Source organism: Squalius cephalus (assembly GCF_949319135.1).
Source record: "Squalius cephalus genome assembly, chromosome: 2".
In the NCBI taxonomy this organism is placed as follows: Eukaryota; Metazoa; Chordata; class Actinopteri; order Cypriniformes; family Leuciscidae; genus Squalius; species Squalius cephalus.
Window position 1 is genome coordinate 56,882,385 of NC_137123.1, and position 102,303 is coordinate 56,984,687.

A 102,303-nucleotide genomic window follows, 5' to 3' on the forward strand; every position below is an offset into this window, starting at 1 on the left:
GACGGCTCATGCTACCGCTAACCCGGACATCGAGGTCACTTCCGTGATTTGGGAAAAGCCCGTAAAAGTCCTGGCAGAAAGCGATGCATAAGGATGTAGTGTAACGACGCCCAGTTCCAGGAATGCACTAATATTTTGTTGGTAGTACCAGTTTGCAACAATTATTAGTTAACACTAAGTTGTCAACACTTCGGAAATTCGTCGTTACACTACATCCTTATGCATCGCTTTCTGCCAGGACTTTTACGTGCTTTTCCCAAATCACGGAAGTGACCTCGACGTCCGGGTTAGCGGTAGCATGAGCCATCAGGCAAGTGTTATTTAAATAAACTCCTGATGTACTTACAAACTTTCCAATGCCTCGTTTTATGAGTACAGAACCTATTTGTACTACTGTATAAGTTTGGTACCATTCTGGGCATTATTAGTGGGGTAATTTACAAGATACATCCTTGGATCCATTAGCGCCTGCACTTAGCCATCCGGCTGATTTCTCTAAATAAGCTCTAACTTTAATAATGTTCGACCAAGGGAAAAAAGGCTTCTGGGGGGGTGTTTGGCTCGGGGTCATGGTGCAAAGGACCCTAGGTTGATTTTACTCCGAACCATCCCTTTAAAACAGACTTGATAGCCAAATGAGTGCAACATATTATTTGGTCTTATTATTCGTATTGTTTTGACATGCATTCATTTCACTGGATGAGAAAGTTTTATTTATTTTTCTATTTATTTTTTTCCAGCAGGTTGTTTACAGCAAGTCATTTATGTACTGAAGAAGAAAATGTTCAAGTCAAATGGTAATGGTGAGATGTAACCGCTTCCATTTTTCAAAGTTTCCCTTTAAATATATTTTTACTGTCACTTGAGACTATTTAGGCTATTTTAAAATGACCAGTAAGATGTTTCATTCTTTCAGGTGAAATTTAACTATGCAAGTAAATCAAAAGATCAAACTGACATGTTGCCAGACCAGTAGTCCCCTGCTAGTGAAGCTAAAAGGTAGTTTTTCACATATTTTGGTCAAAAGAGCATAACAATGGATTTTTGCTTTATAAAATGAAGCTTGATATGAAATGTAGTGCATATTTTCTTTGAACTCAGTTGCAGAAAACCACTGTTTTTTTTGCCAAGTTAATCAGCTTACTTATAATCACTGGAAAATTGCTAATTACATTAGCACTTGTCAAATAGCAAACAGGAAATATTGTGTGCTTCTTATCCATGCAGAAAGCAGTGCCATAATGTCAGGCTATTGTGAGTGGTTTCTGAATGGCATCCTGACCCAAGTCTCTGTGATCGAGTCCTGTCTGTAGACTGGCTCGGGTCCCTCCTTCAATGTCAAAGGGAAATTTCCGCCAAATTTATCGTCCATCTGATGAAAATTGTAAGCATGACCGGTTCCAAAAAATTATTTTCAGCTCTGCTTAATAATTCATATGATTTGTGGTTTATCATTTGTGCCCATAGCACGAATGAAAGAGACCTCTGTGTGGACCACAGTGATTCTGTATGCAACAAAGGCGAACATATTGGTAGTATCAGTAACTAATATTTAATGCTGACGATCTGCAGCAAAATAAATATAAATATTTCCAATACTGTACATATTTTGCATCTGCTATAAGCCTGGTCATGTTGTTACAGAGAAATATAGCCCATTCCATTTAAACGAAACAAAATGATGTTGATACATGATGGGCTTTTGGCAGATCTTTCAAAACAACTTTGCATTGGATTTTATTATTTTTTTCTGTAATATGTAGTTGCCAAAAGACCCTGACAAATCTGGCATCTCATAGGCACAACAATTGGCTCAGAGAAGTAAGAAATGCTCTGAATCCAGCACTAGTATTGCTAATAGTATTACTATTACTAGTATTCATAAATTCATATATATAAACAAGTCAGAATATTTGTGCAAGGTAAACTATATAGTTAGTTAGGCTGATGCACTGTAGTGTGTGTGTGTGTGTGTGTGTGTGTGTGTGTGTGTGTGTGTGTGTGTGTGTGTGTGTGTGTGTGTGTGTGTGTGTGTGTGTGTGTGTCAGTTGACAAATCCATGTCCAAGACTAGTATATGTGAAGACTGTATGTGACTTTTTGGGTAGATAAGAAAGTGTGTCTAAGTAAGACAATGTCTCTGATTTATCGTTCAGATTATTATAATTAAACATCCCAACTGTCCTGGTTTAAGTTGAAGTGTGTAAAATCAGCTTTAAATCAATCTATCTATCTATCTATCTATCTATCTATCTATCTATCTATCTATCTATCTATCTATCTATCTATCTATCTATCTATCTATCTATCTATCTATCTATCTATCTATCTATCTATCTATCTATCTATCTATCTATCTATCTATCTATCTATCTATCTATCTATCTATCTATTTATTTATTAGCATTTTAATATGCAGCCAAGGTGAGTTCTACAATATCATAGAGCTGAATTGATTTAAAAAATTATTTGAAATCAATATTTATATTCAAAATGTTACTTAAAATCCAATTTGATTTTTTTTTTTTCTCTAATCAAATATGTATACAATTCAGAAAAAGGCAATTAGACATGTTTAACAATTTTAGAATGTTTTAACAAGCATTCACTTGCCTTTGGCTGAATTGTACCATATAATAATACATAATCATATAATTGTACCATACATGTTCAGACATATTTCTTAACATTTTTCTCCATAATGGTTATTTATAATATGTTTATGTATGTTTTATGATGTTTTATGTATTCATTAAGACCCTTTGGTATGAAATAAAGGACTGTGGTAATTTCTAGTTTTATTTCTCTATCACTGTTTTTCATGGATGCTTAAAGACCACTTTGCATGCTTTACAGATTTCAACCAGTTGTGGCCTACTATTTCTTGAGAGCACTTTAATGGCAGGGAATGCACTTCATGCGAGAAACTCAATTGGAGGATGTAAGTGCACTACAGAACTGTTTGATTCTCAATGCTATAATTTACAATGACTTGGGTTGTCATTTGACTCACTGTACTGTAGAATTATATGATTTCAGCCCATATAACTGATACAAAGCTTACCTACTGTGTTAATGAAGTGGACAAAAAGTATCTATCAACATACCTCAGCTTGAAGTTAGATACTTTCATTTCAACAGTTTATTTTATTTTATTTGATCTCTCTTTTTTGTTTTATTTATTTTACATTTGACAGTTGTATTTATAGGCCTATTATTTGTTTTGAGGATGTGATTGTTGACAGTTGGAGTCTTCGTTTTTTCATTGCAATCCAGTGTTGTTAGTATTATTTATATACTAGTATTTATTACTATTTTGAATAAGCCTTTATTTATTTTTTTCAGTTTTTTTTTTTTTTTTTTTTTTTTTTTTTCAGTTTTCATTTAAATTTACATGCTTTTTTTATTAGTTTTTTTTTTTCAGGTTTTTGTTTTAGTAATTTTAGTACTTCAACTTATTTATTTCAAGAGCTGCAAAGGCAATATTTATCATTTTCGTTTTGGTTGAGTTTTTTAATCTAATGTAATTTCCGCTTAATTTCAATTACTAAAAATAATCATTTAAATGAATGATAACACTGTAGTGTACTATTTTTATTTATTATTTTCCTGGGTGGGTACTTGAAACCCTTTTCTGATTTTATTTATTATATTAAATAAACCTATTTTATTTTACTTTTATTTATTAACAACTTACTTTATTATTTATTTTACTTTTATTCATTGTATTGTATCTGTCTTCTCCTCTCTCCCTTCTTATGTTTGAGCTGTTGTTTTTATATACATTTTTTTTTTTTTTTTTTTTTTTTTTTTGCATTTGACAGTTATATTTATAATATCTGTTATGTTTTAATGTACATCAAGGACCAAACGCCTCCATACATTCCCTCTCCGGAAATCTGGAGTCTGTCTCTCTCGCAGTGTATGCATGTGTCATAGTGTGTTTAGTGATGCACACGGGTGAAAGCATTACTTTTACTCATCACTGGGCTAAAAGGTCCAGATGTATTGTGGTGAGCCTGAGAGGAGTCAGTGCGAAGAGCAGAAGAGAGTCTATCAAAGAAGTTTTCATCATTTATACTGCTTTAAACAAACACCCTCAAATACACGGACGTAAATCTGCAGTCAGTTTATCCTAATCTAATTAATCGGGACGTTATCCATATGCACAACATTATAGCCTACAGTAAGACTGCACACACATCCCCACACATGTTTACATTGATGCATATCAGAGAGAGAGAATCTGGAGATACTAATTACTCACACACATTCAAGCACATTTAAAAAAAAATGTAATAATGCCATTAAATGAATCAAATTTGAAGCATTATCATAATTAAGCCCCTAATGTGGACGTTTGTGATATCCCCTTGAGCAAAAGAACGGCTATAATATGCTCACAGATTAGCATGTAGACTCACAAATGACTTTCATACGCTGGATTGCTGTCAGTAAGTACTGCGGAAGTTCAGGATGCGTGTAATCGTGCGTGTGCGCTTTGCCGCACGACTGCGAGCGTGTGAGCGCACATACGTGTGAGCTTACACTGAGAGGTCAATGACTCCGAATAAATCTCTGAAGTGCGACTGCCACCAAACCCGATTAACATTGTATTATCATGTCACTAACATGGAGCTTGTAAAGAGTCAAGGGATTTTTTTTCCCTCTGAAGGTCTGTGTGGGGGATTGCGAGGAAACCGAGAGACCCAGATCTATCCATTTTTAGATAGTCATTTCTTATTGGCTTAATCTACTGTGAGACATTGAATGTTCATGTAGTGTTAGGTGTGTACTGTATCTCGCTCTTGTGGTGGTGGGTGTATACGTGTGCGTGTTTGTGCCAAACAGGAGAGGATGATGAGTTTCTTCTGGGTTGCAGTTTCGAAAGAATGAGTGTATGTTTGTGTGCATGCATTTGTGAGTGAGTATTTCTGAGCTTTTGCCAGAAGAGCGCGCTCTGCCTACACATAGAAGAACCCATGAAAATTCATAAGGGCGCGACGCCTACTCTTCAATACTAAAAATACAGAGGAAGATAGTTTGAGGCAAGAGAGGGAGGGAGGAAGAGAGAAGGAGAGAAGGAGGTAGAGGATGACGTTCGGCGAGCAGGGGAGCGTTGCACACGTGGCACACCATGCAAGGGTTTCTCTTTTCAAATTCCACTCTCAGAGTCGCCACCTTTTATGATCGTGTGTGTGTGTGTGCGTGTGTTTCAGATAGATGTGTGAGACTTTCCTTCCAGGCCTCCATATGCGGTGTGACCAAATTTCCACATGTCACATTATGTGGCGAATCAAAGTACAGGATATTGGAGTCAGTGCACGTTTGAAATCAAAATTGACCCTAGTTAAGTTCTGGGTCTTACTGTGAACGGTTTGTCGGTGCACATTATTCCAAAAGGTTATTTTGCCTTTCGTGATCTGTAATCAAATTTCCAGTCAAATTTCGTAATGTTAAATTTCAGTCACTGTTTTAGCAAAACATTTGTTTATGTAACTCCAACTTTTACGATCCAGTCAATTATTAATACAATTAAGTCCTGATCTGCATTTTACACAAAATGATTTTATGTAGTGATAATATTTTTTTGGCTGAGTTATTGGCTGATATTAGAGATTTCATTGTGCATTTACACTTATAGTTAGATTTTGATTACCTTTCATCATACTCTTAACTATTTATTTAATAAAATGTATGTCGTTTTTTTGAAAATCTTATAACAAGTAAACAATATTTTTAACATTCTATACTATTTTGTCTTAACAAATAAATATGTAACACTGAAAACAGCTGGTATATTTAGTTTAGTTTATTTATTTACAGGTGCAATGCACATTAATAAACATAAATGTAAACGTGCCAGAATTAGCCCAAAAGGCTATTTTTCATCTGTAGACCCTTGACAGAATGTTAAAAGGTCACCCTAAAAACAGAGACAGAGCATCACACATATACAGTACACATTATATGGAAAAAAAATAAAAAATAAAAAAAAAATTAATAATAATAATAATAATTAAAAAATTAACATGAGAGAAAATATATATGCTACAAATGCATTTAGGAATCATAACATGTTTATATAGCACTTTCAGTACTGCTGTACACCCAAAGCGTTGCTGGAGAGGAGAGCGAGTGAAAGAGAGAATTCAAAGCGTGGGGATTATTAGCTATGATTGATAAAAGCCAATGGAGGGAATTTAGCCAGGACACTGCTGGGTATACACTCCTACACTTTTTTAAGAGAAATGCCATTGGATCAGGTCAGGACCCACACGGGAACCGTCTGCTGGCCTCACTAACACCTCTTCCAGCAGCAATAGTTTTCCCAGGAGGTCTCCCATCCAGGTACCAACCAGGCTCAACCCTGCTTAGCTTCAGTGGGCAACCAGTCTTGGGCTACAGGGAGGAATGGCTGCGGCCATTGGGCATAACATGAGAATTACTGTCAGCTTTTCTGTACCAGACAGAATTCTAAATATCGGTGCATTCCTAAAATTAACAAAGTATTTTTAAAACAGATATCCTGGATGCTGATTGGCATACAGTATTTCAGTTGTGAATAATACAAAAAATAATAACGGATGAAAAATATCTGTTCACTTAACTGTGCCTATATCATTGCCTTTCAGTGATGATTAATAAAAGCATGTTAATTATATAGGCTTATTGAACCATTTTTAACGATTTTCATAATGCCATATAATATAGCTTATAATGATAAATGTGTTGGTTGAACGTGAATCATATGCATTTTTATGTATATGATTGTGGTCACAACTATTCAAAAGATGATTACGATTTATATAACATATGATTATAAGGTGTATTATAATGCACAATGAGTACATTATAGTGCATTAAGAATCCCATCATAATGCATTATACATACAGGCTTCATGTGCAGTGCAAGTTATTTCACATTTCATTTGGAAGCCTTTTAAAATGAATCAAGTAAACTATATTAAATCTGATATATTGCATGTGAACCCAATTATGTGTTTGAGTGCGAATACACTTATGCGCCCAGAGAGTGTCAGTCTATCAGAATATGTTCATTCATAAAGTCACTCGGGAGAGAGACCACACAAATAAAGCCAAGTTATGACTAATTTTGCGTTCAAAAACACGCCAAATGGGAACAGTTTATGCAAATGCATGCAAATTAGTGTTATTTTAGGTGAGTTCCCGAGTGGAGGCAGAAGTCAAAATGTTTGGATTAAATATATCGCCATTAGACATACCATCAAGCAGAACGTGATGAAATTCAATTTCAGTACAATAAAAGAGTAATACTCTGTGTAATGGAATTGACTTAAATTGATGCATTTTCAAACGGTAAGCCTGAAGGGTGTCTAATAAACACATGGCCAAAAGTATGTGAACACCCACTTTTACACTACTAAATATTCCACGGTCAACTGTTATTGGTAACAAAGTGGAAGCAATTGGGAACAACAGCAACTCAGCCACGAAGTGGTAGGCCAACTTTCTGCAGAGTCAATAGCTACAGACTTCCAAACTTCGTGTGGCCTTCAGATTAGCTCAAGAACAGTGCGTAGAGAGCTTCATGGAATAGATTTCCATGGCCGAGCAGCAGCATCCAAGCCTTTCATCACCAAGTGGATGCAGTGGTGTAAAGCATGCCGAAACTGGACTCTAGAGCAGTGGAGACGTGTTCCGAGTGACAAATCTTTTCTGTCTGGCAATCAGATGGAGGAGTCTGGGTTTGGCGGTGCCTGACTGCATTGTTCCAAGTGTAAAGTTTGGTGGAGGGGGGATTATGGTGTGGGGTTGTTTTTTCAGGGGTTCGGCTTGGCCCCTTAAGCCGCTTTCCGACCAAGTAGTTACAGGAACTTAGTTCTAGGAACTGTCCACTTCTAAACAGTTCTATGAATTACTCTCCCCCAAACTCAGTTTTGCTGTTTGCGTTCGCACTAGCCAAGTGGCCATAGGAACTGGTAGGAGGGGTAAGGGAGTGACGGAAGCACGGTGACTTTTATTTTGACGGCGCGACGGACCTTTATTTTGGCGGCGCTGAGAACGCCAGAGCAAACAATGCTCGCATTCTCTGTGTTTATTAGTTAGCAATCTGTCTAGTACTGTTTAATATCTTATTAGAACTGTTATAGAAAGTAGACGGTATATGAAAAAAGGTTATTAGCCTATGCCGTGTGGTTGATGTCCAGTGTTGCTAGCTGGGCAGATAAACATAATCATGTTTGGCTTGGTCCCCTCAAAGTTGCGTTGGATTTTCTCTTCAGCATAAAGGTTTAGAGACCCATCTATCACTGTTTTCCATGTTTGTATAGTTAGTTTATGGAGTAAATATATAGGCTATAATCTGTGTGTTTACATTCTAGCTGTTTTAAAAATGGCGGGTGCTGGTGTTCCGCGTGCGTTCGGTCAATCAGCGTACACTAACGTCACGGATAGTTCCTATAGTGCTGGTTTAGACCCTACTCTGAAGTAGGACCTAAATTAGTTCCTCCAAATGGAGTTCCTAGAACTAAAATCGTTCCTAGTTCCTGCGGTGCGAACACGCCGACATCCGGGTACTTTAGCCAATAGTTCTAGGAACTGTGAAAAGGTTCCTCCGGTCGGAAAGCGGCTTTAGTTCCAGTGAAAGGAACTCTTAATGCTTCAGCATACCAAGACATTTTGGACAATTCCATGCTCCCAACTTTGTGGGAACAGTTTGGGGAAGGTCCCTTCCTGTTCCACATGACTGCGCACCAGTGCACAAAGCAAGGTCCATAAAGACATGGATGAGCGAGTTTGGTGGGGAGGAACTTGACTGGCCTGCACAGTCCTGACCTCAACCCGATTGAACACCTTTTAGGATGAAATAGAGCGGAGAGCCAGGCCTTCTCGTCCAACATCAGTGCCTGATCTCACAAATGCGCATGCTAGAAGAATGGTCAAAAATTCCCTTAAACACACTCCTAAACCTGTGGAAAGCCTTCCCAGAAGTGCTGAAGCTGTTATAGCTGCAAAGGATGGGCCAACTCCATGTTAAACCCTACGGATCAGGAATGCATATAAAGGCAGATGTCCCAAAACTTTTGGCAATATAGTGTATGTGTGTGCAGCCATGCAGTCTTATTTTAAGCCGAATAAAGCATGTTCTGATCCAGCATGACAATGCACAACGGATTTTGCTGAGTCTGGTGTGGAAGAACTCGCACAAAGCCCAGACCTGAATCCTACTGAACACTTTTGGGATGAATTCGGCTGTGTGCCAGACCCCATCACCCAACATCAGTATCTGACCTCACTGATGCTCAATTCTGAATGGGAGCAAATCCCTGCAGCCATGTTCCAACATCTTGTAGAAAGTCTTCCCAGAAGAATAGCATGCTGTTAAATGTTCAGCAAGCACATTTTGATAAACTGTTCGGCTATTTTTTAATACATTAATTCTTTAATACAGTTAAGCATTACCGTAATAAAATCTCTGAATATCATTTAAGTGATTGTTTGTGTTGAACATGTATAAATGTCTAAAAATCCAATAGTTAATCTTTGTCTAAGATTTATATTTATAAGATTTTTATTACGTTAATTCCACAAAAAGAAATGAGCATATGAATAACAAATTATATTTTTAATTATACTTGTAGTAAAGGTATGTTGTTATGGGAAGAAGGGAAGGGAACCGTCGAACATTTAACACACTTTAATAATCATAACATAAACGAATACAAAACGAAAGTAAAGCAGATATAAACAAAACATAAATGTCTCCTCCTTTTATGCTTCCTCTCCTCCGCGAGAGATACGAGACCGGTGCGTCGCACAGGTGTAACATATTAACATATTTGTTCAATTTCTAACTAAAGATTTGAGAATGGAGAAATTATACTGATTAGTTACAAGAACTATTACTCATTCCTTATCAATATTCATCATTTTTAACATCAACTTAAGAGACGGAGTAAGCTGGACACAATTAACAATCGTGTGCAAAAAGAGGGAAATCGGATTATTCTCAGACTGTAATGTTGTTTTGTGGATTTTACAGCTTTAAAATGTACTCGATATGTTTAGGTGTCACCATTAAACTGCGTACATCATAGAGTGTATTGGATAATGGAAAAAAGCCTGAGCTATTATTTGTAGAGCTGTTATTATTAAAATGGAAAGAATTTATACACTTCATTACTCTTGCTTGTTCTAGCTTCTCTCTTGTGCATTTTGGGGATAAATAAGGAACATTTCCTGTTTTGCTGGGCATTTCATGTAGCTGTCAGTAGATGCAAAGACCTAGTTTCTCTCGTGTGTGTGTGTGTGTGTGTGTGTGTGTGTGAGAGGGAGAGGGAGAGGGAGAGGGGGAGAGAGAGAGAGAGAGAGAGAGAGAGAGAGAGAGAGAGAGAGAGAGAGAGAGAGAGAGAGAGAGAGAGAGAGAGAGAGAGAGAGAGAGAGAGAGAGAGAGAGAGAGAGAGAGAGAGAGAGAGAGAGAGAGAGAGAGAGAGAGAGAGAGATGGGGATGACAAGACAGTTGAAAGTCTGGAACATTACACAGGTGGCCCCCTACATGTTTAATTCATGGCGAGTGTTATATATTTATTTTTAATGTGATATCTCAACATTTAATATGCATCTCCTGAGTGTTGACTTGTCAGAGTGTGGGCTGCAGCGATGATGTCATCTTGACATACTGACTACCCGTGGACCAAACTTCAGAAACAACACACAAAGAGCATCTCAATTAAAAAAAGATTGGGTCATTGGGACAAAAGCTGCTGTTAGATGGGCTGACAACTTTTGTTTGGTTGTTTCCAGCCCTTCAGGTTCAAGATCGTGCCTAACAATACATGACGTCCTGACAACTTCACACACAGTACCTATTAGTCACAAATGGGTGACTGCAAATGTGTTGTTCTAAGAAAACTGTGCCATTTGTGCCTGAAGTTTCATTTGATAAGGTTACTGCTGTGCTGAGCTTGCAAAAATCATATTTCAAGCCTGAAGTACCGAGGCCAAAACTGATATATAGACATTGGGGATCACCATAGACCACTGGATATTTAGATATGGGGGTTTCAATGGTCAATTCTATTAAAGGGCCACTTCACCCAAAAATCTGAATTCTGTCATAATTTACTGACCTTCATGTCGGTGCAAACTTCTATGGCTTTCTTCAGTGGAACACAAAAATATAAAACTATAACTATAACTTTTTAAAAACTATAAAAGTTATTGGGGTCATTATTTCAGCCCTGTCACATTTTGTCACAAATTTGGAAATCATATCCTCGTAAGTCAGAAAGATTAATCTGAATGTATTTGAGTCTCTTATGTTTACCCAGGCTGCATTTATTCAAATTACAGTAAACATTATTGTGAAATATTACAATAACTGTTTTCTATTTTAATATATTCTATTAAAAGAAAGGGGCCCTCCTTCCAAAAGCGCAATGTGCTCTGATTGGTCGGCTGAACCAGTGTGTTGTGATTGGTCAACTGCTTTTTTGTGTGTTTTTTGCATATGCCATGGACGGGAATTATTAAAAATATATAAATAAATCAAGACTACAATTGAGGAATTTCAGGGAGTTCAGAAATAGTGTGCACTAATATAGAGAACAACTCCCTTTAATCTGGACTTTAAGTGGAGTGAAAACAGCAACATTAAACACTAAAGAAAGTTGAAAATGTAAAAAAAAAAGCATAATAGGTCCTCTTTAAATATTGTAACCTATACAGGCCAAAGTTGAACATGTATCCCAGCTAAAGCACTGTGGCTTGTGTGTGTGTGTGTGTGTGTGTGTGTGTGTGTGTGTGTGTGTGTGTGTGGGAAGCAGAAAAGTGACTTTCTAACTTCCTCAAATGTCACTGTAAATTGGAAATATCCAGTCAAGTAATTCACTTTTGATCCAGATTATATCTTTCTCAAATACTCGCCCTGTGATTTCTTCTTAAAATACCCTATAAGTCTCACTAATTGCTCTCCAGGGGGGCGGATGTCTAACCCTTGAATAATTTTTACTTTTAGTTCACTTAGTAGACTTACCTACTCCGAGTGGATCCGTTCCTCGGGCACAGCACGGAATAAAGGTCTACCATTAATTTGAAGAGTGTGAAGCACTGGTCACAGTTAATTACCTTTGTTGGTGTGTGTGTGTGTGTGTGTGTGTGTGTTTTAGCAGGTTTTAATAGGCTTGGGACGAGGTCGGCACTTAGAACTTCTCTACCAGGGAATCTCCATTAGACCTAATTGTGGAGAGAACACATTTTAGTAACAGATGGACCAAAGTTTCCAGTTGGTCTGTAACAGTAGCCCATAAACACACACGCACAGACACACACTTAAGTAGGGCAACCTGACGATAGACCCAAAATGAGAACACACACTTGCAACTCAAGCTGTCAACCTCCGGTAGTTTTTGCAGCACATTTTTGCAAGTTTGGCAGGTGTTGACCTTAATGTGAGTGTGTGTGTTTATGTGTATTTGAACAGGCACAGGTCTGTAACTTCAAGAATTTGCTTTTTTATACAGGCTTTGTCTTCTAAGAACAACATTTGCTACTCCAGTGCAGTAATGAACGTATTTAATGTGCCGTCTTTGATAGCAAAGCTAGTTTGAATGTAGCTTTGTACACTCTTAAAGTAATAAAGACAAGCTATAGCTATATGTATATATCAATGCTTAAAAAAGGGCCACTTGACCCATAAATCAACTTCTGTCATTTGCAGCTTTCTGTCTTCTGTGGAACACAAAAAAAGGTGTTAAAAAAAAAAAAAAAGTTTTATTTATTTATTTATTTATATATGTTTATTTATTTATTTATTCATTTATTTATTTTTTGTTAGTACAATAAAAGTCATTGGGGTCTAATGTTGATTTTTATGTTCCACAGAAGAAAGAAAGTGATACAACTTTGGACCAACATGAGGGTGAGTAATTGATACCATTTTCAAAGAAAAGAGAACCCATAGTTATTTATTTGTTACTATATTTCAAACCTGTCCCATTTTGAGCATTGGCATCACAGGAATAAATGACATTTTAAAATATATTCAAATAGTAAACTGTTATTTTAAATTGTAATCATATTTCACAATATTGCTGGTTTTTACTGTATTTTTAATCAAATAAATGCAGACTTGGTGAGCATTAAAGACTTCTTTCAAAAACATTAAAAAAAACCCTTCAAACTTTTGAAAAGAAGGGTCTTTTTGGGTGCAGTCAGATTACTATTCATTTGGCACAAAAACAGTATGGATCTCATTTAATTTCACCAAAAGTAACTGCGAAATCCTGAACACTCATTGGTCAGAAAACAGATGGTCCCGCCCCAAATTCATGTCATTGGTTGAGCCACTGTTTCTGTGTAGCCACCTTTTCCTCAAACACCATTTTGTGATTTATGCTTTTCTGGGATTTTCCCATATTTTAAATGACTATTAAAATAAGAAAGTGGAGACAGAACAGTCTGTTTATCGAATGTAAATCATCTTCTCACTGAAGCTGCGCGTGAACATTTAACAGCCCCGAAGGGACAAATACATAATCACACACGTTCACGGTGTAAAGTTACTCCATGAATTACAGTTGTTTATGTTGACGTCCTGCTCCCGTTCGCATTTCAGCAAGCTTTGTGCGACAGGGAAATGAACAGAAAGGCAGTCGTTTTGTCACTTCGACAGAACAAGGCAGAAGGTTTCAGCAAAAACATTTAGGATTTCTGACATCCCCTAGCATAAATCAAGTTGTTTCCAGTCAGCCAGTTGATGCCGCCTTTAGTTAGTTACTCCTGTTATGCTAGATGAGCAGCTTTCCATCTCCATCATAGATCTTTCACCTTCTCAGCCGGATGTCTAGTTCTATACAACAGCTTACACTGATGGTTTCCAACAAATCAACTGCATGCATTATTAAATTTCTTCCTACTGCAATGCATCTTCAAATGGATCTTGTCAGAGAAAACTTCACAGAATACTGGGTCTGAACCCCTCAGAGAATGCCATAGGGTACCTTTAAGCGACCTGTGGGAGGATTGATTCCCATAGAGAAGAGCAATGAGCAGAAACCTAGTGTGGAATCAGACCCGAGGGGAGCCTGTCCTCCTTTAATTGGCAGTGGGCAATTACTGTACTATAGTTAGAGGTTGTTCAGTCTTGCTAACTCATTAAACATATATTAAGGGGTTTGGGATTACTTTGGGGTTTTGGAGACATTCAGATGAAAAAAAACAAAGAGGCTGAGAGTGCGTGGGAGTAATTTGCAACTTGACGGCAGTTGGAAGAGGGTGTAGAGACCAGCAGGCTTCTTCTGTCGCTAACCAAGAGAATGAACGCTGCCAATCCAACACAACGCACCATTGTAGAGGTTCACTTTCGTTCATTGATTCGTTTATTGAACTGATCTATGATAGGCAGAAGTGTCATTTCCATTCAGACTGAGGTACATGAATGTAACGATTATCGTGTTCGACTAAAAATTCTGTAGCAGAATGCATGCATTTGTCTACATTTAGTCTGTCCAGTAAAGTAAAGTAACCAAAACTATTACAATTATTTTTTGTAATTTAAATAAAGCTAATATGTGTATATATATAGTAGTTGTCAAGGCAACTTTCTAATAACAAGTAATAAAACTAAAACTAATTTAAAAAAGACAAGTTTATTAAAAATTATTAAAATTTAAACTAAAATTAAAATGAAAACTAAAAAATTTGAATACTATATTAGTGTCTAAATAACACTAGTCACATAATTTGCTATAAACTGAATGGTTTATTAAAATAATTATTATAATAATCATTTAAAAACACTATTCTATTGGGGTTTTAGCTCTATATGCTCTGTATGTCGGCATTTGTCTCCAATATGTATATTTTTACTTCTCTGCATGAATTTCTTAGTTAATATACTTAATTGTTTTTGATTAAATGCTTAATTGCTTAACATAAAATGTCACCATAATGGTTCCCATAATGAATGCACATTATGGAGAGGAAAGCACTTGCAGTTTTAAATTATTGACAATGTCACATGAGCATTCATTACACAAAACAGCACTCATGAAATGCCAAAAAATGCCACTCACAGACTTATAGATATAGAAACACGGAAAGGAAAACACTCTGCTGATGGAACAAACTCATCCTGACATCACAAGAGAACAAGTTACTGAACACAACTATACAAATAAAACTGGAAAACGGTCAAACAATGCAACTGTATTATTTATTCATGCCTCAGTGCATGCTGGGATCCCTAGCACTCAGAGAAAGCAGCGTCTGTGCCGCTATAGTATATAGAAATAAAATGTGCATTTGCTGTAGTTGTGACAGCTAAAGACTCCAAGCTATGCCATTACGATTCAAGCCAGAACAATTCCAAAATTCACGTGACCCAAGTTAGATTCAACGTCAGATCACCCACATTAGAGGGCATTTGCTACCCGCCGGGCCACATCTCCAACAAGCTAGCAAAATTTAATGGGAATAATGGCTGATTTAATTTGATCAATACTTTTTTGTGTGTCTGTTCTCTCTCTTTCTCTGTAATGAGGTCATGTCATTTTTGGTGTCACACTATCTGCCAAATGTTCACACACAGTTACTTAGCGGACTACAATAAAACATGTTGTGAGATTCTCTTTTGACTTCTAGAAGATCGACCATTTCATTAACACACACACACACACACACACGCTTATAGACACACAGAGAGCATGACCTGTTAACAGAGTGATATTTATTCAGTTGGACACCCACTAAGTACATAATTTATCATGCCATGCACACTCATTTTATTCACATATTTATGATGAACTCTCTGCTCCCCATACACATACATGAACACACACACTTTGACACGTAATTATATATTTATGATACACACACACACACACACAAATTCCCACACCTACATGTTTTTTTATCTAGGCTTCATGAATGCATTTATGAAAGGTACACACACAAGTTCTCATACACTGATTTCAGACGCAAATGCAGCATCATGAACATACATTTGTTCTGACTGTCCATTAGCCTACATACTAACTCTGGTCCATGCACATTAGTTATAGGATATTTAGTACAACTTTACAGTATGTTTACACTGTAAAAAGATCAGTTAGTCATGGCAACTTGTGTTTTTACATTAACTCAACTAAATAATTAAAGCAATTTAAGTAATTTAATTTAAGTTGAAATGACTTGGACAACCAGGTTGGTTATACTTTAAGGCTGCTCCTGAACTTAAGTTTTTAAGTTGAAATAAGTGGATTTTTTTTACAGTGTAGGAAAGTACTTTCTGTCCATTTATTCATGCATCTACCATTTACCAATATATTGTTTCATTGAACCCTGATGAATATATTCTCAGTTTGCTTTAGACGACGTGGTTTCGATGGTTTTAAAGGAAATAGCATTTCAGAAACTTTATTTATGAAGTACGGAATAAACAATAACAAATAGATTTAATAAAGTTAGTATTTTAAATGAAAAAATTAAGAATGAATAAAAAGTACTTTACAGTTTTTCTGAATTGCTAAAGCACTAAACCCCATTCTCTGAACCAAATTCTCAATAGCCTAAACCAATTTCTACAAAACCTTAGACACTAGGTGCGTTTCCATTACACATTTGCGCAAAACACTTGCGATTTTTTCTAAATGTTGACAAAAAACTATTGCAAAATGACGGCGTTTCCATTAACCGATGTTATGCGACTAAAACTTAATTTTTGCGAAATATTTCTTTTTCGAATTGCCTGAAAAACCACCTCATGCAATCAATTCAATTTGCGCAATTTGAAGGGTAATGCAAACGCGCCCACTGTTTGCAAATCTCGTGCACTCTTTTTGCATAACTCTAAACACATTCTCACTCACTAAAACATATTTTGCACTGTGATGCATTATGTTTCAATACACTAAACACAAGAGGCAAAAGTTAAACACAACTATAACACAGTTGTCAACGTTTACACACAATGATTCAAATTTGATCAAACCAACTGTATGAAATATGAGCCAGTTCAGAGTGCACAGGTGACACTGAATGATGATATGAACAATAGATGGAAACAAACTGAGAGGGAGAGGAAGAGTATGTGAAAGATGAGGATGAGAAAGAGGCTTGATGTGTGGGACTAGAGGGATTTTCCCTTCGTCTGGCGAGAGACAACATTGCCTGTGATGTGGACAAAGTCCTCAGGCTAGAGCCAGCAGGAAGACATGATGCTGAAGCAGAATCAATCTCTCATTGACCTTGATTTAGCAGTTGCACAACTTACAGTATTTGAGTGTAATGTAACTTGCTTTTCATTTAGAGTTTTATTTGACCTTTTTGTCTTTTGCAGTTGGACTGCAGTATTTTTACAGAATGCAAGTGCTGAATATACAGACATTCAGTTCAATATTCAGTAGCACAATACTATAATTGTAGTACACATATACAATATACAGTTTTTCTCGATCGCTAACACACTATGGGGCCCTATCTTGCACCCAGCGCAATTGACTTTGTACACAGACGCATGTATCATTTCTATTTTGCACCCGCGCACCGCGGACTTTCCCCCCCACAGACGCATGTCGGTAAATTAGGGAATGAACTTGTGCTCCCAGGGGCGGTTCAGCGAAAAGAGGAGGTGTGTTTCAGCGCAAACGTTCCCTGGTGCTATTTTGCAGGTTTAGAAAACAATTCCGCCACTGACCAGGAAAAACCTAGTCTAAAGTCAGTGGCGTGTTGCGCATGTTATTCATATGCTATTTTAAGGGCGCATGCTTGGCAATAATCAATGTAGCGTGTGCACAACGCGCATACACTTTGCTTCTCTCATCTACACACAGACGCAGCAGTTTTCAATTTTAGAAAACCATACATTATTACAAGGAAAAATATTAACACACGAGGGAAATCATTGTTGTGTCCATGAAGATACACATTTACCCAAATTTTTATACGCCTGTTTAACCGAAGCTAATTTGGGTGGGTTTCTCCCATCCCCATACAGTGTCACTTCTCTGTGTTTTACGGCCCTGGCGAGAACGTCGGTCTCCTCGGCTCTGAACCGCTCCTGGCGTGCGCCTGGCAAATCCGCCGTTATAATAGCAATCCGCCATGGAACAAGCGCGCCTGCTCTTAAAGGGGACATATCATGCTAAATGCACTTTTTTAGCCCTTAAATGCATTTTGTTGTATATTTGGAGTGTTTAGAAGTACAGAAAAGATTAAATTATTCTCTTCAGGTGCTTCGTTGATATCTTTATATTCTGTTTTGGTCATATTTTTCAACCTGTTCAGATTTTTCTGTTTTCTATGACGTTTTTTGAACTATCACGTCACAGTATTTGCAGCGGAACTGCCAAATAAGGACATTGACTTCCGGCCCAACACTTCGAGCGATCCGCCATTATTATTTCTCGCTGCAATTTTGTAGTCCAAGCTAAAGGATGCAGAAGTTACGAGACTCGGAGAGGGTAAGTTAAAATGATCGGTTGTTGGATGTAGTAACCCACACGCTTCATTACACCGTCTAATGTAGATGAACTGCCGTGCTTGTGGCGCATGTTTAACTGAAAGAACGAGCAGAGAGAGAGAGAGACCCGGTCTCGCGCGCGCTCGCACTCTCTCTCAGAGCCCGGCGAAAGTGTAAACAAAACATCACCGTCTCCAAACTAGACGCTGTCTTGCTCTCTCTCCCTCGCACATATTAATCAAAATAAATCGACACGGTGGTAAAAGGTCGGAAGACCAAAGTTTCATGTATAAATACAGTAACACACCATTGCGATACATCCATATGAAAACGTTGTTCTGCAGGTTCGTCGTCTTCATTTTCATTTCGCTCCGGCTCCAACTCTGGCTCGAACATCTAAGGCTGGCTGGACAAGTCTTCCGTTGTTGATATTTTGTTAATAACGTGTGAATAAAAAGTTTCTGTGCCGCTAGATAATCCTATCTCTGCTATCAGACTACAAAAATGGCCGAACGGGGTGGAGTTGAACCTCTGCAACCTAGAGAGGGGGCGGGTTATGAAGTGTCTCAATTGCATTTAAAGAGACCGCACCAAAACGAGTTGCTTTCAGAAGCACCTAAGAAAAGGGGTAAAAAAGGGGCCCGTGGAGCTATAATAATGAGGAATTCAGACCCAAGCATTGCAGTTCCGCTTTATATAGACTACAAATGTATGATTTATATGTAAAAAGGAACAATTTAAAAGCATGATATGTCTCCTTTAAAGGGAATGCGAGATGTCGCTCTGATTGGTTTATTTCACGTTATGCCCAAACCATACCTATGAATAATGAAGCTACTTCAGACCAACCCATTTTAGATTTGCGTCGGGTGCAAGAGTAATTTATCCTGCCGGTATAATAGCAACAGCGCCCAAGACCCGCCCACAAAGTTACTTGCGTTTCACGCTTGATACTTGCATTTCAGATCGTTAAAATAGGGCCCTATAACTGTTCAGTTGACCCAATTTCCCAAACCATTCATTCAGTTCTAGAAACAAAGACACGTTTCTCAAAACGATTAACACATTTCACCTGTTTTCACACACATACCAACTTTCTCTCTGTTTTCTGCAAAACTCTACACAAAAATGCCCTCAGATCATACACACAGCAAGTCAATATTATAAACACTACAGATCATTCGTTAGACACTACATCAAAAAATGGAGAACACAGAATCCAGCATGAAGTTACAGGAAAAAAAGTATATTGTAACAAAGTAAAAATTGTATACTGTATCCACTGCAAGTAATAGTATTGTACTGAATATTGAATAGTAGGCCTATCGAATGTCTGTATATTCAGCACTTGCATACTGTGAAAATACAGTAACCCAACTGCAAAAGACAAAAAGGTTACAGTAAAAAACTCTAAATGAAAAGCATGTTGCAGTAAAGTACACTCAGAAGAGTTGTGCAACTGCAAAATCAAGGTCAGTGAGAGAGATTTTATTCAGCTTCATGTCTTCATGTTGGGTCTGGCCGGAGGAGTTTCTCCACATCTCAGACAATGTCATCTCTGCAGGCAAAGGAAAAACCCTAAAGCAGATCCAGCCTTGACAACATTCTCCAACTTGCTCTTCCTCGTCCTCATCCTCTTCCTGCTTTTTCACCTCCTCTTACTCATCCTCTTCCTTCTCTCCCTCTTATATTGTTTCCATCCATTGTTAGTATCAACATTCAGTGCAACATTTTGAGTACATTCTGGGACTCTGAACTGACTTGTATTATGTACAGTTGGTTTGGTCACATCATTAGAAATAAGTGTGAACAATTTTGAGTCGTTGTGTGTAAACGATGACAACTGTGTTGTAGTTGTGTTTAACCTTTGCCTGCCTGTGATTTGCATTTTGAAACGTAAGTGCATCACAGTGCAAAACGTGTTTTAGTGAATGAGAATGAAAAAAGAGTGCATGAGATTTGCAAACAGTGTTTTAACTACCTGAACTTGTTTAATGTTTCAGAGAAAGATTTATTCCACAAATTGGTTTAGACTATTGAGAGAGAATGGGGTTTAGTGTTTTAGCAATTCAGAAAAACTGTAAGTAGCAAAACAGATGACACACCAACCAGAATCTCAGGATAATATGAATAGGGCCACGGGTGATTGTGTGCTTTGGAAAATAGTGGTGGGAGACGAAGAGGAAGAGGAAGAGGAGAGGGAAAGAAAAATGAAGGGGGTGGGGTAAAAAGACATCTGTTCTTGATGAAATACGAAGCACTATAGTTGACCATGTTCTTGTGCTGGAATGAACATGAGGGAAGTTGTCCTACAGGCTCATCTAATGGCGTTTTATATGACACACACATACAGTATAATTACAGTACAAAGAAGCTGTACTTTCACTATTCTATGTACAGTAAAATTCTGTAGCACATCTTGTACACCCTCGAACTCATAATTGTCAAATTGATTTGTAGCCAAGTACTTCTAACATTTGGTATTTTTGCAGAACTGAGAGACGACTGCCTAGGGGAGGGAGAGAAAGTCTGTTGTCAGAAGATTCAGAAACTGCTCTAGTGTGGCAAATATGGTCATTATCAGTACCGTAATGCAATTTGGCCGAGGATGCTAAATTAATTTATTTATTTACTGTACTGTAATTGACAGTATACTGTATTGTATTGCAATTCCAAGTTCATGTTCAATTCTTTGGTGTTTCAACTTTTCTTTTTAACTGCTTTTCATGCTAGATCTCTTGTAACAGTGTTTTGAATTGATCTCACTAGTGTGTAAGACTATGTTGTTGTGTGTGTGTATTTTTGAGGGATTGTGTGTCATGTCTGAGGGCAAAGTTAGTTTTTTTCAGCAAGATTGAATGGTTTTGAGTGGAGAGCTTCATCTTAATCTGAAAATAGGAACCATGGGGAATTGGGTGAGAAGTTATGGATTTGTGTTTATAGTTTCAAGAAAAGGAGGCATAATTTCAAGAAATGTGTTTAAGCGATTGAGAAAAACTGTATTCACCCAACTCATTTGCAATTACTGTACTTTTTTTATGTGATTGCAAAAATTGTTTACTGTGTACAATATAATTGTATCATTTTTTGATGTAGTGTCTAATGAATGATCTGTAGTGCTTATATTATTGACTCGTGTGTCAAGCAATTGTTTGACTTTGCCAGAAGAGTCAAGGGTTTTGTGAGTTTAGTTTGAAAATTTGGATTTGTGTTTAATGTTGTGAGAAAATGGGTAAAGGTTTCAAGAAATGTGTCAAAATTGGGAAAAACTGTAACATTGTTGTGAAAAAAGACATTCACAAATACTTATTTATTTATTTTTATTTTTTTAAATGAATAAATTATATTGCAATTCAATTTGCAACTTAGTGAAAATGGTATCTACTCAGGATTTTCAGAAAACATATAAAACCAATATGAATATAGAAAAATTTAAATTGAGAATTAATTTCTAGATTGCTTTCTTAAGCATATGTGACCCTGGACCAAAAAAACAGTCACATGGGTCACTTTTTTGAAATTGAGATTTAAACATCATCTGAAAGCTGAATAAATAAACTTCCCATTGATGTATGGTTTGTTAGGGGCAATATTTGTCTGAGATGCAACTATTTGAAATTCTTGAATCTGAGGGTGCAAAAAAATCGAAACATTGAGAAAATCTCCTTTAAAGTTGTCCATTTATGTTCACGATTGTGCTCCATTCACTTAAATGTTTTATATATTTACGGTAGGACATTTACAAAATATCTTCATGGAACATGATCTTTACTTAATATCCTAACGATTTTTGGCATAAATAAAAAATCGATAATTTTGACCAATACAATGTATTGTTGGCTATTGCCACAAATATACCAGTGCGACTTGTGACTGGTTTTGTGATCCAGGGTAAAATATGTGTTTTAAATGAGATTTGTATGTTTTTTTTTTTTTTTTTTTTTTTTATTAAATCCTCATCTTCACAATCCATAAAGGCGACTGATCCATTTTTTCCCCCTTTAATATGCAGGAACCAACGAGAGCAGACAGCAAGGTGAAAGGAGAGCCTGTGGGATTGTGTTCAGGACACGACACAGGGCAAACTCAAACCTGCATCCCAGCGAGCACGTGCAAAACCAGCTGCGTCACGGCTCCGACTGAGAACATAATTTAAAAAGTTGTCTTCCTTCCTCGAAGGTTCATGCTGAGTATCACTAACATCTCCCCAGGACCAGCTGTTTGGCTGAATTTCACAATCCCATTTCAAATCTCTCCCATTCATACCAAATGAGGAGTAGAAATGCCAAAAGATATGCTAATCAGCCATGTAGCGCCCCCGTCTACATCTAAGGGGGGAAATCTTCCGAATGCAGCCGAGTTTTTCCTGTTTCCTCCAGATTGCAGGCTTTGGCAGGAGCCTGCAAAGATTATAACTAGAGGAGACATGTCCACCTTACTTTTAGAAACTGAGAATGTTCATTGTCAGTGCTTTCAGGAGATAATCATTACTTTTCAAAGATCCGTGCTTTGATGTCTCCTCCATGCTTTTCCGAATCCTTCCTCATTCCCTGATGTCAGGCGTTTTTATTCTGTCCATCAGGTAGTCTTAATAGGCAAATCAGAAAGGACAATGTTGGTGCTGCACAATCACGGGTCTCTCCGCTTCTTTCGAAGTGCGCTCTAATTATTCCAGAATTAGAATTCCTAATTCCAACCATTTGGAAGGGTTGGATTTGAATTTGATTAACACAGATCAAACACCATAAGGGTTTAGCACAGCCGTATATGTTCGCCTTTGTGATTGCTTCTAATCTGAGAATTCCTGCTCTATAAGGACACCTGAATTTGCAAAAGTGCCTTTATTTGACAATACATCACATTGGCAATTATAGACACTATAGGGGGGCTTCAGTCCCCTTGTCTTTCATCTAATCAGCAATGAATTTAACTGTCAGCCCCCTTAAAATCGGTGATTATGTGATCATTAGTGTTTACTGAAAACAGCGGCATCTTATTTCACAGGTCATTTCACACTGAAGCTTCCCCTTAGTCGTTAAACTTAAACTTTAAAGCTCATTAGATTAAAGTGATACTTCACTCATCACTCTAAAATAAAAAATGTGTCGTCGTTTACTCACCCTCATGTTGTTCCAAAGCTGTGTGGCATAGACAATTATCAAGACGCTCTCTTACAATTAAAGGTTCCTAAAGGGGGGGTTTCACAGTGATGCCACAGAGATTTAAAGTTAATATTTTAATAATTATTGACACATTTGCATGCTTGTGGTTCTCTGATGTTGGTTAATGGTCACATGACATGAAAGTAAACAGATAAAATATTTCATTTTTATTTTGTTTTTTTAATTTTTTTATTATTTTACAAAGGGCTGCATGGATATTTATTATTGTTGTTGTTGTTGTTTTAACTCTAATTAACAATAAATCAAAAAATATTTATAAATACACTCACCTAAAGGATTATTAGGAACACCATACTAATACTTTGTTTGACCCCCTTTCGCCTTCAGAACTGCCTTAATTCTACGTGGCATTGATTCAACAAGGTGCTGAAAGCATTCTTTAGAAATGTTGGCCCATATTGATAGGATAGCATCTTGCAGTTGATGGAGATTTGTGGGATGCACATCCAGGGCACGAAGCTCCCGTTCCACCACATCCCAAAGATGCTCTATTGGGTTGAGATCTGGTGACTGGGGGGGCCATTTTAGTACAGTGAACTCATTGTCATGTTCAAGAAACCAATTTGAAATGATTCGAGCTTTGTGACATGGTGCATTATCCTGCTGGAAGTAGCCATCAGAGGATGGGTACATGGTGGTCATAAAGGGATGGACATGGTCAGAAACAATGCTCAGGTAGGCCGTGGCATTTAAACGATGCCTAATTGGCACTAAGGGGCCTAAAGTGTGCCAAGAAAACATCCCCCACACCATTACACCACCACCACCAGCCTGCACAGTGGTAACAAGGCATGATGGATCCATGTTCTCATTCTGTTTACACCAAATTCTGACTCTACCATCTGAATGTCTCAACAGAAATCGAGACTCATCAGACCAGGCAACATTTTTTCTTCAACTGTCTAATTTTGGTGAGCTCGTGCAAATTGTAGCCTCTTTTTCCTATTTGTAGTGGAGATGAGTGGTACCCGGTGGGGTCTTCTGCTGTTGTAGCCCATCCGCCTCAAGGTTGTGCGTGTTGTGGCTTCACAAATGCTTTGCTGCATACCTCGGTTGTAACGAGTGGTTATTTCAGTCAAAGTTGCTCTTCTATCAGCTTGAATCAGTCGGCCCATTCTCCTCTGACCTCTAGCATCAACAAGGCATTTTCGCCCACAGGACTGCCGTATACTGGATGTTTTTCCCTTTTCACACCATTCTTTGTAAACCCTAGAAATGGTTGTGCGTGAAAATCCCAGTAACTGAGCAGATTGTGAAATACTCAGACTGGCCCGTCTGGCACCAACAACCATGCCACGCTCAAAATTGCTTAAATCACCTTTCTTTCCCATTCTGACATTCAGTTTGGAGTTCAGGAGATTGTCTTGACCAGGACCACACCCCTAAATGCATTGAAGCAACTGCCATGTGATTGGTTGATTAGATAATTGCATTAATGTGAAATTGAACAGGTGTTCCTAATAATCCTTTAGATGAGTGTATATTACTGTTGTAAATAAAATTGTAAACTGTCCTAAAAAATACAACAACAAAAAATATTTAATGAGGATTTTTATTTTATTTCACACTGCAGGCAATATTTGTCTTACATTTTTCACTTTCAAACATTCAAATCTTCAAGCTTTTGTTTTGGCGGAATACTGGTGAAATGAACTTCTGTCTATTTTGTGCAATGGAAAGGTTCCATGAATGTTAAAGAACCTTTATTTTTAAGTTATAATGAAGTTATATCCTCCAAAAGGACAAACAAAGGCACCATAAAAGTAGTCCATATTTTAAATGTAATATTATTGTTTTTTGGCGCAAATGAGTAATAAACAGGCATAGTTCTCCTTTTGTGTTTCACAGCATGTGATTTTGGAACAACATGAGGGATAATAAATAAATGAGAAATGTTTGGGTGTAATATTACTGTAAAGCAAGAAATATTATTCTGAGTTACAACATCTTAGAAATGCCACTTATAAAACATCAGCAGCCTTCAGCCTGTGCCATATGCACTGTTTTTATGACTCAAACAACATTTTCCTAGAGATATCTTGCTATTCCACTCCACACACACACCTACATTATTTCCTTAATCAGAAAGCTTGCTATCAAGACCATAATGGCTCTGAAACTTTATACATTTCAAAGTTGCGGTGAACGGCTTAAACCATCTGAACGTCAGCGTGAAGCGTACAGTGGCCCCAAAAGCACATGAGATCAGACTTGCTAAATTTACTACCCTACTAAAGACAGGATGATTCTCTTGAGCTGCTCCTGCGGTCAACATATATTATTCAAAATAGTGCATAGGTCCATGCCGAGTCCTGCGACTGAGTGTGTGTGTGTGTTTGTGTGTGTGTGTGTCTGTGTGTGTGAGAGAGAGATTGATAGAGAAAGAAAATGTTCTTGCTGTGAGAGTCCTCATCCCAGACAGCACACCCTGCGGGAGATAAAGGGAGAGGGAGAGAGGGAGGGATCGAGAGTAAAAGAGTGAGTGAATGCAAGACTTGAACTAAAGTTAGCATATATTCTGTCCGTTCTGATAAGTGCTCACCGTCTTATATAGTTTGTGTGTGTGTGTGCGTGTGTGTGCGTGTGCGTGTGCGTGTGTGTGTGTGTGTGTGCGTGTGTGTGTGTGTGTGTGTGTGTGTGTGTGTGTGTGTGTGTGTGTGTGTGTGTGTGTGTGTGTGTGTGTGTGTGTTTATCTTGGCCAGCTGGTCTAACCCAGATTGAAGAGGAAAGGTCTGTCTCAAACAGAACATTGCTGAGTGGCCTGAAAGTATCCAGTTTTAGCAAAAGATTTTAAAATGTACAAAAATAATAAGATGTTTTGATTGATAAAGAGCCGCTCATCCACTTTATGGGGTGCAGCGTAATTGAAGTCTGTGCATGAAAGAGCAAAAGCTTGTCTTTGCTCTCCACAACAGACAAATCTGAGTTTCTCATCATCTGCTTGTGAATAAGGAAAGCCTTCTCTGTGGTCTCATAAAACTAGTCAAATCTGAGAAGAATGTAAGATAAGCATAGGAAACTGGAATAAAACTAAAATATACTACAGAACAGATGGTGTTGGTGTCAAAAATATGGTGAGAGTAGACTGCTAATTCAGTTTAAAGGGCACCTATTATGACTCTTTTTACAAGATGTAAAATAAGTCTCTGATGTCCCCAGAGTATGTATGTGAAGTTTTAGCACAAAATACCCAACAGATCGTTTTTTACAACATGTTTAAATTGTCATTTTTTGGGGCTCAGAAAAACGCGCCGTTTTAGTGCGTGCCCTTTAAATGCAAATTAACTGCTGCTGCACGGCACAGGGGGCGGAGCCTCGCGAGCTCGCGAGCTCGCGCTCAGAGTCAGGACAATCTCATCTGATAATATCAGAACAGAAACTCTCAGTTGCGGTGTTCATTTCGACTCGGAGTCGGACAATAATGCCCACAGAGCCCGAGAATATATTCTGTATGGACATAGAACAGGTATAGTTTAGTTTAATTATGGTTATAACTTATTTGTCATCTGCTTTTATCCACTAATACAAGCCTGCTGTAGCAAAACCCGTCCAAATGATGACCAAAATATACTGACGAGTTCAGTGAAGTTTATTGTACATCACACAAAAGATGAGCGTTAGTTTTACTCCAGAGAATCTCTGTAAGAGCTGAATAAACATAGTATAAGAAGTGCGCATTAAAGTCTTATCCATAAACTCTCTCTCTCTCTCTCTCCCTTTCATTATCAACAACATACACAGCGAAGTACACAAAACACTCGTTACAACTAACAGTAAACAAATATACTTTTCAGTGGGTGCTAAATAAACTGGTAAACCTTATATCCGTAAAATGACTCGAAGAGCTGTCATAAAGAGCGCGCTCGCACTTTCATTTCTTCCGTGTCCAGTCACGTTAGGCCTGTTGCCCCGGAGACTGTAAGCTTGATCACAAACAGTACAGATCTATCCTTGAGTAACAACGGGAGTAAATGAAGACTGCTATGTTCATTCTTACATCCATCAACAACACACCTCAATCGCTTAGGAGACATTCTTGTCTACAGCTGCTCAAGCGTCGAACAATGGCGGACTCTGTGTCCAGCTCACTCAGGGCGGGTCTAGGCTCAAACTGAAGTGTCACTCAACAGTCGTGGGAGGGGCCTGCTCAATTCTACGTCACATTGCGCCGAATCTGAGAACAGCTCATTCTGTGACAGTGCTTATGATTTATTGAGATTGTAAAAAAACCACTGGGTGGATTTTTATCATTCTAGGGTGGTTTTGCTCACACACTGCCAACTGTTCAAACACCATGTAAAAGTAAATTTTGCATAATAGGTGCCCTTTAAAGTAAAAGACATTCATAACCCATTTTAGTTTCATAAATTCCATAAGTAAACTGGGAAATTCAATGAGAAAAAAATGGCTAGCGGGACTGGACTGGATACCGAAATTTGAGAAAAACTGCATTATCTACAACAATAACCTAAAACAGTGGCCTCATGACCTTTTTCAGGTTTTTTTTTGTTTTTGTTTTTTTGTAATACTGGATAAGGATTAAAAATATTTTTACTTATATCTATGGTATGATCTATCTAAATCTATAACTTGCTTTATTTAGTATATACGGATTCACGAATATGCAGATTAGCCCCGCCTCCACTCAATCACACAAGCTTAATGCCTGATCCACTCGGTCAACTTTACTGTAGTAAATGCTGCACAACGGCAAGTGGAAATACTGGTTAAATTTAGCCATATATGTTTGAACCAGAAACTGATTCAGAAGGAGTGGAAGAGTGAATTATACAGGCTTGTCAATGCATCATAATGTTCATGCATTTTATGTATTGCTTGACTACGTTATCAAACAGCTGTGTTGCTAATGTTACACAAACCATGTTCCCGTTCGCCATGACGGCTGCCTTCTAAAAATCAACATCCTTAGAAATGCTTTGAACAACTTGAACATGAAGACCGACATGAAGAATGTCAGTGGAGAAAGGAATATAGTTCATCACAACATCGTTGCATATTAATGATATGCTAAAGCCCGCTCGCATGTTGACAGGATTGGTTGCAACCTATAAACAACATTAAAAACTTGATTTTCACCACAGGGGGGAGGAGGTTTTTCATTTTCATTTAATACACTGGACAAAATTATAAGCGCAACACTTTTGTTTTTGCCCTCATTTTTCATTCATCCACCCCGGAACCCCCCAATACAGTAAAACTGTACATTTTAGAGTGGCCTTTTATCGTGGCCAGCCTAAGGCACACCTGTGCAATAATCATGCTGTCTAATCAGCATCTTGATATGCCACACTTGTGAGGTGGATGGATTATCTCTGCAAAGGAGAAGTGCTCACTAACACAGATTTAGACAGATTTGTGAACAATATTTGAGAAAAATAGGCCTTTTGTGTTACATAGAAAAAGTCTTAGATCTGTGAGTTCAGCTCATGAAAAATGGGGGCAAAAACAAAAGTGTTGCGTTTATAATTTTGTTCGGTGCATATTAAAATAAACTAAAACTGAAATAGACATATTTACAAAAAACTAATAAAATTGACAAAAACACAACAAATTATCTGTAACTTTTAACTAAAATTAAAACAAAAACAGAAAATGTAGAAATAAAAACCACAGGCCTAAAACAATGTCAAGGTATTTTATTATTGGTTGACATCATTGGCCCCGCCCCCACTGGGCCTAGATTACGTCATCTGGAAAGGAAAATAATTTCAGAGGCGGAGCCAGTGATTTGAAATAACATGCACTGATGAATTGTGCACAATATGATCAGGAACATGAAATGTGGAAGTACATTTTCCATTTTGATTTCCTGTTGACTGTCAACATGAATGCAGAGTTACAAGATTCTGTCTAAGAAGGCATCGCTCGAACAGGTAGGGACACTCGCAAAGATTCTGGTGATAAAAATAGGCTTTTGTTCACTCTGAGGTGTTTCTGAGATGCAAGTAATTTCACAGAAGCAGCCTCGGGGTCACACTCTGTGTGTGTGGCAGAGATGGAGCCGCAGACAGAGTTGCCCTTAGACAAAAGTAATAATATTTCGAAGGCGCTCCGGGGCTGGGTCTCACAGACCATTCAATACATGAGAGGGACCAAAGTGTTTGTGTGTTTGCAAGTGGAACACAGCCAAGGTGGACCAGAGAACTATGGGTGGGAGAGAGAAAGAGGAAGGGAGGCCAGACTGTTTTTGGGTAAAAGTAATATCACCTTACTCCAAATATTCCAAATCCAAAAATAGACATAAAATCATCGTTGTTACATGTACTCACTATTAACAGTAAATTACGCACAATTACAAGAAGGACTGGGCAGTAATGTTGTAGTCAAGACCACCTAAACTGAGACCAAGACCTGGGGTGCGTTTCCCGTACAACTATATAGCTCGCTGCTTAACTACCATAGTACGATGCATCGTTGGAGAAATCAACTAGCTAGTCACGACTGTTTCCCGAAACTGTATGTTGCAAAGTATCGTTCAACCACGTTGGTTTATGACGTCTCGCACGTGGTGGACTATAACTTATTTTAATTAATCTGTTTGAGATCGAATTAACGCTAGATTTTGTCATATAAGTTACAGACATGGCATCTGAAGACCATTTCTAATTTTTCTCAGTTATTTTGCTTTATTACCAGACTCAATATTTGGCTCGTTCTTACCAGAGCCATAGAGAGAAAGAGTTGCGACACTCTTTGATGTCGCCGCTATGGCTGTCACGTGGTTCATGTAAGCCCCAATAGTTCCAAAACATACGCTGCTGTCATGCTCTTCTATGGGACAGACAGCAGCGATTGCATTATTGAACGGTAAATATAAAATAAAACACACACCCAAGTACTTTTTCAGCTGTTATTGCATTATTACATTTTGTTAATGTCAGTTTTGCATTTGGAGATAAGTTTTAGGCTATATTTTTGGAGGGAAAAGCTTAATGTTCATGTTCGCATGGGTAGTAGCACTGGCTTTAGCGGCTCTAACTTAACTTTTCCATATCATTCATCTGATGATGGACGTCTCATGATATTTATTTTAGCACAACTGGGCTGTATTAGGCTATTGATTCCCGTGATTTTGCTTATAAATTTTGATTCAGCCATTAGCCTACCTTCGTGATCACGCAAAGAGGTCTGCCGTGGCGGTCCGTTCAGAGTTCGCTTAAATATTATTTATTAAACAATGACAGACAACAAAAATGTGTGAGTGTGTGTGTGAACAAGAAAAACAAAAACCAGGGGCAGGTGATCCATGAAACAGACAGGACTGGTGATCCCATAACAATCCTAGAGGTCCAGCATTGTTCTCACAAGCCGCTTCACTCAAGACAATAAAACATAATGAAAAGTTAGTATATCCCAAAAAATTTAATTAAATAAAAGTTGCTATAAAGGTGGTAGTGATTCATTACCGAACTCTTACTGTCACAGCTGACGAAGTCGCACTAGCTAGCAGGCAGTGCTTGAAAATTGGTTGAAACAACCAACATAAAATATAAATAATTACGCTGTGCATATACAAATGAAGACCAGTAGCCTATAAGCATCGCAAAGGGCCTCTGATACAACATAGACAGTTGACAAATCAAAAGAGGTCGATTTCAGCAACTTAACTCTAGAACAACTCGACGCGCAGCAATGTAAGTGAATGGTGTCCAACGCCAAAATGGAACTATTCCGATCTTCAAATCCCGGAAGTAGGCGGTTAAAAGCGCCGCCATTATTTACAACGGAGGTCTATGGGAGTGTCGCAACTCTTTCTCTCTATGGCTCTGGTTCTTACATAGTAGAGCACGTTCGCACATGCGCAGTCTTCAAAAACGGTGCTTTAAATCTCTTGACAAACTAAAAGATGTAAATGACATTTGTATGTATTCTAAATAAATAACACGGGTTGTATTGAATGTCAGCTTGCTTATTTTGCTAAAGATAAGGATTTATTCAGTCTACATCTCATGTAAACTAGAAACTCTGCTTCTAACCACAGCTCGAGAGCTGTCGTTCCAACCACACAAGTTTGCGATGCTGTTTGCGAACGTTCGTTGGAACGATGGTTTCGGGAAACACCAAATCGTTGAACTATGCTGGGGTGCGTTTCCCGAAAGCATCGTTGGCCAACGATGGTCGCAAGTTCCGTCGTTACCAATAGAGTTCAATGGACATTGCGATGAACTTAGACCATAGTTGGCCAACGATGCTTTCGGGAAACGCACCCCAGAGTGTGTTGAGACCAAGACAAGACCAGCGAGGCAGGGTGAGACCGAGTCAAGAACAAGACCTGGGGTGCGTTTCCCGAAAGCATCGTTGGCCAACTATGGTCGCAAGTTCCGTCGTTACCAATAGAGTTCAATGGACATTGCGATGAACTTGCGACCATAGTTGGCCAACGATGCTTTCGGGAAACGCACCCCAGACCAGCATTCCTCAAAATCATCTAAAAGATCCATGTCTGAGAAATTACCTGAGCGGTTACCAATCAAATCACTAACAATAAAATGAATCTTTGTTGCAGAGGTGGCACAGAAGTTGCATCTGAATTGGTAAAATTAGACCTGCATAAATAATGTTGAGATTAATGTTTTAAAATATAGAAATATGATGGAAAAACAAAATGATACGCCTACTTTTAAATATGAAACTGAAACCGCCAGTAGGTGGCGACAAAACACTTAATGAGTGAGTCGATCATTTATTCAAGGAATTTGTACAAAACATTTTCTGATTCATTCAGTAAAGAAACGCTCGTAAACACATTAAAGTTCTGCTATGGATTTTTTTGGAACTATATTTGTTGTCGAAATAGCAACTAAAATTGTTAACACTTAATATTAACTTCTTGTTTATTGAACATTTGTATAAAATCAATATCACTTCTGCAATCATGCTCAAATTCGTGAAACAAGCTCTCTTGCTCTTGTGATATTGCTTAATTATTTCCTATGTTATAATATAAAAAAACAAGATCTCACAAGTACTTTTTTGCAATCAAATCTTGAATTTGTGGGGCATTTGAATGAATTTGGGGAATTTTACTTTTTTGAGACAAATCTGCATTGATTTCTAACCCAACACAACAGTAACAAAAGAAATCACATTAGAAATCATTTATTGATTGCATTTTAAGCAGTAAGTTTGACATCAAATCACATTAATTAAGACCAAGACTTTCAAAAAATGTCTCGAGCACTACAACACTTCTGGGGGAGCATGACGGTATCATGCTGAAATGATCGTTACCACGGTATAAAATGTTGCTATATCATTTATATCGCGGTATATAAATATATAACAAGTCAAGTCACCTTCATTTATATAGCGCTTTTTACAATACAGATTGTTTCAAAGCAGATTTACAGTGATAATAGGAAATGAATGCAACAAAGATTGTTTTGGCTTTACAGCAGCTCTAGAAGAAAGCCATTGTCTAAGTAAGTTTTTAATTGATTCATTTCCGTTGTAAAAATCCTTAGTTATTAACTTACACAACACCGTTTTCAACTGAAAAAAAGGAAACTTTTAATGCGCTCTGGTCATTAAAATCACATTTGTCATTGAATCAAACAAAAGAGAAAATAACTTACTGCTCTTGACTTATTGTTAACAAGAAGAAATGGTAACACTTTATTTCCTTGTTAACTTGTTACATAGTTACTATAGTAATTAACTATAAATTATGCATAATTACATGCATAATACTAACCCTATAGTAAGTACACAAAGTTAATTAATATTACTCAGTACATAAATGTATAATTACACTGTAACAAGGACATCTTTTTTCTTATTTTTAATAACAGAAATGAGATAAAATAACACAAAATTACTATATCGTGATATATATTTATCGTGTTATCGTGAAATAAAATTGATCATATCGTGAAATAAGAATTTGGTCATTACAACCCTTAAAGTAACCCAATTCCCAAGTACGTGTAGTTAATTATATTAATCAGCTCTTAAATGTATAAAAGGAAAGATTAAAATAATGTGTTACCCAAATCTCTATGATTTTATATTTTGTATACAATGAATGTGAATGGGGAATGGAGCTGCATGTCATGCTCCAAATTGTACAAAAATGCTGCTTGCACAATGAAAGTAGTTCATATAACTTGTGTGATATTTTCAAATGATAAATTAGTGTGATGAACAGAATCTAATTAGATTTTGCATAAAATCTACATGACAGCACTAAAATCTGATTTAAATACTGGGCTTGACAGCCTCAGTCCCCATTCACTTCCATTGTAAAAAATAATAATAGCTGTTCTTTTCATTATATTCTGCCTAACATCTCCTTTTGTGTTCAACAGAAGAACATGATACAGGTTTAGAATGGCATGAGGGTGAGTAGATGATGACACAATTTTCATTTTTTTGGTGTGCATTATTAAGCATTTGATGTGCATTATAGACAGGCTTCTATAATACACAATTATTTTCTACTTTTCTCTCTCTTTCCTTCTCTCTCTCGTTCTCCCTCTACCCACTCATAAAGCTTTGTTTGTGATTTTTCTCATCATTCTTCAGGACAGCACCAGTGAGCTCATCTTCTTTACAGAAATGTATCTGCCCCCCCTCCCTCTCTTATTTATCTCCAAAGAGACAGAAAACCGCCTTGCATTCACCTTTTTTGCCAAAACTACTTTCTAAAGATGCGGTTACCTCATTTACACACAATCTATGTCGACAAGACGCGATCAGCAAGAGCAATTTGTGTTTTTGACGGATTGGATTTTTCATGCTCTCGTCGTCACGCTTCTTTGTGTTGTTAACTGCTGCCCCCTAGTGGTGACTGGTCAACATTACGCAGCAAAATATAAAAAAAGCCTTAGTTTCTCATCGCTATGAAGGATAAATATTACTTCTAGATATGTAACGTGTTGCTATGGTGATGGGCTCACGGTCCTCTTTACCGAGAAACGAAGATGATTCGGAGGACAGCAGCGTAAAGGAATGCGGAGCCGATGACATTGTAGGCTACTGAGAGCGGCGGACTGTTACCATAGAAATAGCGGTTCGTTACACCCCTGAAGCGCGCACACGCGAAGTGTGAACGCTTATTTTTATCAATGAAACAACAGGTTCCGCGTGAGAAAGAGGGAGGAAAGATGTACCAAAATGATGACGAGCGAGGAAGGGGTAAAACGGGTTCAACAAAACATAAAAGAAAAGAAAGCTGTTTTGAATGTAAGAAAAATTTAAAGGGATACTCACCTAAAAATAAAAACTCATCGTTTCACCGAATGGTCGCTGAAGATTTCAAGTCGCAAAATCACAATAAAAATAAGCTAGTCTAATTACAAGTCTTCTGAAGTCATACAGATTTGAGGTGCAGGTCGTTATTCACTCATATCAATAGACCTTATTCACAGCAGCGCCATCTTTTCTTTTTAACTGTAATACAAGCGAGGCTGTGGAGGATAGACATCTCTTCAGTGTGCTGTACAGTTATTAAATGAGTTTTTGAAATGTTCTGCTGACAAAACACTTCAAAATATCTTAAATTTCAGTAGACAAAAAAAAAAAAAAAAAAAAACTCCAGACAAGCTGTGGAAAATTATAGCCTAGTGATCTGGGAGCTTTATACAGCAGATGCCATTGAAAACACAGTGCGTCTATCCCTCACAGCCTCGCTTTCATACCTGTCATGGCGCTGCTCTGAATAAGGTCCATTGAATCAATTGGTTCACTAAAACGTTTCGCATCTGACTGATACGAACGCTTGAATAGTACATTTCATATTCAATCTTTGTCATTTTGTTAAAAATCTTTGTTACTACAGGTACTATTTTTATAATATTGAAGTTGTTCTGAGATTTTTTTTTTTTTTTTTTTTGTCCATACAAAAAAACAAAAACAAAAAAAAACAGTTTTTCCATCTTTAAAGTTTAGAAACTACATAAGTTGTTACAATTTTAATGATCCTGTTGTTCTGACATGTTTTTTTTTTTTTTTTTTTTAGGTAATATTAGATGCTTTTGCAAAAACTACATACAGTATGTAACTACAAAAGGATTTGAAAAACATGGTTTAAAAAGTTTTGGGAGTATAGGACTGCTGACACCACTTGACATGCTGTCACCTGCCAAACACACAAATAAATAAATAAAGAGAGAAGCTGAAGCTCAAGAGAATTGTCACTATTTTGACATTTTGATTCCTACTTTCTACAAAATCCATAGCTTTATACTGTTCTCCACAACCATTTTAGCTGCCCTTAATGTTAGACATGACAAATCAGTGTCAAAACCAAAACTTGTTGGATTGTAGCTAGCATTGTAGGGCTGTGGCATCTCCAAAGCACATTCGTTCAGTGTTCAAACACAGCCGAACACATGGGCACAGGCACTCATTTTGAAAGCATTGTTATTAACAGCTGTTGTTCACAGCTTGTCAAAGGAACAGTAACAGATTGTACTTTTGATTGTACACAACAGAATGTGCATTTCATACATTGACATTAATCCAGTTTAAGGATTAAAATCTTATGTGCTCGCAAAAGTGAATATGCAATGACTCGGATGACAAAGGCAGCAGAAAAAGAGGTAGTTAAAAGCTTGATTTCTTTAATGCAAGAATCATTATTGTACATTAACAATTCAATGGTCTCTGCACAGCTTTTTTTTTTTTTTTTTTTTTTTTTTACAATATGTACCACAAGTCTATGTCAGCACCTACAGGTATTTACATTACATAATGTTACACTGGAGACAAAGGTGCTGGGGAAGAGTGACGAAAGAGGATGACTGAAAAAAAAAGATGGATGCTCAGGAAGAATGAAGGGAAATTATTGAAGAAAAATAAGTGATTGAGAGATGTGCATGACAGCGGAAGTATGGCTATCACAGCACTTGTGCCTGCTGCTAGAGCAGAATTAAGAGAAGGCAAAAAAATCATGAATAACATTGTCAATAACATTAAAATAAAACATTTGTTGCTTTTCAAAGCCGCAGCGTGGTAACTGAAAGCTGGGGCAGTGACAGGTGCTGGAGGAAGAGGCAGGTACCACACACACGCACAAACACTCTTAACACAAAACCCATCAGTCGTTCACTCACACACATCAAGTACTTGTATACACAGTCATACAGACATTGCTCATTATGTTGCGAACATGCACACAAAAATGTTGTTCTTGCGTTCGATAACCTCTCAGTTCAGCCGTAACACAGCCATACACGCACACAATCAACTCACACAGCAATATAGTGAATGAGAGTTGTGTGTTTGTCGACAGGATCCTATGGAAGGGCACTTAGGCCTCTGCACTGAACACCGTCCCCCGTCCCCCACCGATGACCTCAACTGGGCTCTGTAGACCAATCAGAGAATGTGCTGGGCTGTGGTGAGCACTGTTATTGGCTGCTTTTATTTCCTGGTCTGAATAAAGATGGGAGGATGACTGAGGAGTGGCATTTTTTTCGCTGTTGTTGTCGTTGTTGTTTTCTTTTTCTTAAGAGCTCAGATCATCCTATTGCGTTTGTGAGTGGGCGAGTCTGTTATGACATCATTGCACTGGGCGGAGCTTCGTTTCCGAGTTCCGTTGTCGAGGTGGAGCGCCATCTCTTCAGCAATGAAAGTGTTGAGGTCCACGTCGTGGAGGCCGTTTCTGCGGCGGCTGGGGGCGGAGCTAGCGCTCAGGTGTGTAGGTGAACCCGGGGCTCCAGAGCGCATACTGATACTCGCCATGGCTCCGCTCAGACCTGTAACACACACACAGGTAGGAAAACATATGAAATATAAATGCCTGAAATATACTTTTTCCATCAACACAAAAAAAAAAAAAAAAAAAAAAAAAAAAAGGCAAAACCTTCAGGGACATTTTGCAGTACTATTTCTGTGAGAGAAAAGAAATTCAATTTTAACGGTACCAGTGGCCATAGAGCAAACTGGAGTGGAAGTGTACAACTCAAACTGCCCAAAGCAAGGGAGCACTTTATATTATACGCTTCAAAGAATGTCATAAGATACATTTCTGTACTGTACAATGCAAACGGTTTTTTTTTTGCCTGAAAATAACTTGCATTACATCTGTGTTTAGATGGATAGATGCATTATAAATCTAAGCACTGTCGTCAGGCAACACTCACCATGCAGAGCAATGGCCTCCCTGAAAGGCTGCAGGTCTGTTTCTACAGATGAACTCGTCTCCGAGGACGTGGGTCGGCTTGGTGACACCATTGCAAGTCTTGGTGGAGCCCTGGAGCTACGTGGCGGTGGGGCTTTACCACAGAGAAAGCTGATAAGATCCTCACGCCGAATAGTCCGCCTCCTTTTCTTCACCCACGCCAGGACATCTTTGTTTCGTCTCTGATGACCGATCTGAATACCCAGCTCATAACTCCGCTGATGGGCATCAACACTCTCTGGAAGATGGCAAAAAAAAAAAGCATGAGCATTTCTGTATGTATGTGAGGAATCAGCCCAGCTGCATCAATGTCTCGTGGTGATTTGTCAGTCTCATTTAACAATCTGATATCAAAAGCTCATCAAGCAGAGAGTAAGTATTTGATGTGAAGGAGAAACTGAACAGCAGGTGAATTATTGGTAATGATTACAATAAGAAGCTTTTAATAATGTAATTATGTAAACGTTACATTAACTTCCAAAGCAATTGCATAACACCATACGTTTTCGTTCTTCCAGAACAGCAGCATCATCTCTCCTCAGGAACGGCAGCCACTGTTCTTCAATCTATTATTTTCAATCCATAATAGGCAACAAATAAACTGCCTCAACCAAAACTGGCAGGCATGAAGATTTGTTTCAATAGACAGGGTTTCCATCGCCAGGCAGGAATCAGACTGAAATGAATTTTACGCTTACAAAACCTTGAGATGAGGTGCATGAAATGATTCAAGAGATGATTAAATCTCACCGAGGAGTTTATAAAGAAAAATGGGAGGTTTTAGAAAATACACTTGGACTTTGCAATTTCTGGTTCAGTCAAAGTTCACAATGTGAAATTGCACACTGAACTTTTGATAGATAAAAAAAAAGAACATGTAAAGGCGGTGATCAAACTTGAACTGACCACATCCTATATTTGAAAACTTCAAACTATAGCCATCTTGCTAATTAGTTGATATATGTGATCTGGGGCCGTACTCACAAAGAATTTTAAGGCTAAAAGTAGCTCCTAACTGGCGAATTTAGGAGCAACTCCTAAAAATAAAGGGCGTGTCACTCCTAACTTTAGGACTCCTAATTTTTTTCACTAAGAGTAATTCACGAAGCATTTTAGCCCTAAAAGTAGCACCTAAGCCTGGGACAGCTTAAAAGAATTAGAGAGGACTCCTAACTCACTAAGACCTATTCACAAACCGCTTTTTGTGGCATTTCATGTTGCGATGTTTTGAAATGCGTATGCGGCGGCTACAGGAGCTTCCAATCGCGAGGGAACAATTTTGCATTGTAGGCATAACTAGGGATGCAATAACGCCACCAACAACAACCAAAACTAGGCTACTCATTGCATGTAAACTAATTGTAACGTTTCATTGTGAATCAAATTAAAATGTTCTTCTCTTTGCAAATGTAGGCAGAGGCATATAGTGACAGATTAATTCAATAATGTTGCAAAGATATTGCATCAATCCATATGTTTCATTAGGCTATAGGCTATTTGTTTAGCCTTACTCTTTATTCATTTAGGCTATTTATTCAGTTATTCATCATCTTCCGTCCTTCGCACTACTTGTGTAGCGCACGCATTCTCAGACCTGTCACTCATCATCGTAGGGGAGGTGTTAGGAATCATTCCCGTGTTACAATCATCAGCCAATCAAGGTGGTCACTTCAGTCAAGCTCGTGCATGAGTAATGACGTCATCCATAGCAACGAAGACTCACTCTTAGTTTAGGAGTTGTCATTTTTCTTTACTAAGAGTAGGTCTGAAAGGCGTTGTGAATAACTTTTAAGAGAAAACTCCTAGCTAAAATCTTTTAGTGCGATTTAGGAGTACTCCTAGTGGTAAGATAAAATGCTTTGTGAATACGGCCCCAGATCTCCAGTAAATTGAACACACAAACACCTCCCTGTTCCTGACAGCTCCTAATGACGTGACTCAAATCATCCACATGACACATCTGACATCCTCCCCACCTCATCATCTCTCATTACCCCAACTAAAGACTAACTTCTGAATGATGACTCAAGTTTCACTAGCAGACTCATGGCCATGGTGGGTCTCATAACTGCAGTCTCATACACAACTACTTTAGGGCTGTGAATCACATTTCCACAATTACAATCAGACAGATTCTAGGAAGAGGAGTAAACCCATATGATTTTAATAACTGCTGTCAGCCATATTGTTTCTAGTCTCAAACATATGAACAACCAATTATTTTTATGTCAAGTAACCATTTATATAGCGCTTTTAACTATACAGATTGTTTCAAAGCAGCTTTACAGTGATAATAGGAAATTAAAGCAACAGATTGTTTTGGCTTTATGGCAGCTCTAGAATAGAATGAAGTTATTGTCCAGCTAAAGTTAGTTTTGACTGATTCACTTAGCTATTAACTTAACACGACACCGTTCTAACAGAAAAACCTTAGCGCACAATTTGCACAAAACAGTGCCTGATGGCTCGAGAACACAAACCTTGAAATAGGTTCCAAGGTGCAAGCCATAAAACATTTAGAAAAAAAGGTTATCTATGCGCAAACTTCAAAAACGCAAACCTGTGAAAACGCTGACAGCGTGCACATGCGTATTACACGTTAAGTCTATACAGGTATGCGCGTTTGAATATATATGCGCGCAGGCGTGTAGTCTTACTTTACAAACTGACCTCAACTAATTACTTGTCTGGCCTTAATTTATAATAAAGCGTAAATAATGTGCAGGCAGGAGTTATCCAGTAAAAATTTGGATTCTTCTAGCCCTATTCGGACGGTAATTGTTTCTCATGTGGATGTCTGTAAAAATAAATTTGCATGGAACGTGCATTCGGATGACATTTATTAAAGGTGGAGGAGCGAGTTTTGTGATCCTACGAACCCGGAAACGCGCTAATATCCTATTTATTATTTGACCTCAAGATAGATGCGCTGTAGTTAAAATGATTTTCTGTATTGTATTTTATCTCAAAATGATGGGTCATTTTAAAAATGTGGAAATTAGCAGAAATAAGTTAATACAGCCTATTATTTACATGAGGTAAACAAAGCTGCTAGGTTTATATTTTTAATATATAATTGCTGCCATAATAACGGCCCATTTCAACTGTTTACGTGCTTTTCTTCTCTTTCTCTTTTAAGCGGTAATATGAAATATTGTTTTTCCAGCATTTCAGTAATAAAAGTGTAGACTACATCTTTAAAATGCATCCCAAAGCGCAACAGTTATCGTACGGTATTTCTTCTTATAAACTCAGTGATGTGGATTCAGGCGGCAATTAAATTACCACATGATCTTGGTGTTTGTCAAAAAACAGTAGGTAATTCAACCAGGGATTTTTACACGGGTGGTGGGAGGAAAAACTCGGACTTTCTGCATTCGGATGGCAATAAAATCAGACCAGCCCCTGTAAATAACTTGCGTCCCCATGACAAATAATTACAGTTTGAATAGGGCTAATGACCGTAAAAACAGCAGATTGCAAAAAGCATCTTATTTGTGCTATGAATGAGACATTGAATTTCTAACTTGACCAATTTATTAGAAAGGTAATTCACAGCCAAACCCTTTCATCCTCTTTCTATCTTTGTTGTAAACGAGATTGACTTACATAAACTGAGCGAACAACATCTTGTTCACTCAGTCAGCAGCTGCTCAATCATGAAATAAGTGCTTCGTCTGTTCAGTGTCATTCCAGATCATTTATAACACAAACAAGATGCTTTTTGCCACCTACTGAAACAAGTGTAACTTAAGTGAATTTTTTTTTTCTTTCAATTTACTCAACACACTGACTCTGTGAAGGGGACATTTTGTTCAGAATGCCAACCAATGACATTCCTCTTTACACTCTGGACTTAAATGCTATTGGTTTGTGCTATAGTTTTTCTTTGGAATTAATTATTTTAGTTTCACAGACAGGACGTAAGCCTAAAGTCCCAGAATAAAATGCACGTTTGAGCTATTTTAACTGAAAGCAACTTGCACTGACATATCTTAAAATATGTCAGTGCCATTTTTTTGTCAAGATACACACCAGTAATGTTTTTTTTCTTAAGAACATTTATGTAGTCATTCAACAGATTCATTTAAAAGCAGGGATTTGTTGAAACAAAACAATACTAATGCAGTAAATTCCAATCAACTGTAGTTCACATACAAAAGCCCATAGTATACCTCATTTTGGATGTGAACACGTAGTGCACTTCATCCTTGTCCAGTGTCTGTGCCATTTCTCTCTAGAAGGTAGGACCAAAAAATGTCTTTGTACTCTTTTAAAACTACAGTTGCAGGTATCCTTTAAAGTCACCAAAAAAAAAAATCTAAATAGACAATTCTTATTTTTTTATGGAATATTGCAGTATTTATAATAAATTATTTTTCTATGCACACATTATTCATGTGCCATTGTAATCTTTAATGAAAATAACTTCCCCTCCCACTTGCAGCGACATCTCTTCTTTGATGACGGGACAACCTGTCACTCACATGACATCACAGCAATAGCAAACATTCATGTTCGAGAAGCCATTTTACTCGCAGATACATCACAATAGGGAAGAAAAGACTATCACAATTTCCATTTTATGCTGACTTTAATCCCCACAAACAAGCACTTGTCAACTTTGTTGATGCCGTCTCCAGTAGTTTGTTGTTCCATCTCCTCTGTTTCTTTTTGACTAAAAAATGAAATGTCCACAAGGTGGCAACACTACACTGGACCAATTTAATTAGTGCAAAAAATTCAAGGTGCATTGCGAGCTGAGTGTACAGATTACGCATGTTAAGGAAAATCTGTCTGTACATGCGTTCAGTATGCCTATCTACATGTGTACAGTAAGCACACACTATGCTAATGAGACTATTTCACACACACTGTACACACACACACACTCTGGCATATGCATAAAAACCGAAGTATGCATTAGGCTGTAGTCGTGTAAAATGCAAAACTGTTCATGAAAGGTTTCTCAACTTACCTTTGTATAGGTTAGTGACGGCAGTTGCAGCATTTTGAAAGGGAACCCACAAAGAACGCCCCTGTTGTTGACATACTCTATCTGAGGGAGTGATCAAGACAGGACAGGAAATGTTTACGTTGCAAGTGGAGAAGATACATCATTTCCCATTCATATAAGACATATTTACCCACTGTTTAAAAAAAACCCAAGACAACTACACCACCATCAGATTCACATTTAGCACCTTTACAGCACTGACTATGTGTCATGATGAGATAGTGAGCTGCCTACTTAAACAGCACTTTTGGGCACCATAAGCACGCTTGGAATGTTCTAAAAGCGTGTATGATGACCATAAGTGGGGTCTACATAAGCAGCTCTTATGTTTTTAGACACAGCCATTAATTAGACGACGTCTAAATTTGATATGTAGCAAGTGGACTCTACGCCATTTTGTTGTGTAGCTTTAGTTTATCTTATTGTACCGTGTTGTCCAAATCAGAACTTTGTGTATGAAAGCATGGTGTGCTGTATATGTAAACCAGCGTTATAGTGTTTCATTGATTTAATAACCGATATCAAGAAAAACAACACAGCCCTGAAACAATAACGCACAATCTTTGAACTTAGCCTGCTAATCCTGCCTTCGCCATTTTGTTTCGCATATTATTATTGTTGTTCAATTTTTTTACACGTTTTCATCCGTTCATCACAGTTTGTATTCCTAGATCTTTTCGTCTACATTTATGGCGTTTGAGTTCATAACAGATGAGATTTCGATCACAAATCGTTATTTTCATCAGATGAACTCCTCCCTGCACTTCGCCATTTTGTTTCGCTGATAGACAACCAGCTGGGTGAAGCTTTAAATATATTTTAAAAAATTCACAAAACACGTTTAAATGTACTGTGCCTAGTTTTAATAATAAATAAAGACGGACAATAGATGACATTTCCTTACAGAAACTGATTTGTGTGTCAGTTTACGTTGCTCGTCTGCCACTTAGCATCAATGCTAATCTGTAAACGCCACCGGCCTTCAAACCAGCCAAACAAAAGGCGAAATTATACTAATTAAGCACTAAATGTGTGTATTTCATTATAAAATAACCCCTCGACGTCTTAATTAGATCTTGTTAGATTTAATTTGGTGGCTATCCGTTGAGTTTATGAGTTAGTCTCCTTTGTTTGCCAGTGTCAGAGTTAGCTGGCTAGCTCTCGGTGAGTTTTTATTATACATTTCGCACCTTTATACAGTTGAGCGACGGCAGTGGCTGAGTTCTGGAAGAGATGCCAAAGTTTTTGTTGGCTCTGCTCGGTCTCCTCCTCGCTCGGTTCCTCCTGCTCGGCCTCGGCTAGGCACTGCCGCTCCCATTTGGAGAACCAGTGCTCGGGTCCGTGTTCCTGGATCTCCGCTTCCCCCTCCTCCTTCTTCTCCTCCATGGCCACGAAAAAAACACTAAAACCGCTGCTGTAATGATCTAACGTTCGCTTAAACAACTCTCCGCGGCGATTAAACCCGGACGTAGTCGTTTGTCGTCGGCGGCGGCCTCATCGACAGCTGTTAGTTTACGTCTGCATAGCGAACGGTGCTTGCACTTCTCCGCCACACAGTCGATGAAAACAACTTAACGTTGCCGACACACAAACCCCGCCCTCTCGAGTCGGCCTCGACGCTCATTGGCTACAGGCACACAGGGCGTGGCTTGGCGTCAACGGCTCAACTGTTTATTAGATGCACCAACTGTCTGTCATATGTCACGGAGTGACAATGAACGATGACACCGCCCATGTTTATGTGCCACACCGAACACTTGAGCCTCAACTCAAGTACACTGAGTAGGAACGCGAGATTGCGCAAGCCCATAATGAGTCGCTATTCATGCTTTCCAAGGTCTTTTCCTGTTTCTCTTCTGTTCATTACAGTAGGAGACTGTTAAACAAAGAGAGGGATTTTTGAATAAATATAGCCTGTTGTGATTATCTTCTTTGGCCTACAGAGGGCGCCATTATACAAGTACACGAATGCATCTTTCGTGCTCAAACCCATTTGAAACCATCTTAAAGTCATTGACTGTTGTCACAAGACATCACAGGTAAGAAACTAATTTAAAAGGAAAATACATTTTCACGGTGGCATATTTAAAAACACCTCTCTTTTTATATGCATATAATATATTGTACATTTCGACAAAATATAAAAAATAGGGCTGTCGCGATTAATCGCATCCAAAATAAAAGTTTGTTTTTACATAATAATGTAAATGCATGTGTGTGTATTTATATATAGAAAATAATTATACTCCATACACACACATATATTATGTAAACACAAACTTTTATTTTGGATGCGATTAATCGCGATTAATCGTTTGACAGCCCTAAAAAAAAAAATCTGTTGTGTACAACAGGTATTTCAGCAAAGTTTTTATCATGTTTATAATTTAGCGGCCTTAGAAACTTGCGTGTCACACACAATACAGTAGGCTTTATAAGGTTATATGAAACTCAGCAAGCTATATTGAACTGATCTTATTTCTTATAGACCCAATGATGTTTTAAAAAAGGACATTAAAGGAGGTTTCGATTAAACTTCACAAAAAGTATAAGCATGTAGACAGTCAAATTTTTATGTTGCCACAAAACCAATAACATTAAAATTAGTGACATTTTCCCTCTTATTGGTAATATTTAATGTTTATACATTTAGGGCTGTCAAAAGATTAATCGCGATTAATCGCATCCAAAATAAAAGTTTGTGTTTGCATAATATATGTGTGTGTACTGTGTATAAGTATTTTGTATATATAAATACACACACATGCTTGTATATATTTAAGAAAAATGTTGATTGTTGTATAATTTATATATATATAAAAATTATATTTATATATAATATAAATTATATATAAATATATACTGTATATGTATGCAAATATTTCTTAAATATATACAAGCATGTGTGTGTATTTATATATACAAAATACTTATACACAGTACACACACATATATTATGCAAACACAAACTTTTATTTTGGATGCGATTAATCGCGATTAATCTTTTGACAGCCCTACATTTAACACATTCTGATGTTAGAGATTGTTTGGTAACATCCTTAAGGAGTGATGTTCATATTTTAATAGAAGAAAATCACCTTGACCCCAAAATAAAAGTAAGATAAAACAAGATAACATAAAGGGGAAGGGCAGAGTGATTTAACATGCTTGCACGTTCAAGAGAAGTTGTATAATATATGGCATGTCACATAATTCATCTTCATATGAAAAGTGAAAAGTTAGAGTCTTATCAACTTTGTATGTTGTTTCCTAAGTGCTGGTGTTACATAGCAGGAGGTGTAACACAGAAACTGGGCATGTGAGGACTTTGACAGGAGACGTGCAGTGACCCCAGGTTAACGTCTGGAGGAGAGTCCTGAAAAGGTGGGCTGGCTGTAGACTCTTGAATACTCATTCCACCTGGAAGCTTGTCACTTTCTCTCTCCTCTGCCTCATGCTCTCCAGCTCCATGGAAGTGTGTGAGATAAAAATGTTGCCTGCTTGGGAGAGCGATGGCTCAAAGGTGTCTGTAAAAGTGCCAGGTCCAACTCTGACATACCAGAATATTCAGTACTGCATTAGAGAAAACCGTGGACTGTGCCGCAAGAGAGGACCTGAGAGAGACATCCTAAAAAATGTCAGGTTAGTGTCTGTGTGTGTGAGTCTCTAAATGCTGTAGAAGCAGTTCAATCAGATTGTCTTATTCACTAGACGTTTACATGCTTCATAAGATTTACATCTCGCATTGACCATATTCAGCAAAACATACTGCTGTGCCGTCAAACATTATTGCAGATCATTTTGATACAGATAACAGTTATCTTTAATCTGTGTGCTCCAGAGCTATTTGATATGCATATCAGTGTCTTTCTGTGTTTAAATGTTTTTATATCTGCTAAATAAATTGTTCTTGACCTAATGCTATTGAAAATATCATCTAAAGTTTGTCCAGAGTTCAGATGTTTAGAGATTAGAATGAAAAAGAAGTCCTAAAATTGTAATTCTTCAGTTTTTTGTGTGTTAATGTGTTCGTGTTTCATTTTTTGTGTTATTTGCAGCAATCAGTTGCTTGCTTTGGTTGAGGAACTGTGATGGTTGTTTTCTATGTCACAACACAAGAAATATAACCAATTATTTAATCGTTTTTGTATTATTTATTTTTATAAATAATACTTTATATTAATTGCAATAAAAATGTCACATTTTTAATGATAATATATCGTCAATACTAGATATATAGATTGCTCTTTTGTTATATAATGAAATCAGATCACCAAAAATGTGCCTCGCGCATTAACGTTTAAATTAACTGTTAAATTAAAAAGTGACTTTGTAAAGTCAAAAACATATTTAATATGATAAATTATACACTATTGTTCAAAATTTGGAAATTGGTAAGTTTTTGTTGGTTTTTGAAAGTCCCTTATGCTCACTAAGGCAGCATTTATTTCATCAAAAATACAGTAAAAAATAAATAAATAAACCCCAAAAATAACTTTTTTCTAATTTATTATATTTTATAATGTAATTTATTCCTGTGATGGAAAAGCTGAATTTTCAGCATCATTACTCCAGTATTCAGTGTCACATGATCCTTCAGAAATCATTCAAATATGGTTATTATTATCAATGTTGAAAACAGTTGTGCTGCTTGATATTGATATTATTGTTACATTTGTTTATTGATGAATAGAAAGTTCAAAAGAATAGCATTTATTTGAAATAAAAATCTGTTTTGTTGTCTATTTTGATCTATTTAATGCATCCTTGCTGAATGAAAGTATTCATTTCTTTCAACTTAGAACGCTAGTCTAGTGTATATGAAAAATATAAAGCGAATTTTACATTGGTGAAACCTAATGATTCAAGCATATTACAAATATTTTTGACTTAATTTAGATGTTGCCACATGAATCATATTTTTAGGTTATTTGATAAACATATTTACAGTGCACATATAAGACTGTTTTGCTATTTCCTGTTTTAGTGGAATCATGAAAACGGGACTGAATGCAATCATGGGAGCAACAGGAAGCGGCAAAACATCGTAAGATGCTCGGAATCATCATCAGACTATAGTTACAACTGACAACTACGTACAATTTCTAACCTTTATTTTTTGTGTGAAGGCTGTTAGATGTGATCGCTGGCAGGAAGGATCCTCGTGGTTTGCGTACAGGTCAAGTTCTTGTTGACAACAAGGTTGTGACCACTGACCTCCGTCTCATGTCTGCCTATGTCGTACAGGTGAGAATGCACAACTTTACAGTTGTTAGTATGTCCTCTCATGAGGATACAGGAGGAATCTGCTGTGTTGTGTGACACATGTAAATGTTAATGCAATATTATGTGATAGAATTATTTTTGTCTCCTGTTCTGGAATCTTTTGCATGTATTTAATCGGTTTAATTTCCTGCATTTTCTTTGCTTGTCTGTCTGTTTGTCTCTCCCCTTCTGTAGGATGATGTCCTGATGGGAACTCTGACTGTGCGGGAGAATCTTTTATTCTCTGGAAATCTGCGGTTGCCAAGGAAACAGTATTCCACTGCTGATAAGGAAAAAAAAGTGGAGAGCATCATTCAGGAGCTTGGATTGGAGGACTGTGCAAACACCAAGGTTGGTCACAAATGCGATTGCCAGATTTATTCATTTAGATGTGTGGTGCATACACTCAAAAATGTAACTGTCCTGAGATTGCAAAGGGGAAAAAAACCCTTGCTAAAAAGATACAAATTATTAATTAATTGGGAATAATCTTTTATTTGTTTTTAATTTTATTTTGTTTGTTTTTTTGTCTTAAAATGGAAAAAAAATGTAGTGAAATAATGAAGTTTTGTTTTAAAATATTATTAATATTTGGAAACTGCCTGTTGAGGAAATCAAGGTCACAAAAATCTTTTAGGGGCGTTTACACGACACTGTTTTCAGATTAAAACGGAAATTTTTTTATAAGTTTTGGCTGATTATTTATAAGACAACAGCGTTTTGGGGCCTGAAAACGCAAACTTTTAAAAACGGGTTACAAAGTCAAGTTTAAAAAAACTAAAAAGTTACTATATTGTCTCCGTGTAAACTACAAAAACGCAAATTTGTGAAAATCATGCACATGCGTATTACATGTTCAGTTTATAGGCACGTAGTGTTTCTTTACAAAGTGACATTGCCAACTACTGGCCTGGCAGCAGAAAACAGTGTTTAGTCGTTTTGGCGGGTCCGTGTGAACAGGGATCGTTTTGACAATGTTGTTTTCTGTACGTGAAAAACGCCAAGGACAAATGTTTCCATTTTTAGTACGTCGTTGTCATGTAAACATGCCAATAGAGAGATCTTTTGTTCATGCAAAGTTCATGCTTCAAATGGTGTTCAATTGAAAATACTTTTGCCTTAAAAAATTAAACGTGTTAAATGTTATTTAAATATATTAAATAGAGAATATCTTTCTTCCAGATTGGGACAGAGTTCATAAGAGGTGTATCGGGAGGAGAAAGAAAGCGCTGTAGCATTGGTATGGAGCTCATTACATCTCCTAGTCTTCTGTTCCTGGATGAGCCGACCACAGGCCTCGACTCCAATACAGCTAACAGCATCATTTCCCTCTTGCACAGGTACAGACTTGTGCCTTATTTAACAACACTTCATCACCTGGTGTATTATGTACTTCTAACTTAACCTCTTCTTGTTTTAAAACCAGATGATCTCGAAATGTTTACGTTCATGTCATTTTATCTTATCTCTGCAACTCCCCTCTTTCTCTCTTCTGGTCATTCAGGTTGTCACGGGGCGGTAGAACTATAATTTTCTCGATCCACCAGCCACGTTACTCAATCTTCAAGCTCTTTGATCATCTGACACTTCTCCATAAAGGAGAAACCGTTTATGCTGGCCCTGCCGGCAAAGCCATGGACTACTTCCAGAGTCTGGGTAAAATACCCACACATTTGATATGCTGGTCACATAAATATGAATTAAATGAAAATTTCATATCAGACCCATCCAACTCAACCAACTCCACGATTTTTGAACACTAAAATAGTAATACTTTGAAGGTATTCTTTGAAGTACCTTGGAGTACCATAATCTGTGATATATAAATATAGTAATCATACTATGGTATCAAAGTACCACAATATTGAAATCTATTGTTTTCAATGTATTTATTTATATTGTGCATGAAACAAGGAAGCATGAAATAATAAAAAGCAAAAAAGGTGCCAGAATTGAATAAAATCAAAACTGAAAAGGACAATTTTATCTTTCTGTATAATAATAAAAATAATTCATGCTCTAGTCTATTAGCCTTTTTGCTTGTGTATTAATATAAAACACTTCAATATTCATTTAGTGGTTAATATTTTCACTACAGTGCCTTTGCTATAATAGAAAAATAAGGTTACTCTTTATTTTAAGGTGTCTTTGTTACAGTGTAATTATACATTTAAGTACTGAGTGATAATAATTAAAGCATATACTTACTATAGGGTTAGGATTAGGGTTTGTTTTACGGTTAGTCGCATGTAATTATGCATAATTTATTACTATACTAACTACATGTAACGTGTAACATGGACACTGTAAAATAAAGTGTTACCAAAAAGAATACTTGCCATTCATATTTTCAAATATTATTAAATTCATCGTAAATATGGTCTCCTCTGTTGATCAGGTTATGAGTGTGAGGCTTTCAACAACCCTGCCGATTTCTTTCTGGACATAACAAATGGGGAGACCACTCCTTCAAGGCCAACAGGTAATACACAGACATGCAGATATGAGCACATACATGATTATGAAACTGAGGGGTCGACAAATGCAACTTATATAAGGTAATCAATGTTTTGTGGTATTGTTCAGTCACAGTTAAGTGGATTGAAAGTTTCTCTCTCTTCCTCAGAGAAGTCACTGGCTGAGCTTTACAGTGAGTCTCAGTACTGTGCTTCTGTCAAAGAGGAGTTGAAATGTATCACTGGACCATCAGATCCCTCATCTGAAGCCAAGAGCAAGGCACCATCCTATGTCACCTCATTTTTCTACCAGGTTCGTTTCATAAGAAAAAAGTCTTTAAGGCGTGTGTTTATAAGTAAATTTTTAACCAGTACATTACTTTGACCGACTGTTCAACTTTAGCTCATAGCTGTTATCAGGTCAGTTATGGGTGAAATAAACAGTGAGCCATAAACCTTGTCTTTTGCATGGTTGTAACATGAAGTCCACTGAAGGCAAGTTAGACTAAGGAACTAAAACTATGAGAAATTCAAAATAAAAGTCATGAAAATATAAACTTGAAATAAAACTACAAAACAGATGTGACAATGGTTTTATGTTTTTTCCAAGTATGTGTATGTGCATGCTTACTTGAACATGTGTATGTGGTTAAATGTGTGTGTTTGTATGTAGTTAAAAGTGGTATGTTGGAGGACAATGCTGAACGTTGTCAGGAATCCTCAGACCTCATATGCTCAGATGGCACTTAACATCTTCTGTGCTCTACTGATTGGACTCATCTACTACCAGATGCCTTTAACTCTTCCTGAAGCCTTACAGAACAGGTACTGTCATATCCATCCACCCATCATCCATCCATCCATCATCCATCCATCCACCCACCATCCACCCATCATCCATCCATCATCCATCCACCCATCATCCATCCATCATCCATCCATCCACCCACCATCCACCCATCATCCATCCATCATCCATCCACCCACCATCCACCCATCATCCATCCATCCATCCATCCACCCATCCATCCACCCATCATCCATCCACCCACCCACCCATCCACCCATCATCCATCCATCCATCCATCCACCCATAATCCATCCATCCATCCACCCATCATCCACCCATCCATCCACCCACCCACCCATCCACCCATCATCCATCCATCCACCCACCCATCCATCCACCCATCATCCATCCATCCATCCATCCACCCACCCATCATCCATCCATCCATCCATCCATCCAACCAAATATCCATCCATCCACCCACCCATCCATCATCCACCCACCCACCCACTCATCCATCCATCCATCATCCATCCTCCATCCATCCACCCATCCATCCATCCATCCAAACACCCACCCACCCATCATCCACCCACCCATCCATCCATCCGTCCATCCATCCACCCACCCATCCATCCATCCATCCATCCACCCACCCATCATCCATCCATCCATCCAACCAAATATCCATCCATCCATCCACCCATACATCTGTCCGTCTATCCATCCACCCATCCATCCATATATCCAACCATCCATCCATCCATCCATTCAACCAAATATCCATACACTCATCCATTCATACACTCATCCATCCATCCATCCATACATCATTACAGTTTAATTTCTCTGTGTTTGTGTGAGCAGGATTGGAGCGTTCTTCTTTCTCATCATCAACATGGTGTTTGGCAATCTATCAGCAGTTGAACTCTTCATTAATGAGCGAGCTATCTTTGTGTGAGTATGACATTATCATTTGTTCAAATCATAAATTGTGCTTATATTTGTACATTTTCAATGTTATTTTAGTGTTATTTATATACTATTATCGTATTTTTAATATTTTGAATTAGCTTTTATTTTTATATTTTATATTTTCAGTGTTAAGAGTTATTTTAATTTTAATTTAGTTTTAATTTATTTTTATTTTATTTTTAGTTTTATTTCAGTTAGTTACCAAGACAACATTTCAAATTTTCATTTGAAGATTTTTAAGTTTGCATTTTTCATCTAATATTTATATTTTATTTTTATTTCAGCTTTATTTAAATTAATGAAAATTATTTTTAATAGTTTAATAGATTTAGTTTTAGTTAACATAACAACACTGAAATGAATGTGTCCATATTATGTTTGTATTTATTAATATTTCCTTTCATTAAAGTGGTCATGACATGAGAAATCAAATTTGCCTTGATATTTTGACAAAAGGACTTTGTATCAATAAAACATCCTGCAAGTTTCATAGCTTAAGACATCTTCCTCATTATAAACAAAGCATTTATTTAATCAAGCTCCAAAAACACATCGTTTTGATATTGTGGGATCTGTGACGTCACACGGGCAAACATATGACTGCCTCCAGAGCAAGACATCGATGTGTAATTATACATGATCACACTATAGGCCCCGCCCACTGGCGTTCAGTCGACGTTTGCCTACACACCGATTATAATCACTGACTCTGTCTACACTGGATACAGTATACAGATGCGTGTTCAGTTTCTGACATATTTATCACACTTGAGTCTGTCGACAACAGGACAAATGTAAGAGTGAAACAACGTTCGCTTTGACACGTTCAGTTTAAACAGCTCGTTTGTATCTCTGTACAGACTTCAGAAGGATCCAGGCAGCGTCGGAAACAAGCGGATGGTTTAGTTTAATTAAATCCCGGAGTGTCAGAGGATTAAATGTTTGTTCAAAGCATTTTGTTTTGTAAATGAGGCACAGTGTAATGGAGAGTTTGCAAATAAACTTTAGTTGAAATATGAAGCAGTAAACTGTAGCCTATTGGATCTGACAGCAGCACAACACAAACTGTAAGAGAATGATTTCATAAAGCTTTGTCTGTAAAGGATGGCTTTATATGGGTAATGTTTTCAAAACACTTATGTGTTTTTTGGTGTGTAACATTATAAGTGAACTTCAAGGAACATAATAAAAATAAAAATAAACATGTCATGACCCCTTTAATTTTTCTTTTACAAAAAAAATAAGTGTGTTTTATGTGCATGGTTTAGGCATGAGAACTCTGGGGGATATTACCGTACATCTGTGTATTTCCTGTCCAAGGTCTTTGTGGATCTGCTACCAAATCGCATTGTACCGATTTTCATCTTCTCCAGCATTTCTTACTATATGATGGGTAAGCACACGTGTCACATGATATATTATTAGTATGCTAAACATCTGGCACATCATTAAAATGATCAGTAGCAAATACTGTGTACTAAATGAAACTTGAATATGCACAGTAAGTGTACATATATATTTGTCAACAGGGTTGAATCCAGCATTCACATCCTTCTTGTGCTTTGCGTTGACCATGTCTTTGGTCAGTCTGGCGGGAGTCAGCTTGGCTTTCCTGATCAGTGCCAGCGTGAGCTCATTCGCCATGGCCAACATCCTCATAGCCTTGCCCTTTGTCTTCATGATGGTCAGATTTCTAAACAAACACTTGCACAACACATATATTCTTGTTCTTTGTCATTCTTTCTTATTCCATCTGTCTTTCTCTCTCTTTGTTGCAGGTATTTGGAGGGTTCCTGGTAAATCTCAACTCAATGCTCAACTGGTTGTCCTGGCTCAAGTGGGCCAGTATCTTCAAATATGGACTAGATGTAAGGAGGAAGAGTAAAGACGTTCATTTTTTAATGCAAAAAGTGTTTTTGCAAGACATAACACATATTAAAAGAGTGTAGCACATGCTTTTTAAATGCATCGTCACACATTATCAGATTATATAAGCAGTGCTGATTATGCTCTGCTTGTGGGTTGTTCTTTTGTAGGCTGTGACGATAAATGAAATGAAAGGGCAGGTCTTCTACGGTGTCAACACTACGTAAGTTATTTATATTGTATAAAGATAAAGTGTAATGACAGTTCAGTGAAAGTTCACAGAATTGTATAACTGGGAAGTTAGACAACCTCTTGCACATCATGACTGGCTCAAAAGCTTGGGGTCAGAAGAAATTAATATTTTTATTAACCATTATTATTCATTAAATGATCAGAAGTGACAGTAATGACTTTTACATTGTTACAAAACAATTTTAATTAAAAATATAGCTGCAAGCCGCCATTATCGGGGCCAAGCAGAAGACGACAAGACATGACTGAAAGTGTCAGACCAACTGCAACAATGAGCAATTAAAGACATTTAAAGAGGATTTTAGGCGAAATGGCTGAAAATCATTTAAAAGTAACTTAAAATATGATTTAATGGATTATCACTTTCGACCAATATCCATCTCCAGACAGTGCCGACTAAAAGTTATGGATTTCGTGTCGATAGACGAAACCGTTTTCGTATAGCTCAGCAGCAAAGTTGAGGCATGATGCCAAAAGGACTGTATTCAGGCTTTATCTCTGCAATGCCTTGACATATTGATGCCTTCACTCTGACCACATCACATCAGTTTTGTAACTGCGCCACCTATTGGTCAAAAGTGATAATCAATTAAATCATATTTTTTATTACTGTTTATATGATTTTTCAGCCATTTCGCCTAAAATCCTCTTTAAATGTCTTTAATTGCTCATTGTTGCAGTTGGTCTGACACTTTCAGCCATGTCTTGTCGTCTTATACGGCTTGGCCCCGATAATGGCTGCTTGCAGCTATATTTTTAAATTGTAATAATATGTGACCCTGGATCACAAAACCAGTCACAAGTCGCACGGGTATATTTGTGGCAATAACCAACAATACATTGTATGGGTCAAAATTATAGATTTTTCTTTTATGCCAAACATCATTAGGATATTAAGTAAAGATCATGTTCCATGAAGATATTTGGTAAATTTCCTACCGTAAATATATAAAACATTTATTTTTGTGAGTGAATGCAGCACAATCACGTACATAAATGGACAACTTTAAAGGCGATTTTCTCAATGTTTAGATTTTTTTTGCACCCTCAGATTCCAGATTTCCAATTGTTGTTTCTCGGCCAAATATTGTCCTATCCTAACAAACCATGGCATCAATGGAAAGCATATTTATTCAGCTCTCAGATGATGTATAAATATCAATTTAAAAAAATTGACCCATGTGACTGGTTTTGTGGTCCAGGGTCACATATTGTATTTTTGATCAAATTATGCAGTCTTGGTGAGCATAAGGAACATCAATTCTAAAACATCTTACCAAACCCAAACTTTTGAAGTGTAGTGCATCTCAAAACACAATACTGGCATAAAGGGAAATCATTGCTTAATTAAATTTTTGATTGAGCAATTAAAATTGAAACTTTTTTTATAGTGACAACCAAACCTAGATATTTACATCTTCTGTTTGATCTCTTTCTCATGGTCAGACTAACTGGAGAGATGTATCTGAAATCTCAGGGGATCGACTACAGTATGTGGGGCTTCTGGCAGAACGAGGTGGCTCTTCTGGGAATTATACTGGTGTGTATGACATTTGCATACATACAGTTACGCAGGATCAACCGCTGGAAATAAAGAACATTCTCTTCATAACAGATTGACTCATACACACAATGTCATTTCATAAAATTCATATTTTTGTACACCAACTTCATTTTTGTTGCATGTAGATTATAAAATCTATAAACACTGTTGTCTATGTAAATTATATTTTAATTTAATAATTCATTTTGTCTTATCTGGGATGGACACTAATGCCTGTTTGTAAATATGAAATACTTTCTAATGTAAAAAACATGTTGTGCAACATATCTGTATTTGAAGTGCATTAGGCTATTTAAATGCTTTCCTGCCTAAATTAAATAGTAAAACAGTTTGTTAAAAGATGAGACAATGTTTCTCTAGCAAAATCACTGTATTTGTACAATTGGACTATTGACTCAAAACTTAGTTACTGAGATGTGACGTGTAAATATAAAAATATGAAGTTCTCAATTTTGTGTGCTCATGGAAATCATGTGTTGCAAAGAAAATATGGTCCTAGATTTTGTTCTGTATAACCAAAAAGTGATTTATACTTTAATTTTTCATTATGTTTTTATCCAAAAAGAAATCATGTAGCCTGTGAGTGAGTGACTGTGCATAAGTGAATGGATGTGAAGATTGTCTTGTTAGTAATAAGTCATTTCACCAGTAGGTGGCAGCACCGTTCTGAGTCATGACCTAATGTGACTTGCATTCTGCACGTTCCTCCCATATTGTATTTTATATGTCTATGGTCATTCCACGTCTTCTTGCACTGCCCTGATATTAATTATACACACACTACTGTATTTTTTGTAAGTAGTTAGTTTGAATTTTATCCATTAACTTAGTATTTTTAAATGTTGAATGAGTAACTGTTAAATGCACTATTCTGTTTGAGTGTATGGCTATTTGCGCACACACATAAGTCATACGCTTTTGTCAATTATATATTTTCATCTTCAAATGTATACTACCAGACCTCAAATCTAAATCTTAAAATCACAAATTTAAGTCATGTAATTTGTCCTCCAGTTGTTGCTGTAGTGTCCAAAACCCACAGAAAGCAGCTGCAGATATTTCTTTGTTATTGCCACATGGAATATTAACATCTGTTAGATATTAGTATCTCCTTGTGTGTGTGTGTGTGTGTGTGTGTGTGAGAGAGAGAGAGAGAGAGAGAGAGAGAGAGAGAGAGAGAGAGAGAGAGAGAGAGAGAGAGAGAGAGAGAGAGAGAGAGAGAGAGTGTGTGTGTGTGTGTGTCTGTGTGTGCAGTGCAGTCTTCTTGAGTTTCAAGAGCCACACTGTCAGCGTAAAAAATCTTGGAAAATCTCCAAGGTCGAGTTGGGGAGAATTCACTGGAAAATAGTTAAGGTACAGAGGTGCATAAGACAAAGAAGAAACAAAATCTACTCACATTTGCTTTAGAAAATGTAAAATTATTGTTACAAATATCATCTCCATGGCAACAACAAAACTATTGGGTTATGTTGCAATATGTAAACTTATACAGAGTAAGGAATAAAGTAACTAAAAGTGGATACATTAAAGGCAGTTGATTAGTGTAACCATATCTATTGCTAGCTGATTATAATATATGTGAGATGAACCTTTTTATACAAGAACTAAAAAAACAAAGGACACTCTTTAAGTATTTACTGTCCAACAATTTTTTTTTATTACATTGTCATGTCCAGTTGCAAATGGCACATAATGAGAATAAACTAAAAATGAAGTTCAAAAAATTGCATTTTCACACCTTATGAGATCTTATCCCACCAGGGAAGGCACAAACACTTCATCTTTTTCTTCAACACATTCACATGGAAAAGCTTTAGCCGAAAAAGTGCAAATCAACAAGCTAGAGTTACAATAAAAAACACTGTTGTTCCTGATGTCAGAACATGCTGAATACAAGTCATGTAACCCAAAATGTCCACAAACACCACAAATAACACTTTGACAAACAAATGATTTGCTTATGACTGGTTTTGTGTGCCTGTGTATGTGTGCGCGGAGAAATCTGAATCTCTCTGATGTGAACAAGGATATTTCTCCAGTATTTTCTGAGGCCACGTTGCTGCTATTTAAAACCTGGCCTCATTACAGAAGCCAGTTCACTCTAAAAATGTTTTCGGGAGCAGGAACAAACCCTATGGCCGAAGGCTCAGCTTATGATGCACCGCGTTTTGCATAAGCAAAATTACTGACCATTATGTAATAGCACATTTAGATTCTGAATTTCCTAGAAACCGCTATTATACGGAGTGAAATAAGACCATGAAAGCACTGAGAGGCAATGACAGTGACTTAGCATGATTCTACACAAAGTGCATTCAATTGGTTAATGTATTGTTGCATTATTTCGTGAAGACGTATGCTAATTGAGATTAAGCAAAAAACAGTTTGTGCAACAATAATCCAGTTTTTTTGTATTATATTTTGTCAGCGTACCATCAGTTTGTGCTTCATTAAAGGGGAAATTCACCCAAAAATGAAAACTGTCATCATTTACTCAAACCCATATGACTTTCTTTCTTCTGTAGAACACAAAGAAAGTCAAAATATATTCTTTTATGTTCGACTGAAGAAAGTAAGTCATACAACGAGTAAATGCTGACAGAATGATCATTTTTGGGTGAAATACCCCTTTAATGTAATGAGTTTAATGAGAAGTAATTTGTGCATTTGTTTGTACTTTTACATTCAAATGTGTTTTTGTGTCTTAAGCCATTAGATTATGTTGAAATATTTCTGTATGTTGCGTTATGTGGATTGCGTTATCATCTTGTGCTTATGCTATAGAGAATGTGTTATGTTTAAGTATAGGTTTAAAGAACACACATTGTTTGTTTGTGTGTGTGCAGATTCATGAATGTTTCTCAGTATTCCCACAATGTTGCATCAGCAATCGCCTGGCCGCTGGCTTTGAGAACCCCAGCGTGGTCTCCCTTAAGATACTTGCCTTCCTTCGTCTTAATGGCCACTTTATTATAATCACAGAACTCGAAGTGGAAATAGACAGGTGTTCCACTGCTGCTAATCACAGAGCCGTCTGCCTCCACTGTCCAGAACTTCCCCACCGAGTCTGAGGAGAGCAATTAGAGAAATGGTAACTATTTACATCCTACCAAATCCTACCAAGTCAGAGTCACACTGTCACTCACCTTTGAGGCTGTAAGCGTTGTTGTTGTACTCTAACTGGAAGACATCATATGATGAGCGGTTCGAATCAAGTGTACCGGTTCCTTGCTTACGGCAACCGATGAAGCCGTGTTCCCCACGCAGAACTATCAGCGGCCGGTTGATGAGCTTCACCACAAACTCCTCCTGCTCGCCTGTAAAAGACAACAGCACACGCTAGGACATACTCTACATACAACCTGTTAGCTGTGGTTAATCATACAGTGCTCTTGATTTTACATATGCATGATACAAATTTTAATAAGCGTGTTCACACTTGTAGATTGGTTCTCTTGGTTCATTTGGTCCGGACCAAAAAAGAAAATGATACATTTAATCCTGGTTCGCTTAGCGTTCACACTGTCTTTAATTTAAGTATTTTGTGATGAAACTAATCGAACATAACGTGTGTGCGTGCTAGATGCTCTCGTTGTGTGTGCATATGTAACGGAGGCAAGCTAGTAGTCGCTGTGCGTGTAACCCTCACTCCCCTGACCTCATGAGGCTCGCTAGCGACTGGCGGCTGAGGTCTTTAGCGTCCTTGATAGCGCACATGCCTCCCACGCCGGTTCCCGCTCAGAGCAGGTCAAGTAGGACCGGAGGGGTTACATTGGTGCCATGACCTGGATGGAAGTGAGGTTTAGGCGGGTGAGTGTAACGGAGGTAAGCTAGCAGTCGCTGTGTGTGTAAACCTCACTCCCCTGGCCTCAAGAAGCGTGCTAGAGGCTGCGGTCTTTAGCGTCCTTGTTAGCGCGCCTGCCTCCCACGCCGACGATGTCCCGAATCGAATCCCACTTGAAACGGATTGAGTACGACGGTATTTTTATCAGCTGAGAACTCACGAAAGACTTATAAAATGGTTAAAGGGCCGTTCACACCAAGAACGATAACTACACTCTTAAAAACGTTGGGTTATTTTTTTAACCCAACCGTTGGTGTATGCATGTTGGGTCATTATGTTGGGGTATCTTAAAATTTGTTGGGTTATTTGTATATATTTTTATATATAAATATAACTGTAACGATAACTATATTTGCGACCACACCAACAAACGATAACGGTCTGTTTATTCTAAAAGTTTATTCTTAAAAGGTTTCAAAGTGCTTACAACGTCATTGAACAAGTTTTTGCTGTTCTTGTTGCATTTACATGGCTTTAACCAGCAGATGTCCTCGGCATGCTATGTTTTGAGTGAAGCTAGTGTAATGATCTAATAATCTAACAGTGAATTAAACTGACATAGTCAATATAGTGGAATAAAAACAACACCTAGTCTTTTTCACCGCAACTTCAAAGGAAGCAAGACAATGTTGTCGAAACGAGCGCTGGATACCTGAGGTAATTACTTCTCACCATTTATTCAGAGGGTATGAACGATTTTTTCCCATATCCATTTTTTTGCAAATGGGCTTGACTTGTTAAACAATTGTGGATTTTTCTGGACCTTGGCGATTAACTTCATTAGTTCATTAACTTCGATTAAAATCTCTGCAATGTTGTCTGCCATTTTAAATGGGCGAGCCCTTAAATTTGAATTTATTCTGATTGGCTCTCAGTGTTTTATCGTTCAACAGCTGGAAAAAAATCGTTCGGAAAGTGATCCCAACGATATCGTTTCTCTATTTCGTTATCGTTATAGCTGTGCTGGGAAATCTGCTATCTGAGAAAGATTTTAGAACTATATTTTATCATTATATTTATCGTTATCATCCTTAGCCAGGAATTCCTCCGTTACACACACAAACTGAGATCTTCTGCGGGTCCAATGCCTATACCGTACTGTAATTGGCAACATGGCTCCTATGACGAGAGGAACCAGGTATTCTTGCGCATTCTGTCCTTTTTGGGGTTGCGTCTTGTGACATCACATCCTGTTTTTGGTTCGTTTAGATGTCACCAGAGTTTGTTTGGAAGCTTGTTTGGTGGGTTCACACTTATTCAAATGAACCACACTAACTGAGCAATTGCAACAGAGTTCATTTTAATCGAACCAAACCTGCCAAGTGTGAACACACCCTCAGACACAAACCTGCAGAGTCCACAGCGGCCGCCAGCTGTCCGTTCTTCTTGGCTGCCATGTATTTACCATTACTGGCCTTCAGTGCCACTTTTGACCCTTTCCACTCAAGGTCAAAGAAACAACTGGGTGATCTGGGATAAACAGACAGTTTCTTAAAATCAACTTGAAAAATAATAGACTAGACCCTATTTCATTTTGGAACGTACATTTCTGTTCTCATTGAGCACAATTGAGCTTGTGTTCAGCTCTAGCTAACAATAAACTTTGCTTTATGTATTGCAAATACTGTGGCTCTTAGAAAACTTTAACTGTACGTTGCTTTGGATAAAAGTGTCTGCTAAATGCAAAATGTGAATGTAACAATTCATCAGTGCACATTATCACAAATGTCTTTTTTTATTTTTATGTAATGGTATAATTTACTCCATCACTGAAACAACTTTCCTCCATTTTGGTATTTTTAGAAATTATTTTAGAATATATATATATATATATATATATATATATATATATATATATATATAATTGTTGAGTAAACAGAACATCTAGTCAAGACAAGCTGTTATGTTTGCATTCCCTATTGCCTTTATTTAATTCCTCTTGCCATATGGTTCACTCAGCAGGCTAATCTACTATTCTACCCTGTGTCTATTTATATCTATGTGACATTTTCTGAAAGTAGTTACGCATAGTTAATTGTTCTTACTTAGTGGAGGCAGAGCATTGAATCGCTCCACTTGGGGTGAGACTCCAGTACTTCCCATTGCAAGATCGGAAGGCACAGCGCTTTGTCTCCATGTCCATCTCCATCTGAAACACCTCCTGATCAGACTCCTCATCCTGATTGGCTGATAAGTCAACCCCTAAAATAATAATTCAATCAGAGTGCCATTTTAAGACAGACTAGGAGAGTGAAGTTAATCAATATATAATTAAAATTCTAATCTGAAACTTTTCTGCATGCATGTACACACACTGACACAGATTTCCAGAGCTCTTAAAAGTAGCAAAACTCAGAGCCAATATGCATGTTTTTTTATAGCATGCATATCTGTTTGTCATGCAATAAATTGCTTCTTTTTTTTTACAGTAACTTTGATTGGTTTGCTAAGACAGGACAATCATTTTACAAATGTCGGGTATGAAAATAAATAAATGAATTGGGCGCCCTGCATGCAAGGTTTCACAATAACTCAAAAAGAGCAGTCTGGATACATTTTAGTGCTGGATACTTAAATTTACCAAAAAAAAAAAAAAAAAAAGTGACCCATTTGACTTAAATTCACCCAAATATGGCCCAGACCTATTATTAATAGTATTATTTATGAATCCTGCTGCAATCACAGCTCACCTTGGCGCATGGAGATGTTTCTTTCGTTGCTGGCTGTGAGCACCACTTGCCCGTGACTTTGCTCGAGGACAAAAAGCTCATCTTTGCCGACACGCGCGCTCTTGCCAGACTTCATTGTCCCGGTGGGGCCCGTGGGCGCGATGTATTTGCCCGTGGCGTCCCGGAAAGCCACCTTCCCCGCGCGAAATTCCAGCGTGAACCCGGTGCCCGTGCCCGGTTTGGCAGTCAGGGCGCCGCTGCACGTGAGGAAGCGGTTGTCTGCGGTCTGCAGATGATACCGGTGGTCCAGGTACACGAGCGTGAGCAGTGAGTCCACACCCCACGGCACGTCGCGGTCCACGGCGAGCTCGTTCCTCTCGGCGCACAGGTGCGCGTACCGCTTGCGCGCGATGCTGTACACGTTCACCTGAGGATGCACGGCCAGGTGCACGTTCCATTTCTCCGCAGGCGAGATGCTTTGCGCAAAGCACGCGATCCGGTCCTCGGTCCCGCCCAGGTAGCGCGCATGGGGCTCGGACTGCAGGGACCACCGGCCGTCGTCGTGGGCGATCACAAGGAACCGACAGTCCGGGCCGGGTTGCTCGCTGTCCGCGGTCACGTTGCCGTCCTTGTCGGTGGCGAGGTAGCGACCCAGATGGCTTTTGATGAACACGGCATTGGAGTCTCCGTGGTCTCCGGACTGCTCCAGTGTCCACACCTGCTTTTTCTTCATTGAGCTCGCGGAGGCATTGATCTTAAAACCAAACATCTCCGCTGTCAGATATTTGTTACCGGCGTTTATTAGCCCGAACCGAATCACCAAAGTCTCACCTAATCCTTCAGAAGACATGTTGGAGCTGTTTAGACGTTACGGTTCGGTGAGAATCGGTGAGCAGCGGTTCCGAGGTGTGGGTGTGACGATTGATACACGATGGCGCGCGCGCGAGAGAGAGAGAGAGAGAGAGAGAGAGAGAGAGAGAGAGAGAGAGAGAGAGAGAGAGAGATGCTGATGCTGATGATGCTGATATGTAGGCTGTAGTAGCCTATGCAATATTTTTTTAAGTGTCTTGCTGTTTTATTCCACACAGGAGCATCATCGTACTGGACAGCTGTTTGCACCAGATTTACCCTAATAAAATGCAAAGACTGGAAACGCTTTCCACGTCATCTCGCTGCTGTTGCTATGGGAAGAATAGACCGATCTTAAATTAAAGTGCCTTCTCTTGTGAAAAAAATAATTAATTAAATATATTTAAAGAGCTATACTTTAAATTAATTTACTTGCGAACTGAATAGCCTATAGGCTAATGCTTTCTGACACTTAGCCTATAGTGCATGTTATTTGCATCAAAATGAAAATCTCTATAGTTTAAATATTTTGACCATTAAGTCTAAGTACAATAGGCTATGTGATTTCATAAGCCTAATTAGCGCCTACTTGTTTTTGAAATATGGTTATAGGCCTACTTCCAAATACAAGCATTATAAGGTAAAAGCTATTTTAAAATCATTTGTATTGACACTTGTAGCCTATGTAGAAGGCCTACATTTAAAACATTTTTGTAATTAAACATTTGTAATGTTGTTGGTTGGAAATTGAGTACATTTAAAACAGGTTAACTTTAAATGGTAACCTATATTAAATAACATACTACAAAATTATCAAGTAGCAAGTAGATAACCGTGCTTCTTTAAAGCATTACAAAATCATGTTTTAAAATGTACTTTGAAGTTAAAAAATAATTTGACATTATTACAGAAACGTAGGCCTACTCTGCTTATTATAGAAGTTTAAACCTGGAAGACTATGGAAGTGGGGTGTGTGGGACACTTGAGGAGACCTTCTGCAACAACTATCAACCTGTAGCTTAGACTGAGGGGTTGAGCTTGGTCAGTATATAGGAAACCTTCTGGGAAAGCTGAGGTTGCGGCTGTAAGTGCGGCCAGAAGGGGGCGCTCTTCGTGTGATCTGTGTTCTAACGCCCCATAAACTGATGGTCATGTAAAAGGCACTGTTGTTCAAAAGTGATGTTAAAAGGTTCTGCCGTCAATAAACCTAAAAAAGAAGTCCTATAACAATCCCCACATACAAACTCGTTACATCACCAATGAAACTGTGTCAAATTTAGGCCTACTTTTTTGTAACATTCAATAGGCTACTTTATATCAGCCTACCATTCAACTTATTTTTTATTAACAGTTGTAGATGTCCCCCAAACATTTCCTCTGCTCATCTGAAATAAGCACGAAGGAAGTAGGAACTTGCTCGGGTTATTTTCAGGCCAAGCAGCAGCCTTCCTCTTCCTCTTCCTCTTCCTCTTAAAGGACAGGATATTGATTCAGTCCTTTATGCTCTGCTGACTGTTTGATGGAAATTAAATCTCTCCACTCATACTCTCCTTTTTTCTTCCGCACATGAACACACAGCCTAAATACCAGTGGTTAGGTATTGATTGCATTAAAGGAATAATTCATTATTTATGTGTTATTATTTAGAAATTGTGTTTGGTGTCTCTAATTTAATAAAAACAACAACAAAAATCCATTAAATCACACAGCACAGTTCATTTTTATACTGGCAGATAAAGATGTAAAATTCAGGCACAAATAGAATCAACACTAAATGTAAAATCTGTTTACATTCACATACACAGCACTGAACATTACACAAACCATTATATATTTAAATTTGATACAGCTTGACTAAACTAGTTTACTAATGTTAACAAATGTGTTACTCATTGTTAAAAATAGTTCATGTTGATATCTTCACGTGATCTAGAGTTTTAACATATCTCAAATTCTTTAAAAAGAAAAAATGTAAAAGTTTACAGCCATAATAGTGAAGACAAACACAGAAAAAGGCCATTGACAATATGCAATATGACTACTAATCTAACTTGAGCTTCATTTTGTATTTTTTCTTGGGGAAAAATGAACATTACGAGTGCATTGTGTGGAACAAACACTCTGATGGATTAAGATGAAGCATCTCTGTGACAGAATGAAATGTTACCATATTTACACTGATAACTATCACGCCCCTAGACACAACACTGCCTAAAGTAGACCACATTTTTTTTAATTAAACCAGCTTCATTTACTCTCTTAATGAGCTGAACTCTTATGTGGCCCATAACACAGCTTCCAGGCTTTCTGACAGCTCTCTCAGTCCAAAATCAGCATTGACTGAGTAAACTCTGCTAATGAAGCAGTGTAAACGATGAACAGAGTGCAAGTCTCTCGATTTAATGAGGTTCATCTGTCAAATCCAACTAATGAAACCATTAAGTGAAAATAACATCCTAAAATATATAATGCTGAAAGCTAGATTTAGTTTTTTCTCCCCAATTAACTCAGTATTGTTGATCAATGTGGCAGGTTTCTCACTTTGAGGTTAAGATACTGTTGCAATCAACTCACACAAAACATGTTGCAATCTCTTTGTCCAAAGACTGATGAATGAAATTCAAAAACACGAATGTCCTGTTGTCTGGCAAGTATTTCAAGAAGTCAATGCATCTTTAGAGTGCTTATCTGTGTGTCATGAATGTGTCCTTGCATAAAATCTTGCATGATCTTTAGTCAGACTCAATAGCTCTCTCTGCTGATGATTTTGTAGAAGTTGAAACTCTTTTTGTTATAAACTGATTTTTCAGCATTATTACTCTTCAGTGTCACATGATCCTTCAGAAATCATTCAGATTTTTTGATTTGCTGCTCAAGAAACATTTCTTATTATTATCAGTGTTGAAAACAGTTGTGCTGCTTAATATTGTTTTGGAAAATGTGACCATTTTTGTTTAGAATTATAATTTGTGTGACATTATAAATGCCTTTACTGACACTTTTGATCAATTTAACGTCCTTATTATTAGTCCTTAATAGTATTATTATAAAAAGAAAATATATATCTTACTGCCCACAAACTTTTAAAAGATAGTGTATTTTTATTTAATATATTTACATAATTTTTTAAGTTTCAAGTTATTCCTTTATATCTTTTTAAAGCCACATCATAAAATAAGGAAATATAACGCTCTAATATAATGCATTGCATTCATGGATAAGAGTGTGAAAGTAAAACTGAATCTTTTTTTAATGTTTATGCATGTAGAGTTTATGCATGTTCTGACACATATACATTCCTGAAATGACAGCGAGTGACCACCCTCTTTCCTTATGTACAATCAGAGAGCTAATTTGGAACACTATGTGGCTGTTTCATTTTATGAAAGTATGAGAGCTATGTTGTACTGTCATGTTCAGTAATTAGACAGCATAAAGTTGGCTTCTAATACATATCTCAAATTCAAAGCACTGTGCTCTAGTCTGAACAAGTGGGACTGAACAATTGGAAAATACCTGGGAAAGGTTACCTGTGGAAAACAAATATTGTGGGTTACACATCATGAGGCATATGTGCCTTATGTAACTTACTTAAGATCAATCATGCTTAGTTTCCTTTTGTGAACCTCAGTCATTTTGGTTATATTTCCATATTAGGAGTCTACCTGTTCCCATTGCTTATTGAGAGCAGCATCCACCAGTCCATCCCATCAGACTTTGTGTGAGTGTGTGTTACCTGTCAATGTTTCCATATAGGGTACTCGAGGTCTGATGGGTGGAGACAGTCAGTTTAGGCCACTTATAGTGTTTCTATGTAATCTTATTGTGTATTTCAATTCTCCTATGTTGTTACAGTAATTGAACACAATAATTGTTCCAAAATGAATAAATGCAATGACAGCAGAGAGAGAAGCAGAGAGTGCCAATCACTCTTTCTAATTTCCGCTTTAAGGAGTCACGTGACTTCGCCTTGCCTTCCAAAGTACTATACCATGTGACTCATCCAGAGATTGCCTTTTAAGGAGATTGGCTGAATATCTCTTAAAGGGGCCCCGAACAAGCTGTCTTTGTAAACACGAAACAACACAAAGGTTATCTCCTTCCTTTATATTGGACAGCACGTGACATGTTTGAACTCTGTATATGGCTATATGGAAGAAAACTTTTCATTTAGCTCTGTGTGTATGTTGGTACCCTCCATCACATTAAACATGCCCTTATGTCATAACAGCTGCTCAAACTAATAAATGAATGAACAATCACACTTTACAAGCTTTCCAACCAGTTTATACGCTAGATTTCTTTCAGAGAGTAGACTAAATTAAGTTTGGCTTACTTTATATTTCCTTTCTGATACAAACTCCTGCGACTTCCTTTCAAATTTGTCACATGCTGTGGCTGTAAGACTTTTAATCGTATATCTCTCTTCCTCTTCCTCTTTCTGTTTGAAACATCCATATAAGGGCTTCAGTAATCTGCTGATGAGAGAAACAATATAGAATCTAAAACTGATAAAGCAGCATCATTTACACACATACATATGCCATTGTTATTACTCTCACCATGATAGTCCTGGACCCCCACACCCTAAACAACAAGCTGATACTCACACGCCCACTAGGAAACAATGAATGCTGTACCATTGCATACATCACTTTGTGAAATATTTCGTGTTAGTAGGCTGTAATGACTCACTCACCTCTGCTCAGTGAGCTATAGGTGTAACATTACGATTACACTGTTGAGTCACCTGTACTGGGAACCGGTACAGTCAAAATTCAGTGTTAATATTGATGCACGCATATGTTTGGGTTTGGGGTGGGCAGGTGTGTTGGGTGTCACTGCCGTTCCAGCCATTCCAGAAATCTCTTGATGACAAGCTTTAATCGATAGATACATTACTCACTAGGCTGTTGGCCGAACACTACACTTTGGTGGTGGGATACTGATACTTTAACATATAGCTCCTGAATAGTTCATTAACATAAAATACACAATTTGGCTGTCTTTTTAGTTCGACACTGATAAGATAAGGCAAGAAATGCAAAGCACCCCAGACAAGACGTGTTGCTACGCGTCTCAGATTGCCCATGCTGAAGGCGACACACATATAACAGGGATTTGCATCTATTTATGGCACCTATACGTACAAAAAAAAAAAAAAGCATAAACCAATAAAGGATAAACATATAGTTTCCACTGTAAAATCATAATAAATAAATATGGGATCTCATTTGAATAGTATAAGAATATTTTTTTGATGACATTTGGGGCTAATCCCAAGTTATCACAGTTTTACTTTAAGTAAACAACTTAAATAAGTTAACTATTGTTACCCTGGCAAATCTTCAAAACGCCTGAATTCAACATTTAAGACACAAACTGATATTTAACTTATAAATATTATAAGTAATTGATGGTAGCATGTAATATGCGAGCACTCTCAAGATCTGTCTTTTGCTACCTTTAATGCAGCAGCAGCGTGAAACGTAATCGGTTATGACGTATTACGCAAAAGCCGGGTTGACAGGAAGTGACCGGTTCAGGAGACTCGCGAGCAACATGCCCTTGTTTTTCTGTCCCCTGCTTTGCAGACAACCCGAAAATATGTAACATTCCCGCATTAGTTTATCTTAAATACTTTTGAGCAACTATACTGGAGACACCGGTCCAAACGAAGACCGTCAACATTTTACGTGAATTAATTCCCGAATGACCCCTGATGCATCCACAGACTGCAGCTTTAAATTCATATTGCAAACGGATCCAAAGCATTGTGCACAAAAGTGCCCTGCGATTATATGAAACAGTGACTAATTAATCTGTTTTAATATTGATTTACAGTTGATTTTACAAATTGTCATGAGAAATATCTGTACTTTAAATGAGAGCCACGCCCACGTAACGTTAGTTCATCTAATGATCCAAACTGACCCAATAAAACGAATTAATCGCATACCATAGGCGAACAATACATTTATTTTTATGAACTGATCCTGAATGAATTGCTTTAAATTAGTTTATGTCAAATAATGACTGAAAGGGAAGCAGCTAAGTCTATTATGTTAAATAAGGCTCCTCTATTCTACCAATAATAACAATGACTCGCATTATAGGTTCCTACATTATGGTCATTTACAGTGCAATAGCATACATTAAAATACAATTAAATTGCACGAACATAAGGGTTATATGTCGTAATACCAGTGTTCAACGTCCTGTCATTCCTGCAACCTGATTAAAGGCTTATTCAAATGTATTTGATCCATCGCTTGAGTTTCAGTGAGTTAGTAAGCAACCTGTTCAGTCGCTATGTAAAAACAATTAAAAATGAAGCCGCATACTTAGCATTCAACACTCAATCGTAAGGCATTTTCACTGCGCCCTATTTCAAATTATTGAAACATTCTTAATTCAGTAATATATATACTTGTGTGGTATTAAATTGACTTTTCATTTCTTACTTTTTCAAATAATTCTGCCTGTTCGATTAGCCCTCCATACATTATTTCAACTCAGTCAGAACTTGAATTTCAAGCAACTAGCTTGAAACTCGCCAAGTGGACGACGGCTGGCCAATCAGATCGCTCGATGCCGAAAGTTTACCTTATATGGAAGGAGCCGGCCCCAGCGCCGGGTATAAAACTGTGACCCACCTCATACAGAGTATTGTGAGTTTTCAGTGCACGCTGAGAAGAGCTTCATACCCCTTGTTCACAATAACCTACTAATACACAGGTGAGAATGCCTTTATAACATTACATTGTGGTATTTGGTATCATGGTAATGTTAGTAATGTCGCTGGTTGGAGGTTTATTTTTTTAAATTGCTTAAGCTACGCATATTCAGTTCATATTGGTATGTGATTTTGAGTTTTAATTGTGAATGCAGTTTGAGTAAACCGTGTCATTTTAATGTGGATTTTTATAGCTCTAAATTAATCTTAAGATTACAAATATTTTGTGTTTCTCTAAATCTTTTAGTATCAACCGGTCGCAATTATAGCTTTCTTTGCTGGAAGGACTTAACCATAAGTCTTCTATTTGTAACTAGAGGGGCTTAAATCCACGTTTTGGGCGTGAAATGCCTTTTTAATTGATCCATAATGCAGTTAAATGTGGATTTAGTGGCGTAGTTTCCTCCGTGCCTGTGTTCGCAGTTTGAATGGTGGGTGTGGCTACTATAAAGCATTAACCGGCATATTTAACATCACAGCTGTTTGGTTCGTTTAACTGTGGTATAACGTTAAAAGTTTAATATATTTAAGTTTCTTGTTGTTAACCGTTTGGCTGCAATACACTTTACATCCTTGTCATTCCTAATCACTAAATAGGATGGCAGCACTTGCAGTATCTATTGAAATGCCTGCAATACAGATCATTTTGATAAAGAGGTTAGTTTTTCAGGCATCAGGATTATAATGGTGGTCGTTTGGTAAAGCGCTTATCTCGGCCTTTGAAACTGGGAGTGGTCGTGTCCGTTGGTCTGATTCCACGCGCTGAATCGGCGGCATTGAGCTGCTCGAACTTATTGCCATATAAGGCAATAGTGAGACTGCCTGACCACTTCCTTTGTCTCAAATCGCTTAGTTTCAACCCTGCGCCTTTGCGCCGCCTACTGGACAGTCGTGACACGTTCCTCAAGCATCATCGCCACCTATAAGAGAAGCTAAAGGATTGTAGTATTTTAACGATTTCACTTTTCTTTTTTGTACAGCCATGGATGAGGAAATCGCTGCCCTGGTCGTTGATAACGGCTCCGGAATGTGCAAAGCCGGTTTTGCTGGAGATGATGCCCCTCGTGCTGTCTTCCCTTCCATTGTTGGCCGACCCAGGCATCAGGTATATATAGTTATTTTCATCTGTGCATTAATCTCTTACTAAAACGTTAGAAATTGTTTGTGAACTGTTATATGCATAAATGTAGAATTAAAAACAAAAACGGCATTATAATGGTAAACATTTCAAATGAAATTTTATATATATTTTTTTTAAAGCAGCTTCACTAATGACAGGAATTAGATTCATTTTACTTCAATTTCAGTTGTAAAGCAGCTCTACAGATGGTTGTCATAAAACTCAAATTAATTCAGTGGTGTTAATGTTGCAGACTCCTAAAGTTATGACACCTTAAACAGCTCTACAGAGTGTCATTAACTATCAGATGAGAACTTTGAATTGAACTGTCAGAGCAGTGAAATTATATTTTTCTAAATGTTGATTTATCAGTCGTTTAAATGTGTATGGGTTCCCTCCCTTATGGCTTTAAAAGATTTAAACTACTTGATTTTATTTGCACTTTTGACTAATCTTTAATTTTTCCTTTCTCTAGGGAGTGATGGTTGGCATGGGACAGAAGGACTCCTATGTGGGAGATGAGGCTCAGAGCAAGAGAGGTATCCTGACCCTTAAGTATCCTATTGAGCACGGTATTGTGACCAACTGGGATGACATGGAGAAGATCTGGCATCACACTTTCTACAATGAGCTGCGTGTTGCCCCTGAGGAGCACCCTGTCCTGCTTACAGAGGCTCCCCTGAATCCCAAAGCCAACAGGGAGAAGATGACACAGGTGTGTTTTTGTGACTCATTCATATGACCCCTACTACTATTTGCCTTTTGTTCCCTCTGTTCATTTTCTTTTCCATCCATTTCCTCTCAGGCTCTCTGTCCTCTCCCATGAACTCTGTTATGAGGTTCAAAAGGTTCATCCATCTTTGCTTCTCCCTTTTCTTTCTTGCATGGTAGCTTTTCTAACACTTCTTACTAGCATTGTCCTAGTGAGTGTGAACCATATAAGCATGGTGTGCCAGGGAGGTTTCCTGCCCAGTATTGCTTCCTTAACCTTGTATTGGTTTGGATTTTGAAGTGTCTAAAGGGGGTTACTTTTATTAAACTAACTTTGCTCTTTCCTACAGATCATGTTTGAGACCTTCAACACCCCTGCCATGTATGTGGCCATCCAGGCTGTGCTCTCCCTGTATGCTTCTGGTCGTACTACTGGTATCGTGATGGACTCTGGTGATGGTGTTACCCACACCGTGCCCATCTATGAGGGTTATGCTCTTCCCCATGCCATCCTGCGTCTGGATCTGGCTGGTCGTGACCTGACAGACTACCTGATGAAGATCCTGACCGAGCGTGGCTACAGCTTCACCACCACGGCCGAGAGAGAAATTGTCCGTGACATCAAGGAGAAGCTGTGTTACGTGGCCCTGGACTTCGAGCAGGAGATGGGAACCGCTGCCTCATCTTCCTCCCTGGAGAAGAGCTATGAGCTGCCTGACGGGCAGGTCATCACCATTGGAAATGAGCGTTTCCGTTGCCCTGAGGCTCTCTTCCAGCCATCCTTCCTGGGTGAGTTTCATGCTGTGCATCTAAACTGGTTATGCTTTAACAATCCCTGTATCAACTGGTTTACTTATGATAACTAACTTGTTTTCTTTATTTAGGTATGGAATCTTGCGGTATCCACGAGACTACCTTCAACTCCATCATGAAGTGCGACGTGGACATCCGTAAGGACCTGTATGCCAACACAGTGCTGTCTGGAGGTACCACCATGTACCCTGGCATTGCTGACCGTATGCAGAAGGAGATCACCTCCCTTGCTCCTTCCACCATGAAGATCAAGGTGATGCACCATTAAATGCTTGCAAAGATGCAACAATGAGACTTAAAGTTAAGTTTGCTTGCAGTGGTTAATGATGAGCTAACATCTCTTCTCTTGTAGATCATTGCTCCCCCTGAGCGCAAATACTCCGTCTGGATCGGTGGCTCCATCTTGGCCTCCCTGTCCACCTTCCAGCAGATGTGGATCAGCAAGCAGGAGTACGATGAGTCCGGCCCATCCATCGTCCACAGGAAGTGCTTCTAAACAGAACTGTTGCCACCATTTAATGGCCATGCAGTAGGATTCAAACGAACGACCAACCTAAACCTCTCAAGATGACATCAGCATGGCTTCTGCTCTGTATGGCGCATTTGACTCAGGATGCGTAAACTGGAAAGGGAGGTAGTTGTCTTGCAGGGGGAGAAGCTTTCCCCGAGAGGACTTCAATGTACATTTCTTCTTTTAGTCATTCCAGACGTGTCTACCACTTTGCCCTCATCACAGTGGGCATACATGACCTTTGTTATAGTGTTTATGTAAATTATGTACTCGATACATTTGTTTTTCTTTTGTACTTCAGCCTTAAACTTGGCCCAGTTTGTTATTGTTGCAATGGGGAAAGCTTTACCTTTAAAAAGTGAATATCTTGCAGGACTCCCCTAGGGTATGTGATTTAGGGACGGTCCCTTGCATATGTAAGCAAGGTGTCTCTGTACACTGACAAGTAAACCCAAATAAAACGTGCACATGTAAAACCACACAGTGTCTACTGTCTTCAGTATATTGCTCTGGTTTTTTAAACTGACTGAAATGACTTAAAACTGTTTTTCATTTGACCAGCAAACTAAAATCTAATCTTGGTTTCACTTTTCCATCTGGCTCTTTTTTGGGGGGGAGGGACTGACTTCAACCTGTCATAAGGGTTTTTATTTTATATAACAATAGCCAATGGGTTTGTAGTTAAATTGCACATAGAGGCATGATTTAGTTCATAAGTAAGCATATCAGATTATTCTTAACAGTTTTTATATTTATTTGTAGTCTTAACCTTAAAGTTTGGGCCTAGTCCTGGACTAAATGTTTGAGAAGTTATAACTGAAAGCAACTTGCAATGACATATCTTAAAACATATCACTGCCATTGTTTTGTCTCTATGCAGACCAGTAATGTTTAAGGCACATTTATAAAAGGTACTTGAATGCTCTAATTGAACTAAGGCCTAATCTTATTTCAATCTAAACTCTGCCAGTGAAACCAGGTGAGGCCTAAATAGTTACAAGGTGTTTTTTTTTTTTTTTTTTTAGCAAAACTTGGCTAACTTTTTTTCTTCTATCACTGTCACAGAAAGTCAGACATACAAGGAATGTTATGATCTTTTCAATAAGGTATTGGGCAAACAGTTATGGACAATGAAACCTGAATTGAGAGCACTTATTTTTCATTGTCTCTCATGGTGGATATCTTGCCTCAACACACGTTCATAATCTTAATTTATATTATTCAGTTCACTGACTCTACCCAACTCAGATTGTGTGTAAATGTGTACATTTGAAGAACAGGCCTTTCATACGTTTCTTGTCAACACCATAAGTGAATTTACATTCTGTGGTCTTCAATCCTGCTCCTGGGGAGCCACTGTCCTGCGGAGATTAGCTCCATCCCGAATAAAACACACTTGGAGCAGCTCTTCGAGCTTTATGGGATAACGTTAGCTTGAAAATACAAAAGCCGGTGTGCTGAAGCAGAATGGGAAGAAAGAAAAAACAATGGCTTCCTAGAAGCAGAGTCGAAGACCTCTGATTTACAATATCATAATTATTGTTAGATTTGATTGTGAATTGAATACGGAAAAAATTATAATAGAAAATATGTCTATTCGGTGTTTCATATCGTTTCAAATTTAGACCACAGCCGGGGACCTTTTTACTAGTTGCTTCGTAACGGAAGTATGTACGACTCTCAAAACGTTCCGAATGTGTTACATCTTATTTCCGCTATGTGTGTGCCAATTCCTACAGTGCCAAACAGATTTTTGTTCAATGGATGAATTATACATTTACTGAGATGGCAATAATTTGTTTTTGTTTATCATTTAAGTACATGTCAAAAATAATTTCCCTAAACCGGCATGGATAATCAAATTGAAACGGTAAGTTACAATAGAGGACTGATCATTCATGCTAATAGTGATAGTTAGCTTTTACATTTTGTTGCATGCAAAGATGAATTTATTTAGACAACAGTAATGTTTTGAAACGATTCAAATTATTTGGGACACGAAGATGCAGGCTTCTTACGGGACAGATAAGCATGCAGATGTCTAAAATAACCACTTGCTAAATGTCACCATGATTACCATAGTTTCTGTCATAATACTATATTACCGACGTTTGTACTACTGCAATATAGATTTAAACACCGTAAATTATTACCAGCGTAAAAAGAATGTGTAACTAACGGTCTGAAAGTTTTCTGTCATTTTTGACATTTGTTTTGACAGTAGTGGTCACCACAGTTGTATTGTAATAACATTGGAGATATTCCGAAACTGAGCATGATGGACTTTAATGTCACATTTAGTAAAACAATGAACTAAAAAAAAAAATGTTGTTTATGTTTAATGACTCTTTCTTCTTGCTGCTCTCCAGGCTCTGTGCTGCCTAGATAGCATTTCCCAAACTTCTGTCACCATCTCAGACTTCTCAGATGAGATTCTACTGAATATCCTGCGATTCATTCCTAGTCATGACCTGATGCTCAGTGTGAGTCAAGTGTGCCGGAAACTTCAAACTCTCTGTCTGGACAAGAGCTTGAGAGCCCATGTACACTTGCATAATGAATATACGGTAAGCCTAAAAAACACACACTTTCTCTCATGAACTGGTTTAATTAGGGCAGATATAAGGGGCGTATTTTTCTAAAACCATTATACTCTATTCTATTTAACGTAACAGAACTGTTCAACAATTAGCCATCTTGTCAATTGTGTGTTATAGTGTTGTGATGCCTGATGAGGGTTCAGATTTTTTCTCCTGCCATATTCACTGACCCAACACACACAAAATTAAATTAATAAAAAAATGTTTTTTGTGTGTGTGTGACTGTAATTGTATTATTTTTAAGACAAATTTTGAGCCCTTATAATTTCTAATCCAAGACATTAATTTCCCCTCCCCTTGCAAAAACATATCTTGTTTTCTCTGATGATGTATGAGCAGGCGTGAGGTTGGGACAATAATCTCTTCCCTCCAGCAACCTGTCACTCACATGAGACTGCAGCAATTAGCAAATGACAACGATCCACTCAATTCCTGATGGACAAAATCAAGTCCAGCCTTCCGTTTTTCTCATTGGAGAAGTCACTTTTACTGATAAAATCACAATAGGGATGAAAAGATGATCACAATTTCTGTTTCATGGTGACTTTAAATGTATATTTATTTTATTTATTATTTAATGTTTATTTATTTTAAAACTGTTAAAAATAATAATTCTTAATATACATTTTTCACATAAATTGTCATTTTTCTTCATCAAATATACATAGGGGAAAAACAGTTTACAAAGAAAAATTGCAATAACAGCAATAATTATAATTTGCAATAATTATACAGGAAAGTTCAAGACTCCATTAGTTCATAAACACCTTTTCTTGGAAAATGATGATTCATAGGCAACCAAGACTATTATTTAACAATTTACAAATCACATTTGCAATTTCAACAAAAACTAATCTATGTTAGCCATCTATGTCTATGTCATCTATGATAATTTCACCTATCTAACAGGTTTTAAAAAGTTTGACAAGCAGAATTTGCAACTAAATATAACAGAAAACCAAATGTTTAAGTATGAAATGCCTGAAAATCTTACCTTTGAATTGCTTCTTATTCACAGGCAAATGACGATGCTGTGAAGCAGCTCTTGAAGAACCTTTGCAGTGACATCCAGACTTTAAACCTCAGTGGCTGCTACTGGTTGGCCGGCTCTACAGTGGATCAGGTCACCCGCTGTAAGGGTCTAGTCAGCTTGGACCTCTCAGGCTGCCGTTTGACGTCAATTCGGCTTTCGCATCTGCTGACCTCTCTTCGTTCTCTGTGCTCGCTGGCATTAGATGTGGGGCCGGGGTTCGACCTCCAGCAGCTGAGTGCAGAGGGTAAGTCAGCTTTGGCTCGCCTGCAGGAGCTCAAGCAGACATTGTTGACTCCCTCTTATGGGGTGGTGCCGTGCTGCAGTGCCCTGCGACGCCTTCACCTCTATCTGGAGGCCAGCGAGGGCTGGAGGGAAGCGGGCGGGTGTGCGCAGCTGATGGTGGGCCAGAGCAGCGTCCCGCACTATCAGAACCTGCGCTGGTTTTCCGCACGCCTCGCACCGGGTGAAGTCAATCGTACTCTGTTGGCGCTCTACTTGGCTGTTTTCAGTATGAGAGTGCCTGAGGGTCTTACAGGACTGGTGCTGTCTGTGCCAGGACCCGCTCCGCCAAGGCCGGTTGCAATGACGGCGCTAATGGAGAGCATGGCGTCAACAGTGGGAAATAGCGTCAGCGCTCTCCAGCTTCCACGTACATGGTTGGATGGTGCTATTCTAGGGCGAGTCCTAACGCATGGCTGCCCCGTTTACTTGAATGTCTCGCGCTGTTCATCTCCAGGGTTTAACCCTCTACATGTGCTGCTTAGTGCTGGTCGTGACCTCACACCCCTACGGAGTCTTAACCTGCGTGGCTGTGGCCGAGGACCTCTCGCCGAGAGCTGTGGAAAGAGCGAGGAGGAGATGGACACGGAGAGCATCAAAGCACTTACTGAATGTTGCCCGCATCTTATTCACCTTAATTTATCCGCCACGCACTACCACCATGCTTTTCCCACTGGGCGAGATGGACACTTGTGTGGCGCTTTAGGACGTCTTGCCTCCTTGTGCTCGCTGGCACTTCCGGTGTGTGCCTTGGCGCAATCCTCTCCAACACCTGTGAACAGTCAGGACTCAAACTCAGACCTCACACCAAGGTCGCTACTTCTCGGCCTTAAAAAGAGCAGCCGTGTCGGTGTGCCCACATATCGACCCTCAACAGAGGTCATCGAGGGTCAGGGTGAGGAGCAGCAGGACAGAGGCTTCTGCATTCAGCCGCTGCTTCAAGGCTGCCCGCATCTAGTGGAGCTGGAGCTGATTGGCGCAGGCTTTTCCTCGGCCATGCCACGGAATGAGCCGGCCATCCGCAAGGACCCCGTCGCATGCCCCTGGTCCTACAATGTCAGAGACAGTGAGTTAGCTGCTTTAGGAGGGATGAAAAATCTGCGCAAGCTCACCCTCGCTCACTTACCGGGAGTCCTGAAGGGGACAGGATTGATCGAGCTGCTTAAGGGGTGCAAGGACCTTCATTCGTTATCGCTGGCAAATCTCGGATCGTTAAAGGCCATGAATTACACGCAGGCCCTGCTGGAGGCTCTTTCCTACTGCACACAACTCAGGGATTTAAGGTGAACACACATGTCACTCAACACTCCATGCTCAAAATTAAGCAAAGTCTCTAAATGTAGACTTGTCTCAGCAAAAAGAAAATAACATTTCACTAGCCATGCCACAAATCATTTCATATTACAACTGCAGCTCACTAGGGGGCAGCGCCATACTGACAGGATTGCTGGATGTGTAATTTGTATTTTGTATTATTTCCTTACAATAATTTATTTTGTCTCTATGGTGACACATTATGAAATCTTAAGCCCTTTTCAGATGTAAAATTTTTCTCTTGGAGACATAAGATGATTTAAACATTTACAAGAGTTAGTCTGTGGTTGATTGCTGTCTTAAATTAAGAATGTCCGTTATTACAAGAAAAATGTGTTATTTATATATATAAAAAAAATTATATTTATATATAATATAAACTATATAAATATATATACAGTATATGTATGCAAATATTTCTTAAATATATACATGCATGTGTGTGTATTTATATATACAAAATAATTATACACAGTACACACACATATATTATGTAAACACAAACTTTTATTTTGGATGCGATTAATCGCGATTAATCTTTTGACAGCCCTAATATATATATATATATGTTTTGACCAAGTAGCCAGGTCTAATGTTTACCATAGGTAAATGATTTATGTTTTGGTCGAATTTGGAAAGATCACGAGAACAGCCTAAAAAAATCTGCGGTTATGACACTTTCACCATTATGTTTTAGACAGTCTCTTAGCTAAACGGTATCACTGACTCACAATAACATTGTCCATGATTTTGTTTCTCAGAATTTTATTTCGGTGTGCATGAAAAAATAATGTCTCCGTAATGTTAAAGTAAAATGTGACACGCAACAGTCACATAGCTTTTGTTTAGTAGACCATATGTATTGTCTTGATGCACTTGCATGGAATGTGATATTATTTTATAAGAGATGTTAATCATGCATTATTTCAAAAAAATGTATCGCTTAACTGGCTTGTAACTCATTCTGCATTTGCCGTTGGTGAGTTTTAAAGTGGACCCTGGCTAGAATGAGAACTAGGATTACTTAATCAATTATTAATATAATTTTTAGCAGAATATTTTATCCCTATAACTCCTGCATGTATTCACTGTCTGTATGTGTAAAACTGCAGGCTGGAGCAGCCGTACTTTAATGCGAATGCAGCATTTTTTGAAGAGCTCAGTCGGTGTCAGCATCTGCGGCGTGTCTGTCTGGTTTCTCGACAAGGGACCTTCCAGCCCGCCGCTGTGACGGCCTTCATGCAGAGCTGCACTGATGTCATCATGTGCCACATGTTCATGGGAGGTACCCTGGTGGCATGTAAAACACTGCAGAAAACCCTGCTGGACAGGTTAGTGTTTTAAATAATTCTTAATAGTAAAGACTTTGTTAGGGAATTCACTGTAAAAGACCCAAGGACCAGATATGATTAATAAAGACCCGGTGTCAGAAGTGCAGTCAATTTAAGACAAGAGTCAGAATTATAATAAATGAAAGAATTTTTTTACTGAAGATAGTTTGCAGTTTCATCAGCAGAAGTCAGCTTCAAGACTCACAAAGACTCACCCCCCTTACAGTTACAAAGATCACAGCAATTATACCCTTCACCAAGGTCTAAGCTACGTCATTGCTTCAGGTTGAATGATTCTGATTGGCTAAGAAATAGATAAACACACATTTTCCACACATAAACAGATAAACAGATTATGCGGCTGACACTCGGACCCTGAATTTCGGCATGTCGTGACCTTCCAGGTCGCAGATCTGGCTTTCCTGGCACCAACATGTCTAAGAAAACAATTCAGTCAATCTCCAATAATACCACTTGTTCCTTAACCTGTAACCAAGAATACTAACACATAGACAGACACACACACACACACACAGACACACAGCTTCTTCAAGGTTGGATTTGGTCGGGCTCTAACTATAAACAGGAGAGTCTTCTCAAAACATCAAGATAACATATTCTTTCTCTTAATGAGAGGACACTTTTCATCTAACAGTATGTTGTTCACTTAAATGTTCACTTAAACTATTGGTTCCAGTGACCCTTATATGTTTTAACATGTTGAAGACCTTTCTCAAACACAAAACAAGTCCATATTTCATTTCTGGAAGCCGGGCTAAATGAGCAAGCACTGTTACTGCATTCCTGGCATGGTCCAGACCCTTGTAGTCACCTCTCAAATATTTAATACAGACATTAGAGAATACATGAAAAGAACATTTCAGTAATCACACTGGTAACTTCTATAACAAAGTAAAATCTCAACTCATGTGATATTTAGAAGGAAAAATATTGATTAATTCCTTGCTCATTAGATAGGCTATACATTGATGCAGCAGTGGATTTCAGTATCCACCCCTTCAACTTAATATCTAAATAATTTCCAGACAGCAACATAGTGTCGGCCCAGATTCAGCCAACATCTGGGATCTCGTTTATAAAACGTTGCGTAGGATCCTTACTAAAATTGTACGTGCGCCTGAAAGCCAAAAATGGCGTATGCTAAAAAATATTCAGACTTATAAAACCGTGTGTACGCCAGAACCTGTGCAGAATTCTCTTTATAAATCCCAGTCTGTGGAAGATTGTGCGCACATGCGTCTCCACCCCGAAATAACCATATATGAAGCTTACAACGCCTAGTTTTACAATGCAGATTCATCTTCTGCATATCATTTGCATATGCATATTCATCCACGTGATACCACATTTAACAGTACAAGACATTAGGAAAATATGAGATACGGATGTGCCGTCACATTACATTGATAAAAATCATTTAGTAGCCTATCCTTGCCTTGTTTTTGAATAAATAAATCAAATAGTATAAAATACATTTCAGAGAAAATTTTCCACTGTTTTCTCAATCTTTTCCACTGCCCAAATAGTATTTTTAATTGATTTATATTTTTAATGGAAACAGATAGGCCTGTGTTGTGCATTATTTCCACGAAAATATTTTCTCAGACAATCTGCTATTATCATGGTAAGCAATTCTCTCTGTAGTTTAAACATTAAAACACAGCATGCCACAGGAAAAGTGTTCAAAAGCATTGCGTCCACTACAAATATTTCTACTGATTGAATATTAAAAAATGTTGTAACTTCTCAGTAATGATTTCATGTAATTTATGTGTTTAACTCCATTAATGAGAATGGCATATTTAGTCTAAATGTTTATATCAGGAGTAAAACATAGTTTAAATCATTCTTTTATTTATTTAAAGTTTTATTGTGAACATGCACTGTATTGCAATGATAAGGACTCATGATGAAGATTTATGAAGTTTGTCTCCAAACTGTTCCGTCTCCAAAATGTTCGTACGCATGGGTCAGACTGTCAGAGTTTGCGTGCAGGTGCGCAAATTTTCCCGTCAAATTTGTTTTTATAAATCACAACTTATTCGTCGGAAGTTGCGTACGCCTCTTTCAGGGCCTGTTTTGCGCGTACGCACCGGTTATAAATGAGGCCCCTGGTGTGTTGAATCCACGTGTACCAGATGTGGGCCGGATGGGGCTGACACTATTGCTGTCTGGGTTGATATACATGAAGTAACCTGGTGTACATCGAATATTCCCCTGTTCGTTCTTTTCCCCCTGCAGTTTTTCAACATCTCGTCCAGCCCTTAGTGTGGTGATTTACCCTTTACTGCACGAGGACCTGGCCCATGTGATCAGAGGAATGCCACTTTGCCACCTGGACGAGATCACGCTTTTCAAAAGCCGCGTCGCTGAAGAGCCTGTGAAACAACAGCTGTGACTGAAGCAAAATCTGAAAACAGAAATTATGTGGTGGATTAACCTGGGCAATGCTTGATCTGTGCTATTTTATGAGAGAGAACTTAAGCATTGTAGGGACTTTCTTTTGATAAGTAAATATTAGCAATCTGGAGGATTCCAGAAAAAAACATTTGTTTTGACTTGAGAGATCATTGAGCTAAGAGGACAATCACAACTTTAAATAAGGTCATCATTTTCCAATAAAGAGCTGCTATGAACAAACTCCTTAACAGGTTGAAATGTCATCTTAAAACCTTAAAAATAAAGCATTGATAAATACATTTTCTGATGTGTTCTGGAACTTGTTATACATTTTTGGAATCTAAACATTTCGTTTATGGTAAATTAAATTATACATTTTGGCTTCATGTTTTATCATCAAAGTTTTAGTGTGTGGTCCGGGTCAAGAGTTCATTGAACCAGTGGCTGTGGTTTTATGCTCATAACTTCTGCAAATGTCTGATTGTGTAAAAAAAGTAAGGTGTTCTTAGAAAAAGTAATTAATAAGCATATTCTCTAGAATCTGGGAGTATCCTCACAGTTCTGTTTTTTTCCTTCCTTTTTTTTAAATGAAAATAAAAATGAAAACAAAAAATGGAATCAAACAAATTTTTTTACCAGAACATAAACAAAGTGAAAGTTAAATTGTAATGTTAAAGTTAAAAAAGAATGTAATATTTTAATTTGGCAGTCACCAATCATGAATTCAAACAGGACGACTTATGCAAATGTGAATGTTGACATCCAACATGAGTGATATGCCCCTGTTCAGCTGGCAAGTCATTTTTACCCAATGCCACCAGTCCGCACCACAACCCACTGGCATTTTACACACGATATGCTAGAGCGGCATTTAGAGCTCAGGAGTTTTTGTGAAGATGTTACCAACCTTTAAAAAACTATATTAATGCAATGTTTCCCACAGGAAATGTGTAAGTTCGATCCCTGAACTTCAGGGGTCGCAGTCAAAAGTGTGCCATATGATGCAAAATGCTTGCAAACTTTTGCTGACAAATAAACAAGATTATGCAGGTAACACAGAGAGAAAGTATACATTATTTATTTACACATACCGACATTCTAACAATGCGAATCAGTTTGAAAATTGGCAAACTTAGTCTTCAAATTCACAAATCTGGTGCACTTTGAAAACAAAATTAAGAGCTCCAACCCCTTTTAAGTGGCCAAACACTTTTTTTTGTTCTTTTTTTTTTGGCCTGGTTTCACAGACAGGGCTTAGATTTAGCCAGGATTACACCTTAGTTCAATTAGGACATTTAAGTGGCTTTTATAAACGTGCCTTAGAAAAAAAAACATTACTGGTGTGCTTCTTGAGACAAAACAATGACACTGACATATTTTAAGATGTCAGTGCAATTTGCTCTCAGTTAAAACAGCTCAAACATGCATTTTATCTGGAACTAGCTTAAGCCTTGTCTGTGAAACAATCAAATTATCTCTTTTACAAGAGAGATCTGGTCAAGGTAGCAGCCATGAAAGCTAGCAATTAAAATATAACATATGCAACATGTATTTTAACACAGAAACATTTTATTTCGGCGCCGATAGCCTCGGGGGCAAGTGCGCCGACATGTAGCGTTGTTGCGCTTCGGGTGACCCGAGTTCGAGTCCCGGCTCGTGGACCTTTCCTGATACCTTCCTCCCTCTCTTCCATCTCACTTCTTGTCTAGCTACTGTCCTATCCAATAAAAGGCAAACACGCCAAAAACAAAAAAACATTTACATTAAATAATCACGTCTCCTTCACCACATTCTTTATGATTACCTTAAATTCATCAGTAGATATAGTGTATTCAAATGTATATGCTAATTATTCCATTTTCAAGGTACATAATAGGAAAATAAAAAGTAAAAAAGTAGCTTTCAAGTTTTTTCCTGGCATTTAAAGTGAAACCAGATTTATTTCAAAAATAAAAGCCAATCTTTATTTTGAGCTTCCTAATGTACCAATATGCACTTTAAATGAAAGCTTATCATCTATCCATACAGCCAAGTCACTGTAAAAAAAAAATCAGCTAAAATTACGGTAAAAACTGGCAGCTGGTTGCCAGAAATCTATACCGTAAAAAATACGGAAGCAACATTTTAGGTTTTATAGACTTAACTTAAATTTACAGTAAAAAAATGCATGTCATTATCTGAAATAATGTTAATTTACCAACATATTGAAGTATTAATATCTGTTTTGTACCACTGTAATACACTGAGATCCACCAATCACAGTGGTGAAAATAGTCACATGATGAATCAAAACTCAACACAAGCAGCTTTCTCACAAGAAAGTTAATACTAATATATAGAAGCTGCACAGTGTCATTCACACAAACAATAAACACCATCATGGTAACACACATTACATTTTAAAAATGCATTTAACAACATTAAATGTATAAAACTATGGGTTCAGCATTTTTATAAAGCTAACGCATGCTGAACTGCACTGACCACTGAGCTGAGTGGTTTTAGTTTCCTTTTTATTTTTGCTGAGTTATTAAATTAAATGGTTGAGAAAGCACATTAACTCAATGGAGAGGGTATATAAATGTTAGTAAAAAAAGAGGAAATTATAGATGAGAAGGAGAAGGACGAGTGAAAAGGTTCATGTGAAAAACAACACATTCTATTAGAGTGGTGAGTAACAGTTTTTGACTGCATTTCACATTTGAATTGTTATTTGTTATGCTATTTTAAGTTCTGTTTTTTTATTGAGTTTGATTTTGTTTGTTAGACCTGTTATGTGATCTTCATTTTTGCTACCATTTTATGTAAACAGTCCAACAACTGATTATTTACACACACACACACACACACAAATGTTTATGGAATATTGGCTTACGTGAGATCAGGGTTATGGATTATCTCAGTAAATATAAGGTTTTGAGTTAAAATTATATAGTTGTAATACTTTTGTCCATCAATCTAGTTTTTCTAATAGCAGCTGGGTAAACAAATCATCGCAATAAAAACAGACGAGTATACATTCAAGCAAGTGTCAGCTATATAATGATGATAGATTTGAACCAAAATATTTGCCTGCAATCAAGTTGTAACCAAAAGTTCAATGCAATTTTTTCTTGGGCAGTAACAGTGGAAATTAATTTTTGTAGGCAAGAATTTTATTTCTGTTCCTATATATATATATAAAAAAATCTACCCTGCTATGTTGAATGAATCATATATGAATGAATGAATGAATGAATGAGGCATTTACTGTATATAGTGCTTTCATATGTACTACTGTACACCCAAAGTGCTTTATAATCATACCAGGGGATCTCTCCTCAACCACCACCAGTAATACACCACTTAAAACCACTTAAGGGTTTACGAACTGCAAAACACAAAAGGACAGACATTGAACCTCAAGTAAGTGATATAGTTTTCTAAAACATTTCTTAATTTGTTTATTTTATTTGTTTGTTACATTGACTTTTCTCCGTATTGTTTACAAGGACTGTTCGTCTTTTTGACATAAAAAAAATTGTCCATAAGGAAGTTTTATGATTTGCATTTAAAATTGACAGTCTAGTCTTCACAATAATTCTAATTTCAGTCAATTTTTGACCTTAGCATGCATTGTATTTTGTATTGACTTTTATTGTCCGCTGTTGGGAAAATCTGTTTCAGTGTTTCAATATACATGGCATTCACACATAAACAATCAATGGACACAAATATAAAATCACCAATATAATCCACCCATACTTATCCCTGAGACCTGGACACTCTTTTTTATATTATTCTGCAAAAATTAATAAAAAATTAATAATAAAAGATTATGATGCTTTGCATGGTATGTAACAGGATTTTTTATGTACTCTTCTGATATAACTTCCTGCAACTTGGCTGGTAGTAAAGAAAAGCGCGAGTAAAACAAACAATTAAATTAAAGGCATGCAGTTGGACACACAAGTGATGCTTACAACTTACCAACAAAGTTCTCCATGGACATAGACGTGCGAAGAATAATTTTGATGCCATGGGAAATACATAATGCAAAGCCTGAAGACATACAAAAGCCTCAACACTTTATCTGTTAGACAACACTATCAATACAATATAGACAGATCTAAAGCATCACCACTGTACATCGTATACTAATTTATACCACAGAATCCAGAAAAATACATGGAGAAATATTAATCACATCTATGCATTTCTTTTGCATTTAATCTTTTCAGAAAATTACCAGTAGGCTAGTTATGAAATCTTATTAGAGTATAAAACTAATTCTGGAACAATTTCAACCGAAACCACCAGAGGAAAAATACATTAACAAGAAGAGTTTATGCTACGACATTTCACAGACAGGGCTTATGATAACAGATTAGGCCCTAGTTCAATTAGGAAATTTACGTAGCTTTTATTAACATGATTTAGAAAAACATTACTGGTGTGCATCTTGAGACAAAACAATAACACTGACATATTTTAAGATATGTCAGTATTTGTTGCTTTCAGTTAAAACAGCTCAAACTTGCGTTTTAGTCTGGAACTATCTTAAGCCTTGTCTTACATGTGCTATACGCAGTGAGTGTGGTTGTTTAACCTTCACTTTATGAAATCCATATCAGAGACAGTATAAAGCGGAGACAAATGACTCAGGAAGTCAGTTGGATTTTGGTAAATAGAGCCACAATATTTTGTGATATTCTGTAACAAATATCAGATGAAGAGTTCAGATGCAAAAGCCTCTAAGTGCCATCTGAAATTTCCTTCTAGAATGATCATTTTTATAAAGTTTGTATATTTAAGTTCAGTAATTTCACTTAAATGACAATTAATAGGTAATTTGCATTGCCATTTAAGTGAAATTATTGAACTTAAATATACGAGCTTGATAAAAATGATCATTCTAGAAGAAAATTTCAGATGACACTTAGAGGTTTTTGCATCTGAACTCTTCATGTGCATGTTAAGTGGACTAATGACATTTTTTTAAATATATATTGTAGCCATAGGGAAATATGCAAAGAATAAGTTTGTGAGCCTTTAGAGTACTGTAGTATTTGTAGAGCTGCCTATGGCCTTTACGTTTTATTATTTATTGAGTATTTAATAGTAGACGTTTATTTACACGGATGGTTTCTTACATTCCTGATTATTGTCTCTTCGTTGATAATAGTTTGATGATTGACTTGTACTGCTATAAATTTGAGGTATTTATAAGGTTCTATCAGAAATGTTTTGTCAAAATTGAGTTATTCACATATTCTTATTCTGTGGCAACTTTAGATTACGAGATGTTTTTTTTTTTTTATGTGTTTTCTTTTTCATTTTTTTAATTTTTCATAAATTTTTTTTCAACTTTTTAATTAGAAAACAAAAAGGGTCGATCTACAAAGTCAAATGAAATGCAAAAAAAACGTTTAAGCTCAATACCTCAAAACTTCTCAAAATGCAGATAGCTTATAATTCCAAGGTGGCGAAGTGTTTATTTGTTATTTAAATATTACACAATAAACGCTATCATAAAAGAATAATAATTAAAAAAAAAAATCACATGTGGTTGTTCTTGCAGAGATCTTGATAATTCATCATCTCATCCTCTTCATCATGGCGCTGGTTCTACATGTGCTGATGCTGTCGCTTCTCTCCGGTGGTTCGGCCAGAGTTGTGACAGATTTTGAGCAGGAATGTAATCAAAGGTTTGCAGGTGGAAAATCACCAACAACATTTCCTGGACCATCACAGTATGAGCAGATCTGCCAAACTCTAAATGGTGTTGTTTATTATGCCACATATTATGATACCAACAACAAGATCCCAGTGTACTCAGCCTACAGGTTTAATGGGAAAATGGACTGCACAAGAAAAAACAATTGGTACATTGAACCTCAAGTAAGTGAAATATTACTCTAATTCTATTAAAGGTGATATATCCTGTTATTGTTCAGTATTTGTAGTTTGTAGTTGGTTGTAAGAATGGTTTTCCATGTGTGGATAGAGTCTTTTCAAATTTACTGACAACAGTACGGTAATTAAAGTGATACCAGAAATATGACCTTTCTATTAATAAAAAACAACCCAGCATATAATAAAATATTAAAGCAAGTAACAAGACTTTTTTTCTAGCAGACCATTTCACAAAATGAAGTTTGTTTAGTCTCACATTATAAATCAGCATATAAACCATTGAAGACAAAAAGTATTAAGATATTTCTGTATGTAAAACATGTCAGATTAAGCAGCAACTGCTCATTTTAAGAGTGCAATTTTTATGATGAGGCAGGAATGAAGCGGAGAGCGAATCCATATGCAAACATTACTTTAATAAAACAAACAGGAAATCCAGGCAGACAACAGAACTCACAGAAACAGCTACAACGACCGACAAACAACAATTGAAGCACAGAGGTTTAAATACAAACGCAAACAAGATAACAAGGGGGCGTGGTAAATAAGAAACACCTGGGGAGACTAATCAACATAACGGGGAACTGCTAAACACGGGACAAGACAGAGGAACACAGACATGAATCATTACAATAATGAACAATCTGCAGCAAAAGCTTATACTTGGAAAGTATATTTCCAAGCCAGCTTAATCCGTCTCAAGCAATCATTTTATGAATATAGAGAGAAGTCAGGCAGACTTTTAGCTTGGCAGATTAAACAACTACAATCGAGTAAAGCAATAAATAGCATTTACACAACAGCTGGAAATCTGACATCAGATTCGGTAGAGATTAATGAAAATTTCACCAAGTATTTCCAATCGTTATATACTGCAGAATCTACAGGTCTAGAGTTGGTCTACAGGTAAATGCTATAGTGAAGATGAAGAGTGGTAAAGCAGCTGGCCCTGATGGGATACCTATTGATATATACAAAACCTTTAATGATAAATTAGTGATTCCGCTAAATGTATAAAGAGTCTCTACTCGAGGGCTGCCTTCCCCCTTCTCTTAGAGATGCGTTTATAACACTCATCCCCAAACCTGATAAGCCCCAAGACAGATGTGAATCATATAGACCGATTTCTTTAATGAACTCTGATGCCAAAGTTATAGCCAACGTTTTAGCCCTTCGATTGGCAGATAATTGACCTTCCCTAATAGGAATTGACCAAAATGGTTTTGTCCGAAATAGACAGGCCTTCCATAATATCAGGCAAGTACTTAATATTGTTTATGAGAAGGACGGCTCTACAGATGCATGTATTTTGTCGTTAGATGCAGAAAAAGCATTTGACAGAGTCGAGTGGTCTTATTTATTTGATGTACTCGGACGTTTTGGATGTGGTCAGAACTTTTACCTGTGGGTAAAGATTTTACACCATAGCCCGACAGCAGAGGTCATTACAAATAATTTAATTTATACCGCGGGACTCACCAGGGTTGTCCACTCTCACCGTTATTATTGGTAATGGCCCTGGATCCCCTGGCAATTGCGATTAGTCCGTGCCCAGGTAAAAAGAAAAAACTTGTGTCCAAGCACAAACATTATCGATCAACGCTCGTTTTAAACTGATCCAATATAACTGGATAATGAGAACATACATAACACCTGAAAAGTTGAATAAATTCAATCCAAATATTTCAGATATCTGTGGAAAATGTACAACTCATAAGGGAACATTATTTCATTGTATTTGTCAATGTGAGCGCTTACAATCCTTTTGGAAAGAAGTAATTGGTGTATTATCTAAAATTATTGTTAAAGAAATCCCTGTTTGCCCTAAAATCTGTATTCTTGGTCTTCTTCCACCTGCCTTATCTTTGAAAATACATGAGCAGAAGCTTGTAAAGCTGTGTAACACCAGATTGGTGCCAATTATTGTCATGTCTGCATTGTAATGCACAACTTTGCCTCTCCTTGTTGTAAAACAACGTGCCTCCAAACAACTTTAGCCAATGTAACCACCTATGTCAGTGTTGCTTTACGAATACTATAGCATATCGGATTATCAAAAATTGTTAAGTGTGTGCGTTTGTGTGTTGTCATGTAGGCTAAAGACTGATTGTCTTGGCTTGCATCCATGAAATATTGTACTGTTATAGGCCTACTTCATATTGAGAAAATTTAGACCGGTATTGCGCAACAATCGGGAGATGGGGACCCCCCCGAATATTGACGGGTATTTCACACACTGCCGAGGACCAATTTGCATATTTATGGTTCTGCATGTACTAAATGAAGCAAGGTAGACTAGAGTTTAATATGTATTTTTGATTATCAAAGATGAGTTTTAAAAGATAAAATTATTGACAGTAGGGGGACTTTAAGTATTATGCTTTTGTTCTTATTATTCAACTGATTCAATATTGCAGCTTGATGATGTGACAGCAGGATCAGACATGGCATCTGAGGGGTCTGTGACTGTGAAAAAACGTGGAGTCCATCAAGCTCTCAATGAAGATTATGACAACTCTGGGTACGACAAAGGTCATCTAGCACCAGTCTCACAGGCAGGATCACAGAGCTGTTCTGACGCCACCTTCACTCTCACTAATGCTGCTCCACAAAACCCCTCTTTTAATCGAGGTCAGTGGAGGGTACTAGAAGCAAAAATTGCGGGTGATCTATCTAACCAATGTCTACCAAAGTATACTGTTTACATTGTAACAGGGGTGACACCAGGTACAAGTAAAATAAAAAATAGAGTGAATGTGCCTAATTATTTCTGGACTGCATACTGCTGCTTAGACAACAATAACAAATGTCAAATCTCAAGAGGATTTATTGGAGAGAACAAGAACATCCCTCCCCGGGAGATAACTGTAAAAGTTTTAGAGACAGAGTTAGCAAAACATTATAATGTCAGTTCTTTTAAGGTGTTTCATAGCTCTACAGTACCCCCATTGGCAAAGAAACAACAAAGTAAAGCATTCAAAATAAATGTAACGTGTTGTCAGTTTTGGTTTCGTTTTCTCTGTGTTTTGTTCCTGTTGTACCTGCCTAGTTAGTTTCCCTGGTTATTAATTATCTCTACACCTGTTCTGTTTCAGTCAATCATCCTCTGTGTTTTTAAGCCCTCAGTCTCCTGTGCTTCATTGTCTGGTATCGTCTTACGATTAACATGGTTGTGTTTGTTTATTTTTGTATTCCCTGTTGGATTTATTAAAGACTATTTTTGTTCATTACTCCTTCGTCGTGTGCTTCTCTACAGCGAAACCGTGACAATAAAGCTTTGATCTATTGTCTGAAAGAGAAAGGGAACTCGCACTGTGTCAATGACGCTATTGGGGTACGGCTCAGTGTGACTTTTTTTTTTTTTTCTTACAATAAAAAGTATTTTTATTAATCAGTTATTACAAAGAAAATACAGGCGTGGAAGGCTCAGCACAAATAAAGAAATAATGAAAATGATAATAATAATAAATAAGGAAAAGAAAGAAAAAAGAAACTTAAAACAGATTATTATACAATTGTATTGCACTTCGATTTTCCTTTTTAGTGAGGGCATTTGAGAAGTAAAAAATGAACAAAATTCTACATATATGTATAAAGTATTTTGCCAACAATATAATGTTATTAATCAAATCAAATAACATACAACAATCATTGGTTGTCCCATACATTATATTTTGTAAGGTGAAAGTGAAACTGTTAGCCACCACATCTTTTTCTATCAGCCAGTCCTGTAATGTTCTTCAAAAAGAATAAGAGAAGTTACATTATATATATATACACTCACCTAAAGGATTATTAGGAACACCATACTAATACTGTGTTTGACCCCCCTTTCGCCTTCAGAACTGCCTTAATTCTACGTGGCATTGATTCAACAAGGTGCTGAAAGCATTCTTTAGAAATGTTGGCCCATATTGATAGGATAGCATCTTGCAGTTGATGGAGATTTGTGGGATGCACATCCAGGGCACGAAGCTCCCGTTCCACCACATCCCAAAGATGCTCTATTGGGTTGAGATCTGGTGACTGTGGGGGCCAATTTAGTACAGTGAACTCATTGTCATGTTCAAGAAACCATGTTGAAATGATTCGAGCTTTGTGACATGGTGCATTATCCTGCTGGAAGTAGCCATCAGAGGATGGGTACATGGTGGTCATAAAGGGATGGACATGGTCAGAAACAATGCTCAGGTAGGCCGTGGCATTTAAACGATGCCCAATTGGCACTAAGGGGCCTAAAGTGTGCCAAGAAAACATCCCCCACACCATTACACCACCACCACCACCAGCCTGCACAGCGGTAACAAGGCATGATGGATCCATGTTCTCATTCTGTTTACGCCAAATTCTGACTCTACCATCTGAATGTCTCAACAGAAATCGAGACTCATCAGACCAGGCAATATTTTTCCAGTCTTCAACTGTCCAATTTTGGTGAGCTCGTGCAAATTGTAGCCTCTTTTTCCTATTTGTAGAGGAGATGAGTGGTACCCGGTGGGGTCTTCTGCTGTTGTAGCCCATCCGCCTCAAGGTTGTAACGAGTGGTTATTTCAGTCAAAGTTGCTCTTCTATCAGCTTGAATCAGTCGGCCCATTCTCATCTGACCTCTAGCATCAACAAGGCATTTTCGCCCACAGGACTGCCGCATACTGGATGTTTTTCCTTTTTCACACCATTCTTTGTAAACCCTAGAAATGGTTGTGCATGAAAATCCCAGTAACTGAGCAGATTGTGAAATACTCAGACCGGCCCGTCTGGCACCAACAACCATGCCACACTCAAAATTGCTTAAATCACCTTTCTTTCCCATTCTGACATTCAGTTTGGAGTTCAGGAGATTGTCTTGACCAGGACCACACCCCTAAATGCATTGAAGCAACTGCCATGTGATTGGTTGATTAGATAATTGCATTAATGAGAAATTGAACAGGTGTTGCTAATAATCCTTTAGGTGAGTGTGTATATATATATATGTATGTTCTGTATCTTCAGAGAGACAATTGCAAAGATGACAAGGCAGAATTTCAAAATTACATTGTAAATTCAGAAATTTATTAGAAGGATATATGGCATTTAAAATCTTAAAGTGTGTCTCTTTTGCTTTGGGGGGAAGAGGAAATTTTACATAAGATGTTCTAAAATATTTTACAGTATCTTTTTACAGTATCTAATCAAATGTATGATCTAATTTATTTCTTAAAATTTGACAGGGGATGCAAGATTGGATGATAACTTGTCTTATGTATTTGTTACTGCAAACTAGTTTATTTTCAAATTCAATATCACCAACATATAGCTAGGACTGCCATAATTTTTGAGTATGATAAGGAACACTTCATTAACATTTTTATACCAGAGGGTATTGCATTAATAACTGTAAAAAAACTGTTTTGGATGATAGGCAAGTCCGTGTTTTAAAGTGTAGGCATTGTAATCCAAGATGTTACCATTCTCATCCATAAGGACGCCTCAGCGTGACTGATGACTGAAGTACTGTATAATCACGGCAACCGTATTGGCCGGCGACAGCCATGACGTCACCTGTTAGTGCGACCAGGAAGTATAAGAGTGCGGCTAGAGAACATGTCATTCTTTTTTTGTCTTAAGCAGGGACTGATTTGCTGTTACTGTCAAATAAGAATCATGGAGACAAATGCTTCAGGATGTGTGCCGACCAAAAAAAAAATTTGTATATCGTTCCCCAATAGCGTCATCGATGCAGTGCGAGTTCCCTTTTCAAACTAGTAGGGATAACTGCAGGCTGGTGCAATGGGCGTGCCAAAAGGTAGGAAAGGGATGGGGTGTGCCATCAGGGGGGTAATCTATCAGCCGGAAACTGAAGCTTCCCCGGGGGCCGCCAGCGAATAACTTTACATCTGAGGCGTTTAAAGACCATTTGTCCATTATTTATTTCTAAAGAAACACGAACATGTATAAAAGGCTCCATTACCTTGTATCAAAAGTTTCTCCTGCTCCTAGCTCATGGACAGCTCCTACTCACACTCTCCGTCTCTGCAAGATTCGGAAGGGAATGATTCAGATTTCTCTTGGCACAGCTACTAGAAGACAGACAGTTTGCTCACGTCACATCTACGTCGTCAAGCTCAGTTTGAGTCTGCGCAGTACGCTCAGCCATCAGGAAGAGAGTGCTTCTAATTGACTTCACTTTTCTCCGTTGAATCCAATGGGGTCGCTGTGTCCATTTCTTTTACTGTCTATGGGTGCCATAAGGTCTTTACAATTGGATGTGAAAGCTTCCTGTTCTGCATAAAAGCGAGCCATAAGCTTAATCACCATTGGCCAACAAATAATTATATAAGACCAAATACCTTTCTTTCACTGTTAAAATAGCAATAATGATATTGAGAATATTACATTCGAATGTACGTTACCTTCGGAACTTCTGCATGACGCGGGTTATCACAGTCATTCAAATAAATCATAAAAAACTAATTACAATTATTTATTTTAAAGATAAAAAATGTCTCCTGACACTATTAGAGTCATATGGAAGCCCTGAACCGCAAGGTGAGAAAAAAAATAAAGAAAACTTATCTCGTTATTTCGACTTAATAAGTCGTTATTTCGACATAATATCTCGTTATTTCGACATAATATCTCGTTATTTCGACATAATATCTCGTTATTTCGACTTAATAAGTCGTTATTTCGACATAAATATCTCGTTATTACGACATAATAAGTCGTTATTTCGACATAATATCTCGTTATTTCGACATAATATCTCGTTATTACGACATAATAAGTCGTTATTTCGACATAATATCTCGTTATTTCGACATAATATCTCGTTATTACGACATAATAAGTCGTTATTTCGACATAATATCTCGTTATTTCGACATAAATATCTCGTTATTTCGACATAATAAGGGGACATTCTAATATGCATTAAGCTACATTTAGCGTTCTTATAATGAGTTTCTATGGGAGGAAAATGCTTAACGTCAAATTAAACGCTTTGCGTTCATATTCTGGACTTATCTGATTTTTGTAGTTGCCTATAGCCTACTTTATTATGATTTTAGTATCATATTGATTAATAAATGCACGCACAATTATCCGTGAACTTGATAAATGTTGCAGATATGTTTTAGGCTACTATCCACAAACAAATTGCTTTCAATTATGTGTGCAAAATTCAGAATTCAACGAATGCAGTGCAACAACAACAACAATAATAGTTAAATTAATATTAGTATTATTAATAATAATAATAATAAAGGTCGCAGTAGTGCTAGGCTAAGGCAGTGCAAGCCAAGTCAAGTAAAACAGAGTTTCTTTGCGTTCATAGTCTGGACTTATCTGATTTTTTTGTAGTATACTTTATTATGATTTTAGTGTCATATTGATTAAGAAATGCACGCACAATTATCCTTGAACTTGATAAATGTTGCAGATATTTTAGGCTACCCATAAACAAATTGCTTTCAAATGTGCAAAATTCAGAATTCAACGAATGTGCAGCGATTTGTACAAATAGAGACATTTTTGTGTATAAAAGACATTTTTTTGTTTTATTTTGTATTAGTGATTATAATTTGCGCGTCCATTTATTGACGTCTGAGTCGATCTCATTTGAGTGTATTCGGCAATTTGCTTAACGTGGAATTAAACGCGTATATTCTGAGCTCATCAGATTTTGTTGTGCATATACTTTATTAGTATGATTATTTACTGTGTTTGGTCTGTTAGTAAATATGTTAAGATTTGTATTCATTTCGATATGCCACTAGAGGGCAGAATAAGACCGGGAATTATAGAATGCATTGTAGTTATGTTGACCTACTGTTTTCATAACACTGGATATTCTACTAATTTATACTTTTCTAAAACGTTGCATATTAATGGCAATTAACTTTGGCAATTACACTAATAATAATAAAAATTATAACAGCCGCAGTAGTGGTATAAGGCAGTGCAAGCCAAGTAAAACATAGTTTCTGATCTGGCCAATAATGACCAAGCATGAAGCAAAATAGGCTATCTGCGATTGAGTTGTGTAAAGTTAACAAATAAACCAAATCTAGATAAACTATAAAGCTGGCTGAAAGAGCAATACTGACAACAAAACTAGCACAAAACTATGTGTAATTGCCAAATGTTAAACAGTTTGAGAATTCATGAGTAGGCCTACGGTTTATAAACTGAGCGGACGGGATGGGTACTTTTCAATCAACATCTCTACTACATTCATAATCTGGACACCTGTTGGGTACGCACTGCTCAGTGTAACGAAATATTGTCTCTGCTAGTGTCTCAAGGACACTTCTCTTCACTTCAAAATCTTTTGTTTATTTGTGATAATCTTAGCACTTTATTATTATTGTCTAACCTGTATTATGACTGATATTTGACGAATTGCCTTGTTCCTTTTTTTGTAAGTTTTGGACAAAAGCGTCATCTAAATATGTAGCCTAAAATGTTATTATTAATATTTGAGTTTATAACTATAAATGAGTTAACTTAAGACAGTAATATGTTTATCATAAAATAGTTTATGAATGCTATATTTGTTAGCAAAAATTATGCAAAAAATATAGGCCTATTTTATCCAAAACTGTAAAAGCGTTTATAAAAATAAAGCATTGATAAATCATATTATTAAATTATATTATGACAAACATATTACTCTATTACTAAGTGAACTCATTTATAGTTATAAACTCTAATAATAATAATAATTATTATTATTATTATTACATTTTAGGCGTGGAGGCGCCGGCGAGATCACTTGCATCTTCCTATCAATAGTGGAATTCTGGACTTATCATGCAGTGTGCGCTCCACAATAATGGTGGAATATGTTGGAATAGACGATTTAATATGAATGATGGGCGTCAAAATCTTGTGCTTATTTGTTATAATCTTAGGACTTTATTATTATTGTCTAACCTGTATTATGATATTTGACGAATTGCTTTGTTCCTTTTTTGTACGTTTTGGACAAAAGCGTCTTCTAAATATGTAGACTAAAATGTAATAATAATAATAATAATTATTATTATTATTATTAGAGTTTATAACTATAAATGAGTTCACTTAGTAATAGAGTATATGTTTGTCATAATATAATTTAATAATATGATTTATCAATGCTTTATTTTTATAAACGCTTTTACAGTTTTGGATAAAATAGGCCTATATTTTTTGCATAATTTTTGCTAACAAATATAGCATTCATAAACTATTTTATGATAAACATATTACTGTCTTAAGTTAACTCATTTATAGTTATAAACTCAAATATTAATAATAACATTTTAGGCTACATATTTAGATGACGCTTTTGTCCAAAACTTACAAAAAAAGGAACAAGGCAATTCGTCAAATATCAGTCATAATACAGGTTAGACAATAATAATAAAGTGCTAAGATTATCACAAATAAACAAAATATTTTGAAGTGAAGAGAAGTGTCCTTGAGACACTAGCAGAGACAATATTTCGTTACACTGCGCAGTGCGTACCCAACAGGTGTCCAGATTATGAATGTAGTAGAGATGTTGATTGAAAAGTACCCATCCTGTCCGCTCAGTTTATAAACCGTAGGCCTACTCATGAATTCTCAAACTGTTTAACATTTGGCAATTACACATAGTTTTGTGCTAGTTTTGTTGTCAGTATTGGTATTGCTCTTTCAGCCAGCTTTATAGTTTATCTAGATTTGGTTTATTTGTTAACTTTACACAACTCAATCGCAGATAGCCTATTTTGCAGATCAGAAACTATGTTTTACTTGACTTGGCTTGCACTGCCTTATAGGCCTACCACTACTGCGGCTGTTATCATTTTTATTATTATTAGTGTAATTGCCAAAGTTAATTGCCATTAATATGCAACGTTTTAGAAAAGTATAAATTAGTAGAATATCCAGTGTTATGAAAACAGTAGGTAAACATAACTACAATGCATTCTATAATTCCCGGTCTTATTCTGCCCTCTAGTGGCATATCGAAATGAATACAAACCTTAACATATTTACTAACAGACCAAACACAGTAAATAATCATACTAATAAAGTATATGCACAACAAAATCTGATGAGCTCAGAATATACGCGTTTAATTCCACGTTAAGCAAATTGCCGAACACTCAAATGAGATCGACTCAGACGTCAATAAATGGACGCGCAAATTATAATCACTAATACAAAATAAAACAAAAATGTTTTTTATACACAAAAATGTCTCTATTTGTACAAATTGCTGCACATTCGTTGAATTCTGAATTTTGCACATTTGAAAGCAATTTGTTTATGGGTAGCCTAAAATATCTGCAACATTTATCAAGTTCAAGGATAATTGTGCGTGCATTTCTTAATCAATATGATACTAAAATCATAATAAAGTATACTACAAAAAAATCAGATAAGTCCAGACTATGAACGCAAAGAAACTCTGTTTTACTTGACTTGGCTTGCACTGCCTTAGCCTAGCACTACTGCGACTATTATTATTATTATTATTATTAATAATACTAATATTAATTTAACTATTATTGTTGTTGTTGCACTGCATTCGTTAAATTCTGAATTTTGCACACATAATTGAAAGCAATTTGTTTGTGGATAGTAGCCTAAAACATATCTGCAACATTTATCAAGTTCACGGATAATTGTGCGTGCATTTATTAATCAATATGATACTAAAATCATAATAAAGTAGGCTATAGGCTACTACAAAAATCAGATAAGTCCAGAAATATGAACGCAAAGCGTTTAATTTGACGTTAAGCATTTTCCTCCCATAGAAACTCATTATAAGAACGCTAAATGTAGCTTAATGCATATTAGAATGTCCCCTTATTATGTCGAAATAACGAGATATTTATGTCGAAATAACGAGATATTATGTCGAAATAACGACTTATTATGTCGTAATAACGAGATATTATGTCGAAATAACGAGATATTATGTCGAAATAACGACTTATTATGTCGTAATAACGAGATATTTATGTCGAAATAACGACTTATTATGTCGAAATAACGACTTATTATGTCGAAATAACGACTTATTAAGTCGAAATAACGAGATATTATGTCGAAATAACGAGATATTATGTCGAAATAACGAGATATTATGTCGAAATAACGACTTATTAAGTCGAAATAACGAGATAAGTTTTCTTTATTTTTTTTCTCACCTTGCGGTTCAGGGCTTCCGTAGTGTCACACTCGTTCATCATTTGGAAATAACCTGTTTTAGCGTCTATTACCATTTTATTGGTAACACATATCAGAAATACATTATAGTAATTTGTACTGTTTTGAACTGATTTCCAATTTATTTTTTTGTCCTGTTTTGCTGGATAAAAACAAATATATTGATAAACACTCACCACATAGCCTAATAAAAAAAAAGAGGAGTAAAAACTGTTTAATAACCTTCTGTTAAGTGACATTAACTAATTTAGCAAAACAGACACCGTTTTATCCACAAAACATTTATTCAGTTGTCATTTTTCAACAATTCATTTTTTTGAAGCGTCAATTCAATTTCTGTCATCAAAGGCTTGTGTTCAAAGTCAGAACACAAAGAAAACGCAGTGAAGACCCCCTTCTTTCCATTGCCGCAATATCCAGTGGTGTTTTTGTAGATGAATCCACAGGCATCATAGCCTGGAAATCCAGACCTAAATCTAAAAGATTAATGGTCTGGCGTCGACTAATGAAACTCGGCCAGCTTAAGGGGCGGCACCAAGCGTGCATTTGAAAATCTCACTGCACGCAATTGGATAACACTACGACCAATCACAACAAACAGCTTTTTATTGTATTTTTTTTCTGCTTTTGATGTCTTTTTATTTATAAACTGTCCTTGGACCCGGACCCTGTCATGTTACCCTTGTTATATACTACATACTATGGCTGTGTGAATGGTTGTATGTCTAGACAGTGTACTGTAGAAACTGAATTGCCCTTTGGGGATTAATAAAGCTATGTATCTGTATCTGTATCAATCAACCCCATACGCTTAGCTACCAGCGGAGCTAACTGGTAGATTAGACTCAAAACAGCAAAAACGTCCTTCTTGCAAAGGAATGATTCGAGCGGCGTCTTTTGTTCCTGTTTTAGATAAAAAGCCAAGTCTAACTCGTTCATTGTAGCGGCCAAAGCCGTTTCAAACAACTGGTATTCATCCATAGCCATCTTGCAATGTTTACTAATGACTTCGACGTCACAACGCTGTCGTCATCTCGCCTCTGGCCCGCCTATATCAGATAACCCGATGTGATTGGTGCAGCTCAGATCGAGGGGCATATTTAATGAGCATCATTATTTGACACCAGAGTAACTTGCTGAGCAAATTCAACTTGTGCTCTCGCGAGAACTCTGGATTACCCATAGACAGTATAAGAAATGGACACAGCGACCCCATAGACTTCAACGGAGAAAAGTGAAGCAAATTAGAAGCCCTCACTTCCTGATGGCTGAGCGTACTGCCAGGTACTGCGCAGACTCAAACTGAGCTTGACGACGTGGATGTGACGTGAGTAGCCTGTCTGACAGTTGTAAGTCTTCTAGTAGCTGTGCCAAACGAAATCTGAATCATTCCCTTCCGAATCTTGCAGAAACGGAGAGCGTGAGTAGGAGCTGTCCATGAGCTAGGAGCAGGAGCAACTTTATGATTCTCTATGGGCTTCTCCTTTGACTTTATCGGACTTTATGCCTCCACGTCCCCCCGATTGACTGCGAGCTTCTCCTCCTGTCTATACGGGTAATTTCCAGAGAGTCGCGTGGTTATGACGCAATCATTAGCCTATTTTTACAAAAACTGCTTATACGGGGCCATAACGTAAGATACAGGGTAATGGAGGCTTTTTTATATTGTCGTGTTTCTTTAGAAATAAACAATGGACAAATAGAGTCTTTTAACGCCTCAGATGTAAAGTTATTCGCTGTCAAAGTGACGCCAAAATGAATGGGAGTCAATGGAATGCTAACAGCAGGTGATGACTTGTCAGCCAATGACAGCCCCCGGGGGTGATATGCTTTTCGGGTGCTGGATTACCCCCCTGGGATTACCAGGGTACATCAGGCATCACACCTGGTGAGCTCAAACTCCACTGTATTCCTCTCTCACTTCCCAAATCTTGCTCTGTCGTCTGGTTCCATATCTAACTTTCGTCTCTTTCTGTCATCTGGTTCTGTCGTTTTAACTGTTGTCTCTTTCCGTCATTTGGTTCTGTCGTCTTAAAGGAACACGCCGACCTTTTGGGACTTTAGCTTATTCACTGTATCCCCCAGAGTTAGATAAGTCCATACATACCATTTTCATGTTTTCAGAGTTGTGACAGATTTTGAGCAGGAATGTGGTGGCTTTTTTGCAAATGGAATATCACCAACAAGATTTTATGGACCGCCACAGTATCAGCAGATCTGCCAAACTCTAAATGGTGTTGTTTATTATGCCACATATTATGATACTGACAACAAGATCCCAGTGTACTCAGCCTATAGGTTTGAAGGGAGAAATGAGCTGCGACAGACAAACAAATTGGTACATTGAACCTCAAGTAAGTGAAATATTACTGTATCTTAATAGATTAAGCATTAAGATAAAACAATTCTGTTTTTAAACTCTACACCATTACAGTAATACAAAATTTCAGCTAAAAGACTTGGAATAGCACATATTTACATGCATAGGATAAGAGAACATATTTTACTATCATTACAGAAAATGAAAAAGGTAATACAGTACCATGACAATATGGAACTGAGCTTTATAATGATGACAAGAAGTGTCTGTAGTGCAGTTCATTGCTTCTGTGAAGTGCTATAGTGTAAGTCAAAAGAAGTGACATTTAAGACATTTCAAGAAACTTTCTTAAAAAAGACACTGAAAACCACACACATAAGCAGTGGATTTGATAAATTTGATAAAAAGTATGAAATAACCTAGACAAGTTGACATGATTCCAAAGTAAAGAGAGATTGAGTCTAACATATGAGTGCTCACACAAGTGTGTTGTAAAGCAGGATAAACAGAGATGTACAGTTGTTTCTTCTTATATACAGCATTCTCAATTGCATCTTTTCAATGTTATATAATATATCAAATAATATTGCAGCTTGATGATAATAATGCAGGACCAAACATGGCATTTTCAAAGACTAAGAAAAACAGTGGAAAACATCAAGCTCTCAGTCCAGACTACATGAACTCTGGGTACGACAAAGGTCATCTGGCA

General features: G+C 37.4%; 6 protein-coding genes across 9 annotated transcripts; 4 read left to right on the plus strand and 2 right to left on the minus strand.

The window, feature by feature from the left end:
- Positions 1-36,543: 36,543 nt before the first annotated feature.
- hapstr1b (HUWE1 associated protein modifying stress responses b) lies at positions 36,544-44,394 on the minus strand. Its single transcript, XM_079896440.1, has 4 exons — positions 43,981-44,394; positions 42,752-42,832; positions 37,736-38,011; positions 36,544-37,348 (listed from the first exon to the last, which is right to left on the minus strand). Exons 1-4 carry the CDS (start codon positions 44,174-44,176, stop codon positions 37,107-37,109), a joined length of 795 nt encoding a protein of 264 aa, XP_079752566.1. The 5' UTR covers positions 44,177-44,394; the 3' UTR covers positions 36,544-37,106.
- Positions 42,851-56,954, plus strand: abcg2b (ATP-binding cassette, sub-family G (WHITE), member 2b). Of its 3 annotated transcripts, none has more exons than XM_079896396.1 (17): positions 42,851-43,954; positions 46,066-46,174; positions 46,256-46,432; positions 47,778-47,837; positions 47,920-48,037; positions 48,251-48,406; positions 49,238-49,395; positions 49,560-49,711; positions 50,454-50,537; positions 50,682-50,824; positions 51,185-51,336; positions 52,169-52,258; positions 53,545-53,669; positions 53,806-53,960; positions 54,055-54,144; positions 54,313-54,365; positions 55,841-56,954. In XM_079896396.1, the coding sequence occupies exons 3-17, from the start codon at positions 46,260-46,262 to the stop codon at positions 55,986-55,988; spliced, it is 1,857 nt and encodes a 618-aa protein (XP_079752522.1). In that variant the 5' UTR covers positions 42,851-43,954; positions 46,066-46,174; positions 46,256-46,259; the 3' UTR covers positions 55,989-56,954. The 3 variants fall into 3 exon arrangements, with proteins under 3 accessions (XP_079752522.1, XP_079752521.1, XP_079752520.1); XM_079896395.1 differs by lacking the exon at positions 42,851-43,954 and adding exons at positions 44,462-44,627; positions 44,734-44,829 and having other exon boundaries at positions 46,066-46,432; XM_079896394.1 differs by lacking the exon at positions 42,851-43,954 and adding an exon at positions 44,462-44,829 and having other exon boundaries at positions 46,066-46,432.
- Positions 56,955-57,583: 629 nt separating this feature from the next.
- fscn1b (fascin actin-bundling protein 1b) lies at positions 57,584-63,612 on the minus strand. The gene is made up of 5 exons (XM_079851572.1): positions 62,493-63,612; positions 61,848-62,004; positions 61,151-61,272; positions 59,105-59,275; positions 57,584-59,025 (listed from the first exon to the last, which is right to left on the minus strand). The coding sequence occupies exons 1-5, from the start codon at positions 63,319-63,321 to the stop codon at positions 58,820-58,822; spliced, it is 1,485 nt and encodes a 494-aa protein (XP_079707698.1). The 5' UTR covers positions 63,322-63,612; the 3' UTR covers positions 57,584-58,819.
- Positions 63,613-69,955: 6,343 nt separating this feature from the next.
- On the plus strand, positions 69,956-73,692 carry actb1 (actin, beta 1). Its single transcript, XM_079853629.1, has 6 exons — positions 69,956-70,058; positions 71,037-71,161; positions 71,652-71,891; positions 72,238-72,676; positions 72,772-72,953; positions 73,053-73,692. The coding sequence occupies exons 2-6, from the start codon at positions 71,039-71,041 to the stop codon at positions 73,194-73,196; spliced, it is 1,128 nt and encodes a 375-aa protein (XP_079709755.1). The 5' UTR covers positions 69,956-70,058; positions 71,037-71,038; the 3' UTR covers positions 73,197-73,692.
- Positions 73,693-74,896: 1,204 nt separating this feature from the next.
- Positions 74,897-82,322, plus strand: fbxl18 (F-box and leucine-rich repeat protein 18). The gene is made up of 5 exons (XM_079853645.1): positions 74,897-75,081; positions 75,581-75,778; positions 76,830-78,406; positions 79,550-79,768; positions 82,031-82,322. Exons 1-5 carry the CDS (start codon positions 75,061-75,063, stop codon positions 82,185-82,187), a joined length of 2,172 nt encoding a protein of 723 aa, XP_079709771.1. The 5' UTR covers positions 74,897-75,060; the 3' UTR covers positions 82,188-82,322.
- A 2,471-nt stretch (positions 82,323-84,793) lies between these two features.
- LOC307153587 (endonuclease domain-containing 1 protein-like) lies at positions 84,794-91,313 on the plus strand. 2 transcript variants are annotated; one of them, XM_079863134.1, is made up of 4 exons: positions 84,794-84,859; positions 85,499-85,594; positions 87,750-88,069; positions 90,502-91,313. In XM_079863134.1, the coding sequence occupies exons 3-4, from the start codon at positions 87,785-87,787 to the stop codon at positions 91,135-91,137; spliced, it is 921 nt and encodes a 306-aa protein (XP_079719260.1). In that variant the 5' UTR covers positions 84,794-84,859; positions 85,499-85,594; positions 87,750-87,784; the 3' UTR covers positions 91,138-91,313. The 2 variants fall into 2 exon arrangements, with proteins under 2 accessions (XP_079719260.1, XP_079719261.1); XM_079863135.1 differs by lacking the exon at positions 85,499-85,594 and having other exon boundaries at positions 84,795-84,859.
- The last annotated feature ends 10,990 nt before the right edge of the window (positions 91,314-102,303 follow it).

Coding starts and splice junctions, on each gene's coding strand:
- hapstr1b (XM_079896440.1), bottom strand. CDS start 44,176: ATGGAGGAGAAGAAGGAGGAGGGGGAAGCGGAGATCCAGGAACACGGA. Junction 38,012..42,751: donor CGTCACTAACCTATACAAAG/GTAAGTTGAGAA, acceptor GCCATCTTCCAG/AGAGTGTTGATGCCCATCAG. Junction 37,349..37,735: donor GGAGGCCATTGCTCTGCATG/GTGAGTGTTGCC, acceptor TGTGTGTTACAG/GTCTGAGCGGAGCCATGGCG.
- LOC307153587 (XM_079863134.1), top strand. CDS start 87,785: ATGGCGCTGGTTCTACATGTGCTGATGCTGTCGCTTCTCTCCGGTGGT. Junction 88,070..90,501: donor ATTGGTACATTGAACCTCAA/GTAAGTGAAATA, acceptor TCAATATTGCAG/CTTGATGATGTGACAGCAGG.
- abcg2b (XM_079896394.1), top strand. CDS start 46,245: ATGCTCTCCAGCTCCATGGAAGTGTGTGAGATAAAAATGTTGCCTGCT. Junction 50,825..51,184: donor TCACCTCATTTTTCTACCAG/GTTCGTTTCATA, acceptor GTTTGTATGTAG/TTAAAAGTGGTATGTTGGAG. Junction 53,670..53,805: donor CATTTCTTACTATATGATGG/GTAAGCACACGT, acceptor ATTTGTCAACAG/GGTTGAATCCAGCATTCACA.
- actb1 (XM_079853629.1), top strand. CDS start 71,039: ATGGATGAGGAAATCGCTGCCCTGGTCGTTGATAACGGCTCCGGAATG. Junction 71,162..71,651: donor TTGGCCGACCCAGGCATCAG/GTATATATAGTT, acceptor TCCTTTCTCTAG/GGAGTGATGGTTGGCATGGG. Junction 72,954..73,052: donor CTTCCACCATGAAGATCAAG/GTGATGCACCAT, acceptor CTTCTCTTGTAG/ATCATTGCTCCCCCTGAGCG.
- fbxl18 (XM_079853645.1), top strand. CDS start 75,061: ATGGATAATCAAATTGAAACG. Junction 78,407..79,549: donor ACACAACTCAGGGATTTAAG/GTGAACACACAT, acceptor GTAAAACTGCAG/GCTGGAGCAGCCGTACTTTA. Junction 79,769..82,030: donor CAGAAAACCCTGCTGGACAG/GTTAGTGTTTTA, acceptor TTCCCCCTGCAG/TTTTTCAACATCTCGTCCAG.
- fscn1b (XM_079851572.1), bottom strand. CDS start 63,321: ATGTCTTCTGAAGGATTAGGTGAGACTTTGGTGATTCGGTTCGGGCTA. Junction 62,005..62,492: donor AAACATCTCCATGCGCCAAG/GTGAGCTGTGAT, acceptor TTATTATTTTAG/GGGTTGACTTATCAGCCAAT. Junction 61,273..61,847: donor CAATGCTCTGCCTCCACTAA/GTAAGAACAATT, acceptor TGTTTATCCCAG/ATCACCCAGTTGTTTCTTTG.